At 42.4% G+C, this 144179-nt stretch overlaps 1 protein-coding gene and 1 pseudogene across 6 annotated transcripts; both read left to right on the top strand.

Annotated features, from left to right (window-relative positions):
* The first annotated feature begins 23046 nt into the window (after positions 1–23046).
* LOC120033172 lies at positions 23047–25437 on the top strand (annotated as a pseudogene).
* Positions 25438–59326: 33889 nt separating this feature from the next.
* LOC120033133 (muscleblind-like protein 2a) lies at positions 59327–134438 on the top strand. 6 transcript variants are annotated; one of them, XM_038979404.1, is made up of 9 exons: positions 59327–59543; positions 75250–76132; positions 111803–111970; positions 112084–112287; positions 113383–113631; positions 117863–118022; positions 120077–120112; positions 121030–121124; positions 130129–130264. In XM_038979404.1, the coding sequence occupies exons 2-9, from the start codon at positions 75959–75961 to the stop codon at positions 130141–130143; spliced, it is 1101 nt and encodes a 366-aa protein (XP_038835332.1). In that variant the 5' UTR covers positions 59327–59543; positions 75250–75958; the 3' UTR covers positions 130144–130264. The 6 variants fall into 6 exon arrangements, with proteins under 6 accessions (XP_038835332.1, XP_038835330.1, XP_038835336.1 ...); XM_038979402.1 differs by having other exon boundaries at positions 112081–112287; XM_038979403.1 differs by lacking the exon at positions 59327–59543 and adding an exon at positions 63268–63512 and having other exon boundaries at positions 112081–112287.
* Positions 134439–144179: the final 9741 nt, after the last annotated feature.

Here is a 144179-nt window from a genome sequence, read left to right as displayed (position 1 = left end):
TGGCCCATGTTAACTCCAATTCTTTTCACAGTTGTGTCAAATTGTCTGGATGTCCTTTTGGTGGTGGACCATTCTTGATACACACGGGAAACTGTTGAGCGTGAAAAACCCAGCCGCATTGCAGTTCTTGACACAAAACGTTAAGCCTGGCACCTACTACCGTACCCATAGTCTATGTGTCGGGGGGCTAGAGTCAGTCTTTCCTATCCGCTGTAATTCTACTGTCTTATCTGGTGTCCTTAGTAAACATACTTATACTCCCTCTAATCCCCCCATCTCTCTCTCCCTCTCTCTTCCCTCCCGAAGCACCTGAGCCCAAAGGACCATGCCTCAGGACTACCTTGCCTGATGACTCCTGGCTGTCCCCGTCCCCGTCCCCAGTCCACCTGGTTGCAGGTGTTCATAATTTTATGTAGACTCGGTGTATTGTACTACGCAATTTTCGGGGGCCACTTTTGGCTCATGAGCACTACTTTCAAAACTACGAGCTAAAAAGCATACAAAAGTACCAGAGAATCTCTTTAAGGGTGATAGGAGACTTTCCTGATTTAAAGCTGATTTAAAGACACTCCTGATCAGAGTGACTTCAACGACAACTAACTAATTATGTGTAACCTTTATAGAAGGCCCTCTTATTAACATAATGGATGGTTTAGTTTGGATGGACTGCTCAAGCTCCATTCAAACGAACGTCTGTCAAGTTCTTCAGTAGAGTGTCAACATAAATGTGTTAACTCATTTCAGGCCCTGTAGGTTAAGGCAGTTTTCTCTGTCAAGATGAGCTTGTTGGTGTGTGCGTGAGCGCATTCGTGTGTGTGTGTGTGTGTGGTACTCGTCATCACATCACACCCCATTAACGCGTGTCAACGGCGGTACCAGAACTAATGATGTTCCATCAACCAAACACAGTCAAATAAGTCATGTAAATATGCACTAAATACAAATCCACACACATCACACGTCATCATTTAACCTCAATAGCCCCCTCCAAAAGGTATTATACGCTGAGCTTATAGTGCATAAGAGTACGGTTGGTTCCCTGTCTGTACCCCCCCACATTGATGGCCATATTCAATAGAGAGAGAATGGAGAGAAGGATGGGGGGTTGGAGACAGCAAAAATAGTAATAAAAAAGAGAATAACAGAGATCAATATGGCCCTACTGCCATTCAAAAAACAATAATCATTCCAAATCTGTAGAAGACGGGCACAATGCAACCTTTTCACATAATGGATCGCTCGTCTAGACCAGAACAATTACTGTATAATTGGTTCGTCAGACCAACTCGGATTCACCTGACTTTGACTTGTATGTTGGATCCAAACACTGGATGGTCAGAGAACGATGTTTCCACTGAAATTGATGAGACAGCAGCAAAAACATCGACTAGTAAAAATGTGTTAATGGATTTGTTTTGGACTTGAACGAGGGTAAGCCTTGTCCAAGCCAGAATGGCCCATAGAGCAGGAGCCTATCTCCTGTTTCTGTAGCGTGCCTGAGGTGACTTGATGTACAAGTACATCCCCTGGACAGGACGCTAGTCTGTCACAAGGCCTTGTACGAGGACCAGGGTCGTATTCACTAGGCACCAAACTCAAGACAACAAACTGACACAGGGAGGGACTACCCAAACTTGTCCAATAAGTAAACGCTTGTTTTCATTATCCGTTGCAAGGCGTTTAGCTATGTTTTGCTACGCTGTGCACTAATGAACATAGCAGCTTTTCATAGAAACATGACTTGGGGTAAAGTGTGTCTCATCCATCCACTATTGAGCTTCAAGCCCTCTGTCTTCTCAGTTAAATGGAGCGGCAGGTAGCCTAGTGGTTAGAGCATTGGGCCAGTAACTGAAAGGTTGCTAGATCGAATCCCCGAGCTGACAAGGTACAAATCTGTCGTTCTGCACCTGAACAAAGCAGTTAACCCAATGTTCTTAGGCCATCATTCTTAACTGACTTGCCTAGTTAAATTTAAAAAAAGGATTTCACACAAATAACCGGTAAGGCTGACTGTTCACTGGAGCAGAGCGGACATCCCCTGTGTCTGTGGAGGTGGTAAGTAGGTATGTGTCTGTCGAACTGTTTCCTATCCAGACGCTGCCTCGCCACATGGTTCCCAATTGATTGCTACTTTTCTCAGAGACTTTAAGAACAGTTCTGACTGATGTAAAGGGAAGACATAAGAAAATGTATCTGTTTTCTTTTGACCTGTTTCCTTGGCTGCATAGCTCTGTTATCACATCATGGAAACAGTCTCTCGTTTCTCATAGAGGATGAACACTGCCCCCCAAAGGTGTGTTCTTCATTACACGCAGTACATGACTTCTCATTCTCAAGTGGTCCTTTTTCTCATTGATCCATTCAACTAGGTATTCATTAGTGCACACAACAAAAAATTCAATCTGAATTTGGACAAGTTTAGGTAGTCGCTGCCTGTTTCAGTCTGATTTCTTCCGTTTGGTGCTAGGGAATACAATCCTAGAAAACTTTGATTTTATTGTCTACTCTAACCAATTATGTAATTTGTGGCTACCTTATTTTTTAAAATCTTTAAGTGTTTCTTGTAGGTGTGCATTTTCCCTTCTCAAAACAACTGATATGTAGACTATAACCATGCAATAGTATTGTCTACTTACCGTTGTCATGCCCTGATCTGTTTCACATGTTCTTTTGCTTGTCTCCACCCCCCTCCAGGTGTCACTCATCTTCCCCATTATCCCTTGTGTATTTATACCTGTGTTTTCTGTCTGTCTGTGCCAGTTTGTCTTGTTTGTTCAAGCTTACCAGCATTTGTCCTGTCAGCTCCTGTCTTTTCCTACCCTCTCTCTTTCTCGTCCTTCTGGTTTTTGACCTTTGCCTGTCCTGACCCTGTACACGCCTGTCTGACCTCTCTCCCTGACCGCTGTCCTGTACCTTTGCGCCACCTCTGGATTTTCTGAACTCTGCCTGACCCTGCCTGTACTTTGCTCCTACTCTGGATTATCGACCCCTGCCTGCCTTGACCTGTCGTTTGCCTGTCCCGGTGTTACAATAAACATTGTTACTTCACACACGTCTGCACTTGGGTCTTACCTTCGTACCTGATAGTTGTGTTGATTACAGAGCTGAACCCATGTCTACACAGCTTGCTTAAACCCCAAAAGGCTCCATATTACTTTCATAGTGCACTACTTTTGACTAGGGCTGTCACGCCCTGGCTATAGAGAGGTTTTTTATTCTCTATTTTGGTTAGGCCAGGGTGTGACTAGGGTGGGCAGTCTATGTTCTTTTTTCTATGTTGTTGGTTTTCTATGTGTTTGGCCTGGTATGGTTCCCAATCAGAGGCAGCTGTCTATCGTTGTCTCTGATTGGGAGCCATACTTAGGTATCCTGTTTTCCCATTTTGTGTTGTGGGTGATTCATTTCTGTTTAGTGTGTGTTGCACCTGACGGAGCTGTTTCGGTTGTCACTTTGTGGTTTTTGCTTTTTAGTGTTCAGTTTCTATTAAACATGACGAACACTTACCACGCTGCGTTTTGGTCTTCACCTTCTTCCGACGACAGCCGTTACAAGGGCCCTTAGGCAGTGATGTAGTGGTAGAAATATACATGGGTAAATGCTGATCGGGATTAGAGAAGTAACACTCCCTATACTTTCAATGCACTTTTCCTCAAAAGGTGGGTGAACACTCGGCCAAAATAAAAAGGAAAAGTGCATAAACGGCGTTTACATGCATTTACCCTCCCGTACACCACTGTCCATAAGACCAGCTCATAGGGCTCTGGTCAAAAGTAGTGCACTATATAGGTAATAGAGGGCCAATTGGGATGCATTCTAACTCAAGGTTTAGATGAAAGCTGAAGCTATTTCTGTGTGCAGCTCCTCTGTAATTTGGGCAGTGGATGAATCCATAGCCTCCCAACCTTCACAGCATGCTGGGGCTGTAATTTACTTAATCACTTGGAGAAACTGCAGTTGTCGTGATTCAATCGATACTAGTGTTTTTCCTCAGCAAAAGAAAGGAGGAGGAGGAGGATAAAGATGTTGCTTTATTCTTACAAAATTATGGTAAAGGAAATTGCCCAAAAATAGCTAGTCTGGGAAGGAATGAAGACTACCTTTCACTGACAAAAATGCTGATTATCTAGATGACAGAGACATAGTTTAGGCTGTCATTGTAAATAAGAATGTGTTCTTAATTGACTTGCCTAGTTAAATAAAAACAATACTTTTTGGTGACATTTTTACTCATTTTATTCCCTTTCCTATTCTTTAATTTTGACTTCCTATAGTCTCCTATTCTAGCAAGCCTGCCTGTGTCTTTCCTCTGAGAGAACCAGAGGAGTCGGGGTAGTCATTTCCTCCTCGACCCCAGCACTTTCATTCTGGGCCAGGGGGTGAGAGGACAGGGGGGGCCATGGAAACCTGGGGGAAAGGAGAGGGGGAGGAGCAAAGGAACGGTGGCACACTCTGCCCCGAGATGGCACGCTAGGGGTCGGCTGGGGAGAAACAATGGGTGTGGGGTGTTCCTGAACCCCCGTTTCCATCCTCTCTTCCTATCTTTCTATCTTTCTCTCTTTTTTATTCTGTGTGAAGGGAAACCTGCAGATTGGGGGCTTGTTCCTGTGAGTCATGTTCACTGCCAGTGGAGGCCATTTTGGATCTACTTGTCTATCTTTCTCAATGTGGAAACTGAGTAGGGGTGTGTAAATAAATAAATAAATGGTGTCTGGGCAGTGATCAGGAGCAGCCAAGGGTATTGTGGCGGTCCTCTCTAGTTTTAGGATCATGAATAAATTATGTGAGAACACAGACAAGGTGTTTGGGGTGGTGGTTGCAATAGTGAGTGGAACATTCAGTCTGGTTTAAAGGATCGGTGCAGTCAAAAATGTGACTTCCTGTGTTTTATTATATTTCCACACTATGAGGTTGGAATAATGCTGTGAAATTGGGAAAATAGTGATAATGCCCTTTTAGTGTAAGTGCTGTTTGAAAAGACTGCCTGAAATTTCAGCCTGTTTTGGTGGGATGGAGCTTTGGCCTGCCTTGTGACATCAACAGGCAGTATATGAGTTAATAGACCAATAAGAAAGAGAGTTCCAAACCCCTCTGCCAATAACAGCTAGTTGTCTGTTTTCCACTTCCTACTCAGACCACTCCTAGACAGTCCTAGTAAAATTCTTGCTTGAGAAATTGTTCTTTGCTTTTTTTCTTCTTTTTTTTACAGTTTTAATTGAAAACGAAGGTACTTAATTGTTACCCAGAAATGATTTGCTATTGAGATAAACACGGCTATATTGGACCTTTAAACAGGCTATTGGGCTGGTGGGTTAAAGATGCCAACAAAGGGAAAACGTAACTTTGCCTTGAGAGACTGAGATGCTTGACATTTCAGTGGTAAAAAGAAATGCATTGTCTTACACACCCCCAAAAATGTATTGCAATTTCTGGAGAAAATCCCCACTTACACAGTATGAGACCATATGATTTTGAACAGTCACAGTAGCAAACAAAACCCAAACCATAGAAATAGAATGAATTTAATATATTTGATTTCTATGACCCAAACTTCCCACACTGAGGTGACCCAAAGCTTTTACAGCTCTAGGGGTTCATCCCAAATGGAACCCTATTCCCTAGTCAATCAATTAAATGTATTTTATAAAGCCCATTTTACAACAGCAGTTGTCACAAAGTGCTATACAGAAACCCAGCCTAAAACCGCAAAGAGCAAGCAATGCAGATGTAGAAGCACAGTGATTAGGAAAATCTCCCTAGAAAGTCACTAGTAGTGCAATTTATAGGGAATAGGGTGTCATTTGAGACGCACACTAGCACACATGAAAGGCTCTTTGTAAACGAAGATTAAAAGCCTGACACTTCTCTTAGCTTTCGGTTTTTGGTCCGAGAGCATGCAGCGAGAGCACGGATACACTGACACTGACGTAACATTGCCTCACCTGTCGAGCCTTTGAAGTGATAGGGATAAGCTCTCCTCCGCTTTGAAGTGATAGGGATAAGCTCTCCTCAGATTGGACGTGTCACAAAGTTCAAAGGCCTAGACTGGGCGTCTCCAACCAACTCGACCTCTTAATGCAGAGGACGTATTCTCAGTGCGTCCAAAATGGCACCCTATTCCCTTTCTGGTGCACTACTTTTGAGCAGGGACTGTCTGCTTTTCCTCTGTGTGTCCCAAATGGCACCCTTTTCCCTTTTATAGTGCGCTACTTTTGAGCAGAGACTGCCTGCTTTTCCTTTCAAGCCAATACTCTCCCTCCCTCAACTTCAGAGAACAATTCAAAAGGAGAGAAAGAGAGAGAGTTTTGAAACCGTTTTGAGTGCAATATTTACTGTTAAATTCGAATAGTTTCTTGTTTATGTTGTTTTGTCTTCTCACCTTTGCTTGTTTATTTCACTTGCTTTGGCAATGTAAACACATGTTTCCCATGCCAATAAAGGCCATTTGAAATGAGAAAGAGAGGTACACAAGGGATTTAAACCAAGAGCAATTTAAGCTCTTTGAACCAATCTGTTGTGAGAGGCAGATCCTCGGTCTTGTGTTTAACATTTGTAGTTTTTTGTGAGATGGAGTGTCACGATCGTCAAAGGGACTGAGAGAGGACCAAGGCGCAGCGCGTGGAAAGTACATCTTCTTTTTATTTCAAGAAGGAAACAACAAAACAGACGACCGAGAAGCTATACAAAAATAAGTGCTGACACAAAACACTTCGACATAGACAATTCCCCACAAACAGCTAAAGCCTATGGTTGCCTTAAATATGGCTCCCAATCAGAGACAACAATAACCAGCTGTCTCTAATTGAGACCCAATTCAGGCAACCATAGACTTTCCTAGATACCTACACTCAACCATAGACACAGCTAGACTACTATACTAAACATAAACCCAACTACTCTAATAAACCCCCTAAACCTTACAACCACCCTAGACACTACAAAAACCACATACATTCCCCATGTCACACCCTGACCTAACTAAAATAATTAAGAAAACAAAGAATACTAAGGCCAGGGCGTGACATGGAGGGATGATTTTTTTCTGTCTGTCTTTGGAGAGTAGCCACAGAGAGGAGCCACTGACCTCTCTCTCTCTCAATTCAATTCAAAAGGCTTTATTGGCATGGGAAACATATGTCTACATTGAAAAAAGAAAGTGAAATAGAAAATAAAAGTGAAATAAACAATATAAAATGAATAAACATTACGCTCAAAAATGTTCCAAAGGAATAGAGACATTTCAAACGTCATTATATGGCTATATACAGTGTTATAACGATGTGCAAATAGTTAAAATACAAAAAGGAAAATAAATAAACATAAATATGGGTTGTATTTACAGTGGTGTTTGTTCTTCACTAGTTGCCCTTTTCTCTCTTCATCCCCCCCTCCTAAACCTAAAGACGGTCTTTCACTCTCGTTCTCGCTCTCTCTCAATTTCAATTTCAATTTAAGTGCTTTATTGGCATGGGAAACATATGTTAACATCGCCAAAGCAAGTGAAATAGATAATAAACAAAAGTGAAATAAACAATCAAAATTAACAGTAAACATTACATAGTAAACATTACGCTCACAAAAGTTCCAAAAGAATAAAGACATTTCAATTGTCATATTATGTGCTGCATGCAGACGGTTCTAGTGCTCTCGCCAATTCGTTGATATATATGTTGAGGAGGTTGGGGCTTAAGCTGCATCCCTGTCTCACCCCACGGCCCTGTGGAAATAAATGTGTGTTTTTTGCCAATTTTAACCGGACACTTGTTGTTTGTGTACATGGATTTTATAATGTCGTATGTTTTTTCCCCAACACCACTTTCCATTCATTTGTATAGAAGACCCTTATGCCAGATTGAGTCAAAAGCTTGTTTGAAATCAACAAAGCATGAGAAGACTTTGCCTTTGTTTGTCAGTTAATCAAATCTAAGTTTATTTGTCACGTGCGCCGAACACAACAGGTGTAGACCTTACAGTGAAATGCTTACTTACAGGCTCTAACCAATAGTGCAAAAAAGGTATTAGGTGAACAATAGGTAGGTAAATAAATAAAACAACAGTAAAAAGACAGGCTATATACAGTAGCGAGGCTATAAAAGTAGCGAGCCTACATACAGACACCGGTTAGTCAGGCTGATTGAGGTACTATGTACATGTAGATATGGTTAAAGTGATTATGCATATATGATGAACAGAGAGTAGCAGTAGCGTAAAACAGGGGATTAGCGGGTGGTGGGTGGAACAAAATGCAGATAGCCCGGTTACCCAATGTGCGGGAGCACTGGTTGGTCGGCCCAATGGAGGTAGTATGTACATGGATGTATAGTTAAAGTGACTATGCATATATGATAAACGGAGAGTAACAGCAGTGTATAAAGAGGGGTTGGGGAGGGGCACACAATGCAAATAGTCCGGGTAGCCATTTAATTACCTGTTCAGGAGTCTTATGGCTTGGGGGTAAAAACTGTTGAGAAGCCTTTTTGTCCTAGATTTGGCACTCCGGTACCGCTTGCCATGCAGTAGTAGAGAGAACAGTCTATGACTGGGGTGGCTGGGGTCTTTGACAATTTTTAGGGCCTTCCTCTGACACCGCCTGGTGTAGAAGTCCTGGATGGCAGGCAGCTTAGCCCCAGTGATGTACTGGGCCGTACGCACTACCCTCTGTAGTGCCTTGCGGTCGGAGGCCGAGCAATTGCCGTACCAGGCAGTGATGCAACCAGTCAGGATGCTCTCGATGTTGCAGCTGTGGAACCTTTTGAGAATCTCAGGACCCATGCCAAATCTTTTTAGTTTCCTGAGGGGGAATAGGCTTTGTTGTGCCCTCTTCACGACTGTCTTGGTGTGTTTGGACCATGTTAGTTTGTTGTTGATGTGGACACCAAGGAACTTGAAGCTCTCAACCTGTTCCACTACAGCCCCGTCGATGAGAATGGTGGCGTGCTCTGTTCTCCTTTTCCTGTAGTCCACAATCATCTCCTTAGTCTTGGTTACGCTGAGGGATAGGTTGTTATTCTGGCACCACCCGGCCAGGTCTCTGACCTCCTCCCTATAGGCTGTCTCGTCGTTGTCGGTGATCAGGCCTACCACTGTTGTGTCGTCTGCAAACTTAATGATGGTGTTGGAGTCGTGCCTGGCCATGCAGTCGTGATTGAACAGGGAGTACAGGAGGGGACTGAGCACGCACCCCTGGGGAGCGCCAGTGTTGAGGATCAGCGTGGCGGATGTGTTGTTACCTACCCTTACCACCTGGGGCGGCCGGTCAGGAAGTCCAGGATCCAGTTGCAGAGGGAGGTGTTTAGTCCCAGGATCCTTAGCTTAGTGATGAGCTTTGATGGTACAATGGTGTTGAACGCTGTAGTAGCTGTAGTCAATGAATAGCATTCTCACATAAGAGTTCCTTTTGTCCAGGTGGGAAAGGGCAGTGTGGAGTGCAATAGAGATTGCATCATCTGTTGATCTGTTTGGGCGGTATGCAAATTGGAGTGGGTCTAGGGTTTCTGGGATAATGGTGTTACCAGCCATTACCAACCTTTCAAAGCACTTCATGGCTATGGACGTGAGTGCTACGGGTCTGTAGTCATTTAGGCAGGTTGCCTTTGTGGTCTTGGGCACAGGGACTATGGTGGTCTGCTTGAAACATGTTGGTATTACAGACTCAATCAGGGACATATTGAAAATGTCAGTGAAGACACCTGCCAGTTGGTCAGTTAGGGTGTGCCGGGTGAATATGTGGTCTGTTGTACGGTCATTTGTAAAAAGCCAATTTAGCAGTTGCTCACTACATTGTTTTCACTGAGGAAATGAACAAGTCTGCTGTTAATGATAATGCAAAGGATTTTCCCAAGGTTGCTGTTGACGCATGTCCCACAGTAGTTATTGGGGTCAGAAATGTCTCCACTTTTGTGGATTGGGTGATGAGTCCTTGGTTCCAAATATTGGGGAAGATGCCAGAGCTAAGGATGATGTTAAAGCGTTTAAGTATAACCAATTGGAATTTGTGGTCTGTATATTTTATCATTTAATTGAGGATACCATCGACACCACAGGCCTTTTTGGGTTGGAGGGTTTGTATTTTGTCCTCTAGTTTATTCAATGTAATTGAGTGGGTTCAGCTAGTTATTAATAGTTGATTCTAAGATTTGTACTTGATCATGTTTATGTTTTTGCTGTTTGTTCTTTGTTATAGGGCCATAAAGATTGAAGAAGTGGTTTACCCATACATCTCCGTTTTGGATAGATAACTCTGTGTGTTGTTGTTTGTTTAGTGTTTTCCAATTTTCCCAGAAGTGGATAGTCTTCAATTATATTGAGCTGATTTCTGACATGTTGTTCCTTCTTTTTCCGTAGTGTATTTCTGTATTGACTCATGAAGAAGTCATGAAGCAAAAGGGTTTTTGATGTTGGATTGACAGATAAAGGGACTTGGCCACTAATCCTGCCAGTCACAGCGGAGGTGAGCGTCCGTGGCTCTGACTGGGTAATTGGCCACAAACTGGTCAGGTATACAGTACTGCCGTCAATGATTACTGTATACTTTACTGTCTTCACTGATTACTGTATACATTACTGTCTTCACTGATTACTGTATACATTACTGTCTTCACTGATTACTGTATACATTACTGCCGTCTCTGATTACTGTATACATTATTGCCGTCACTGATTACTGTCTACATTACTGTTTTCACTGATTAGTGTATACATTACTGCCGTCTCTGATTACTGTATGCATTACTGCCGTCTCTGATTACTGTATACATTACTGTCTTCACTGATTACTGTATACATTACTGCCGTCTCTTATTACTGTATACATTACTGTCTTCACTGATTACTGTATACATTACCATCATCTCTGATTACTGTATACATTATTGTCTTCACTGATTACTGTATACATTACTGCTGTCTCTGATTACTGTATACATTACTGGCTTCACTGATTCCTGTATACATTACTGCCGTCTCTTATTACTGTATACATTACTGCCGTCACTGATTACTGTCTACATTACTGTTTTCACTGATTACTGTATACATTACTGCCTTCACTGATTACTGTATACATTACTGCCTTCACTGATTACTGTATACATTACTGTCTTCACTGATTACTGTATACATTACTGCCTTCACTGATTACTGTATACATTACTGCCTTCACTGATTACCGTATACATTACTGCCTTCACTGATTATTGTATTCATTACTGCCGTCTCTTATTACTGTATACATTACTGTCTTCACTGATTACTGTATACATTACTGCCTTCACTGATTACTGTATACATTACTGCCTTCACTGATTGCTGTATACATTACTGTCGTCTCTGATTACTGTATACATTACTGCCGTCTGATTACTGTATACATTACTGTCTTCACTGATTACTGTATACATTACTGCCTTCACTGATTACTGTATACATTACTGCCTTCACTGATTACTGTATACATTACTGCCGTCTCTTATTACTGTATACATTACTGCCTTCACTGATTACGGTATACATTACTGCTGTCTCTGATTACTGTATACATTACTGTCTTCATTGAATACTGTATACATTACTGCCGTCTCTGATTACTGTATACATTACTGCCATCTCTGATTACTGTATACATTACCGTCGTCTCTGATTACTGTATACATTACTGCTTTCACTGATTACTGTATACATTATTGCCGTCTGATTACTGTATACATTACTGCCGTCTCTGATTACTGTATACATTACTGCCTTCACTGATTACTGTATGCATTACTGCCTTCACTGATTACTGTATACATTACTGCCTTCACTGATTACTGTATACATTACTGCCGTCTCTGATTACTGTCTACATTACTGTCTTCACTGATTACTGTATACATTACTGCCGTCTCTGATTACTGTATATATTACTGCCGTCTCTGATTACTGTATACATTACTGCCTTCACTGATTACTGTATACATTACCGTCGTCTCTGATTACTGTATACATTACTGCCGTCTCTGATTACTGTATACATTACTGCCGTCTCTGATTACTGTATACATTACTGCCTTCACTGATTACTGTATACATTACCGTCATCTCTGATTACTGTATACATTACTGTCTTCACTGATTACTGTATACATTACTGTTTTCACTGATTACTGTATACATTACTGCCGTCTCTGATTATTCCCCCGCCAAGACTAATCACAAAGGGGAGAGAGAGAGCGCGAGAGAGAGAGAGAGAGAGAGAGAGAGAGAGAGAATGTGTGTGAGAGAGAGGGCGAGAGAGAGAGAGAGAGAATGTGTGTGTGAGAGAGAGAGACTTTGTGACCCTGAAGCCCACCTCACCCTCTTTCCTCCACAGCTGAAATGTGACACTGTGACACACGCTTTTTTTTCTCTTGGTCCGCTTGATGTAGAAAGGATAAGGGGGTGGTGGTTGGTGGGGGATGAAGGGAGGAGAAGAAGAGAAGGGAAAAGTAATGGAAAGATAGGTTACTACTTCCCCCACACTCTCTATCTGCCACCCAAAGAATTGCCTTGTAAAAACAAAAGCGATGTATAAATAAAGAATAAAACAATGTAAATCCCTCCGGCTAAATTGTCTGTCATTGGATTATCCTCCATAAAAGGGGATTTGTGTGTGAGGAAGGAGGGAGAGGAGGGCTGAGGAAGTGTGGCCTCCATTACAACACATCAATAACCTGTGCATCACCTGGCTGCCACGACAACAGCCAGACCATAATACACCTCCCTCATTCCATTCCTAGAGGCTAATTCTGGATCCCAAATGCAATGCCCTATATAGTGCACTACTTTTGACCAGAGCCCTATGGGAAGGGAATATGGTGCCATTTGGGATGCAGCCTAAGACTGGAGTGTTGGTGAGCCTGTACTGTATGTGAGCAAATAAGGAGAAGGAAATAGAGCTGTTCGAAGATGGTGAAAGCATAAAAATAGAATAACATTCTGTTTCTATATCGGTGGAAAGTGCACTGCTGGTCAACTAAAAACACTAGCAATATTCCTTTATTTTTCTTCCACGGCCTGGTTGGCAGACTACATTTGAAAATCTTTGAACGCATCACCACTTACACAGAAAACTCACTGAAGACGCTGAACTTTTCACTTAAACTCACAACATCTCTGTCTCAGTCGGATCCACTTAGGGAATCGATGCAAACACATATTTAATCGTTTTTTTGGATGATTGATCTGGGTTTTCTGCAAGCCTTTTTTTCCCGACAAGCCTCTTCATTTTACCCCCAGCAGTACAGTCAATGAACAATAAGACATCTTCTCCAACAAAGAAACCCTGGCAGTGGTCTCCTCCGTCCTCTTTTAAAAAATCTATTAAAATTGAGTTAAAATGAATGACAACCAGTGATCAATAGCGTCAATTTTAGAAAACCGTGCAACCTTCATTGACTGCAGTAAAGTATCTTTTTTTTAATCTATCTAAACAATTTCATTACATCTCTGAAAGTAGAATAAAGTTAACTAAAGTAGGTAAAGACACACATTGATTTAATGAGCATTATGCCATATTCATCATAAAATATGACAGTATAATTCTTTGTTACTGACTTATAAGAGAAGCATTTTAAATCATCATGTCAATAGCTTAGTCCATTGAGTCTGACCGTAGGTAGGCGCACACACACACACGCGCACACACGCACACACGCACACACACACACACACACACACACACACACACACACACACACACACACACACACACACACACACACACACACACACACACACACACACACACACACACACACACACACACACACACACCCTTTGAGGTGTCTATATGCTGGTGGTGGTTTTCACTCTTGCAGGAGCAATCAATATCTTCCAACAACAGCTACCTCAGACCCCGAGACACTCCACACAAACTGTTATTCATATACAGGATATTATTAGACAGCCACAGTGAAATGTCAAGATCTTTACAAGGTAAATATCTCTCAAATGTCACCTGGAGGGTTTCCAAAATTATTTTCCTCCTCTGAGTCCTTTCTCTGTCTGTCATTGTCAAGATCGGGGCTGACATTAAGGAATGAATGATTTTCCTGCCATGGGTGCTTCTCTCAGAGTCATTCGTTTCTGTCGTGTTTTCACTGATCGTTGTGGCGTGGGTGTTTGCATTCTAATGGCTGTTGTGTTGCAGGAGAGGAGGGCAAGAGAGGGCTGTTATGCTTGTGGAGGCTTTGAGAAGGCTTTGAAATACACACAAACACTATGTGGCAGTGGAGATCAGAGACAGTGGACGGAAAATAGGCAATACCTAAGGTAACTCGTGGTTATTACACATCCTATAGGCCATATGTTGGTGTAAGGCAGATGGGATAGGGTAGGTCGACAAGCCTGGATTAGGTTATAGTCTTGAATTCATTCCCTGATGTATGTGCTTGTACTTACATGGAACTAGAGTTAAACTTGAACTTGTGTCTGGCCTTGTGAGACTAGGAAAGCTACGCATACAGCTCAAAGCCGGTCATATACAGTATGTTATACCATCAAATCAAGCCGAGCTGGGGTGGCCTGGTTACATATCCACCATAGAAGCTGGAAAGTTCTGGAAATGACAATATGGGGATAAAATGGTTTGGGTCGTCACAGTAGTGTGAAAGGGGTCTTGGACTAGCCCAGGTAGGTAAGCCTGGATCATAAGGAAACAAAAAATATTTACAAAAATCAACTGGGAAAGTAGCTCCGCCTTGCGTTAGTGTTTCATCCCGTTTCCTGGGTAATCAAAAGATCAGAGGAAATGTGCCAATCACACTCAATATCATCTCAAATATCACCCATTGACACGTAGATTTGTTTTTCCTACCACAGATGTCTATTTTTAAGTTGTTTGTTGTTTGTTTGTTTTTTGTAACCGAAACATCTGTCTTGGTCTCCCGTGTGACAGACAGCGTGGCACAGAGCGAGGAAGGCAGCAGCAGCGGCGGCTTCGCCAGGCAGAGCGTCTCCTCTTCGCCAAACCTGGAATTGTGGGTAATGATGAGGCTCCTATGGGAGAAGGGGATGTGGCACTGTACCAGCGGTTCTGATGATGTCACAGCGTCGGGAGAGGACACAAACAATTCACGCTTGAAAGGTTTGTTTTGATGGAAGCCACAAAACAAGGCAACCATGGTTATAGCCTTTGCAAGGTTTCTCAACCGATCATTTTATGATTTGAAAAGAATATGACAGAGACACCTTGATTTTTTTTTTTTTCTTGAGGTCTCTGCAATGGTTGCAAATGAAGCACCGTGTTGATTATTACTGTATGCTCCCTTCAGATTCAGACTACAGCTCTTAACTGTTCACTCCACATGTCATGACTTCCACCGAAGGTGGCTCCTCTCTCTGTTCTGGTGGTGCTCTGAGGTCGTTGTCACCGGTCTACTAGCTGCCACGATCCCTTTTTTCTTTCTGTTTGTTTTGTCTTGATTGTTTTCACCTGTTGCTCATTTTGGTTCATTATTTGGTCTATTTAAACTTCTAGTGCTCGCCTGCTGTTGTGCGGGCTTATCCTTACTGTCAGTGGTGCTGTTGTCTTTTTCGCCTGCGTATTGTGTTGTATGTTCTTTCCCTGTTTTGGAGACATGGTCATTGCCTGTTTGTTTTGGCTAGACCACGCGCAATAAACGCATTTCTTTGGAAGTTTGCTCTCTGCGCCTGACTCTACACCCACTACTCCTAGAAATACGTGACACGTAGTATTACTCTTGGGAAAGAGATCTTCTGTCAGTATTTTTTTTTTAGATTGCTAAATTAGTCTAGCGGCCAGCTATCTAAACTTGTAGTTATCATGGGCAAATTACCAATCAGGGGGCCCGCATTTATTTTGTTAGTTACTCTCACTCATATATCATATTAAAAACTGCAAACATTGCTCTCCACCCTATGGCAAAATGAGTAGAATTGCATGAAATGAGTTATACAATTTCAAAATGTCACTCCTCCCCATGTAGACTTGCAGCAAACTTGCTTAAAACTTCAACATGTTTTCTACGCCCCATGGCAAAATGTGTAGAATTGCAGGAAATGAACTCTAAAACTTGAATTCTTTCTCTCCGCTGTCAAGAGGTGGGCCCCTAAAATGTTTTACTCGCAAGGTTGGGGAAACAAAATTTCACTTAGGGCCCCCAAAAGGCTAGGGCTGGCTCTGACTAGATGTGTGGGTATGGATGTGTATTCTTTTTTTGTGGCCCCCACCCCCATCAAAGTTGCCCATCCCTGCCCTATATAGAAGGATACACTACTTTTGACCAGAGCCCTATGGGCCCTGGTCAAAAGTTCTGTACAATAAAGGGGTACAGGGTGACATTTGAGACGCAGCCCTAGACTATAGACAAAAATCACATTCCATCTTTAGTTACGTCAGTCTCCTTCAGATATGTAAGCAGAGTCAGTCAATGTGAAAAGGGGAGGGAATAAGAGCAACACAGAGGGAAACCATTAGACATTCCATCATTTCCCTCCAGACGTGATTGAGTTGGATCGGCTGAGAGTTCAAAACACTCTGGACGGGAGGCAGTCATCCATCTTGACTGATTATGTCATTGAGATGTAATTTCAAGCCCCTAAGGATCGCTTCTCCACATATGCAGGCAGTGCGCACACACACACACACACACACACACACACACACACACACACACACACACACACACACACACACACACACACACACACACACACACACACACACACACACACACACACACACACACACACACACACACAGCATATTGCATTGCACTCACTCACTGGCTATAACATTTATGTTTACCCTCACAAAGAAAGTAAAATGTCCCATGCACATCCGCCGACTGCCCCGTTTCATGGGTAATCAAATTAGAGTTGGCTTTCGATACATCACTGACAAATTGTTTATTAAACAAAAGGGGTTCAGTTGCTGTTCAAATGACAGCGATTCAGTGGGGAGCAGGAGGCATAAACCCTGCTCTGATGTGTGTGTGTGTGTGTGTGTGTGTGTGTGTGTGTGTGTGTGTGTGTGTGTGTGTGTGTGTGTGTGTGTGTGTGTGTGTGTGTGTGTGTGTGTGTGAGTGTATGTGTGTGTGTGAGTGTATGTGTGTGTGTGAGTGTATGTGTGTGCACGCACGTTTGTGCGTGCAGGGGATTTTTGTATTTATTAATTTTTTGATTTTTTGGTATTTTACCCCTTTTTCTCCCAATTTCAATCTTGTCTCATCGCTGCAACTTCCCAACGGGCTCAGGAGGTGAAGGTCAAGTCATGCGTCCTCCAAAACATAACCCGCCAAACCGGGCTTCTTAACACCCGCCCACCTAACCCAGAAGCCAGCCGCACCAATGTGTTGGAGGAAACAATGTTCAATTGACTACAGAAGTCAGCCTGCAGGCGCCCGGCCCGCCACAAGGAGTCGCTAGAGCGCGATGAGCCAAGTAAAGCCCCCCCGGCCAAACCCTCCTCTAACCCGGACGATGCTGGGCCAATTGTGCGCTGCTCTATGAGACTCCCGATCACGACCAGGCCTTGGATCGAACCCATGTTTGTCGTGACGCCTCTAGCACTGCGATGCAGTGCCTTAGACCGCTGCCCCACTCGGGTGTCACGCCCTGACCATAGTAAGCTGTTTATTCTCTGTGTTGGTTGGGGCGTGATAGTGACTAGGGTGGGTCATCTAGGTTTTTTGTATGTCTATGTTGGCCTGATATGGTTCCTAATCAGAGACAGCTGTTTATCGTTGTGTCTGATTGGGGATCATATTTAGGTAGCCATTTCCTCATTTGTGTTTGTGGGATCTTGTCTATGTTTAGTTGCCTGTCAGCGCTAGTTGTATAGCTTCACATTTCATTTGGTTGATTCCAGAAGGACAACCATCTCTGCAGTGCTCCACCAATCAGGCCTTTATGGAAGAGTGCCCAGACGGAAGACACTCCTTAGTAAAAGACACACGACAGCCCACTTGGAGTTTGCCAAAAGGCACCGAAAGAACTCAAAGACCATGAGAAACAAGATTCTCTTGTCTGATGAAACCAAGATTGAACTCTTGGCCTGAATGCCAAGTGTCACATCTGGAGGAAACCAGGCACCGCTCATCACCTGACCAATACCATCCCTACGGTGAAGCATGGTGGTGGCAGCATCATGCTGTGGCGACATTTTTCAGTGGCAGGGACTCTGAGACTAGTCAGGATTGAGGGAAAGATGAACGGAGCAAAGTACAGAGAGATCCTTGATGAAAACCTGCTCCAGAGAGCCAAGGACCTCAGACTGGGGCGAAGGTTTACCTTCCAACAGGACATTGACCCTAAGCACACAGCCAAGACAATGCAGGAGTGGCTTCGGGACAAGTCTCTGAATGTCCTTGAGTGGCCCAGCCAGAGCCCGGACTTGAACCCAATCTAACATCTCTGGAGAGACCTGAAAATAGCTGTGCAGCGACGCTCCCCATTTATCCTGACAGAGCTTGAGAGGATCTGTAGAGAAGAATGGGAGAAACTCACCAAATACAGGGGAGCCAAGCTTGTAGCGTCATACCCAAGAAGACTCGAGGCTGTAATCACTGCTAAAGGTGCTTAAACAAAGCACTGTGTAAAGGGTCTGAATACTTATGTAAATGTGATATTCCAGTTTATTTATTTTACAACATTTGCAAAAATATCTAAAAACCTGTTTTTGCTTCTTCATTATGGGATATTGTGTGTAGATTGATAAGGGGGGAAAAACTATTGAATCTATTTTAGAATAAGGCTATAACGTAACAAAATCTATAAAAAGGGAAGGGGTCTGAATACTTTTCAAATGTACTGTACATAGGCTACCATTTAGGAATCTGAGATGTGTAGCAGTAGACCAAGGGCGCAAACCAAATGACACCCGATTCGCTATACAGTGCACTACAGTACTTTTGACTACATAGAGAATATGGTGCTATTTGGGACACAGACCAAGTCTAAACTATCAACCTGCCTCTGTCAGCACCATGTTACGTCATTGCACCGTTTTGCTAAGTGATACAGCAGCTATGCCTGAGACTGACAGTGTTTAGGGTGTATGTGTGTGATGTGTGTGTGTGTGTGTGTGTGTGTGTGTGTGTGTGTGTGTGTGTGTGTGTGTGTGTGTGTGTGTGCGTGCGTGCGTGCGTGCGTGCGTGCGTGCGTGCGTGCGTGCGTGCGTGCGTGCGTGCGTGCGTGCGCCTGCCTGAGGCCGTGTGTGTGTGGTCTGGTGTGGTCTGCGGGGATGTGGTGAGATGCATATCTTTAATAACAGTACATTAGAGCTGTGATGGAACAGACAGACCATCTTTTCTGCTAAGCTGCTGGAAATTGAGTCTGATGGCTCGTGAATCAGAGAGCCTTGTTGGTGTGATTGTATGTCTGCGTCAAAATGAGGCTGTTCTGAGGGCATAAAGGGGTGCAGTTCAATATTAGGAAGGTGTTCCTACTGTTTTGTACTCTCAGTGTACAGTGGATCATTCTATGGATAATTCCATATGATATCACCAGGGGTGGGATATGTTTGTGTGTGTGTGTGTGTGTGGGGGGGGGGGGGGGGGGGGGGGGGGTGTTTCTGATGTTTCTCTCTGCACCCAGAGTAAAACATCATCCCTCTGCCCCTCCTGCATCTCCATTGTTTGTGCAGTCTCTCCCTTTTCTCTTTCTTTCTCTCGTTCACTTTTTCTCTTTCTCTTTCTTCCCTCTGTCTGTCTGGCTCTCTCTCTCTCTTCGTCTCTCCCTTCTCTCTCTTCATCTCCGCCCCTCTCTTCTATAGTTTTCTTCCTCTACCTTTTAGCCTCTACCTATTCTCATTCTCCACCAGATTCGAACCCAAATTAAAAATGGCCCCCAATGGAACATAATACAAGACATTTGTACATTGCATCAGTGGCCATGAAGCAAGCAGCTATGTGAATCATGCTAATGATTGTAAAATAACATAATCACAGATGCCAAGACTGCAAAGGAAGTCACTGGGAGAGGATGGTGTGATAAAATCCTCACAAAATCCAACCATGTCCCAACACAGCCTCCACATTTTGCAATCACCGTTGCGGAATGACGATGAACAAGCAACAAACCTGCTAATCTTGAACACTTCTATCTCCCAAAAGCAGACGGCTATAACTCCCTCTGTTTCTCCTACACATCCTAATTGAGCCTCATAACCGTTACCCATATGTTCCACCGTGGAGCAGTGGCAAAATCACCTCATTTCTGACTTTGCGAGGTTGTATTATACGTGTGTATTAGTGTTGGTCTATAGCAGTGTGTTGGTGTGACAGAACATCTGTGCTGGCCCCCATCCCGTTTACATCGTCCACACACAGACAACACTTTTTTGATGAGGCTCAGTGGACAGTGCCAATGCTACTGCTGATCTGTGTCCACGTGAAATCTGAGTAGGTGTAACATAGAATTAAGTATAGAACCCATATACCGTAGGTGAATTTTAGGATCTCAATCAAAGACACAACTTATTCTTGTCTTTTAATATTTCTTACTGTTGAGAAGGAACCTGCAAGTAAGCGTTTTGTTGGACGGTGTATGCCATACAACTAATAAAAAACTTTAACTTGAAACTTCATATCGGTGACTGTCCCTTGGAGTGCAAAGTCAGACAAGGTGGGTCAAGTGAAGAGCACAGTGCCCTCCTATAGTCAACAGCTTTCCCCAATCCCTGCTCTCTCATTTAATAAACACATGAGCAGCTGGTTTGCTGGTGCAGCAGAGTGTGGGTGTTTGCGTGTGTCAAGTGTGTGTGTGTGTGACTTTGTGTGTGTGAGGGGGGTTGTTGTCATGACTACCTTTCTTCCTGCGCTCCCCTTCAGCTCCAGATGGGCCAGGATTATTGGAAACAGAGTCGTAGAGGTTGCCAGACCCTATCCGGAGGCCCTCAGGGGCCAAATTAGGGCTCCCCATAGGCCACATTAGAGCCTGTTAACTAAGTTAGATGGAGAAATGGACCAAGGGAGCTGACTGACAGACCGGGGCTCGGACTGCATCCTAAATGGCACCCTATTCCCTATATAGTGCACTGCCAGACTGGATCAGGGTGCCGTTTGGGGCGACCTCAGACTCATCTCAGGGCTATAGTCTCTATTCTCCCCTCTGTCTTTTGTTTGCCTGCTGATCGGGAGATAACAGCCAGTTCCTGACAATGGAGGCTTTTCAGGTGGGATGTATTTTGGAAAAAAACGGCTGAGGAAAGATAGTTAATGTATTCCAGTATTTCAGCGCAACGGTAGCTACGGTATTGTATTATGAGTTATGGGAGATAGGTTTGCTGATTCTTCCAAGAATAGTCCTTGCAGATTAATATGTGATGTTTCTTTTCAGAATTTCCACAGACGAGGTGGTGTGTGTTTGCGTGTGGATGGCTGTGTGTGTTTAAACCCGAGTCATCGGGGGTTAGCCTGTTGAACTGAAGCCTAGACAGCATTTATACTACATTGCCACATTCTTGATACACATCCAAGCATTTTTCTATTTCTTTGAAAGCAAATCAACAAGGGTAGAGGTCAGTAAGTGCGAACGTTTTCATTTTGGAAGGCCATGTACTTCCTGCCCCTCTGTCTCCCCGCCCCTTAGGTGTGATTGACAGGCCTGTTGACAGCTCATATAGGCTCCAGATGAGGCCTGCTCACTGTCCCTCCACTGGGAACGATCATAAATAACCTAACACACACACACACACACACACACACACACACACACCACATTCTTCAAGCCACTGGAGCCACTTGATCATCTGACGTGGACGTCTAAGATCCCCGTATAGAGGCCAAGCTTCAAACCCCTAGGGTGTGATGGCTTTTCCTCATAACTGCCTTGTTCAGGGGCAGAATGACAGATTTTTACCTTGTCAGCTTGGGGATTTGATCTTGCAACGTTCCGGTTACTAGTTCAACACTAACCACTAGACAACCTGCCGCCCCAATCTCCAATGCATTGTCGGACTTCGGCTGCATATTTTCCACCATTTTCATCGAATATGATAACGTTGTGAGGCCACGCCCATTTTCAGAAAAATTGCATTATGGGCCCAAAAAGTACACGTTTACTTCGTATTTTGGCGAATTTAGTATGACATCCGGGAACTTTTGGCATACTAATAATAATATACTCAATTTACGTCACAAATAGTACGGTTAGTACGAGTATTCGAACAAAGCTTATAAGCAAAAGTCAGTTATACTGAGGGTGCATCTGTTATGCTGGTGAATGAGGACCCAAAAGCGACGTAATAGTAACAGAGTCTTTATTCCAGTAATAAACAAATAATGATTCTCCTGGATATTATCAATGGTCAATCCAAAACAGGAACTGAAATCCTCTCGTCAATAGAGAGGAACGACTGGAGACGCGACCACAGACTGCAGGTCGCTTCAGGAAGGCACTGGCCGTAGCTGACATAGACACCTGCTCACACGCAGCATCTGAAGAAGGCAAAGAACACGACAGGGCGGAACAAGGACACAGGAACAGCAAACATCAAACAAGAATCCGACAAGGACAGAAGCGGAAAACAGAGGGAGAAATAGGGACTCTAATCAGAGGGCAAAATAGGGGACAGGTGTGAAAGAGTAAATGAGGTCGTTAGGAGAATGAGAAACAGCTGGGAGCAGGAACGGAACGATAGAGAGAGAGAAAGAGGGAAAGAACCTAATAAGACCAGCAGAGGGAAGCACAGGGACAAGACATGATGAGACAAAACATGACAGCATCTCAAAAGTAAAGAGTCCTTTCATGCCCTACCCTCTATGAGTGACAGGAGACAAGGATAGAAAATCATGAAAGAGTATTGAGACACCCATAATCTTGTGCAACTCTCCGGGCAGCAATTTCACTTACGTCAAGTGGGAGGAGTCAGGAGCAAGCTCACAGATTATGCTTTCAAATGAAATGTCATTGAATCCACAATGGACACCATGTCTAAAATCAGAATGGGGTTGTGAGTAGATTTGGTTGGGTTTGTTGTGCTTGTCTCATTCAGGTCATTCAGTTATGCTCAGAGTTTGCTTTTTCCAATGCCATCACGTAGTCAAGAAACATCTAACTTTGCCAGCTATGGTCCACAGCAGAAAGCAGAAGAGCGTGTGAGCACAGACTCAAGGATATCCACCCAAGACCTATTCAGACCGCTATGCCATTTGAACAAAGGATACCTGTTCAAATCCCTGTGCAAACTGAGCACGGTAGACCTGCACCATCTCCTGTACAGTTTGAACATAGAAACCCTGTTCAGTAACCAACTCAGGTGCCTGTAAAATATTAACCTCAACAGCCTGCCAGAAAGCAACAGGCGTTTCGACCAGGGAAACCGCCTGTGCGTGGCTGAGTCCTGAACCACACGGTGAAGGAGGAAGCAAAAGAGCCAGTGAAGTTTGAGCTGAAGAATCCAGTGTCTGCCACCAGTGTAGCGGTCCAGTGCAGGGAGGACGTGGTTCGGGTGGAGGTCAAGCAGGATTTCCTTGGGAAAGGCCCTCCCATTGTAAGAACAAATGAGGTTGGAGTTGACTTTTATTTCATTCTCACTTTTCAAATGTTTTCCGTGTCATGCTCTAATGAACACAACCCTGGCTCTGGCTGTAAAACGTTTGTATCCATCAGGAAGCAACAATGTGACCAGTAATGCTCTGAAGCCTACCTGGGTTCCCTTTGCCTCCACCAAGGTCGCAGAGCAGCAGCTGGTCTTTTCTCTCAGGCTCATGACAGGTGGGTATAGAACATAGGGTTTAAAGGTGCAATCTGTAACTTTCATCACTCCAGTAGAAACTTGAGATACTGTGAACACATTTGGCCAAGAAGCTAAAGCAAATTCTTAATCGCCAAGGCCCACCCTCAAACTTTGAAAACAAGTGACCTCTGCCATTTTGGGTTATAGAGAACCACCGTATCCGTCATAATACCCATAACCTAGCGGTCAAACAGGGAAATGGTTCCACTCATTTTCCCCATTTTATGTAGGCTTACTCTGCCATGATGTTTTGATAACCGTGTAATTCTCTCTAGGACAGTCATTTTTATTAATGTATTCTCCTGTATCCCCCCCCCCCCCCCTCATGAACTGCTAATGTGGCTATCATAAAGCACTACAAATGCCATGATGATCTGGACGAGACTGCCGAATCAAGGCAAAGGTAAAAATCTCTGGATTAACTATCTAATGATGGCTAAATGTAGTAATGAATACATTGGCAAAGTCTCTTTAAATTGACAATTCTCTGTACTGTTTTGTGCAAGTTTGAAATTCACACAATACCTGCTAGCAAAGGTGTCAGCTAGAGATGACATACAGGACCTTGCAGGGATTTGGAGTCCTGCATGATGTCTACATTGATGCTAATTAGCATTTTAGAATCTGAAAGTAAAGAGAGCGGAATATATTGGTAAAAGTAACCTTAGCCATGCAAATCTCTCTTGGACATCAAAACATCACACAGCCCTTGTTTTAAGAGTTTCCAAAATCCCCTATGGGAAAAATGAATGGTGGAAAAACAACTGGAACCATTTCCCTGTTTGACCGCTAGGTTTTATGGGTATTATGACACCTCCACTGTAGGGCTCTATTGCTGCTTTAGCTTTTCTTCTCTTTCAGATGACTGGCAATTTGAGAGGCCCTCCAGTGTCTACTTTCTGGGGCATGTCATGAGGATTGAAGCCTCCATTATCCAAGCCCACCACACAACTCTCCGTGTCTACGTGGACAGCTGTGTGGCTACGCTGGCCCCTGAAATGGCCTCTAAACCGTGCGTTCTCCTTCCAACTTACTATACTTCTGTATATTGTGAATGTAAATTCAACTTTGTTTTTATTTCATCCCATCAGGGGTCTGACTGATGCGAGACAGACAGGCTCCAAGTCCCACTTCCTGCAGCAAACCCAGGATGACAAACTCCAGTTTCAGCTTGAGGCCTTCAGGTTCCACCAAGATGAGAGGAGCTCTGTGAGTAACGATACATTCACCTGAAGGCCATTTTATTTTTAGTCTGTATGTACTGTACTCACCTGTCATGTTCATTAGGCACTAAATGGAAGAAAACAAACAGGGAATACCTGGACTTTTCCAATAAGAAACACTGACTTTGATTTTCTGTTGTTTACTCGAATGAACACAACACCGTACAAGTAATATCTCTCCCACCTTCCTATAGATGTGCATCACATGTCATCTGAGACATCGGCCTCTGCTTCCATTGACTCAGAACACGAGGCTTGCTCGTTTACTACAGAGGCAAACCGGTTTGTCTATGGGGATTGAGTTTATACTGCACAAAACTATAATTCTGCAGACACGGATGTTTCTTTATTGGATTTGTATAGAGCTAGGACCCAAAGCTATACATGGTTTTAATTTGTTTGCATTTTCTGAACTGGGGTCCTGTTTTCTTTCCTCTAAGGTGGGTTTCAGCAGGTGGGGATGACCTGTTGTGTGGCTGCTGTGTGGCACCCGACTGACAATGTATTTCACCAGAGTAAGCTTTGAAGTGTATGATTTGATCAATGCTGGTGGTGCTTTTCTATCAAGGGGTGTCTAGCTTGCATCTCTTCCCCATCCGATTCTGTACACTGACTGATTACTGTTTCACAACAGATAGATGGGAAGCGGAGGCTGCTCTCGGTACAGATGAATGAGTTCCCTGAGGAGCAGGCGTCTCAACTAGAGGTCAACTACCAGAGCACAGCAGGTGAAGGACTTTTGCATTAGCTGTAGTTGTTCACGAGGGCACACCTTAAGGAAACATTTAGCAATGGTAAGTAGAAATCTGTGTTCTTATTGGACAAGTTAAGATACCTCCCTATTTCAAAATGTTTTCCACTAACTGAAGCTTTGAGAAACTGCTAAAACCCCATGCTATAAGCATGGTAAGCATTTGGACAGAAATGTTGTTTTACTCAGTTTATGATAACGTTGTATTGTATTCTGAGTTAAATAATTGAACTTCCTTCCTCAGGCGTGTCTCTCATGGGGATACTGCTGGCTGCTGTGGGAGTGGTCCCACTCACTGCACTGGTAACATTGCTGTATTTGAGGCTACGCAAACCCCACAGGCAGCAACCATGTAGATAACAATAAACCTGTTCTGAACTGACTCCAGTTCTCTGCGGTCTTATTTACATCTTTGGAATAGGGTAGGTTCCAGGTCGTTATCGTAGCTGCGCTGAGGCAAATGATCAGATCCCACGAAGTCCATTAGTATGATGCAGCAAGACGTGCAGCCCGACCGCTAGGAAGATGACCTGGAATACCAATTTATCTGGTTAATTCATGTAATTGAGGCTGTGGTGTCCGCTCGGTTTCTCATTGATAGGCGAGATTTGAAAACAATAATCAGCATATACTGCAGTCCTCTGTGACTGAAGCTAAATCAACGAGCCAGTGAGAAGTAACAGCTCCTTGGTAACACGTTCAACCGTAAAAAAAATATTTTAAAAATCTATTAACTTAAAATGCAATCAGGGTTGGGGAGCAACTGATTACATGTAACTACATTACCAGCTAAAATATTGTAATTAGATCATTTTGAAAACTAGATTACTTAATGGATTACTTTTAAATTCAGAAAGGATGTTAACAAAAATAAATACATTATGACATGGTTCTGTTTTCTCAATGACATTCAATTCAGCATTGAGTTTAAGTTTGTTCCATCTGAGCGAGTCTGACCGTAAGCCTGAGACCACTGACACACTAAATGTGTTTGATGGATCCTTTTAGTTTTCTAATGCCTATTAAGGGGAAAGTAATCTAAAAGTAATCAGAATATGCCACTGTGTTTGGGTTATCCAAAAGTTACGTCACTGATTTTACAATTTGACCGGTAACTAGTAACTCACTGATTACTTTTAGAAAGTAACCTACCCAACCCTGAACGCAATATAACATTTACTTCACCAAATCACTTACATAAACTGTATTCAAAGTTGCCACGACCATTACAAAACAGTTACATTCTGAACCAAGGATTGCCTACTGTAGGCTAGCGTGGTTAAAAGCGACTGAACCAGACTCACTCGACGGTGAGAACGACGTTCAGTCTGGTTTAAGCAGGCTAAGGCCAGCCCTGATCCCAGTCATCACAATTACATGCCGTCTGGTGTTTCATGCTCGGCGCTGTCATCAAACACGGCTGTGGTATTCAAGTATGTGTATATGGCTGTTGCATACCAATGTCATGGAGCAATATATATTCGACATCCCACTCGATCTGTGTGCTAGACAGGCCTCTCTCCGTAGCTAGGGACACAGCCATTAAGTTTGATGTGTGGCTACCCTCCGGGTCATGTATCCTGTCTGGCAAAATGGCTGATTACACACGCATTCAAATTGAGACGCACACGCGCTCTCATACTCTCACTATTTAACTTGTCAATTTGCACCCCCACAAAACAATAACAGTTAGACATCTGTGAACACATTCGGGCAATAACAGTAGAATGATGCACTGAATTTGTTCTCTCTGGCCTGGTCCTAGCCCCCCCCCCCTCCTTAGCTTAAGACCCTCCTACACCTTCTGTGTTCACACGTATGAAACGACTGGAAAGGTGAACGTTGTATGACACGCACTGTCTAAAGTCTCACTCGGGCCCTGCTTTTGTCCCGTTCCAGTGAAACTTCCCGGGGTGAGAGACATTTAGGAAACTGCTGTCATGAGGCCTGCCGATGCTCTATTAGACACGTCTTTCATTACCCCATAGCGCCCTCTGTAGGGCCCTACCCCACCAATCAAATACCCAGCCGGCAGGCCCAAGCATGCGTTTAGCGCACACAACACATATACACACATGCAGCCGCCAGGCCTGCACATGGGAACAAACACCCTATTAAAGTGGGGCGTTACATATTACTGTAATAAAGGCTCACAGTATTGCTTGTATGGCCTTTTTAATCATGTCTATTCATCTTCCAAGGCTGGTAAGCAACAGTCCATGATAAGCACCATGTTTCATGAATTCACCGCCGCTGGTACTGTAAGAAGGCCATCGCGAGAAGGAAGACCCATCTTGTTGGACTATCGTTTTTTTGTTTTAAGGAATTTTAGCTCTAAATTGTCGTACACTAATAAAAACAATGGAATGGATCTTCATGTCAGTCCATTTTAAGATTAGCCAGGCTAGCCTCGGCTAACCCTGTGACAATGTTAGTGTGGTAATGGTCATGGCAAATTTGAAAATATGGTTCTGTAGGAAGTGCTGTTGTGAAGAAAAAGTGTATGGGCTGTATTCAACCCCTGTAGTGGAAGTCCAGCATGATTGAAACGTAAAGGCAATGTTACCGCCTTAGTGGAGACTGTATTCACGGTAAACCGCTGACTTTAAAATGTATATTGCGCAATCAGTAATACTTCAGCAACACAGATTGAATAGAGCCCTATATTACGTTTTAAGTGTCGACTTCTAAATGTTACCGGGGAGCAGTGGTACTGCAACCAAGCTCATTGGCTCTTTTGATTTAGCTCCAATCACAGGGAAGCACATTGTCTGCTGGTCTTTTCTCTAAAATCGAACCTATTCATATAAATTAAATAAATGTGCTCACCAGCCAATCAATTACATTAACCAAATAACCGGTTGTATTACAGGTCTTCTTCTGACTGGAATCACATCATATCAATGTGATTCCTGAGATGTTTACTCGCCACACTTTAGCCCTAGTTGTCGTCCTGAGGCGTAGTGTGGTCGAGACATAGGAAGTGGATCTGCAAGTTGCTGTCAGTAGGAAGGATTTCTTCCAAACAAAGGATAGTTAACGCCAAGTGGTCATGGATGGCTTTGAACATGAATGGGAAAATATATCTCACGATAGCATCGATTGACACTAGGGTACAAAACAAAAAAGATCACATGAATTCTTACAGCTCCCTCTGGGGATGTTTTGGAGTGTGGGGGGGGGGGGGTTGAGGTGTGGTTCTTTAGGGCAGTCATCCCTCTTTCTTCCATTGGGAGGGACAGTGACCTTGTAGCAGGCGAAGGTTGTCCCACAGCCTTTCCCTCTTCCTAGCACCCACAAACGCACACACATACACCCACATACGTACACACCACGCAAATACACATGAACGCACACACACACAGATGGATGGATGAAAGGGACTAGAACATCAGGAGGCTGGTTATCAGACAGACAGATATTTACTGGAAGACACAGAGACAGGAGAGCTCGCCATCCCTCTATTTACTCCACACAAAACCCTCCATTCTGGAGACAATAATATCAATTTCCTCCAGACGAAGAAATGAAAACAACCCACGATTATGAATAAAATATGTAAATTACAGTAAAGACAGATTGAGGGGCACCTCTGTTTGCATAATGATCTCCATGAAGAACTATTTTCAATGTATTTAAAGCCGTTCTTTCTTACCTTTTCTTTTTTCTACCGATAGACTTAGCCACAACTTCTGACACACATTTCGATCCGTTTGTGTTGCTCTAAAAGAGGTTAGTGGTAGCATGTAATCAGCATGTTAGCAAAAGACTAAATAAGAGAATGAATGAGGGGCTCTGGCTCCCTGAAGCCCATTAAGGCAGGATAAGAGATCCTTAATTATGTCCTGTGAGTCTGGATTGGAGGAGGCTAATTAAATAATCTTCCTCCATTATCAACCCCGTTTTCTTTTTCTTCCTTGACCAGGATCTTAATTAACGGGGTTCATTATGGGCCGTGATGGAGATTGTCGGAAGAGATTGTTTGACAGAGGTTGCTCTCTCTCTAGTCTCTAACCCAGAGCAACGTGTCACAGTGTACTCTCTTAGTTAATAAAACCTACACCAGTAGCATATAACCTCAGTATTATAGCTTACAGCCTTGCTAGTTTTCTTATATCTTTGTTATTGGGTATGTTCCAGGACGTCTTTATTGCAGTTGGGCTGCACATATGATCAGATCCCCCGATGCCTGGAGAAGTGTTAAAGTAATAGCCTATCCATTTACTCTGACTATCGATGACATGCCATGCATATGTTCCTTGTATTTCAATTGGACAGTAGATCTATCATCACAGACTTCAGCTGAAGACAGAAGAACCTATTTCTTGATAGACTATTTTCCTATGGTGCCCTATTTTCCCATATCAGCTGTGCTAACACGAGGTGGAGGCCTCTCGCTCACCTCGAAGCCAGCGTTACGATACAAATAAATGGTCGGCCCATGGAACTGTTTGCAACAGGGAACTTAACACCGATATCTCTTACTGTGGAGCAGATGTTTTTCTCCTCTGACAAAGCAGAAATCCAATCCCAAAGCAAACATGGCACCCTGCCTCCATCCGCTTTGAGTAGAATATTTACCAAAAGCACTGTTTGTCTTACTTTTAATGTGGTTTTCTGTGGTATTAAACACTGGGCAATAAAGTCTGCAATTGTTTTTCCTTTGGTGGATTAAAAAACTTCTTTGGGATACCCCCCCCCTTCTCTCAATTTCCGCCTGAAGACATACCCAAATGTAACTGTCTGTAGCTCAGCCCCAGAGGCAAGGATAGGCATATTCTTGGTATCATTTGAAAGGAAACACTCTGAAATTTGTGGAAATGTGAATTGAATGTAGGAGAATATAACACAATAGATCTGGTAGAAGAAAATACAAGGAAATAAACATACGTTTTTTGTTTTTATTGTTGTTGCATCATCTTTCAACTGAACAAGAACAGGCAAACATTCAGATATGATGCTGGGGATAATTCTGATGCAGAACATAAGATGGCAACAGTATTAGAAAAAAGTTTCAAAACGATATCTTCAGGAACGAGTGAGCTACATGACATTGAGCATGTAGTCACCCAGGTGTCCCACACAAGTTGCCCAAATGTACCCAAATGGCCAAATTGGTACAGTGATACATTTTGAACTAAATGACTATATACAAAATACTAAAATGCTATTCTAACACACACCCCAACAAAAAATAATAATAATAATATAAAAATTTGAAAATTTGAAAAAAAATTAAATAACAAGGGTAACTATTTACACACATTCAAAGTATAATATACAATATTGTGAAGACCCTCAGTCCTCTACATAATATTGTTCTGCTGATGCCATGCCCAATAGCAGTCTCTTTCTGCTGTAAAGCAGAGGCTTACTGAACAGGTGGTGCAGGTGATAGGGCATTTCCTGTGACAAAGGGCACAACGACGTCTCCCCACGGTGCCCTTTTTTCCCTGAGGCACATTCATGCCTGCAGAGATGAATCTGGGCAGGTGAACAGCAGAGGTAGAGGGGCCAGAAGGTGCTGCAGTAGACTTGCTGTAGCAAGCAAGCTCCTGGATGAGCAGCTCTCGGAAGGCTAGCTGTGAGATGTGGGGCTGTCCACGGCTCTTAGCCATTTCCTTCTGGAGGATGAAGGAATTCACCACAGCAATGTCAATGAAGTGATAGAAAAATGTCTTGTAAAGGCAGTTGATAGAGGGGAGCAGTTTTCCAGTAGTCTTTCAGGGTTTTCAACTTCACAATACCCATGTAAATGACCATTGACAGGAAACAAAAAAGATCTGACATGGAAATGGGCTTCCATCCCTCTTTCTTGCCTGCCTGCTTCTTAGCACCATACTTGTTAGTGTTCAACACCAGGGAATCAACAACAGATGAGGTGAAAAACAGCTGGAAAAGCTGCATGGGGCTATACTTAGATGTCATATCCAGCTTTGGGCCTAATGGCCTCTTTGGTCTGAATAATGGAGGTGGAGGCGCCACATCCTCCTCCAGCACAGAGTGCCAACGACCCTCCTCCTCTCTGATTGCAGGTGTATCTCTTCCCCATCGCCGCTTCTTTGTCACACCTGGCAGGGCGGGGGTAGATGTGGAGCCGGAGACAGCAGGGGTCCGGCTAAATGAACAAGCTCCCCTCCCTGGGGGATGGGCAACTTGGCAGTGGGGGCTCCCAATCAGAATCGGAGGGACTGTGAAATAAAGACACAGACACACAGATTATATATTGAGTAGTGAAACAAAATCATTTTGGGGATCTGTGGTTCTATTCCATGTTTAGATCAAATAAATGTAAAATATCTCATATATACAGACACACAGATTATATATTGAGTAGTGAAACAAAATCATTTTGGGGATCTGTGGTTCTATTCCATGTTTAGATCAAATAAATGTAAAATATCTCATATATACAGACACACAGATTATATATTGAGTAGTGAAACAAAATCATTTTGGGGATCTGTGGTTCTATTCCATGTTTAGATCAAATAAATGTAAAATATCTCATATATACAGACACACAGATTATATATTGAGTAGTGAAACAAAATCATTTTGGTATTATTTTCAAACAACAGCATGAGAGTTACTTACCAATCGAGAATTGCGTCTTCTCCATACAAAAACATGTCCTCAAATTGGGAGTCCAAACTTGACACACAATCTGATACATCTTCTTGTAAATCTGTGTCACTTTCTCTAGCAATCTCATCAATAATTGCATGTAGATCTGTATAGCTGGACTTTGCCTTTGATTTTCCAGATTTACTCGCCATAATTATTTCAATAATATAGAGGAAAATGATCTTGACTCAATACTGCTAACGGGCAAACAACGTGGCTCCTTCGGGTAGAAATTTCAATGGCGAATGTTAGCGCAAACAACGTGGCTCCTTCAGGTAGAAATTTCAATGGCGAATGTCTGCGTAACGCGTGACTTTCGTTCAAGACCGGGTCTTCCCAGATATAACCATTAGATATTGTTGTTTACCTCGGCTCATTGGCTCTCTACCAAACTAGATTTCAAGACGATCAGTGGTCATTGGGCCAAAATACAGTCAATCAAAGAAGCACTGGTCATGTCATAGGCGCTCAATGAGGTCATTGTTTGGTGTGTTCAAATCAGTTCATTTCGGTCAATATGTCCCGTAGAAATAACCATCATGTATGGTTGTGTTACTAACAAACAGAGGATTTACAATGAAACCCACCTTGACTAGATACAGGTACATCTAGTGTGAGTAATTACATCAACTGTTTCGTCGAAAGTTGAAGGAGTCGAAACTCATGACACAAGCCGTTTACAAAATGTGTCGTGTTATGCTATAAAAAAAAAAAAATATCGAACAAAATGACCATTCATTGTGAAGATTGGACCTTTTGTATTGCCAAAAGAAGAAGATTTTTACAGGTAATTGATAATTTTATTGCTATTTCTGACTTTTGTGACGCTACTGTTTGGTTGGAAAATGCTAGTTATACTTGTGTGTCTGGCGCGCTGTCGTCAGATTATCGTAAGGTATGCTTTCGCCGAAAAGCATTATTGAAATCTGACACCACTGTTGGATTAAGAAGTAGATAAGCTTTTAAATGATGTTAGATACATGTATTTACAAGAACGTTTAATACTACGAATGGTGTATTTAGAATCTTTGCGCTATGCTATTTCACCGGATGTTAGCCAGATGGGACGCTAACGTCCCAGCTAGCCTAGAGAAGTTTTAAGTGTAGCAAATGTTCCTTTGATTCCAGGTGTGTGTGTGTGCGTGCATATATGTAGACTACCGCTCAAAGGTTTGGGGTCACTTAGAAATGTCCTTGTTTTTTTAAAGAAAAGCAAATTTTTTGTCCATTTAAAATAACATAAAATTGATCAGAAATACAGTGTAGACATTGTTAATGTTGTAAATGACTATTGTAACTTTCAGAAGAAAGTTTTTTGTTTCTGGCCATTTTGAGCCTGTAATCAAACCCACAAATGCTGATGCGCCAGATACTCAACTAGTCTAAAGAAGGCCAGTTTTATTGGTTCTTTAATCAGAACAACAGTTTTCAGCTGTGCTAACATAATTGCAAACAGGTTTTTTAATGATCAATTAGCCTTTTAAAATGATAAACTTGGATTAGCTAACACAATGTGCCATTGGAACACAGTAGTGGTGGTTGATGATAATGGACCTCTGTACGCCTATGGAGATATTCCATAAAAACATCTGCCATTTCCAGCTACAATAGTCAATTACAACATTAACAATGTCTACACTTGTAAAGGGTGTCGTAGTCGGATGAAGAGGAATCATCAGACCAAAGCACAGCGTGGTAAGTGTTCATGACTTTTTATTTAAACTGAACACTAAACAAAGTGAATAACCGAAACCGAAACAGTCCTGTCAGGTGCAAAACACTAAACAGAAAACAACTACCCACAAAACACAGGTAGGAAAAAGCTGCCTAAGTATGATTCTCAATCAGAGACAACGATAGACAGCTGCCTCTGAATGAGAACCACACCCGGGCCAAACACAAAGAAATACAAAACATAGAAAATGAACATAGAATGCCCACCCAAATCACACCCTGACCAAAGCAAAATAGAGACATAAAAAGCTCTCTACGGTCAGGGCGTGACAACACTGTATTTCTGATAAATTTTATGTTATTTTAATGGACAAAAATGTTGCTTTAATTTCAAAAACAAGGACATTTTTAAGTGACCCCAAACTTTTGAACGGTAGTGTGTGTGCGCGCTTCTGTGTACGTATACAAAATGTGCACTGTATTTCTGTGTGTGCAGTAATACACCGAGTGTGTGTTGAGGAGATGGAAGGCAGATTATAGGAAACCTATCTCTGAGCCCCGTTTTGAGATGGGAGCTAAAGAGTGTTCCTCCATGGAGTAGCAAGAAATGTGCAATTGCTCAACGTTTATGAATCCTAATATACCAATATTGTTCATGTCTAATAGAGTGTGACCTTAAATCCTGATTGGCGTATAGGAAACGGTATCAAACCAGCATAACAATGCATTCCTTATCATTTAAATGAGGATGAACCCTCAACCTGAATAAATAAAGCAGATTTCTATCTTGCGGCACCAATGTGATAAACGCTCCCATCGGGTTTGAGTGAAGGGAGCCGTCAGCACCTCTGTGTTGGTTTTCCTTTTCTACACAGAGAAATGGATCCTGTTTTTCTATATCCTCCTGGTTCACTGCCCCAAGGGAGGTGTGTGTGTGTGTGTGTGTGTGTGTGTGTGTGTGTGTGTGTGTGTGTGTGTGTGTGTGTGTGTGTGTGTGTGTGTGTGTGTGTGTGTGTGTGTGTGTGTGTGTGTGTGTGTGTGTGTGTGTGTGTGTGTGTCTAATCACAGGTTAGAGAAGTCAGCTTTTAGCGAAATGTCCATTCCTGCTTTTCTGGTATATCTTTCACCAGTTGATAAATCTACGGGCTTGCTGAAAGACCCAGGTATGAAAACAGGATTTTCCTTGGTTACACCTTCTAAAACAGTCTGTTCCTCATAATCCCCAACCACAACTTCCATCTGTCAATCAATCAATACAATGTGTAATAAAATCATTTTTACATCAGCAGTTGTCACAAATCGCTTTACAGTATCCCGACCTGGACCCAAAGAGAGCGTCCTGGCTCTATGTATGTTACTGGTTTGTGACCCACTGACACCGCCCCCCCCCCCCCCCGTCAGAGGGGATTCAAGTAGCTCAAGAGTTAACACACACAGGAACTTTATTTAAGTACACTGAGGAAGATGAACATGGGAATTGTTCTGTAAACGTACAGAGACAGAGATTATGAATCTGCTACACAGGATATAAATACACTGCATCGATATGAGTGCAATAGAATGGGATAAGTTATGCATGAAGGAATGATAATGAATAGAACAACTTGAGCAAAGGACTGTATCTAATAACCATGTATTACATAGTAACAAAATTCACAAACGGCACTCATGCTAACAATACACAGGTCACCTAATGACATTCAATGAACACAGTGAAGCTACACCCGAATAGGCAACATCAATGGCAAAAAGAGCTCATTTCTACTTGTAGCACATACAGTACCTTCAGAAAGTATTCCCACCCCTTGACTTTTCGCACAATTTGTTGTGTTACAGCCTGAATGTTTTTTGTAGGGGGTAGAGCAGCTTTAATATTACAGAGAGATTGTGGCTTCAATCAATGTAATTGTCTGCATCATTTCCACTCCACATATATTTGTTGGGTAAATATACAGCACCAGTCAAACGTTTGGACACACCTACTCAATCAAGGGTTTTTCTTTATTTTTACTATTTTCTACATTGTATACTAATAGTGAAGACATCAAAACTATGAAATAACACATATGGAATCATGTAGTAAAAAAAAAAGTGTTAAACAAGTCAAAATATATTTTATATTTGAGATTCTTCAAAGTAACCACCCTTTGCCTTGATGACAGCTTTGCAAACTCTTGGCAGTCTCTCAACCAGCTTCATAATGTTTTTCCAACAGTTTTGAATGAGTTCCCACATATGCTGAGCACTTGTTGGCTGCTTTTCCTTCACTCTGTGGTGCAACTCATCCTAAACCATCTCAATTGGGTTGAGGTCGGGTGATTGTGGAGGCCAGGTCATCTGATGCAGCACTCCATCACTCTCCTTCTTGGTCAAATAGCCCTTACACAGCCTGGAGGTGTGTTTTGGGTCATTGTCCTGTATTAAAACAGATGATAGTACCAAATGATAGTACCAGATGGGATGGTGTATCGCTGCAGAATGCTGTGGAAGCCATGCTGGTTAAGTGTGCCTTGAATTCTAAATAAATCACTGTCACCAGCAAAGCACCATCACACCTCCTCCTCCATGCTTCTCGGTGGGACCCACACATGTGGAGATCATCCGTTCACCTACTCTGTGTCTCACAAATACATGGCGGTTGGAACCAAAAATCTCAAATTTGGACTAAGATCAAAGGACAGATTTCCACCCGTCTTATGCCGATTGCTCATGTTTCTTGGCCCAAGCAAGTCTCTTCTTATTATTGGTGTCCTTTTGTAGTGGTTTCTTTGTAGCAATTCGACCTTGAAGGCCTGATTCGCAGTCTCTGAACAGTGATGTTGAGATGTGTCTGTTACTTGAACTCTGTGAAGAATTTATTTGGGCTGCAATGTGAAATGCAGTTAACTCCAATGAACTTATCCTCTGCAGCAGAGGTAACTCTGGGTCTTCCTTTCCTGTGGCGGTCCTCATGAGAGACAGTTTCATCATAGCGCTTGATGGTTTTGGCGACCGCACTTGAATTAACTTTTTTTCCCGAATTGACTGACCTTCATGTCTTAAAATAATGATGTCATTTCTCTTTGCTTATTTGAGCTGTTCTTGTCATAATATGGACTTGGTCTTTTACCAAATAGGGATATATTCTGTATACCACCCCTACCTTGTCACAACTCAATTGATTGGCTCAAACGCATTAAGAAGGAAAGAAATTCCACAAATTAACTTTTAACAAGGCACACCTGTTAATTGAAAGGCATTCCAGGTGACTACTGTACCTCATGAAGCTGGTTGAGAGAATACCAAGAGTGATCAAAGCTGTCATCAAGGCAAAGGGTGGCTTCTTTGAATAATCTCAAATATAAAATATATTTTGACTTTAACACTTTTTTTGTTTCATAGTTTTGTGAAGAATGCCGTTCTTGAACATGGGGTGAGCCATTTTTACTAATCTGCTAGAGAACCAGTTTGGACATAAGTATAACTTTTGTATGACTGAAGCCTTCGTGAGAGGTCTAATGCTTTAATATTTAATCATTTCTGCCCTCCGAATTCATATTCAATGCATAAATAGGCCAGTTTAATTTTGCCTGGCTTGCCATTCCAAATAAAATGAAATATAATTTAAAAATCAAGTCTCTTGTTGTAGGCAAGGCCATGAGCAAATACTGGGATATGACTAAAGATTGAATTAGGGGATTTTTTTCCACAAATAGACAGGTATTTTCCTTTCCACGGTAGCAAGATCTTGTCTATTTTTGGTAACTTTCTATTAAAATGTATTGTAGTGAGATCACTTTCGGGATATGAATATCAAGCATGTCCATTTCACCGTCAGACTTCTTTATTGGTAAACTACACAATAATGTAAAAGTTGTGATTTTTATGTGATCCAAAACGTAATATAGTGCATTTATCATAATTTGTTTGTAATCCTGAGAGGTTTGAAAAATTATCTAGATCCTCTATGAGACTGTGGAGGGATCCAAATTATGGTTTTAAAGAAAACATGAATCATTAGCTTACAATGACACCTTTATTTTTAACCCCTGGGTTTCTAACCCCTTGATATTATTGTTGGATCTGATTTTAATAGCTAACATTTCAATAATCATAATAAATTGATATACCGATAGTGGACAACCTTGTTTTACTCCTCTTGACAGTTTAATACTTTCTGAGAAGTAGTCATTATTTAGAATTTTACACCTAGGGTTACTATGGGGCGGCAGGGAGCCTAGTGGTTAGAGCGTTGTGCCAGTAACCGACAGGTTGCTATATCAGATCCCCGAGCTGACACGGTAAAAATCTGTCGTTCTGCCCCTGGACTGGATCTTTATATCTACCACCTGGGTCCTGTTCGAGTAATTATGAAATCATACTTTCTTGTTGAGTATCTGATAATCTACCATTTTTATAGGAGTGGTTAAAACATACTAATAACGGTCCTCTGAGTACATTAAAAAACATTTGGTATACCTCAACTGGTATGCCATTCAGCCCTGGAGTTTTCCCGGACTTAAAGGCTTTAATTGCATCAAGAATTTCCCGTGTTGTGTTTGGAGCAAATCCAATACAACATATTACTGAGTACCACTTTCCATATTTTCAAGCATAGTGGTGGCTGCATCATGTTATGGGTATGCTTGTAATCGTGAAGGACTGGGGAGATTTTCAGGATAAGGCAAAATCCTAGAGGAAAACCTTGTTCAGTCTGCTTTCTACCAGACACAGAGATGAATTCACCTTTCAGCAGGACAAAAACCTAAAACACAAGGCCAAATCTACACTGGAGTTGCTTACTTTAAAGACAGTGAATGTCCTGAGTGGCCAAGTTTAAAGTTTGAACTGAAATGTACTTGAAAATCTATGGCAAGCCCTGAAAATGGTTATCTAACAATGATCAACAACCTATTTGACAGAGCTTGAATCCTTTTGAAAAAAAATAATGGGCAAATGTTGCACAATCCAGGTGTGGAAAGCTCTTTGAGACTTTCTCAGAAAGGTGCTTCTCCAAATGATTGACTCAGGGGTGTAAATGAGATATTTCTATATTTCATTTTCAATAAATGTGCAAACATTTCTAAAAACATGTTTTCACTTTGTCATCAGTGAGTAGATGGATGCGATTTAAAAAAAAATATTTAATCTATTTTCAATTCAGGCTGTAACACAACAACATGTGGAATATGTCAAGGGATATGGATACTTTCTGAAGGCCCTGTATGTAGTAAACACGCCAGTAACACATCCAACAGGCATAACAATAGTGATACAAATGTACATGTTCTCAAGCATCCCATGTATACAAGTCCACCTACACTCACAGAATGGAAAAAGACCGTTCGGTACGGGGAATATTTACTCCCTTGGAGAGAATGCGTTAGGCTACTAACCAGTCAAGGCCTAGATAGACTGCATGGCTAGAGAGTGCAAAGGAGTGAGACACATGGCTATTGTCCGATTGGCTGAAGACACGAGCTGGAGAACATATCAATCTCTCAGGTGAGGGGGAGAAACGGTGAAGATGAGTGAGAGGCAGACAGCGCTGCTCCAGAGAGAAAATAAACAAATGTGCACACAACACAGTGATATACTGTCCTGTAGCACCCTCGGTAGGGGGATTCTGTAACACCCTCAATCTCTGCTGTAATTCAAATTAAATCATCAGTTTTCACTCCAACGGTCTACACTGAGTTGCACCCCCCCCTGGCCTATGTAGACAATGCTTCCCACAGTTTTGTCAAGTTGGCTGGATGTCCTTTGGGTGGTGCACCATTCTTAATACACACAAGAAACTGTTGAGTGTGGAAAAACCCAGCTGTTTGACAGCACTTACATGTTCTTGTCTTGCCCATGCACACATACACAATCCATGCCTCAATTGTTTCAATTGTCCTCCCCTTCATCTACACTGATTGAAGTGGATTTAACAAATGACATCAATAATGGATCATAGCTTTCACCTGGATTCACCTGGTCAGTCTATGTCATGGAAAGAGCAGGTGTTCTCAATGTTTTGTACACTCAGTGTTTAGTTTACACAATTGACTACCTGTCAAGTGTGTTTCTCTGTTTTAAGTGAGTGAGTGAGTAAGGTCAACTATATTTAAATTAGTATTTGTTTGTATTTGAGTGGTTATCAGTCTTTCTTCCAGTTCCAGGTATAGCCTACAAGAAACGTATCACTCCCATACAGTGAAGGCAGATTTACCTCGACTGTTCCCTCACAGCTCAAGAACTGTGTGGGATGATAGTGCAGTGAAATCTGTAGGCAAGAGCAATATTGCCCCCTGCAGCTCAAGCACTATGTGTTAAAAACAAAATTCATACCGTGAGTGCATCCCCATATGGCTTCATCTCCTCCACTACTTTCCTTCATCTGCAGTAATGGGAAAGAAATTGGACAGGTTAAAGCACTTTCCAGGTAGGAATCCTCCATATTGCTTTCACCTGTCCTGTTTTTTACATTTTTATTAGGGGCAAATCCTAACTTTTAGTTGAATTTTCACTTAGTCATGCATTGATGTCAATGGGAGACAAAGTGAAAATGTTACCAAAGTGGAAGATAGGATTCTCCCCTTTGTTTTCTGTTCTTCATCTTTACTATGAGATGCATCCTATATCATATGTCTCATCAAGGATATAGAATTGGTATAGATACTGTAGATGGACAGGTGATGGGGAAAGACACGGAGATTCATTGTAGTCTAGTAAACCCAAAGATGTGGCACATGCTTGTCATTCAACCACTGTTCCTGCGTTCTCTGCTCTTGCATTTTGTTCACCTCTTTTCATTTTAAATTGTTTCATTTTAATGTGTATTTCAGTTAATAAAATGATGTTTGCTTTGTTAATTTAGACAAAAACAGCAATCATGAGGTGAAATATCTATACATGGGAATGGATATAAAAAAGGAGATCTTACGCACAGTTCAGATGCCAAATTTATGGCTAGTTGAACTGTATAGAAATTAAGAGCGGGTTAGCACGGTTAAGAGCTTTGCTTGACATAGCCTACTGATTGATTTCATATAACTGCTTTCAATCAACACTGCAGTAGACTTCCTTGTTGGTTTTGGGTCGAATTCAGGCATAACAAATGTTAATGGCGCCGGAGAGGATGGCTGATGTTTTACGTGTTCCTAACCAACTGTGCTATTTATTTTTTATTTTTAATGTTGATTGTAACTTTTTTATTAAAACGTATTTTGTATATAATGTTTCTGCTACCATCTCTTACGACCAAAAAAACCTTCTGGACATCAGAACAGCGATTACTCACCTCGAACTGGAAGAAGGTTTTTCTTTTAACGAGTCTGACGAGTCCTACTCGAAGGATATACTGCTTTCTTGGAAACAGGCCCAAATCCCCGTCATTTTTGTGAAGAAAAGGCGGAGAAAAAGGGGTCGGAGGTCGGGCTGCCTTCGGAGAATTCGTAGGCGAGCGAGTAAACCCCCACTGCCATCCGTTCTATTGGCCAACGTGTAATCATTTGAAAAAGATTATCCTACCAACGGGACATTAAAACCTGTAATTTCTTATGTTTCCCCGAGTCATGGCTGAACGACAACATGAATAACATACAGCTGGCGGGTTTTACGCTTTTTCGTCAGGATAGAACAGCGGCATCTGGTAAGACAAGGGGTGGCGGTCTATGTATATCTGTAAATAACAGCTGGTGCACGAAATCTAAAGAAATCTAAGGAAGGTTTTGCTCACCTGAGGTAGAGTATCTCATGATAAGCTGTAGACCACACTATTTACCAAGAGAGTTTTCAACTATATTCTTCGTAGTTGTCTATTTACCACCACAAACCGATGCTGGTACTAAGACCACACTCAATGAGCTGTATATGGCTATAAGCAAACAGGAAAATGCTCATCCAGAGGTGGCGCTCCTAGTGACCGGGGACTTTAATGCATGAAAACTTAAATCCGTTTTACCTCATTTCTATCAGCATCTTAAATGTGCAACCAGAGGGGGGGAAATGGAGACCTTTACTCTACACACAGATGCATACAAAGCTCTCCCTCGCCCTCCATTTGGCAAATCTGACCATAATTCTATCCTCCTGATTCCTGCTTACAAGAAAAAACTAAAGCAGGAAGCACCAGTGACTTGGTCAATAAGAAAGTGATCAGATGAAACAGATGCTAAGCTACAGGACTGTTTTGCTAGCACAAACTGGAATATGTTTCCCGGGATTTCTCCGATGGCATTGTGGAGTACACCACATCAGTCACTGGCTTCATCAATAAGTGCATCGACGACGTCGTCCCTACAGTGACCGTACGTACATACCCCAACCAGAAGCCATGTATTACAGGCTATATCCGCACTGAGCTAAAGGGTAGAGCTGACGCTTTCAAGGAGCTGGACTCTAACACGGAAGCTTATAAGAAATTCTGCAATGCCCTCCGATGAACCATCAATCACTTATTGATGAAGCCGGTGACTGATGCGATATACTCCTCAATGCCATCAGATGAGTCCCGGAACATATTCCAGTCTGTGCAAGCAAAACAGGCCAGTAGCTTAGCGTCTGCGTCATCTGACCACTTCCTGCTTTAGTTTTTTCTTGTAAGCAGGATTTAGGAGAATAGAATTATGGTCTAGCTCCAAAAAATATAGATGAAAATGATTTTGGTAAATAGTGTAGCCTACATCTGGTTATGAGATATTCTACCTCAGGTGAGCAAAACCTTAAGACTTCCTTAATATTTGTTTTCACACACCAGTTGTTATTGACAAATAGACACAGACTGCCACCCCTTGTCTTACCGGAGGCAGCTGTTCTGTCTTGCCGATGCATGGAAAAACCAGCCAACTGTATGTTATCCATGTCGTCGTTCAGTCACGACTCGATGAAACATAAGATATTACCGTTTTTAATGTCCCGTTGGTAGGATAGTCTTAAATTGATCCAGTTTATTCTCCACTGATTGCAAGTTGGCTAATAAGACGGATGGTAGAGGCGTGTTACCCACTCGCCAACAAATTCTCACAAGGCACCCGGACTTGCATCCCCTGTATCGGCGTCTTTTCTTCATGTGAATGACAGGGATTTGGGCCTGGTCCGGTATCTGGAGTAAATCTTTCATGTGCGACTTGTTAAAGAAAAAATCTTAGTCCCGTTCAAGGTGAATAATCGCTGTTCTGATATCCAGAAGCTCTTTTCGGTCATAAGAGATGGTGGCAGAAACATTATGTACACAATAAGTTACAAAGTGAAAAAACACATAAAATAGCACAATTTGTTAGGAGCCCGTAAAATGGCAGCCATCTCCTCCGGTGCCATTTTTTTTTATATATAAATAAAATGTTCGTTCTTGGAGTAATTTTGTTCTTGGACTAGAAGACTGTAAAATCACCAGGAAATTAGCTCAAATAGATTTTAATTGAGGAAATCTGTTCCCAACTCAGGAGGTTGGTGGCACCTTAATTCGGGAGGACTGGCTCTTGGAATAGGCTGGAGACAGTAAGTGGAATGGTATCAAATACATCAAACACCTGGTTTCCATGGGTTTGATGCCATTCCACGCGCTCCGTTCCGACCATTATTATGAGCCGTCCTCCCCTCAGCAGCCTCCTGTGGTTCCCAAGTAATCCCACGCATAAATAGAGAGGCAGTCAATTTGCACTGTACAATTTGCACTCTGTTCAGGCCACCTGACCATCCCCTCAAGGAAAAATCGTCACAAGTCTGAATGTAGTTGGGAACACCTGAACGAGAGCTTACGATATGATACAAGAAGTACCAGAATTGCCCACTAGATGGGGAACAGTCAACATGGAAGTGTTCACTGAAGCTTTCTGCAGCTTGATATCGTTTTGCAAACATCTTTCAATAGTAGGATTAAACTATTGTGTGTATCTGAAACAGTATATTTAATTAGACTCTAATTAGGAAAATTTAACAGCAACACTTGACTATTGGACTTTTAAGATACTATTCAATATTTGATCCCACAACACTTAACTTGAAGAACACTAGGTGGATAAGCCTCATATTTGGAGATAGGTCTATATATCATAAGTAACACATTGTCATTAATGTACAGGGTACCACAGGCTAAAATGGTAATTTTGCATGTAGATTTTATGACGCTCCTATAGCGTTAATACTAGAAGAAAATCAACAGAAAAATTGGCACCATATAAGTTCAACGTGTGTAGGTGTGTGCGTGCGTGTGTTGATGTGTGTGTGTGACTGATAGGTCTGGCAGGGCTTGTGGGAGGTGTGTGGGTGGTTTCGCTCCTGGCTCCTCTCTCACACTGACCTGCCACCCACCACCCCGTCCTCACTGGTGTTGTGCCTGGCCAGAGAGAGAGATGGAAAACACAACAACAATAACCACATCAACATATGCTCTATTTTTCACATCAATCCATTAAATGTACATACAGTGCATTCAGAAAGTATTCATACCCCTTGACTTATTCCACATTTTGTTGAGTTACAGCCTGAATTCAATATATATACAGTGGGGAGAACAAGTATTTGATACACTGCCGATTTTGCAGGTTTTCCTACTTACAACGCATGTAGAGGTCTGTAATCTTTATCATAGGTACACTTCAACTGTGAGAATCTAAAACAAAAATCCAGAAAATCACATTGTATGATTTTTAAGTAATTAATTTGCATTTTATTGCATGACATAAGTATTTGATACATCAGAAAAGCAGAACTTAATATTTGGTACAGAAACCTTTGTTTGCAATTACAGAGATCATACGTTTCCTGTAGTTCTTGACCAGGTTTGCACACACTGCAGCAGGGATTTTGGCCCACTCCTCCATACAGACCTTCTCCAAATCCTTCAGGTTTCGAGGCTGTCGCTGGGCAATACGGACTTTCAGCTCCCTCCAAAGATTTTCTATTGGGTTCAGGTCTGGAGACTGGCTAGGCCACTCCAGGACCTTGAGATGCTTCTTACGGAGCCACTCCTTAGTTGCCCTGGCTGTGTGTTTTGGGTCGTTGTCATGCTGGAAGACCCAGCCACGACCCATCTTCAATGCTCTTACTGAGGGAAGGAGGTTGTTGGCCAAGATCTCACGATACATGGCCCCATCCATCCTCCCCTCAATACGGTGCAGTCATCCTGTCCCCTTTGCAGAAAAGCATCCCCAAAGAATGATGTTTCCATCTCCATGCTTCACGGTTGGGATGGTGTTCTTGGGGTTGTACTCATCCTTCTTCTTCCTCCAAACACGGCGAGTGGAGTTTAGACCAAAAAGCTCTATTTTTGTCTCATCAGACCACATGACCTTCTCCCATTCCTTCTCTGGATCATCCAGATGGTCATTGGCAAACTTCAGATGGGCCTGGACATGCGCTGGCTTGAGCAGGGGGACCTTGCGTGCAGTGCAGGATTTTAATCCATGACGCCGTAGTGTGTTACTAATGGTTTTCTTTGAGACTGTGGTCCCAGCTCTCTTCAGGTCATTGACCAGGTCCTGCCGTGTAGTTCTGGGCTGATCCCTCACCTTCCTCATGATCATTGATGCCCCACGAGGTGAGATCTTGCATGGCGCCCCAGACCGAGGGTGATTGACCGTCATCTTAAACTTCTTCCATTTTCTAATAATTGCGCCAACAGTTGTTGCCTTCTCACCAAGCTGCTTGTCTATTGTCCTGTAGCCCATCCCAGCCTTATGCAGGTCTACAATTTGATCCCTGATGTCCTTACACAGCTCTTTGGTCTTGGCCATTGTGGAGAGGTTGGAGTCTGTTTGATTGAGTGTGTGGACAGGTGTCTTTTATACAGGTAACGAGTTCAAACAGGTGCAGTTAATACAGGTAATGAGTGGAGAACAGGAGGGCTTCTTAAAGAAAAACGAACAGGTCTGTGAGAGACGGAATTCTTACTGGTTGGTAGGTGATCAAATACTTATGTCATGCAATAAAATGCAAATTAATTACTTTAAAATCATACAATGTGATTTTCTGGATTTTTGTTTGTAGTATATTTTTAATATTTGCACATTATTATTATTTTAGTTCTTCAAACTCTGGTTGTTGATCATTGCTAGACAGCCATTTTTGAGTCTTACCATATCTCTTGATGCGATTTACGTCAAAACTGTAACTAGGCCTCACCAGGAACTTTCAATGACGTCTTGGTAAGCTACACCAGTGTATGTTTTGGCTTTGTGTATTAGGTTATTGTCCTGCTGAAAGGTGAATTCATCTCCCAGTGTCTGTTGGAAAGCAGACTAAACCAGGTTTTCCTTTAGGATTTTGCCTGTGCTTGGCTCCATTCCATTTTTTTTAAATCCTAAAAATATCCCTACTCCTTGCCAATGACAAGCATATCCATAACATGATGCAGCAGCCACCACGCTTGGAAATATGAAGACTGGTACTCATTGATGTGTTGTGATGGATTTGCCCAAAACATAACGCGTTGTATTCAGGACATAAAGTTAATTTCTTTGTAACATTTTTTTCTGTTTTGCTTTAGTGCCTTATTACAAACGGGATGTGTGTTTTGTAGACATTTCAGCTTAAAATGTTTAATTCATTTGTAAACATATCAAAAAATATAATTCCACTTTGACATTATGTGGCAAGTGTAGACCAGTGACACAAAATCTGAATTTAATGAACACAACAAAATGTGGAAAAAGTCAAGGGGTGTGAATACTTTCTGAAGGTGCTGTATGCATCATTAGCTACTGCAAGTATTTGCTACTATATCCATTGCATACATACTGTATCCATTAGCTTCTGTATACTGTATCTATATTGTGTATATTGAAAAACTAGAGAATTATGTGGCGGCAAGGGTGTACATTTAGCTTCAAATCAAATATAGCCATTTTATTGGTCCACATCACCTGTTGCATATTACCAGAGTAACAGTAATACACTACAGTAGTTGCTGGACTTTAATGATGTCTTGATGGATGACTAATACACACTAATGACTGTGAAAATGTTAATATTTTTCCATTCACTGACCTTTTAGATGCGCAGCTACGTCAATGCAGTTATGTGAGAGAACATACCTTATTTTAATTTCATTCATGTTTATTGTATTCACTTTATACTTTATTTTCATACTTAATTAAAGCCACAAAAAAAAATTGTGTTTGTTCTATTCACTGAGCTATTCTCATTACATTTTTATTCTTCTATTCTTAAAGGGATGAAGGTCACTCTACTGTAATATTTCATGTCACTAGTCTATTTCTTGCACATTGTACATCCCACAGTCTTTGGTTCAGCCTCTCTCATTCCCTTAGTCACAGTAACTGTCCATGTAACCTATTGCAGCAGCTTTGCAGCCCCAGCACCATCAATATTTCAAACTGATAGAGCGCCTTGAGACAGGTACAGTTGAAGTCGGAAGTTTACACACACTTTAGCCAAATACATTTAAACTCAGCCACTCAGCCAAACTTCCGAGTTCCTGACATTTAATCCTAGTAACAATTCCCTGTCTTAGGTCAGTTAGGACCACCACTTTATTTTAAGAATGTGAAATGTCAGAATAATAGTAGAGAGAATGATTTATTTCAGCTTTTATTTCTTTCATCACATTCCCAGTGGGTCAAAAGTTTACATACACTCAATTAGTATATGGTAGCATTGCCTTTAAATTGTTTAACTTGGGGCAAACATTTCCGGTAGCCTTCCACAATCTTCCCACAATAAGTTGGGTGAATTTTGGCCCATTCCTCCTGACAGAGCTGGTGTAACTGAGTCAGGTTTGTAGGCCTCCTTGCTCGCACACGCTTTTTCAGTTCTGCACACACATTTTCTATAGGATTGAGGTCAGGGCTTTGTGATGGCCCCTCCAATTGCTTCAATATATCCACATAATTTTCCTTCCTCGTGATGCCATTTATTTTGTGAAGTGCATCAGACCCTCCTGCAGCAAAGCACCCCCACAACATGATGCTGCCACCCCCGTGCTTCACGGTTGGGATGGTGTTCTTCGGATTGCAAGCCTCCCCCTTTTTCCTCCAAACATAACGATGGTCATTGGCCAAACAGTTTTATTTTTGTTTCATCAGACCAGAGGACATTTCTCCAAAAGTACGATCTTTGTCTCCATGTGCAGTTGTAAACCGTAGTCTGGCTTTTTATGGCGGATTTGGAGCAGTGGCTTCCTCCTTGCTGAGCGGCCTTTTAGGTTATGTCGATATAGGACTCGTTTTACTGTGGATATAGATAATTTTGTACCTGTTTCCTCCAGCATCTTCACAAGGTCCTTTGCTGTTGTTCTGGGATTGATTTGCACTTTTCGCACCAAAATACGTTAATCTCAACGAGACAGAACGCGTCTCCTTCCTGAGCGGTATGACGGCTGCATGGTCCTATGGTGTTTACACTTGCGTACTATTGTTTGTACAGATGAACGTGGTGCCTTCAGTCATTTGGAAATTGCTCCCAAGGATGAACCAGAATTGTGGAGGTCTACAATTGTTTTTCTGAGGTCTTGGCTGAAAGCCACTCATCCATTAATTTTTCATTCACAAAAACCCATGTCGCCAGTCAGCATTTGCTGTCTAACTGTACTACATCATAGTGTGCTTTGGCTGAGCAGAGTGAGCATGAGTGAGCGTGACATCGACAGATTGTAATTAGCCGAATTCTCTCCGATCCTAATGCTTTATTGAGTATTTCAAAATAAGCTAAATCCTGAGAGCCAAGTGGAGACTGCTAAGCAGGGTTCACTGTTACATCTGCCCCTGCCATGCCCTTTACTTCTCATCCTGTGTCTCCTTAACCTGCCGTCACCCCCCCAGTGCTCTCTCCCTCTCTCTCTCTGTGTGTGTGTATGTGATTGTGTGAATAGAGACAGGTGTGCTGGAGTCAGAGCAGATCCCTACCAGCTGCAACCTGTTCCATAATCAAGACCTCTACAAATACTCAGTCCTGCCACTTCCACGCTGCCAGATCGTAAACTCTGCTCATTCCGTCTTCTCTGACTCTGGTCCCTGTCGCCAATCCCTCGTCTTGTCAGTCCTGCTTCCCTGCCCTGGACCGCCGCTCTACTGCTTCCTTGGATTCCGCTTCTGACCTGCTTACCTTGCCCCTGCTCCCCTTGCCACAGCCGCAGCCTCAATGCCTAGTTCCCTGCTACCCGCCCAAGCTCCCCCTGGCCTGCACCCCATCTCCCCCTGCTTTTCAATAAATACCTTGGTTACCTTATCCCTGTCTCCTCGTCTGAGTCTGCACTTGGTTTCACCTGCTCCACCCAGCGCAACATTCACAGCCTTGATATGCATAGGGTTCTGGTCAAAAACAATGCACGAGATAGGGAATAGGGTGCCATCTAGGACACTTAGAGGAACAGAAGAAGTGGGGTTTTGGAGTACAGTCACTTCCAGGCTCTCAACTATTAATGCAACCTTGATACATTCATAATATAAAGAGGTTTACTGTACATTGTGGATGGAACCTCTTTGGGAAAGAGAGTTGAACTCAACAATGGCCATAGATTTTTTTGTGTCTTGTATAGCTTACTATTGAGTTCTATCAGAAGTGGCCATAGATTTTTTTGTGTCTTGTATAGCTTACTATTGAGTTCTATCAGAAGTGGCCACTGATAATGGGGACAAGTACACATATTGCCTGTTTCTTGGATTTAAAATGTGTTTTTCCTGAGCTCAAAGTGCTTACCCAATCAAATTCATTCACGGTAATATAATGTAGGCCCTGATTCTGAGCTGTGTGTTGTGCCATTTCTTGGTGGCCATGCAGCATCAGCGTGCCATACTGAGACCAGACACTTCGCTCCACTAACGACCCTGAGACAAAAACAACACAGACTTATCTTTATTGACATTAGCATGCAGCATTTTTCACTAACATTTTGGGGGAGGGAGAGTGTCTTCCTCCAATTATACCAGTCTAATTGCCCAGCTAGCATCTTGTAAATGTCAGTACTCATTACACACGCACACAGGCACGAATGCATAGACACACACACACACACACACACACACACACACTGAGTTAAAGCATGCGCGCACACATACACACACTCACACACATACGGAGTTAAAGCGCGCGCACACACACACACACACACACACACACACACACACACACACACACACACACACACACACACACACACACACACTGCATAGAAGTGGAGGTCTTAGAAAAAAGTATGAAGAACAGCCTGGATGTCATGCCCTGACCATAGAGAGCCTTTTTTATTCTCTATGTTGGTTAGGTCGGGGTGTGACTAGGGGGGGTGTTCCTATCTAGGTGTTTTATTTTCTATGTTGGCCTGGTATGGTTCCCAATCAGAGGCAGCTGTTTATCGTTGTCTCTGATTGGGGATCATATTTAGGCAGCCTTTTCCCACTGGGTTTTTGTGGGATCGTGTTTTGTGTATAGTTGCTGGTTAGCACTGCATAGCTTCACATTCGTTTCTTTCTTCTTTATTGTTTTTTGCCGGTTCAAGTTAAATAAAGATGATGAACCCAAACCACGCTGCACCTTGGTCCGACAATCATTCTAACATTCGTGACACTGGAGGAAGGCAGCCATACTTGAAACTCATCTGCTGTAACACTATGTTCTTGAATTCATTCACCACGGTCATGTTCAGCACGCAGTAAACGGAAGAAAATGTGTTGAAACAGGGAAGGACAACCTAGAAATGTCCAATAAGAAATGCTCATTTTTCCCCCCTTTAATATATATATTTTTTTTTAACCTTTGGGCCGTTGTCAAAAGTAGGGCAATATATAGAGAATAGGGTGCCATTTGACAAGAATTCAACACTCAGCACATCAGCTATCGTTGGAGCATAAGGAATGACTATGGGGAAACCGCAAATCCATCATTACTTAGACATAGTGATTAGTGGAATGCACATGAATAGCAAAACTAGAATGGGGAATACCCAGTTGAGCTAGGCTCAATCAATCAAAGTGACTGACAGAGGATAGATGCCCACCACACACACACACACACACACACACACGCACGCAAACGCATGCACACAAACACAAATGCACATAACACATGCAAACACACTCACACACACACACCTCTCACTTCTGCCCTGTATGGCCCCCTCTTTCCGGTAAATATCGCTTTGGTACTATTTTCACAAGTTTGTGTTCAAATTTCACAACTCTTAATTACAAAACTAAGATCATCAAAAAGGCAGTTTTTTTCCCAACTTTGAGCACATTTTCAGTTGACAAAGTACAACGCACAAAATCACACATGAACCGTTTCACCAAACCTAATCAAATCAAATAGTATTTGTCACATGCGTCGAATATGGTGACAGTGACAATGCTTACTTACAATCCCTTAACCAACAATGCCGTTTCAAGAAAAACAAATGTTCAGTAAATAATTGAAATACCAAATAATTAAAGAGCAGTAGTAAAACAACAGTAGCGAGGCTATACACAGGGTGTACCGGTACAGAGTCAATGTGTAATAAACACTTGTTTTCCTTTTCCAATGACTACCACCCTATACTAGAGACCCAATCTACTTTATGCCCACTGTTTTATAAATGGGGATGGAGTGCAGTTCTAGATCCTGCTCAACACCTCCTCAAATGACCTCAATAACCCTCCCTTGACAGCATGCATCACATGTAAAGCACAATGCATACTGTATTGAGTTGCCTGCCATAAGAGATCTGTAGCTTGTTGTTTTGTTTGCAGCTTCTTTAGCTTTGCGTCTTCTTCTTTTTATGGTTCTAGAGATTGGATTATGGTTCTAGAGATTGGATTAGGGTTCTAGAGATTGAGAATAGAATGCTGTATCCTCCTGTCTGATGTTAGGCCCTGTTTGAATAGTTCAGAAATGCAACCTTCCTTCCTACCCACTGGGCGCGCACTGGTTGACTCAGCGTTGTTGCCACGTCATTGCTTACCTCATGGAAACAAGGACGTTTTCGATTAGGGCCTACAATTTACACAGGAAACATTCTGTTGAGGGGCAGAAAAATGGTGATGTAGGTGGGTCTGAGTTAACTGATCAAGACGGCTCCAAATCAAATCAAAATCTAATTTTATTTGTCACATGCGTAAGGGGTGCGTAACTGGTGGCAGTGAAGTCAGACGCAGGAGAGCAGAACTAGGTAATAGCCGGAGCAGTTTAATTACAAAACCAACGGCATACAGAAATAACCAGCATGGGTACAAAACCCGACACGCACCAGTAAACAATGTGCACAAGCACTTACAAGAAACAATACCACATAAAGACATGGGGGGAACAGAGGGTTAAATACACAACAATAAATGAGGAAAATGAAAACCAGGTGTGTAAGAAAACAAGACAAAACAAATGGAAAATGAAAAGTGGATCAACGATGGCTAGAAGACCGGTGACGCCGACCGCCGAACACCGCCTGAACAAGGAGAGGAACCGACTTCTGTGGAAGTTGTGACACTTACTGTGAAATGCTTACTTACAAGCCCTTAACCAACAATGCAGTTTTAAGAAAAATATCTAAAAAATAATAAATAAAAGTAACAAATAATTAAAGAGCAGCAGTAAAATAACAATATCGAGGCTATATACAGAGGGTACCGGAACAGAGTCAATGTGTGGGAGCACCGGTTAGTTGAGGTAATTAAGGTAATATGTACATGTAGGTAGAGGTAAAGTTACTATGCATGGATAATAAACAGAAAGTAGCAACAGCGTAAAAATGGGGGTGGGGGGAACAAAGAAAATAGTCTGGGTAGCCATTTGGCTAGCTGTTCAGAAGTCTTATGGCTTGGGGGTAGAAGCTGTTAAAAAGCCTTTTGGAGCTAGACTTGGCGCTCCAGTACCACTTGCCGTGCGATAGCAGAGAGAACAGCCTATGACTCGGGTGGCTGGAGTCTTTTTTAGGGCCTTCCTCTGACACCGCCTGGTATAGAGGTCCTGGATGGCAGGAAGCTTGGCCCCAGTGATGTACTGGGCCGGACGCAGTACCCTCTGTAGTCCCTTGCGGTCGGAGAAGGAGCAGTTGCCATACCAGGCAGTGATGCAACCCGTCAGGATGCTCTCGATGGTGCAGCTGTTGAACCTTTTGAGGATCTGAGGACCCATGCCAAATCTTTTCAGTCTCCTGAGGGGGAATAGGTTTTGTCATGCCCTCTGCACGACTGTCTTGGTGTGCTTGGACCATGTTAGTTTGTTGGTGATGTGGACACCAAGGAACTTGAAGCTTTCAACCTGTTCCACTACAGCCTCGTCGATGAGAATAGGGGTGTGCTCGGTCCTCCTTTTCCTGTAGTCCACAATCATCTCCTTTGTCTTGATCACGTTGGGGGAGAGGTTGTTGTCTGGGCACCACACGGTCTGACCTCTGACCTCCTTCCATAGGCTGTCTCGTCGTTGTCGGTGATCAGGCCTACCACTGTTGTGTCATCGACAAACTTGATGATGGTGTTGGAGTCGTGCCTGGCCGTACAGTCATGAGTGAACAAGGAGTACAGGAGGGGACTGAGCACACACCCCTGAGGGTCCCCGTATTGAGGATCAGTGTGGCGGATGTGTTGTTACCTACCCTTACCACCTGAGGGCAGCCCGTCAGGAAATCCAGGATCCAGTTGCAGAGGGAGGTGTTTAGTCCCAGGGTCCTTAGTTTAGTGATGAGCTTTGAGGGTACTATGGTGTTGAACGCCGAGCTGTAGTCAATGAATAGCATTCTTACATAGGTGTTCCTTTTGTCCAGGTGTGAAAGAGCAGTGTTGAGTGCAATAGAGATTGCATCATTTGTGGATCTGTTGGGGCGGTATGCACATTGGAGTGGGTCTGTAATAGTTTGCAAGCCCTGCCACATCCGACGAGCGTCGGAGCCGGTGTAGTCCAGGCTTGTACAGTATGTCAGGATGTCATATGGGAGAGGTGCTACCCACCATTCACGGGTGCTGTATTTCAGTTATGGGGAACCATACGATGTTCATTTTGATATTTAGATATTGAGATACTGTACACTATGTTCCTGTTCTGTGTACTTTTTAATTATATGGTCTATGTTCCTGTTCTGTGTTCTTTTTAATTATATGGTCAATCCATACCCATACACTTACAATTCATCACCTGAAAACATATAGCTGCACAGAGGGGTATATGCCAAACCAGGGTAAAGTCTCCTCTGCAGTGAAATTGATCGGGAGACCCTTGGGGATGAGCGTGACTCAGGCATCGGCAGTTTTTCTTCATCATTATTACAGTCTTCCCACTGTCAGTATATAACTACTCCTGATGTTTTTGTCTCTCATCGATGTGTTTTGAGTCTTTTTTACATTCTCATATGCTGTGTAGTACACTCTTCGAAAGAAAGGTGTTATCTAGAACCTAAAGGGGTTATTCGGCTGTCCCCCTTTGAAAAACTATTTTTGATTCCAGGTAGAACCTATTTGGTTTCCAAATAGAAGCCTTTCCACAGAAGGTTCTACCTGGAATAAAAAATGGTTCTACCTGGAACCAAAAAGAGTTATCATATAGGGACAATCAAATAACATTTTTGTAGTGTACTGTAGTAGAATTTAAACTGAACAAAAATATTAGCGCAACATGCTACAATTTCAATGAGTTTACTGAGTTACAGTTCATATAAGGAAATCATTCAATTTAAATAAATAAATGATGCCCTAATCTATGGATTTCACATAACTAGGCAGTGGCACAGCCATGGGTGGGTCTGGGAGGGGTTAGGCCCACCCAATGGGGGTGCCAGGCCCAGCCAATCAGAATGAGTTTCTCCCCCCAAAAAATGATTTATTACAGATAGAAATACTCCTCAGTTTCATCAGCTGTCTTGGTGGCTGGTCTCAGACGATCCCGCAGGTGAAGAAGCCGGATGTGGAGGTCCTGGGTTGGCGTGGTTACATGGTCTGTGGTTGTGAGGCCGGTTGGACGTACTGCCAAATTCTCTAAAACGACATTGGTAGAGAAATTAACATTCCATTTTCTTGCAACAGCTCTGGTGGACATTTCTGTAGTCAGCATGCCAATTGCACACTCCCTTAAAACTTGAGACATCTGTGGCATTGTGTTGTGTGACAAAACTGCACATTTTAGAGTGGCCTTTTATTGTCCCCAGTACAAAGTGCACCTGTGTCACGATCATGCTGTTTAATCAGCTTCTTGATATGCCACACCTGTCAAGTGGATGGATTATCTTGGCAAAGGAGAAATGCTCCCCAACAGGGATGTAAATACATTTGTGCACAACATTTGAAAGAAATAAGCTTTTTGTGCATATGGAAAATGTCTGGGATCTTTTATTTCAGCTCATGAAACATGGGACCAACACTTTACATGTTGTGTTTATATTTTTGTTCATTATAATATTTGAAGATCAAACTTTAATTTAAATGTCAAACATTTGGATATTGAAGGTTTTGTGATGAATCTAAATCTTCCAGGATAAAGGATTCCTCTCACTAGCTGGTAGCCTAGTAGGTGCTCTAGTTGTCACTAGTGGGCTTTCTGAGGTGAAGAGGATACCCTTAAACCTTCAAATTCATTTAACAAAGTATTTACAATAGCTCCCTGTTATAATACCATGAGGCCATTCATATACTTGTTTCTTGTAACACACAATAGAAAAGTACAGTATAGATGGGATTCATGAACACAAACGTATGATTTTGTTGTGTTGTTATCCATGCTCATAGGCTGATACTTTGCAGTTGCATACCTGACATGCAATAACATATATATCAAATATTCAACCATTTAAGTGCTAACATCAATCTCTGGGGTTAAAGGTCAGGATTGTATTTGTTAGTTTCCATTGTCGGACATTCTTCACTATCCACTTAAGTAAAAGCACATGAGCCCCATTTGGAATTTTCAGAGGCGAATTCAGCACATTGTGTCAAAATAAAGAGTAATTTTTCCACTGCCATGAAATCCTTAACTGACAAGGTTTCTGTGCACATTATTTGTGAAACCTTTTAACTTGTGACATACAGGTACGCACACACGCGCACATACGTGCGCACACACGTACGCACACACGTACGCACACACGTACACACACAGGTACGCACGCACGTACGCACACACACTGAATACACACACACTCTTAGAAAGAAAGGCGTTATCTAGAACCTAAAAGGGTTATTTGGCTGTCCCCATAGGAGAACCCTTTGAATAACCCTTTTTGGTTCCAGGTAGATGAACCCTTTTGGTTAAAGGTAGAACCCTTTCCATATCGGGCTCTACAAAGAACCCAAAAGGGTTCTAACTGGAACGAAAAAGGGTTATCCTAAGTGTGCACCCTTTTTCCTAAAAGGGAGAGGTCACAGTCAGCAGAATCAAACTACATCTTACTCTAGTACCCTCAAACGCTAGCACTACTGTAAAAGACTTTGTGTACGTGTACTGTGTATGTCCCAAATGGCACCCTTTTCCCTTTGTGCACTACGTTTGACCAGGGCCCATAGGGTGCCATGCAAAAGTATTGCACTATAAAGGCAATATGGTGCCATTTGGGACACAGTCACTGACTTGCTCTGTTTGCTAAGGAAATTTCAATGACAAACTGATAAATAACGAGGTACCATTTGTGAATTAGGCTTACTTAAATGGTAGAGACGGTCACTTGCTATGGTCACTTGCTGTGGTGCCTAATTATCTAAGATATGCTTGATAACCGAATAGCGATGTATCGCCAATTAATCCAAACTGACAACAACATAACAAAGATAACTTTGACAAGATGCTCAGGACAATACAAGATGTCTGCCAAGCAATAGCGCAGACCTGATAAGCAGCTTATGACTCTTTCTCAAAACCTTCTTAAATTTACGAATATTCAGTGTTTTGCCCATATAATTCATTCTATTTACTTAACCATAAAAAGCATGCCTTTACTATACAGTTGTACAGCATGCCCTTGACAATCCCTAAAGATGAGTCAATGTTCCCCCTTCATCTGTGCTAGGTTAGCATTCACACACATTTCACTATGCTGGCTCTTTGGCCTTGAGCACAGTGCATGCTAGCGCTAGCTGGCTCATTGTTCATTCACTCAATAGGCTAGGCATGGCGTGGGCAGGACTCAGAGGAGCCAAATCCATGCCCTGCTCATTCCATTAATATTTTTGACATGGTCCTCCTTGACTTGTGCTACTTGCTGAGGGCAGAAGTGTTTGTGTAGCAGATGGATGCTAAATCCAGCTTTGGCAATATTGCAAAATATCATAACAAGTGGGTGCTTCTGCAGAGCATTTGAGCATGAGGAATACGCCTACTTAAGGGAAGAGGAGCTACTCTATGAAGGTGACAGAGGTGTCCATTTTTAATGAGGCCTTATGGGTCAAAACCTTACTGTGACTACAAGAACACACACATAGATGTGTGTGTGTGTTTGTGTTAAACCCATAGAGATCTTAAGGGCTATGTCATAAACCCCAGAACGTAGTACCAGAATGCAGTTAAAATGGCAGCAATATTGGTCAGGGAGAAATCCAGACCAGTCTGAATGAATGACAGTATAGGCATAATCCTGATTTTACTTAGCAGGAAAATAAAAGTAAGGTATGTGATAGATCAGAAATTGTGTAATAGAATATTTGTCAACCTAAAATATTGTAATATAATTATAAATACAGTTTAGACGGGTTTAATACATATTTTCTGTATAAATAGCGTCTAAAATATATGTAAACAGACCATAAATGTCCACCATTTTGTTTTCTTGTTGCATTTACAACTTGTTTAAATCCTATCATCAACTGAGTTCAGCCAGTGTTTGGCTGTGGATTGATTGCATTGTTTGTATGGAATGTTGCCATATTGGAAGTTAATTTGAAACATTTGAGATCATTCCTCTTAAACTGGCTGGCTAGCTAGCTAACAACCATACAATGCAGATAAATCCTTCAAATTCATTATTTTACACAATATCACAGCACTGGCAAACCATGGTTGACCAACCCCCTGACAAAAATGGCTGACCTTTATTACCATCATAACACGGTTCTTTCCATTCTAGTATTCTAATTCCTAATTATGTGGTTAAACCAAACAACCTGAGCTGTTTTCATCCTATTTGTAGCACTTTAGCACATGACTGGGCAGTTTTTAATGATCTTACCACTTTAAATTGATGTTCTTTTTATGATATTTTTTACTGAATTAGTACATACTGTCCTATATGCAAGAGAGCACCAACAAAAAATTCCAATGTATGTATTACTTAATACCTGCAAATGGCAAGTAAAGGACTTTAACTTGTGTGTGTTTGTGATTGTGTGTGTTTGTGTGTAGGCTGTGTTTTAATTGTTTTAATATAAAATACTCAACGCAGAGAAATAAAATATCAGTCAATAAACTGTACAGAAATTAAAACAATTATGAAAAAATAAAAGTTCTCTGATAACCAATATCTTTTTAATAACTAATCAACACCTATAGTTTTGCAAAGAAGATGGGCTGTGATTTTCATTTTTTGATTTATCAATGTTGAGCTCAGTGTCGATTAACCACACTACATTATGAAATGATGAATATTAAGTGACTTGCAAAAATCCTGAATATCAATCCCAGTGGCACTGGAAGAGCTTCCTGTTTATTAAAATCTGTAGCCACAGTTGCTAGCTACATATTTTGTCCCGGGAGATTCACAGTTGTTTCCTAGGCAACAAGCGGACCCCTTGCCCTTCCCTGTGCTGTTGACGTTCATTTTGGACCATACCAAGTACAGCTATTGGTAGGATGAAGGTGATATTTATCTAAACATAATCTATTTCAATTTGTTGGACAACAAATTCAATTGACATTAATAATTGTGAAAATTAGAATTACTGCAAACTAAATTAAGTGCTAATACGTGCAATGCATAATAATACCACTACCCCCCTGTAGTCAAGTGCATCCTTCTTTACCATCCCTGAACCAAAGATATTTATAACTAATCTAAGATACTTCATCTGTGTCGTTTACAGCGGGAGCAAATGAAGCATAGGGGGCAGAACAAGCAAGGAGGTGGGCAAATCCAAGCACGAGCTAGCGAGATCCCATTCGCGCGTTGTAGCATTTATTTGCATATTTCCGTTAGGGAACGCCTCCTCTGTAAAGTGCGCGTGTGCAGAAACTCAATTCGACCTTGCACTCCTTCCAAACAACGCAATTTAACACGTTGAAAAAGCGTCAAGTCCATAAAACTGTGCACTGTGTTCGTAACAGATTATAGTTTTGGAAACAGAAAAATACATTGAGATCAGACATTTAATCGATGAGAAAATTAGAAGAACGTCAGACCAATTTCACCGAGTTCCATCCTCTCCTACTGCCACTGGACTTCCTCTCACTACCATATTGGGGGTGGAAAGAAAACGTTCTAAACGGATGCTTCAGCTTTATAGCCCCTGTGACGTGTCTGGGTTACCCCTTCTGTCTGTGACAGAACTGCAAAAGAGCTTGTTGCTTGTGCAACACGATAGCCTTACTGTAAAGTAGTTAGTGGTGAGAAAAAGTAATTTCTGCCTTTACCGAGTTTCTGTTTTTATTTTCCGACTAGAATGTTTGCAACTTGATATTCAATATTGTTTTACCTTTCCTGGGAGTAGTTCCGCGTGGTCCGATGAACGTCTCTTGACTGCGTGTCCGACAGGTGAGCAGGTAGCCAGCTAGCATAGAATAGCTAGCTAGCTAAATTCTTACTTGGGTTGTTACGATTTTGTTTAGTTACCTGTTAACTAGCCAGTTTGTTTACCTCGCCACCTTGTGCTTGGCTTTGTGAATGTGGTTGCCAACATAGATAGATTACTAGCTATGTTATTACTGGCGCGAGCTAACGTTAGTTCGTTTTGCCGCAGCTACTCCCAACAAGAATGCTAGCTAACGTTAGCTAGCTAGCATCTCGTAGGCTTTCAAAGTGAGTTGACAGATTTTGTTGAAAATATTGCTTCAGTTAGCCAATGTTGTCAGCTAGCACTAAATTGCCCCTACGAGATAGCTTCCAACTATTGGCTAGAACTGTTTTCACGGCACGCGAACATGTTATTGAGCTGTCAAAGCTTCAGGTGGCTGTCAGTGTCACTAATGTTATTTATGTTGTTATTGACTAGATAGTCGTTGTACCTAGCTAACTATAGTTGGCTTTGGCTAGCCAATGTTGCCATACCAAAGCCGATGCAAACGAGCTAGTTGCATAAATTAAATTCCATGGCCACATCTTGGTCCAATTTAAAGGGGGAGAGAAATGTAATCTATTCATTACTAGGATAGGTTGAGCATCTCCTAGATGGCTCTTTCAGGTGCAAAATGACAGTGTGTTGCAGACATAATCAGCCTCAGTAACAGTACATGCATCATTTTGTAGGTTAAGTAAACATAATGTAGGTTATATAACTTTGACATATATATTTTATGACTTAGATATACAAAAACTCACTCACTCACCCAGTTTTCTTGTACAGTGTGAGTGAAGTTCAATAGGCTATGCTTGATTGATTGATTGATGCTGATCTAGGATGATTTATTTAGTAAGGCTCAATAAACAGTTAGGGTATGCGTGTGTGACTCATAATTGTTTTATTCCTTGTTCTGATGTTCATGTTTGCAGAGCAGAATACAGTTTTCAGACTAGATTTCAGATTTCAAAATAATGCAATAGCCGAGGCCCGATATTTTTATATAAAATAAAAAAATCGGGTTAACAAATGTTATTTTGCTCAGTGTCCTGGAGAATTGCTAGGCAATGGACTTTAGAAAGCTGTAGTTAATGGTATAGCCTAGCCTTCAAATAGCAGGTTATTGTGTGTCTTACAAAAAGAGATCCTGAAATGAATATGCATTGCAAAGAACTGTTGATGAGATTCACAGAGGATATATAGGTCTATCCGTGTATCTGTTTTGTCCATCTTAGGTAGCCATGGAAACTCACTGCTGATTGAGACTTGAAGCTCTGCAACATAGCAGGGGCAAATGAACAATTCAACAAGATGGAGCCTCTTTGTATTGTCAGTCATCTGAACGATGTTACATAGCTGCATTCGAATGTAGGGTAAACCTATCTCATTTCACTCTATTGTATAGTGTTCTGTACATTTTACTCAGTCATGTATTCATTGGTCTGCTGAAAGTCCTTCATCCAGGGGTTTCAAAGTGAAACACAACTCTGCCTCTTGCTATTTAATTACAGCCAACAACAGGAAGGCAGCATCCCATCATTGAGCTTTCACTGGTTTCCATAATTTTCTTTATTCAAATCTTGGAAATGGAGAGATACCACACCCTTTATTTTATGTGGACGATTGGTGTGCTTGCCTCTTTTAGCCATAGGCTATAAAAATCAAAATCAAATTCAAATCAATGTTTGTCATATGCACAGGATGCAGTGTAAATGGTGCAATTAAATGCTTGCAAGCTTCCTCAACAGTGCAATTAAAAAATAATAATATTACTATATGAAAACAGGGTAAGAATTTAGCCTAACAATGTTTTCGTGCTAAAATGCACTATAAAGTTCATGAAATTCTCTTATAAATTACTTTAAAACAAGGGCAAAAAATGTTCCCCCAAATTCTAAACCTGTTTTATCAAAAAATACCTTTGTATATCTCTGTGTTGGTTGTTTTTGTTTCTTTAGCCTACTCATTGGAAAGTCACTTGTGGAGTTAATAGCCTGTTATTTAATATCACAGTTGGGCACAAGGGTGAACCAGGACAGGGGTTAGGGAGGGGATACCATGGTGGGAAGGAAGTAACCTGACTTGTTTGTCCGCAAGGCCTTTGTTTTTCTGTTGGAAATCTATTTCTGCAACATTACCTTCTTTATGGCTAGTATCCCATTGTTACAAAGTGATTTGAATTAGGTAGAATATTGGACTTCGTTTAGGACCACTTGCTCCCCAGTAGGCTCCTAGGCTATGTTTTCCTGCAGTCATCTCCTCTCCACCTCTGTCTGAAGCACCTTCTAGTGTTGTCAAGCATAGCTGTATCGTGACAGTTTGCAAACTGTCACTTCCAGCCCCCCCCCCCCATCTTCTCTCAGCATAGGGATGAGAGTGGAGCACCAACTGATTCTATATCACTATTCACTAAAACCAAACGGAAACAAACAGGCTGAAACGGGAGGAACCTACCTGAATTTGTCCAATAAGAAACGCTTCTTTACACGTTCAAAACCTTTTGCTATGATGCGCACTAATGAATACGACCCTGTAAGTTGGGTCCCCTATTACGGTCTATGGGTGGGGTCGCATGCAAAGATGACGTTGGTGGATGACGCTAACATAATTGTTTTAGTCTGTCAACTGCTGAGGTAGGATACACAATTCACTTTGTTTAAGAGGATAGATTAACACCACACCACCGATTTGGGTGGTGGGAAAAAAAACATCTGTTCCTCTTTTTTTAGAGCACTAGGTGTTATTGTCCGAGCTAGCCTTGAGGGTTATCAGGTTTATTTGGCAGTGGACTGGAAAGAGCATGTCTAGCCTCATTGATGTTGTTGATAAAGCACTCAGGCTACCACATAATCTTCAGTCCATGTATGGGAGTGGGAGCTCAACGCAGATAGGGAGAGGGTGAGTGAGATAAAAAGAGGGAGAGTTGGATAGAGAAAGGGAGAGAATACAGCTGTTGTATTGGAATCGAACAATCATGAAGCCGGGGCTCTGACTCATCAGTTCTGTGCTGCCGCCGCTCCATCCACCAGGTCTCACGTGATACTAAATAGGCTGCTGTGTGTGTCGTCACCAGGGTGGGGTGGGGAGAAGAGGAGAGACTGTTCTCTTTCCTGAGGGGATGCTGCAAAGCTTATGTCATGTCACAGTGCAGGTGGGGAGAGCTTATGCTCTACATCAGATCCTTTCACATCAGACAGGTGTAAAAAAAAAAAAAAAAAAAATACGCCGTCTCTCTTTAAAATAGACAACTACTTTATAAGTAGGTTACATACAGGTATTTAGCTTTATTATATAAACTCTGTTTTTGTTTTGCCTATAGTGATACAGAGGAGGATGTGCTGTTTTCATGTTGGTTGCCTAGTAGCCTAGATGTTGTGTCCTTCGTGGAATGCCCAAAAGGGGGATGGATGGCTTTTAACAGTTGAGCTGGCCATGAAATTGGGGAAATACCTTTAAGATCCAGCAGTGTCTGTGTCATTGGGTTGTTCTGAGTTCTGCCTGCCTGCCAGTCAGTACCCTGCGGGCCAACCAGAAAAGCGCTATGACCTGATATCCCTTTTCCTATTGGGCCGAGCCGTGAGTGGGCGGACCTGGCTGGAGGCGGTTGGGCAGGCAGGCAGGAAGGGGCTGGCTGTGGGGGATGGCTGGAAGTGTTTCAGCCAGATAGTTGAGCAGACACTGCTCTGCTTCCTGTCTGCCTGCTCCGCTCCCCTCCGTGGCTGAGAGAGAAAGAGAGAAAAAATCCCTGTCTAGGCATGGGACTCTGGCTGCTGCAGCACTCGGCAGCTCCTCGCAGGGAATGACAACAGTTCACGTGGTCATTAGCTCCAGACGCTGAAGCAGGGGAACTACTCCGAGGCATAGCAGCTGCACCTGGTGTCTCTATCTATGCTGTGGCTTAAAGAGAGAGGCACGACAGAGCTATTCGGGACTCAGCAAAAAACGAGGTGGGAAGAACGTCTCTCTGATCTATTTTTTTTTTTTAAGTAGTTTGCTGCAGTATGGTGCATACCATCCTGGGTGGGTAGGGAGGAAAGAAAGAGAGAGTGTGTCTGTGTGGGAGAGGGAGCTACAGAGAGGGAAAGAGGGGGAGCACAAATGCGTGAGTGAGGGGAGCCCGCTGATATGGTCTAACAAGCACTTTGCGGGTTACAGCCGCTTGAGTTTCTCATGCTTGTATTGGGACTTGTTGATGACGAGGGGAACTACCACAGACAGACAGTGCCTCTCCCTTCCCTTCATGATGCAGAAAAATTATGCAGACTTCTCTCTCCATGAAGTTCAGAGCACGTGGAAAGAATTGTCAGATTTATTTGTAGTCTGCTCCATAGGCTGTTTCAAACGTTAATTTTATGCCAGGATATTGTTTGCCATATAAAAAGAGTTTCACTTTCAATGCAGTTAATTCATAGGCGTAGCAAAAATATTTTTCTATTGTTCTGGAGGTGGACATTAAACACAGAGCCGAGGGCTGGCTCCCTAATTAGCCTTGCTTGGGCTTCTTACTATTTTAAGGAGGTCCCACGTATTTTATTATCACATAGGAGGTCCACAGCCACACTCCACAGTAAGCTCTTTATCCACTGCTCTGTAGTGTGCTAGTATGGGAGGGAGCTGTACATGTTGAACGGTGTGGCCTGGAAACAAGCAGGAAAACACTAGAACGGCATCTGTCTAACAGTTGGCAGTCACGGGGGGAAGTGGAGGAGGAAGTGGGTGTTTTCTGAAATGGAAGACCGTTCAGCCCTTCCTGTTACAAAAATAAACAACAAAAAACAGTAACGTCACAGACATGCAATGGCTCTTTATTAGCAAGGCCAGGGCTGCAAGGCCAGGGCTGCAAGCCCAAGCAACTCCCTCCCTAAATTGATTCACACGTGAGTTGTCACTGCTGACACAGAAAGGTAATTAGCCATGCCTTTTTTAAAGGTTTTGGGAGCTTTTAGGGAATTTATTTGCTTTTAGCCAAACATTTTCCTCCAGACCTTTTAAACATTAACAACAATCTACATTACCTTAAATGATCTCTTAATGGCAAAGCACTGATTTTGTGTGTGTGCTGTGAAAAGAAAGCTGAATCATGTGGCCCTCATGTTAGCATGGCTTTTCAGTGAAAGGATACATCTGCTTTAAAATGAACAGGCCACATTGGAAGTAATTTGAGAATTCGCCTGCCAGTTGGTCATGAGTCATAGCTTGACAGTCGAGTTATTTTATCTTCCAGAACTACGGAAAAGTCTAAATGCTAGCTAAATGCTAAATTTTTAAAAGACAGACGGGTTATGAGAGGATTAACTGAAGTTGGCTGATATAATAGTTTCACAACATTTCTTCCTGAGTAACTTTTGTGTGAATGTACAGTTGCACCTACATCTTTATGTACTTGAGTCAGGAAAGTCCATGACGCTCACAGCAAATAGGTCTCCTGTCTGTTACAGGCTACATACACTTCACATACAGCCCTCTCGTTGGCTATCAGATCTATATTGAGCTGTAGATGGCCTAATTGGGGCAGGGGATTGGTTAAATATCCTATAGGCCAGTTCCCTGTGTCAGTGGCATGAGATGACCATTGCGGTCACTGAGTTTTAGTTAAGGCAATTAGGATATGAGGCACACATTTCTGCTGACTTTGTTAAATGTTCTCTGCTTTGCCTCTTCCCAGTTGCCCTGCTTAGCTTAGTCCACTAACCTCTGCTTAGCTAGTGTCACTCACTTCTCCTTACGCTAATGACATTTGATAATTTGAAGCTCCAGGAGCTAATGCCAATATCAATTTGCAGGATGGCATACTTTAATTTCCACCCATTTCTATCCTAGCCTAATACTTGAATAGCAGGCCTATGAGTTGAGCTTCGAAAATATGCATTGTTAAGACATTTGTGTAGACTTGCAGGAAATTGTGATATACAAGTTAAGCTTATTTAAATATGTTCTCTTGTGATGTGAATGCACTTTTAATTTGTGAGTTTAACGAGAAATCTGTAGATCAAATAAGTAGCCTAGGCGATATTTTTATGTTGGAATTTTCAGCAAATGGATTGCACGATACGGCAGTTGACCAAATGGAAAATTCAGAACAAAATACCGTCATCAAATATGCTCTTTAGAACCATTATTATTAGGATGGTAAACACGAGAGAAATCGTTTTTTTTAAACTAGCCTGGTCATAAAACACTAACACTATTACTCTTGTTTTTCCACAACCAATCGATGGACATTTTCTCTTTCATTACACTGAAGCACACTCGCACTCTTTGCTGCCATGGAAAATGTGGCCTACTTGTGTTCCTCTTGGCCATATGCAAATGTATGGTGGATTGCCATGTCTGCATTGTAATAAATTCAAAAGAGCAGGTATTAATTTGCTTGGTTGTTATAGACCTGCTGTTTAACACCTAGCTGGTGCTTTAATAAGATCTTTTGTAGTCTGGAAAACGATGTAAAGTGTAGACTTGGCCTTTCTCTCAGGTTGACAACATCCAGGAGAGACTAACATAGCTGATAGGATACATGGGTGGTATTCAGAGGTCAAGCTAATGACTTTCACTTGAGAGAACCCTGCACTGGCCTGCTCTCATTCAAATTTGGAGATGACCAAGATAATGCTTGGCCAGCTGGCTGGCCTTAGTAACTGTAATCCATCAAGGTCTTGTCGTAACATGGACCGTTCCCCAGTACCCACAAATCTTTGGCCTGCTCTTAGGTCTCCTTTCCTGGCTGGTTAGGCTAGCTGCTCTTTGGTAAAACATTGCATTTTTACTGGATGGCATGGCTTTTGCCTGCCTCTTTTCAAGCGACATATTGATTAACTACAGTTTTTAAAGGTTACCTGTCATTTCAGTGTACCAAGTGGGATATTTTTTTGTTTTGTTGCATATGTCCTTTTTTTATTTTGTAGTAGAAAGCCAAAAAAAGCTTGACTGTTGAGCACTGCGCACATCAATCTGTCCTGGAAGCACCAAGAGAGAGCTGGGCGGGGGCGTACAGGACTAATCTGTGCAGGTCACAACACGGGTGTCGCATGGCCCTACCTATCTGCGCACCATCTGTCCCTCCACTCGTCCTCATCAGCACTCTTTCCTGGAGGTGTGTCTGCTAGGCTTGCCTCAAAGTATTCATACCCCTTGAATTATTCCACTTTTTGTTGTGTTAGCCTGAATTCAAAATTGATTCAATATTTATTTTGGTCTTTTACCCCATAATGACAGTAAAAACATGTTTTTAGAAATGTTTGCACATTTATTGAAAATTAAATAAATAAATATCTAATTACAGCATTACTTTAGTGCCTTGTTGCAAACAGGTTATTATTCTGTCCAGGTTTCCTTCTTTTCACCCTGCCATTTAGGTTAGTTTTGTGGAGTAGCTAAAATGTTGCTCCATCCTCATTTTCCTCCTATCACAGCTATTAAACTCTAACTGTTTTAAAGTCACCATTAGCCTCATGATTAAATCCTGAGCGGTTTCCTTCCTCTCTGGCCACTGAGTTAGGAAGGACGCCTCTATCTTTGTAGTGACTGGGTGTATTGATACACCATCCAAAGTGTAATTTATAACTTCACCATGCTCAAAGGGATATTCAATGTCTGCTTTTACATTTTTTTATTCTTTACACATCTGCCAATGGGTGTTCTTCTTTGCAGGCTTAATCACATCCAGCTGGGATTGGGAGTCCCATAGGGCGGCGCACAATTGGCCCAGCGTCGTCATGGTTTGGCCGGGGTAGGCCGTTACTGTAAATAAGAATTTGGTCTTAACTGACTTGCCAAGTTAAATGAAGGTTACATTTGCAAGGCATTCGAAAACCTCCTTGGTCTTTGTGGTTGAATCTGTTTGAAATGCACTGCTCAACTGAGTGACCTTACAATTATCTGTATGTGTGGAGTACAGAGATGAGGTATTCATTAAAAAATAATTGTAAACTCTATTATTGCAGACAGTGAGTCCATGCAATGTTAAGCAAATTTTTCCACCTGAACTTATTTAGGCTTTCCATAACAAAGGGGTAGTATACTTATTGACTCAAGACATTTAAACTTTTCATTTTAATAAATTTGTATACATTTTGAAAAACCAAATCCCACTTTGACATTATGGGGTGTGTGTGTGTAGGCATAGTGACTAAAATCAACATTTTCATCTATTTTAAATTCAGGCTGAAAAAGTCAAGGGCTGTGAGTTTTCTGAAGGCACTGTATATGTAGCCAATGTACAGTATACAGTACAAACACGGGGCTCAGTAATATGCTACGGCCAAGTTATATCATATGGCTTTATGAGCTCTCTCTCGCGCAAGTAACCTGATTTTTCAGGCCATTCTTCATGATATGTAGGCTACCAGGTATCTTAGCTGTGTTCTTTGTATTTTCTGAACCAGGAAGGAAGAGCGTTAGAGTAGGCCAATAAGATGTTACACTGGTAATCTGATATTATAAATGCCTTTCTGCTTTTCTTATCTATCTCACCCTGATATGGGGTCATAACACAATTGGAAGAAGACACTGTGTTGCAATTTTGTTTTAATCTTTTAGCAAAATTCCATTACAATAAAAGCTTTAGAGCATTTTGCAACTTTGCCCCAGCTTGCACTGTAACCCAGACAGTTATTCAAATAACACATCGATTTGTGGGAATTGCTGATGCCGGGAAACTGAGAAATACTTGGCTTCTAAACGATGATGATGATTCAGCCTGTGTCATGATTTAGGAGCAAAAAATGTTTTCTGAGCCAATTAAATGTAGAAAAAAAAAATATATAGAATTGGTGATTAAATGCAGTACTGCATTACACAATCCTAACTTTAAGCATACGTTGGGAAAATGCTAAACTGACCCAAGATCAGCATCATCAATTCACCCTGCGCCGTATTACATGTGGGTATCTGCACTTTACTATTTATATTTTTGACAACTTTTACTTCACTCCATTCCTAAAGAAAATAATGTACTTTTTACTCCATACATTTTCCCTGACGACCAAAAGTACTCGTTACATTTTGAATGCTCCTTAGCAGGACAGGAAATTGTCAATTTCATCCACTTATCAAGAGAACATCCCTGGTCATCCCTACTGCCTCTGATGTAGCTGACTCACTAAACACAGATGCTTCGTTTTGTAAATGATATCTGAGTGTGCCCATGGCTATCCGTGAATTAAAAACACAAGAAAATGTCTCTACATCCAGTAGGAAGGAATTTAAAGGTAATTTCACGAGCCAATGCTAACTAGTGTTAGCATAATGACTCAAAGTCTATGTATGGTACTGTATCTACTAGCATTCTAGCAGATACCATAGACTAGTTAGCAATTGCGCTAATGCTAGTTAGCAACGTCCTTCAAACTGCATGCAGAGACATACAAATGGTATCCGCAAGTACATCTTAATCTTGGGAAGTAGATAAAGGGCTTTGTTGCCAAAATCCTGAATTTTCCCTCAAGGCCTATTTAATTTTGAATTATACAGTGGCCTAGTATAGTATATTACAATGTAACACATATATTTGGCTCTGTACCAACCAGTAAAACAAACCCAAGTGAGCCTAAGTCATTTAGCTGCCAGGAACAGTATCCTTTAACCGTCTTGCACCCCTAATAAAATGAGACCATCTGTTTTTCTTTTTTCGGGCAGATGATTCTAAAAATAAAAAGGTATTAATAGTGAAAGGTCACATCTGACATGGTTCTTACCTGGTTCTTTCATAGCGACTCACTTGTCCCCGGGGAGATGCTGTGGAATTAAATCCTGCCTTTGAGACTGCAGGCTTGGTGTCAGAGAGAGAATGCATCTCATTTCATATTTGCAGTATGGTTCTAAAGTGGGCCAATTTCAGAGATGACAGGATGGTGTTTTACCACACACACTAGGGTTGGGCCGATATGTAACCCGATTCCGGAAACTAGGCGTATGTCTCAAGTCACGACTTCACAGGAGAGCCGTTTGAATGTAATTTTTTTTTTTTTATCAAAACACGTTTTTTGGCAGGAATGTCTTCCCCGAACATGTGAACTTTCATGTGCCTTTAATAACAAACTTTTATGCCATCTATAAATACGAATAAAGTTTTTAAATTAAGAGCCTAGTTGGTTTAGCCAAAGAAAAAGTCAGGAACCTTCCCACTAGCCATGATTGACTGAGCTAATGAGTGAGCCGAGAGATGAGTTTCAGATTGTTCTGCGGTGTAGCGTCTTGCCTATAAAATGAGACAGATTTTTCTAAAGATATAACTTTAGCCATGTAGAACTGCAAATATGTTGCTACTGCTCTCTGTAATATTGCTGCCCTGAATTTATCAGGTTGAAATATCAAAACAAACTCTGAACCAATTATATAATTTGGAGACCGGTCAAAGCATTAAACATTTATGGAAATTTAGCTAGCTAGCTTGCAGTTTCTAGCTAATTTGTCCTGGGATATAATCAATCAATCAATCAAATGTATTTATAAAGCCCTTCTTACATCAGCTGATGTCACAAAGTGCTGTATAGAAACCCAGCCTAAAACCCCAAACAGCAAGCAATGCAGGTGTAGAAGCACGGTGGCTAGGAAAAACTCCCTAGAAAGGCCAGAACCTAGGAAGAAACCTAGAGAGGAACTAGGCTATGAGGGGTGGCCAGTCCTCTTCTGGCTGTGCCAGGTGGAGATTATAACAGAACATGGCCAAGATGATCATAGATGACCAGCAGGGTCAAATAATAATCACAGTGGTTGTCGAGTGTGCAACAGGTCAGCACCTCAGGAGTAAATGTCAGTTGGCTTTTCATAGCCGATCATTAAGAGTATCTCTACCGCTCCTGCTGTCTAGAGACTTGAAAACAGCAGGTCTGGGACAGGTAGCACGTCCGGTGAACAGGTCAGGGTTCCATAGCCGCAGGCAGAACAGTTGAAACTGGAGCAGCAGCACGGCCAGGTGGACTGGGGACAGTAAGAAGTCATCAGGCCAGGTAGTCCTGAGGCATGGTCCTAGGGCTCAGGTCCTCCGAAAGAAAGAGAGAATTAGAGAGAGCATACTTAAATTCACACAGGACACCGGATAAGACAGGAGAAATACTCCAGATATAACAAACTGACCCTAGCCCCCCGACACAAACTACTGCAGCATAACTACTGGAGGCTGAGACGGGAGGGGTCGGGAGACACCAAGGCCCCATCCGACGATACCCCCGGACAGGGCCAAACAGGCAGGATATAACCCCACCCACTTTGCCAAAGCACAGCCCCCAGACCACTAGAGGGATATCTTCAATCACCAACTTATCATCCTGAGACAAGGCAGAGTATAGCCCACAAAGATCTCCGCCACGGCACAACCCAAGGGGGGGCGCCAACCCAGACAGGAAGATCACGTCAGTGACTCAACCCACTCAAGTGACGCAACCCTCCTAGGGACGGCATGGAAGAGCACCAGTAAGCCAGTGACTTAGCCCCTGTAATAGGGTTGGAGACAGAGAATCCCAGTGGAGAAAGGGGAACCGGCCAGGCAGAGACAGCAAGGGTGGTTCGTTGCTCCAGTGCCTTTCCGTTCACCTTCACACTCCTGGGCCAGACTACACTCAATCATATGACCCACTGAAGAGATGAGTCTTCAGTAAAGACTTAAAGGTTGAGACCGAGTCTGTGTCTCTCACATGGGTAGGCAGACCATTCCATTAAAATGGAGCTGTACACGTTGTTATTTTACCTGAAATGCACAAGGTCCTCTACTCCGACAATTAATCCATACACAAAATAGTTCTCCTAATCTCTCCTCCTTCCAGGCTTTTTCTTCTTTGGTCTTTATATAGCGATTGGCAACTAACTTTCAAAATAAGGTGAATTACCACAACCGACCTTAGTTCATCTTTCAATCACCCATGTGGGTATGACCAATGAGTTGGCACGTGGGTATCTGCTTCTATAAACCAATGAGGAGATGGGAGAGGCAGGACATGAACCCGTTCAGTGTCACAAATAGAACTGACTTCTATTTTAGTGATTGGAAGCGCAGACGCTGGTTGGCGGGTGCAATGATTGAATAACATGTACTATATGTGTCAATTTATTTTGCAATGCTTGTGTGGTCAGCATGTAATTTTCATCCATATCGAGTGAAAAGTTTAGTAATTACAGCACTTTTTGTACATTATCTCCCGCTTTTTTTTTAAATTATTTTTTTTATTTTTTTATATATATATTTTTTTTTAAGGGGACCAAAAGTATTGGGAGAAATTAATCTGTGTGTATTAAAGTAGTAAAAGTGTAGTATTTGGTCTCATGTTCCTAGCACGCAATGACTACATCAAGCTTGTGACTCTACCAATTGGTTGGATGCGTTTGCTGTTTGTTTTGGTTGTTATAGATTTATTTTGTGTCTAATAGAAATGAATGGTAAATATTGGAGTCGTTTTGTAGTCACCTTTAGTGTAAATAAGAATAGAATACGTTTCTAAACTAGATGAGAAAGTAACAGATGCACAAATATCATACCCCAAGACATGCTAACCTCTCGCCATTAGAATAACAGGCGAGGTTAGCATTTTTTGTGGGGGTGCGATATTTGTGTGTCTGACTTAATCATTATTCACGATTCAGTCAGGATTATCTGTAATCATGGTAGCATCCACATTAATGTAGAAGTGTTTAGAAACATTATATTTGATAAGTGACCCCAAAATGACACACTACATTATTTACCATTCATTTCTAAACATTATTTCATGAGAATGTGACTATAATATTGTAAATTAGCCTGTAAAGTATGCCTATATGTTGGTTTCCAGGACCAGAAATGGAGCATCATGGCTGATGATGGTTAGGACCACTTTAACTTGGCACCAGCAGCTTGTTGCATGGTTATAGTCATAGATATGGAAATGTGATGTTTTTTTTTCTTGATTTGTTTTTATTCTAACTTTATATTGAAGCAGACCTGAATGTGACAACTGCCCATGATATTGAACCAAGCGATCAAAGATGGGCGGTCTATCTTACAGTAGGCTGCTGCCATGGCTTTTACTGTCTGGACTCGCTTTCTTTCATGACCACTAAAGCTACTCCCTCAAAGTTTTGACTATGATTTGCACATAGGTCTATTTGTTTGTATGGAGTCTGACCAATGTCTCTTGTTCATTGTGGAGTGCAGTATGCTCACTATGCTAGGGTTGTTGTACTTATTTTGCCCCATGCCTTTTGAATGGAGGGATCTGTGGGATATGAAACAGTGAAGGGAATTCTAAACAGCAGCTGCAGGTTTTTACAACCCTCCCTCGTTCGCCTGCCCCACCCCCACTTCCCTCTCCCAGTTATCACCAGAAAATATTTCCAGATGTTCCAAGGGTAACAGGCTCCCTGCGCGGTAGTCGGTTTGTAATGGGTTCAAAAAGCAAGCTAAAGGCTAGGCTATGTCCCCTTTTTTTTTGTTGATCAAGCGAGTCCCCCGTCCCCCCCCGCCCCCACACACACACAACCCCAGTAGACGGAGGACAGTGCCTGAAAACAGATGCAGAGCGAGAGCCGCGAGACCTATATTCTCTCTCTATGAATTGAAAATCCACTGGCCACATCAATGATCCGCCGTCTAATTTGACTGGCCCTGCCCGGTGGGTGTTGAGGCGCTGTAGGTACCCGGGCAGTGGCGTAATCGTGTCTGGCACATGCATCTGTCTTGGTCTCTCTCGCTCTGCCTGTTGGATGGCTTCCCGGAATAATGCTGCGCTGCATGTTTTCTATTAGCTGGCGGCTCTCGTCACGGCATTACTCGACAGGGTGGGTGGACCTCGGGGGCTTTATCCCTCCTGTCCCGCACTGGCTTGGCTTACTGCACTCTTGCTGTCTCATTGCACAGGGGTCGTTGCCATTCTCTGCTCTGCTTTGTATTCAACACGCCTGAGGGCTGCGCCGGGCGAGTTTGCGCACAATGACGTAAAGTAATGATTGGGAACTCAGACCAAGTGGCAGCTGAATAACCTCGCAACCGCTCTCTGTTGGCTTACACGACACTTCAAGCCAGCCTCCTCCTACCTAGCCCCACACACAAACAAGGGCGCGCGCACACACACACACATGCCACTAAAAACAGGGCGCCAGACGTCTCTATATCGATGCGTTTTTGACAGTCATATTATTCTCCTGGTTATTATGTGGCTAAACACTGCTATACCATTTCTCAATGTTTGGCTTAGGCCCTACATTTCTAGGGCACAAACTTCAGTTTTGGGGGTCAAGTCCAGTGGTGTAAAGTACTTATGTAAAAAGTACTACTTAAGTCTTTTTTTTTTTTTTTTTGGTATCTTTGCTTTACTTTACTATATATATTTTTGACTACTTTTTCTTTATCTTCACTACATTTCTAAAGAAAACATTTTCCCTGACACCCAAAAGTACTGGTTACATTTTCAATGCTTAGCAGGACAGGAAAGGGTTTCCAATTCACTCACTAAACACAAATGCTAAATTTGTAAATTATGTCTGCGTGTTATAGTGTGCCCCCAGCTATCCGTAATTAAAAAATAAAAAATTGTGCCATCTGATTTTCTTACTATAAGCAATTTGAAGTTATTTATACTTTAACTTTTGATACTTAGGGATATTTTAGCAATTAGCTTTACTTTCGATACTTAAGTATATTTAAAACCAAATACTTTTAGACTTTTACTCGAGCAGTATTTTTCTGGGTGACTTTTACTTGAGTCATTTTCTACAAGGTAACTTTTACTCTATCACAATTGGGTATTTTTTCCACCGCTGGTAAAGTCTGTTAGAGTACTAACAACTGGTGTTAAAGTTAGAACAGGACAGAATAGGCCATGAAATTGAGATAATAACATTTTTCTTATAGCTTAAGCTGGTTTCGATTTGGAGGGTTTGACGCAATTCCTGATAATGGATTAGAATGATATTGTTTCCACCGAAACAAACTTAATTATAATCTTGTTATTGCATCAATACCAGGGTTTTTTTATAGATCAAAAATGGGCTTAGGTGGTGGGCATGTCAGGGGGCATGGCAATGAGTGTGATCGGCCAGTCTGCGCACAAAATTCTTTTGAAATCTTTGAGTTCCTCATCTTGGCGGTGTATAGAAATGTTGGCTTTTTTGGCTTTTTTAAGGAAATTTTCTGCAGTTCTACAAATTTCTCCATCGAGTTGAAATATATTTTTGGACGATTTTTAAAGCTAGTTTCCTGCAATTCTATGCATTTTGCCATGTCTAATGCTGTGTTATTTTGCTTGTGTCTAATAACAAAATGTATAATATTGCTAAATTTATAGCATTTTTTTCTAATTTCTACATAGCCTACTTTGTATGGTTAAGTCGTTCAAGTTTACACTGACAGCGTTTTTCCATCCCAAAAATGTAATGAAATAAAAACATTTTTAGCGGCCCACCCAAGTATTACAATGGCAGATAATCTCTGAATTTTTTTGCCAATGGGTCTGTATTGTTAAAGCACATTCACAGCTTCATCTTGTGAACAGTGGATTTATTGCTATTTTATTTATTCTTCTAGAGTTTTCTAATTGATTGTTCACTCTTCTTGAAAGGAGTTTTGGGGAAATAATGCTGTCCCCAGCAATACGTTTCCAGTTTATTTTATGAAGCGTTTTAGCTTTAAATAAAAAAATAGACCGTTGCATTAATGCTTCAGGCAGTTGTTTAGCTACTCCTCTGAAAATAACCTCTCTCTCTCTCTCTCACACACAGATCGTCGACAGAAAGTGCCTTCGACATTCTTACTTGAGCTGCCTGCCTGCACGTCTCCTCCACCGAGCTGGCAACATTCCCTCCCTCGCTGTGACAGAAGATAGCTCAACCTCAGCCCCTGCCCTACCAACTCATCTTTTTCAGGCTCCGTCGCTGCACTAGAGAAACCCAAGCAGAAAGATTTAACTGCAGAGGTTGGGGGAACTGTCTGGCCACTCTGCCAAAACACAGAGTGCTGACTGACTCATTCGGGCAAGTTTAGTCAATACCCAGCCCAACATCTACACCCACTTAATATTCTCGCCCAAGCAGTGCCATCGCCCTCGAAATAGCACCAGTTTCAATTCTCTTCCCCCGCCACCCCTTCCTTCCCACTACCACCACGTTCAGACGGTCCGTCAGTCCAGCCTGCCTCTGAGCATGCCCCCGTTGCCCTGTCAGTGGCCTGCACCTGGGACTAACTGATTGACGAGCAACGTCTTTTGATTGACAGCTTCTCTGATAGCCGCCATCTCCCAAGCAGCGACCACATCCGGGTTGCAAATCCACCAACTCTGCTGCTCTGAAGTCCGCAAGGGCAAACGACTTTCACTGATCCCCACACTTTTTTTTGCTACACTTTTAGTTGTTTTTCTAGCACACTGAAGAGCCATTAGAGTATAGCCTCTCCTTAAACAAGTGGCTAGCTTTACCCCACCCCGGCATTGCTATGGCTTTAAATATTGCTTCGATGCGAGACACAAAATGGCTGACGCTGGAGGTGTGCCGGCAGTTCCAGAGGGGGACATGTTCACGGAGTGATGAGGAATGCAAATTTGCGCACCCACCCAAAAGCTGCCAGGTGGAGAACGGAAGGGTGATTGCCTGCTTTGACTCACTAAAGGTAAGGAGTGCAGAGCAGAGATAAAGGGGATGTATTTATTCTAAGGCACATGTGTCAAACCAGGCCTGCCGGCAGGATCCGGCCCGTGACACATCTCTATCTGGCCCATTCTGTGCACCAAAGGCAGTACATTGCCACACACTCCTCTTCCCAGACCCACACACACACCTCCTCCCAGAGACCCACACACACGCCCAATCATGAGCCCGCCAGTGTGCTGTATCATATCATCACTAAACATTTGCAGCATCCCCAACTGTTCTCCTTAAGGGTACTGACCGATTTTAAGCATGTTGTAGGAACCGGGTCATTGTTGTATTACAGACAATGTCATATTGGTTGTCAAAAAGTCATTAGATAAAGGATTCACATGTGAGTATGATGAGTCAACTGTTTGATACGCTCTCAAAGTGGGCAGGGGAGGGAAAGTGCATGGACACATGCCACAGTCCTAGGCTACTAAAATGTTGCAGTCTGGCTTCAGTTTTTAAAGCTTGACAATGAATAAACAAAAAACTAAACCTGCAAGAAAACACCATGCAAAGGATAAACATGTAGGCCTATTACAGTAACATACAGCTGTTTTCAACTACCTGCGATCCATGCAGCGCGGATAATTGGCAACCTAGGTACGTTTCTGTTATTTGCAGTTTTGCAATACTTTTAGGGTTGTAGCATATTATGCACCTCTGCAAGCATAGCAGCAGAGGCTGGACAAATATGATGTATCTTTTGTTTAATGTTAAAACGCTCAATACAGCATCCTATGTACGTTTTTAATGGACATTATATAAAGGGGCATACTTTTTCAAGTAAAAGAATGGCCAGTTTGGGTCACAGTTATATGCAAAAAAACAATCTAAATACAAACGGGCTGTCTGGCCTACGAATTTGTTGTTTTTTCAATATGGCCCTTATGGTGATGGAGTTTGACTCCACTATTCTAAGGGCTTCTGTGGTATTGCTCTCCAAATCCTTTGCTCATTAAATTGGGACAGATTTACTGTATATTTAAATTGGGCACTACAGAGTGAAGACCCTTTAAGTTCGCTACAACCAGGTTTTGTTTCATAATGGCTTCGCTTTTGCCCTGGTTTGAGTAGATATGTCTTGCTGTAGGCCTAATCATTGTTAAACAACTCCCTAGTTATAGTAAGTTTAAAAGAGCCTGTTGAAGAAGGCTCAGCCAGTTAAGGTAGCATATCTATTCAATCGAAGCAAATTAGCTTGGCCTATTACGTAACAATTTTGTGATATGAGGGGACTCAAGCAGGTAATGTGTAAACTGCATGCGCTATAGATCATTCATACCACAGTATCATGTAAGTACACCTGATTTGTTAAAAAAAAACATTTTGCTGTTCCGATGGTAGGAGGCACACGAATTAGAGTGTCAGTTCTCCACGCAATGCGAGAGTCAGACAAGCTTGACCTATAGAGCGACATGTCCGAGATCTTGTGTCGTGATCTCTGCCGCCAGTTGTGGTGGGTTTTTAATACTTTTAGCTCTGTTACCATTCCACGTCCATCCTTTATACTAGTGACCAATGTCTGATCGGTGTAGAGGTGTCCGATGGTTCTATTTCTAGACTGTGTCAGCTGTTACACATAAAACGACATGTTGAATAAGGTGAATGTTTTTCTTTATTTAGCTTATGCAAGCAGTTGTTGTAATAGCAATAGCATAAAACTACAAGAGTATGGTGCATGGTCACACTTTATTTGGATAGTCCCATATAGATGATGTACAGATAGTGTGTTGATCGTATGACTATCTGTAGATAAGCAAATGCTTGCAACAGTTACTTAAGGGTTAGGGTTTGGTTTCGAGTAAGGGTTAGGTCTAGCTTAAGGGTTAAGGTTAGGGTTGGTGGATAGTTAGTTGAAATGTTGTTGACACTTATTGAACAACTGCTAACCATCTACTTGTGACTATCCAGATAGTGTTACCTGGCACATTCAAGGATTTATGCTTTATATTTATTTATCCATTTTTTTTTTTTCTGCACTGTGTAAACATTTTTGTTTCAGACATTGAAAAGACCTAGGCCGATACTGGAATCATGCTGCCTCGTAGTCCAATAATTCAACAGTGAATCAATAAAAAATAAAATGCAGATAAAATCCTGAACTTTCAAGATGAAAGAACCGGACAAAAACCTGCTAAGAACCTCGTATTAAAAGCAGGTCCCCTTACGTAACATTACACAGTGAACTACTGCAGTGGGGATGGGGGAGTGCAGGCTCCCTTATATTTAAGACGGTGGTAGCAGTAGCTGCGATTAAACCTTGGAAACCTACCCAGTGACAATGATGAATGACCAGAGAAACTGGAGCAGGTATCTTGCCGAACAATAGTCATACGTCACAATGCCGTAGCTTTTTAGATGAACGTGTGAGCTATTGCAGCAATTTTAAAGGGACACCAACCAGAAGGTTACGCAGTGTTTATAGCACGGTCTTCAAGGTCATGCTTTGGGTCAAAGGCAGAGGCTTGAGTTAGATGTGCTTTTTACATGATACCAATACTGAGAACTCACTGGGGGTCTGCTACTTTTCTGGTGCTGTTCCCACTGTCGCTGACCCTATAAAAGTGTGAGTTACGATCAATGCGCATTCTACATGATACGACATCTCTGTCCAGCAAGATTTAGGGCCAAAATACTATATACGTTTCATTTGCAAATTGTGAATGTCATCATCTGTAATGATCACCACCTCCTTGGCATGTGTGGAATTCTGGATGCTTCAGTTCAGAACTTAACCCAGTAACCACTCTATAACTACATGAGTCTTGGCAGCTCTACGTCATTTAGAGGCAACTCGCCTGTTGAAAGTGGCGTTGCATTTATGGGGCCATCAGCTGTTTTCTTGGCAACCCCCTTGTTATTTGTAAAGCCCCTTTGAGTTATTGCAGAGCAATCGGCCAATTGACTGGCGGTCTATTACAGCTGCCCGGCTCCGTCAAACCCTGCAACAGCTTAATGGGTTTACAGCTGACTTCAATTGGGATCGATTTGTAATCGTGCGGCGTAAGGACCTGACGTCCGTTCTCCGGGTGTTCGCCTACGTTCTGTTCGAGATGCAAACTGCATCGAAACGTTTGATTTGTCACTGACATTTTAAATGCGGTGTTATTGTTCATGTGATGTGTAAAACAGATACTGAGATGCCACATAGTCAGATATGAAGGAACAAACTGCAAGGCTACGCTCTATGTTGAAATGGTGTGTCCTCCTAACCCTTGTAGGCTCAGTGTTATTCTGGTGGTTGTCTGAGACCTGTTCTGTTGACCTGTCCCTCCGAGGCATATCCTCACGTGCTTTGGGAGCCAGTTGAGACATCACCGCCAGGCCAATGTCAGAGTCCGAGCTCTCTCCTATTATATCTGGAATATATGCCTGCTTGGATCCTCCTCAGCCACCCCATCTGTGACAAGTTTATCTAGCCTGTCTGTAGTGCGAGGCGTGACACGGGGAGATCTGAAGGGATCCATTCAAAGGCGCAACCTCAGAGAGAGGTGAGGTAGAGGCACTCTGCTGCATAACAGAACAGCCAGGCCTCCTCGCAGATCCGCCGGAGGCACAGCAGTCACCCGACCAAGAGGGTCCATGGGGCGGGGACAGAGCAGTGAGACAGGCCAGTCAGGCCACTGGCAGCAGAGCCCAGATAAACACTGGCAGGTTTGACCTGCAGAGGCAGGTTGAACAGCAGGCTTTGCATTCTCCCTCCTCTGTGTGCTTTGCATTAACAAGAAGTGCAAGATAAATTAATTCTGTCACGGGCATCGTTTGTTACATTCACCATTCCGCCGTGAATTTGTCTTGCTGATCTCAGCATTTCGTACTGTCTCGTGGATTGCGTGCGTCCTTTCAGGTGCTTTTCTCTCCCGATGGACAGAAGTTCTGTGTCGCATAGACACTTTGTGTGTCCAGCGCAATATGTTATCATTACTGTAGGCAAAACTATCCCTTAAAATATTTTGGGGTTTTAAAACTAGGTTTTGGTTTGAGCTAACAGACACATTCAGGATAAATTGGAGTGAGCCTGCCCCAGAGAAGGTTAGAGCTGAAGCATGTGTTGCCATAGCAATTTACCTGGCTAAAAGGTGAGCCACCTTCGTGACAACGGTTATCCGGTTTTGATTTCAGAATTGGCCTAAGCTGGCTCACTTACTCCTTTATCACGCTTTGTGACAGGCTACTGGTTTGCTTTGAACTAACCTGACAACAGTTAGACTTCTGTCCAAGATGCTAACCAAGGGAACCATGACCGTGAAGGAGGAGGAGGGGTTGGGGGACAGCAACAAAGGACCGAAGGTAGGTATCTCTATGAAAACAACATAAATACCAGAGTCATGTGATTGTGTCGTAATGGCTGTGAGTGAATAGCCTGTTGTTGAGTGCCACCTGTTACTGACACGTCTAGGGGTATAACAGTTTACCAAACCCACCTTTTCGGTAAATATTGCAGTTTTGGTTTTGGGGTCATGTTTCGGTACAGCGGGAAAATGAAATGCCAACCGTTACTGTAGTTTAATTTGAGTTTATTTAAGGAAATACAAAGTGTTGGTATTCCTGATTCCATATATGATCATGAGTCATATAATGCCTGATGGGCGCACCGTCAGGAATACCAACATTTTGGATATTCTGAAATGAAAACGCACGATTACTCAACAACATGAATATAAAGTGCTATATGTGTGTGAAATCAATATGTGGCTCAGACATTGTATAGGCATATGCTATAATATGCGCTCTTGTGACTCATAAAGGGGGGGTGTCTAAATTTCCCACTCTGGGGTAATGAGATGGACTTTCACTGTTAAGACCTGGAGGTCCATCCATCTGTAGTAAGCGCAATACAAGGTGCATTGGCTAATTCATTGACAACTTCGGCTTTAGCTTCCTTATAGAGGTGGGTAGGCTACTACCTTTTTACTGAAATGGATGTGAGAGGGCGAAGTTTGTAAGGTGGCTTGAGCACATTTATGAGGTGCTGAAATTCCCTATTCTTCTCAACCACCGAGAATGGGTGCTTATCCGTGGCTTTAAACATACCTAACACTCATAACTTCTTTGTCCCGGTCAGAATCCACTGCTTGAATGCAGTGGGGAGATGAAGTTGTGGTGTTTTTTGGGGAGTTTCCGTCTTGCTCCGGTGGTAGGAATACTGGGGTGATTTCAGTGTAAACGTGTCAACATGTTTGAGGTTTTGGCAGCTGCATAGGCCATTCTTGTTGAGCAGTGGCAATATACTATTTTTGTCCCTCGCCGTTGTAATCTACTGGGGAGCCAAAATTTTCCCAAACTGGAGATTCAAACATTGATGGAATCCTCCTGGTTTATCGACCCCACCACTCGCCATCATACAGAACTAGTTCCCAGCTGCGCATAAAAAAAGGACCGTTTGAAATGCGGCAATTTAAGATAAGAATTTTGATTACAACGGCTCTAGTTGTTTTAATGGAATAGGCAGAATTTTTTTTCCCAGCTCAGATTTACTCAAGGCACACAACACAGCGTAGGCATAGCCTATATGCCAAGTGTTTTTATTTTGTGTATATATTTTTTTTATGTATTAATTCGGGTTCACGGTGCGGACCGAACCGCGTTCCCCGTACCGAACGATTTGGTATGAATACGTGTACTGTTACACCCCTAGACACGTCTGCAGTGAAAGTTTTGGGCATAGACATGGATTCCAGGGCTCTTCTCACTCATTATGGAAATGAATGTTTGTTCTTCAATCAACTGCCTATGACTAGCCTCAATTGTTTCATTGGAAGATTGGAAGTCTTCGTTGACATAGTGCCTTCAGAAAGTATTCCCACCCCTTGACTTTTTCCACACTTTGTTGTGTGACGGCCTGAATTTAAAATAGATTAAATTGAATTTTTTTTGCCTACTCACAATAGCCCATAATGTCAAAGTGGAATTATGTTATTAGACATTTTTGCAAATGTTAATAAAAAATGTAATAGCTGAAATGTCTTGAGTCTATAGGTATTCAATCCCTTTTGTTATGGCAAGTCACGTAAGTTGCATGGACTCACTCTCTGTGCAAAAATGGTGTTTAACATATTTATTTTTATTTTTGAATGACTACCTCTCTGTACCCCTCAGTCGAGCAGTGAATTTCAAACACAGATTCAACCACAAAGACCAGGGAGGTTTAAGCATGGTAAAGTAATTAATTACACTTTGGATGGTGTGTCAATACACCCAGTCACTACAAAGATACAGACGTCCTTCCTAACTCAGTTGCCGGAGAGGAAGGAAACCGCTCAGGGATTTCACCATATGACCAATGGTGACTTAAAAACAGTTAGAATTTAATGGCTGTGATAGGAGGAAACTGAGGATGGATCAACAACAGTTAGTATAGTTCACAATACTAACTGAATTGACAGAGTGAAAAGAAGGAAGCCTGGACAGAAAAAAAATATATTCCAAAACCTGCATCCTGTATGCAATACTGAAAAAAAATGTGGCAAAGCAATTCACTTTTTGTCCTGAATACAAAGTGTTTGGTGGGGAAGAGGAGATATGAGAGTGCACTGGCTGGAAGGCCTACGGTATAGTCAGGCAGGAAGCCTGGTGCTGGATTTAAACCAATTGTCAAAGATTTTGACTAAAATTCAACCAAAAACTTCCCCTGACATCTTTGAGCTCTGTGCAGCAGCCGCTCCCTCATGCTTCAGTACATAATCTGTGCAGAGGAAACATGGATAGAGCTTAACACACTTTTAAAATCTTGTTTTAGAATTTAGATCAAAATCCTACCTCGCCTATTTGCTACGTTTGTGTTCGAGGAAGGAATGCTTCACTTCGCCTTGACTTCTCAGGTGGATATAAGTTAGCAAACTTTTTAGGGAGTGGGGGGTTGGGGGACTTCCCCTAGACTGGGCCACACCCTCGCCAGAGCAAACATGCATGGACGGGGGAATGTATGCCGCGCAGCAGGCAGCAAAGCATAGTGAAGCTAGTGATCCCCCGGGGTCATTCACAGCAACAAAGAAGTGCTAGCTGCTGACCTGAGCTTTAACGGTACGACTAGTGCTACTGGTGGAGACGAGGCTTTGATGATCCCAGCAGGCAGCAGCCCCCTCTTAAAAGTGGCCTCTCGGCACCCCCTCCACACCGTAAACACTCCAGACTTAATTTGGTCCCTGTGACGTCACTCTTCCCTGCTACCGTCTTGTGACCCCAGACCGACAGTCAGACAGTTGATAGGGCGAGGCGAAGGTCTAGCTGTCGCAGACGGTTGCTGCAGCGGATATGAGGCCAGTGTTTCCCTCTTAAATGGGCCACTGCTCTGACCCACGTGTGTGTGCGCGTCTGCCTGCTATGGCCTGCTAGTCTCCACAGTGCAGTATAGCGCAGTGCGGGACCAGTGACGGTCTCTGTGGGCTGGAAACCACAGTCATGGAATGAACTTCCTAAACATAAATTACGCTGTGAGAATAGGTCAGACCACTGGCACAGCACAGCCCCAGCTCTGACCTCTGCAAAACTGGTCTAGGCCGTTGAAGCATTGGCTGCTTTAGTCTGTTATTGGGAACTAAAGCGTAGCCATTTTGTATTGATTTCTTCCCCCACATGATCTCATCCAAAGATTCAGCATAGGGTGTTAGTGACCCAGTATTACAAGCAAGCCAATAATGGGAGACTGAGAGCATTAAAAAATCTGTCTGTAGGACAGAGGCTTCACCAAGTCCTCCCTCACTGGCTCTAAATCATTCTCTCTCTCTCTCCTTTGTTAAAACAAGATGCTCTCTGAGAAATGCTTTCTCCTTGAATAATTTCTTCTGCAGAATGTATCCCTCTACAGTATCTCTCACACTTGTTAATTGCACCATCCATCCACTGTGGGCTGTGGTAAGCAGGCACTGCAGCAGACCAAGGGGAGATCTAGTGAGTGCAAGGCAGGCAGGCCGGAAGCTCGCTACGCGCTTGGCCTTTGTGCCATTGTCCGCTTCCTACGTGGCACCATATTCCCTATGGAGTAAACTACTTTTGACCAGGGCTCATTGGGTTCTGGTCTAAAGTAAAGCACTATGTAGGTAACAGGGTGCCATTTGGGACGTAGCCATTGTCATTACTTATTGATCTGAAATGGAGCCTAAAGCACATTTGATTTGTGCCTTTTTTGTTATGGCTGGGACGACAAGGAAACAAAACACGAAGCGTATTTAACTTATTTTGGATAATAGCCCTAATGTTGTAATCTGTTGTCATCCAGTCACATTTATTTGTTTTCCAAGCTATATGTAATGGAGACAGAGTCGAGAAGCAGGTGCAATGTTTAATAAAACAACAAACATGAAACAAGACATAACAGTGGTGTCTACGGATAAACACAGGAACAATACTGACTGAGGAAAGAACCAAAGGGAGTGACCGATTTTATAAGGGAAGTAATCAGGAAGGTAATGGAGTCCAGGTGACTATCATAATGATGTGCACGTAATGATTAATGTCAGGTGTGCGTAATGATGGCTCCCAGGACCGGTCAAATCATGATTGGACATGATTTGGAAAGGCACACACCTGTCTATATAAGGTCCCACAGTTGACAGTGGATGTCAGAGTAAAATCAAGCCATGAGGTCGAAGCGCTGAGACAGAATTGTCGAGGCACAGATCTGGGGAAGGGTACCAAAGAATGTCTGCAGCGTTGAAGGTCCCCAAGAACACAATGGCCTCCATCATTCTTAAATGGAAGAAGTTTGGAACCTCCTAGAGCTGGCACCCAGGCCAAACGGAGCAATCGGGGAGAAGGGCTTTGGTTAGGGAGGTGACCAAGAACCCGATAGTCACAGAGTTCCTCTGTGGAGATGGTTGTCCTTCTGGAAGATTCGCCCAACTCTGCAGCACTCCACCAATCAGGCCTTTATGGTAGAGTGGGCAGACGGAAGCCACTCCTCAGTAAAGGGCACATGACAGTCCGCTTGGAAGATTCTCTGGTCTGATGAAATCAAGATTGAATTCTGGCCTGAATGCCAAGCGTCACGTCTGGAGGAAACCTAGCACCATCCCTACGGTGAAGGTGGTGGTGGCAGCATCATGCTGTGGGATTTTTTTTTTTTTTTTAGAGGCATGGACTGGGAGACTTGTCAGGATTGCAGGAAAGATGAATGAAGCAAAGTACAGAGAGATCCTTGATAAACCTGCTCCAGAACGCTCAGGACCTCAGACTCGGTCAAAGGTTCACCTTCCAACGGGACAACAACCCTTAGCACACGGCCAAGACAACGCAGGGAGTGGCTTCGGGATAGAAACAAGCTTTTAGCTGCACCTGTGAGATCATCTGTAAATCTTTTTTACGCGACCAAGGAACTTTTTTTTTTTTTGTACACAAACAAACGTGGACCACTTGGCTTGTATGCACCACTTTCAAAAATACTGGCTGAAATTATACAAAAGTTTGAGAGTGCATCTTTAAGCTTGCATTCAATTTCCTCTTGATGTTGCACACAACAAGCTTCCATCCCCCTGTCACAAGGGGAGTAATGGCTGATTTTAAGATAATCGTCAACCCAGTTAGTCAACCCTGTCCCTTTTTATAGTCCCTTTTTATAGTATTTTATTTATTTAACCTCTTGTTGGGAAAATGTATTAGTTATGAAGTTGAATATGTGCTCTTTATTACACAACTTTAAAATTAGGCTAAATAAATAGTATAATTTTTTTGGGGGGGTCTAAATTACTTCTATTTGTACAATGACCTACACTCCACCTAGGTACTTTGTTTTTCCTCGTTGTGTTTTGTGAGCCTTGGGATCTGGTGATACAGAATGTAACCACTCTGGGAGCAGCTAGGAAACAGGCAGCCACAGCTGTCTTCAGAGAGGACGGAGCCCCTTTAATGAGCCACAGGCCTCCTTTTAATTGGCCTTTAAAAAAATGTAATGTGAGGCACAACAACCACCAACTAATTTGACTGGTAAGCTTTAGGGCAATGCAGAATGGGTGCCATTTGGGATGGAGCTAGCCTAGGCAGCCAATAGTGGCCGCTAGATCTGCACTATTGTCTAGGATTGATGTAAAACACTTGTGTGTCCCGTAGCCCGGCTCATACGTAAAGTATCCTCCATTTAGGCTGCAAAAGTCTAATTTTCCTGCTTAACTAGCAGTGCTTAACTAATGGTCACCCCCCCCAAAAATGGAAAATATGTGTACTGTCCTAATAGAACACAATTTTCCACCACCTTTTTCTGTTTAAAAAAAAAAAACTTTCCCGGAGGGAGAAACGCTTTTAGTGTAAAGTAAAAACACAAAGTATGTAGAAAAGATAATGGACCTATATATTTTTATATAATATATATTATTCAGTCAGGGAGAATAGAAAATTCCAAAAACAATGAATTTAGCACTATGGAGTTTATTATGTTTGAGGAAAATAACACAGCATTAGCCATGGCAAAATACATAGAATTGCAGGAATTTTTTTGAAACGGCAACATGTTCTTTCATGTGTAGAATTTTCTTGACAATTAGGCCACACTGACAAGTCGACCGCGCCCATTGCCTCACCCCCTGCCACGCCCACCACCTAAGCCTCTTTTTGATTTTGACAAAACACTATGTTCAATCATGGCTTTATATAGCAGGCCTATATCCCAAGAGAGTCCTTGAGTGACTTAGTGTACGAATGTAGACTTAGTGGACATACCAGTATGACTCATCTTTAGGAGACAAGCTATCAACTGAAAGCCATGTGATGTAAGAGCTGCTATGAGGTCTTTGAGGTTTACCAGAGGAGACTAGGGCTGCATCCCAATTGGCACCCTATTCTCTATTTTGTGCATTACTTTTGACCATTTGGGAAGTAGCCAAGTTCTCAACTCTACGATGTACATCACAGCAATGGAGTTGAGCGGAGACGACTGTGGGCAGACTGAACCTCCGACTACATCGAGTCGCTGTCTGTCGACACGAGTAAAAATGTAAATTCTTAAACCCTTACTCTGTACCTGTTTGTCCTCTGTTGCTGCGTGCCTTTCATTGTTTGCTGAAATACATACTTTAAATAAAACTTTCAAATACAACCACTGACTGTTTCCTCGTATCGACTGACAGGGACTTGATGTAGTCGGAGGTACATTCCGCCCAGTCTTTCCGCCCATTCACACCCCTTGACTTTTTCCAAATGTTGTTTTACAGCCTGAATTTAAAATGGATTATGTTTAGATTTTTGTATCACTGGCCTACACACAATACCCCATAATGTCAAAGTGGAATTATGTTTTTAGAGTGTTTTACAAGTGGACTTGCTTAACAAGTCACAAGTTGCGTGGACTCTCTGTGCAATACTAGTGTTTTTAAAATGATTTTTGAATGACTCTCTTCTCTGTACCCCACACATACAATTATCTGTAAGGTCCCTCAGTTGAGCAGGGAATTTCAAACACCGATTCAACCGCAGAGACCAGGGAGTTTTTCCAATGCCTCACAAATAAGGGCACCTATTGCTAGATATGTAAAAGCAGACATTGAATATCCCTTTGGGAATGGTGAAGTAACCTAACCTAAATAAGAGAGTGAAAAGAATGACTCCTGTATAGAATATAAATATTCCAAAATATGCATCCTGTTTGCAATAAGGCACTAAAGTAAAACAACAAAATATTTGGCAAAGAATTTCACTTTGTCCTGAATACAATGCATTATGTTTGGGGCAAATCCAACACAACACATCACTGAGTACCACTCTCCATATTTTCAAGCATAGTGGTGGCTGCATCATGTTATGGGTACGCTTGTCATCAACAAGGACTAGGATGTTTAGGATTTTTTTTAAACGAATAGAGCTAAGCACAGGCAAAATCCTAGAGGAAATCCTGGTTCAGTGTGCTTTCCAACAGACACTGGGAGACAAATTCACCAATTCAGTAGGACAATAACCTAAAACACAAGGCCAAATATACACTGGAGTTGCTTACCAAGACGACATGGAATGTTCCTGAGTGGCCTAGTTACAGTTTTGACTTAAAGCATCTTGAAAATCTATGGCAATCCTTGAAAATGGCTGTCTAGCAATGATCAACAACCAACTTGACAGAGCTTGAAGAAAAAAAAGTGAGAAATATTTCAGGTGTGGAAAGCTCTTAGACTTACCTAGAGACTCACAGCTGTAATCACTGCCAAAAGGGATTGTAACATGTATTTACTCAGGGGGTTGAGTACTTACGTAATGAATATATATTAGTGTTTTATATTTTATATATTTTTTTACATATGTCAATTTTTCTTCCACTTTGACATTACATAGTATTTTGTGTAGATCGTTGACAAAAAAATTACAATTCCATTTTAATCCCACCTTGTACACAACAAAATGTATAAAAAGTCAAGGGGTGTGAATACTTTCTGAAGGAACTGTACATATAGTGGAGTTGAAAAACCCAGCTATTTGGAATGCAGACTAAAGCTGTGCTGACAGACAGCCTGATATGATAGACGGGGAAGAGACCTAAGTAGATTACTTATCTCTAGCGCAGTGAATGACTTGTCTGTATGGATAAGAGACTCTGATTTCTTCTTTCACTTTCTGGGAATGTGGGGGGAAAGTGGCGGCCATCTTGGAGTGATTTAAGCCTTGAAGTGAAGCACTCTTTTGTTTTAGTCAGGTGAGGTAGCCTTAAAGTTCCAGTGCAGTCAATAAATGGATTTCCCTGTGTTTTATATACTGTATTTCCACACTATGAGTTTGGAATAATACTGTGCAAATTATTATAATGCCCTTTTAGTGTAAGAGCTAATTGAAAAGACCACCTGGAATTTCAGCCTGTTTTGGTGGGATGGAGTTTTGGCGGGATGGAGTTTTGGCCTGACCTGTTTGGAACGCCGTGTGGGTCTTTGCGTGTCAAAATATATACACGTCAAATAACACTTTGTTGTGTCAAATAAGCTTGTTGACCAATCAGGACCTGAATATGACTGCACGTCACATTATAAGATAACCTGTTACATGTTTTACGTAGTTATTACACATTGATTACACTATCACTCGTATTTCATATGGCACAACGATTCATCGATACGTATGCTATGGTGCTAGTAAACTTGTCTCGCCCACCTACTGTGCTGGTCATAAAAAAAGCTAGCTAGCTCATGGATGCCGACAATGTTCTTCCCCAAAAACATAGAAAAACGACATTTGTTTCAGTAGCTTGCTAGGTGTCAATATCTAAAATAACCCCAATGTATAAGACAGTTATTATATGATTAATGGTCAGACCCATCTATGTGAAGTTAGCCACAATAAGGATTACCCACAATAGTGGACTTTGTAGTTTACCTTCAAAATACAAGTCTGTCATTGACAGTGATGCAAATGAATACAAATAGTAGAATTATGCCATAATTGTATAGATCATGCTAAACGAGGTTGGCATGTTTATATAAAATCAACAAAAGGCAATCATTTGTTAATTTGACAAAAATCTGTTGAAATCACACTTGATGTATTGGACTTTAGAATTGCATTGGGGGCTTATTTCACTGTACCGCCTTACCTATGGATTGTGGATCAATGACATGGGGTATCAGTCTACTCAGTGACACCCAGAGAACATAAGCGTCGTAGCTTTTATTGTGGAACTCTGAAACAACTGTGAATTGAGCCACATTTGTTGTCAACCTGTGTGTATTGAATACTATTCCAGAGGAGAAACAATACTGCGTGGATGTTTTGGAGTCTGATAACTCTGAGGAGGACGTTGGGAAAAAATATCTTTGGTATTGAGTAGACTGATATCCCATTTCATTGATCCCCGATCCTTAGGTAAAGCTGTACAGTGTAATATGAATGTCAATACACACAATAGACTGACTGGGGATGTGATTTCACAGTCACAGTCCCGCGATAAGAGCTACAATGCTAATATTTGCGTAAAATATCTTTGGTATTGAGTAGATGGATACCCCATTTCATTGCTTCACATTCCAACCTTGTTTAACATTATCTAGCCTAAATATGGCATCATTCCACCAATTGTAACCTTCTGCATCATTTTCAAAGTGGTACTTTTATTTTAAAGGCCAACCGAATGTTCTAAAAAATATTGTGCCTAATCCTTATTGTGGCTAGCTTCACAACCCGGTCCTGTCAAGCCTCATGAAGCTAGCTGGCTGGTTATAACGTTAGCTTTGGGCAATAGGGTTTAGTAGCTGGCTAGCTATTTATTTTCATGAACTGAAGTTCAATTTCAATAGGTGAACAACAAGTGGCTACCTAGCTAATACTTACTCACAAGGATTCCTAAATCATTGCTAAGAATAATGAAAATGACTGCAGTTTCTACTGGTCATTGTTTTCAGGCTGGTTGTATTGGTGCTAGCTAGGTAACGTTACCAAGCTAAAGCTAGCTAGCTACCCCATGTTGCGGTCAAACACAACATTCTACAAATAATCAGTTATTTGACGTGTATATTTTTTGACACGCAAAGACCCAAACAGCGTCCCATAGCCCAGTGACATTACCAAGCGGTAAATTAGTCAATAGACCAACAAGAAAGAGTTCCAAACCTCTTTGCTAATAATGGCTATTTTCCAGATTTCCTCTCCGACAGTCCTAGCAAATGTATTTCTTGAGAAATTGCTCTTTGCTAAGATGCTACAGAAATTATTTTTGACCATTTTAATTGAAAACAATCACAATGATATACTTAATTGTTACCCTAAAAGGATTTTGAGATTGAAAGGTCCAACGGAGCCATTTCTAAGGTCCATATACTGCCTGTAGGCTTAACTTGACTATACTTTTAAATTCATTGGAATGCAATTCAGAGCCTATATCCTATCCGAATGCATAGATATGAATTTTCCCCTTAAGGTGACTGACCAGGGTGTATTCACTTGGAATCAAACGGAAGCAAATGGGATGGGACCTACCCAAATTTGTCCAATAAGAAACATGTTTTACGTTGCAGAGCTAATGAATATACCCCAGCTTACTGTTACAGTACTGACCGTGGGTTGCAGTGGTGGGCACCCTACGCGCTGTTCATTTATCGTGTGTGTCTACAGTGCACCAGAGATTTATGAACAAAGCGGGGGCCACCAAAATAGGACCTCTGTGTAATGTGTTTGTGTTTTTCTTTCTTTTCCATTAAGTCTTACCTTAAATTCCCTCGACGTGCAAACAACCATACCATGCGATGTCTGTGTCCCAAATGGCACCATATTCCCTGTATAATCCATTACTTTTGACCAGAGTAGTGCATTACCTTTGACCACGACCCATAGGAAGTAGTGCACAATATTTAGGGAATAGGGTGCCATTTGGGGGACACAAATGTAGCCGTCAGGGAATGCTTTACATTGGTTCCAATCACTGAACATGTAAACCGTTAGGTCACATTTCATAATATTCCCCCATGATGAAATCGGGGAGGGGATCTATCCTCATCCGTACGTTCGTCACACGCGATATCTCAAACGGCACTGGCCCAATTTTGACGAAACTTGGGTGAATGATGCGTCTTGCAAATTACACTGATTGGCCCAAGGCGGGAGCTATAGTAATTAACTGAAATGTGTTGGTCACACGCTATCTCAATTGGCCCGGGGGGGGTGCTGCATCATTCGTGGGGAACGACATGTTTACTGTTGCCTTGCTATCCTGTCACATAAAGTTCATCTGTCAAAGTCTGCACTGTGCACATGCGTTTCAATTGTGGAAAATGATCCAATGATTACAGAGGCCAGATTGATTACCATTCCAACTGCACAAAGGGTGCCTAATGATTTGACATGAACAAAGTACCTCGTAATTACATAACTGCCAAGTACAAATACTACATTAGACCAGTCGTTATTATAGTGATTTGGTTCAACATGTGAGGTTGAGAAGCCTTTCAGTCAACGGCAGTGTTTTCCATGTTCTCCAGTGCTCTACACACTCCAGGGTTGTATTTACTAGAAAACCAAACAGACTAAAATGGGGAGGGACTACCTGAACTTGTCCAATAAGAAACACTTGTTTTCATTGCAAAATGTTGCACTGGTTTGTACTAATGATATGACCCAGTGCACCATATACTCCAGCAGTATGCCCCCCTCCCCCCTCCAGTGTATGGTCATGTGGTAAAGGTCTAGAGATCCTGCTGGTGGTAGGGGCACGGGTGGGGGGGGGCATGCAGAGTTCAGGGATGAAATTGAGATGGGCAATTTCACACCCAGCAGATGCCTATGCCACTGACCCGTGGCGACATGTGGGGGACACTAATTGGCAGCGCACACAGGGCCAGGGCCTACAAACTGACTGTATCCCAAAGGCACCCTATTCCTTTTATAGTGCACTACTTTTGACCAGAGCACCATGGGTTCTAGTCAAAAGTAGTGCTCTATATAGGGAATAGGGTACCATTTGGGACGCCTACACACTTCCCCAGACTCAGATGACCCCATGGAGGGAGAGAAGGGTGTACAGAGGGAGGGAAAGATGGATGGGAGTACTGGTGGTTGTGGGGGACACACAAATTGGCAGTGCATATATTGTTGCAGTCCATTATAGTCCATTATAACTATCCTAGGAGGGAGGGAGGGAGAGGTAGATGTAAGGAGTGAGGGAGGAAGTCAGGGAGAGGTATGCGGGATCAAGGGCGGGAGGAAAAAAGTAGGTGGGGGAGAGGTAGGAGTGAGAGGGTGGAGGGATGGAGCGGGAGGAGTGAGAGTGTGTTCTTCCGGTGACACAGGGATTCTAAAGTACTTCCATTTGTCATTGTTTAATAAAGACCAATGCAATTCGATGTTTACATTCATTAACAAATGATGAGATGAGACAAATGTATTGTCTCTGTTGTTTGACAGGCTTCATCAAATCAAATGTATTTATATAGCCCTTCTTAAATCAGCTGATATCTCAAAGTGCTGTACAGAAACCCAGCCTAAAACCCCAAACAGCAAGCAATGCAGGTGTAGAAGCACGGTGGCTAGGAAAAACTCCCTAGAAAGGCCAAAACCTAGGAAGAAACCTAGAGAGGAACCAGGCTATGAGGGGTGGCCAGTCCTCTTCTGGCTGTGCCGGGTGGAGATTATAACAGAACATGGCCAAGATGTTCAAATGTTCATAAATGACCAGCATGGTCAAATAATAATAATCACAGTAGTTGTTGAGGGTGCAGCAAGTCAGCACCTCAGGAGTAAATGTCAGTTGGCTTTTCATAGCCGATCATTAAGAGTATCTCTACCGCTCCTGCTGTCTCTAGAGAGTTGAAAACAGCAGGTCTGGGACAGGTAGCACGTCCGGTGAACAGGTCAGGGTTCCATAGCCGCAGGCAGAACAGTTGAAACTGGAGCAGCAGCACGGCCAGGTGGACTGGGGACAGCAAGGAGTCATCATGCCAGGTAGTCCTGAGGCATGGTCCTAGGACTCAGGTCCTCCGAAAGAAAGAGAGAATTAGAGAGAGCATACTTAAATTCACACAGGACACCGGATAAGACATGAGAAGTACTCCAGATATAACAAACTGACCCTAGCCCCCCGACAAACTACTGCAGCATAAATACTGGAGGCTGAGACAGGGGGGGTCAGGAGACACTGTGGCCCCATCCGACGATACCCCCGGACAGGGCCAAACAGGAAGGATATAACCCCACCCACTTTGCCAAAGCACAGCCCCCAGACCACTAGAGGGATATCTTCAACCACCAACTTACCATCCTGAGACAAGGCCGAGTATAGCCCACCAAGATCTCCGCCACGGCACAACCCAGGGGGGGGCGCCAACCCAGACAGGAAGATCACGTCAGTGACTCAACCCACTCAAGTGACGCACCCCTCCTAGGGACGGCATGAAAGAGCACCAGTAAGCCAGTGACTCAGCCCCTGTAATAGGGTTAGAGGCAGATAATCCCATTGGAGAGAGGGGAACCGGCCAGGCAGAGACAGCAAGGGTGGTTCGTTGCTCCAGAGCCTTTCCGTTCACCTTCACACTCCTGGGCCAGACTACACTCAATCATATGACCCACTGAAGAGATGAGTCTTCAGTAAAGACTTAAAGGTTGAGACCGAGTCTGTGTCTCTCACATGGGTAGGCAGACCATTCCATAAAAATGGAGCTCTATAGGAGAAAGCCCTGCCTCCAGCTGTTTGCTTATAAATTCTAGGGACAATTATGAGGCCTGCGTTTTGTGGCCGTAGCGTAAGTGTAGGTATGTACGGCAGGAGCAAATCGGAAAGATAGGTAGGAGCAAGCCCATGTAATGCTTTGTAGGTTAGCAGTAAAACCTTGAAATCCGCCCTTGCCTTAACAGGAAGCCAGTGTAGGGAGGCTAGCACTGGAGTAATATGATACATTTTTTTGGTTCTAGTCAGGATTCTAGCAGCCGTATTTAGCACTAACTGAAATTTATTTAGTGCTTTATCCGGGTAGCCGGAAAGTAGAGCATTGCAGTAGTCTAACCTAGAAGTAACAAAAGCATGGATGAATTTTTCTGCATCATTTTTGGACAGAAAGTTTCTGATTTTTGCAATGTTGCGTAGATGGAAAAAAGCTGTCATTGAAACAGTCTTGATATGTTCGTCAAAAGAGAGATCAGGGTCCAGTGTAACGCCGAGGTCCTTCAGTTTTATTTGTGACGACTTTACAACCATCAAGATTAATTGTCAGATACAACAGAAGATCTCTTTGTTTCTTGGGACCTAGAACAAGCATCTCTATTTTGTCCGAGTTTAAAAGTAGAAAGTTTGCAGCCATCCACTTTATGAATACTCATAGAAACACAAACTCTCTCTCGCTCTGCCCCACTCTCCCTCTATTCCCGATACAGGGGTGTTTTGCTTGGTGATTCTGGCGTGTGTGTACGCTGAAGGTAGAAATAAAAGGTGTGCTAGCTCCACTTGAGCGGCTTGTGTGAGTCATCACTCTTGGGCTCTACTTCACTTCCTGTAGCGCAAGGCAACCGTAGGCTTATATTTAGAGCCAGAAGGCCCACATCACCAGAGAGCCTACATACAGTACCTACCTAGCAAGCTACCTACCTCTGGGTCATGTTCATTAGGGCATGCATCATTTAAAACGCTTTGCAAAGGAGAACAAAAATGAGAATTTCTCATTGTACAAGTCCAGATAGTCCCTCCCTGTTTCAGTCTGTCATGTTTTTTTGCTGCCTTATGAACACGGCCCTGGCGAGGAGCTGCCACTGCGTCTCTAAGCCCTCAGAGGCTCTTGAGTTCAGCCCTACAGGGGGAAATCTGTCACCAGGGGAAACGCTATCCCAACCAGAAAACATTTTGTATGCATTCTGTCCTCGCTTGGTTGTCATGCTCGCACAAGGTGTCTCCCCAATCGCTCTCTTACTCCTGTGTGGCTCAGTTGGTGAAAGTGTGATGCTAGCAATGCCAAGGTTGTGTGTTCAGTTTCCTTAGGGACCACATAAACTTAATAAAGATGCGCTCACTGTAATGCAAGTCGCTTTGGGTAAAAAGTGGCATATTATAGAAAGATGACGGAAATGCACAGAGTAGAGGAGAAGGTGCCTAACCAACGTGCATGAATTAAGGTTATGCGAGAATATACTAAGCCACTCTTGAAGGGCAGTTGACATTGATGGGGGAAAAATGCTTCTTTCTTTACATTACCGGATGACATCCTTCATCAGGGTGTCTGTGTCCAAATGGTACCCTATTCCCTACCTGCACTACTTTTGACCTGAGGCTGGAATATGGTTCCATTTCAACGCATACGGATGACTGATGTCTTGTTTATAAGCGCCATTTCGTAGTCTGAGAGTGATTCACTAATACAGCATTCTCCTTCAATGAATTGTGAATGAATAGAAAAGGCCCATAACACAACCCAACACTGTAACCTTGGACACACTGGCCTGTGTCAGCCATGTCTCCCATATTACAGATGTCCTGGTCTCTGTCCCAAATGGCACCCTATGGCACTGCTATTGACCGGAGCCCTATGGGTAAGTAGTACACTAAATAGGGAATGATATGCCATTTGGGACGCATCTGCTCATCCATTTGCTGAGTGTGTTGGAAAGGGGCTTTGATGACTTGATCGGCTCCTGCTCTCCCTCCACCTCATCCCTCCCTCTACCCCCTCCATCTCATTATCCCCCTTGGTCTGGGCTATGGATTTACATCACTGTGAAACACTCGACACCCGACAAACTATCAATAGCCTCAGAGGATTGGAGAAAAGAAGATGTAGCGTTTTATGTATGAATCTTGAAAAGGAGTGTGAGGGCTTGGGTGAATGGTGGCTGGTGCGTAAGAGAAAAAAAATACCTGGCTATGGAGTAAAGCATGTACTCAAAACATAAACATTTTTTTTAAACAAATTCTATATTCGAAAGAATTTTAAAAAGTGTCAGTGCAAAGTTAGTGGTTTTTATGGTTTGAGTGTGATAAGTACCTGCTGAGGCTCCCTTGTGTGACTGGTGTTTTCTAGAATATCAATTGAAATTCTAGAGTCTTGATTAAAGGCATCTAACGTGATAGTTGCAGTGCCTTCAGAAAGTATTCATACCACTTGACTTTTTCCACATTTTGTGTTAAAGCCTGAATTGATTAAATTGAGATTTTGTGTCACTGGCCTAGACACAATTCCCCATAATGTCAAAGTGGAATTAGGTTAAAACCTTTTATTTATTTTTTTTATTTTTTTTTACAAATTAATTAAAAAGCGCAAATATCTTGATTCTATAAGTATTCAACCCCTTTGTTATTGTAAGCTTAAATAAGTTCAGGAGAGAATTTGCTTAACAAGTCACATAAATTCCATGGAGTATAATAATAGTTTTTAACATGCTTTTTGAATGACTACCTCATCTCTGTACCCCCCACACACACAATTATCTGTCAGGTCCCTCTGTTGAGCAGTGAATTTCAAACACAAATTCAACCACAAAGACCAATGCCTCGCAAAGAAGGGCACCCATTGGTAGATTGGTAAAACTTTTTTAAAGCAGACATTGAATATCCCTTTGAGCATGGTGCAGTTATTAATTACAATACACCCAGTCACTACAAAGATACAGGAGTCCTTCCTAACTCAGTTCCCGGAGAGGAAGAAAACCCCTCAGGGATTTCACCATGAGGCCAATGGTGACTTTAAAACAGTTAGAGTTTAATAGCTGTGATGTGAGGATGGATCAACATTGTAGATACTCCACAATACTAACCTAAATGAGTGAATAGAAGTTAGCCTGTACAGAATACAAATATTCCAAAACATGCACCCTGTTTGTAATAAGGCACTAAAGTAAAATTGCAAAGAAATTAACTTTATGTCCTGAATACAAAGCGTTATGTTTTGGGCAAATCCAAGACAACACATCACGGAGTACCACTCTTCATATTTTCAAGAATGGTGGTTGCTGCATCATGTTATGGGTATGCTTGTCATCGGCAAGTGGAACTGAATCCCATGGGGAGCGGGGTGTTTGTGTTTCTAAACAACAGTATACAGTGCATTCAGAAAGTATTCAGATCCCTTGACTTTTCCCACATTTTAAGTTACAGCCTTATTCTAAAATTGATGAGCAAAACATGTATTTAATCAATCTACACACAATACCCCATAATGACAAAGCGAAAACAGGTTTTTAGAAATGTTTGCACATTTATTAACAATAAACAGTTATGTTAATAAGGTATATGTATTCAAACCCTTTGCTATGAGACTTGAAATTGAGCTCAGGTGCATCATGTTTCCATTGATCATCCTTGAGATGTTTCTACAACTTGATTGGAGTCCACCTGTGGTAAATTCAATTGATTGAACATGATTTGGAAAGGCACACACCTGTCTTTTTAAGGTCCCACAGTTGACAGTGAATGTCAGAGCAAAAACCAAGCCATGGTGTCGTAGCAATTGTCCGTAGAGCTCCGAGACAGGATTGTGTCGAGGCACAGATCTGGGAAAATGTCTGCAGCATTGAAGGTCACCAAGAACAGTGTCCTCCATTTTTAAATGAAAGAAGTTTGGAACCACCAACGTTCTTCCTAGAGCTGGCCACCCGGCAAAACTGAGCAATCGGGGGAGAAAGGCCTTGGTCAGGGAGGTGACCAAGAACCCGATAGTCACTCTGACAGAGCTCCAGAGTTCCTCTGTGTGGGCATTGGTGGACTAGTCAGGATCGAGGGAAAGATGAACGGAGCAAAGCACAGACATCCTTGATAACCTGCTCCAGGGCGCTCAGGACCTCAGACTGTGGTGCAGGTTTGTTCACCTTCCAACAGGACAAAGACCCTAAGCACACAGCCAAGACAACGCAGGAGTGGCTTCGGGACAAGTCTCAATGTCCTTGAGTGACCCAGCCTGAGCCCGGACTTGAACCCGATCTAACATCTCTGTAGAGACCTGAAAATAGCTGTGCAGCGACGCTCCCCATCCAACCTGGCAGAGCTTGAGAGGAACTGCAAAGAAGAATGGGAGGAACGCCCCAAATACAGGTGTGCCAAGCTTGTAGCGTCATACCAAAGAAGACTCAAGGCTTGTAATCGCTGCTAAAGGTGCTTCAACAAAGTACTGAGTAAAGGGTCTGAATACTTATGTAAATGTAAGATTTCATTTATTAGATTTTATTTTATTTTATACATTTGCAAAAATGTCAAATGTGTTTTTGCTTTGACATTATGGGGTATTGTGTGTGGAGTGATTTTAGAATAAGGCTGTAAAGTAAGAAAATGTGGAATAAGTCAAGGGGTCTAAATACTTTGACTGCACTGTAGATTAATTTTTAGATTGGCTAGCAATTGTTGTATATTTTCTCTCTTGAAATGGCTATTTTTCTCTAATTGCAGCTTGACGTTGGCCAGTACTTATTCTACAATCCTTTTCCTCCTAGAAGGTGTCAGTGACGAATAGGCCAATCTACAACTGGTATGCAAGTGTCTGAAATGGACTGAGTGCTCATGACAGTTGTAAGAAATATTGCCTCGGTCCTGTACCTCGGCCTGTCAACACATAGATTGGGATGGTACGTGTATGCACGCCTGTGTGTATGTGTGTCGTCAGATTAGTGCAGCTCAACAGGGTGGGTTTCATGTCTCAGCAGGTCACAGATGATCAGATTAACTGGAGCAGGCACGGCTCACTGGATTACCAGCCCAGCCTACTGGGCTACAGCATAGACCTGGGAGGCACCTGCAGTAAGAGCAGTGAAGATACACACACACACATCCTAACTCTCTCTATGTTGACTGGCAAGCAGAACACACACAGAACTCTGTAACATACATGAACACAAAAACTTGCCCTCGCTCTTAGGTCAGGACGCTCCCTCATAACTGGTCCACAACAATATATTGTCAGACAGTCCTCTGTCAACAAGCGCAGAAGTTAGACTTGCTTTTAGTCAGAAAGACTAAGTGTGTATATTTCTGCTGTATCTCAAGGTTCCTCATTGTATTAAGAGCCACCCTGCTATTTTCAAGCTGTTTTCTTTCCCCGTCTTTCACAGAAACCGTGTGCGTGCTCAATGTTCCAGGCAGCACCTCACTCTGAATACACTCTCATTGATGTTACAGTCAAAGAATTAGAATGAGTTAGTGTTCTATTTCTGATGCACACACAGTACTGCCTGCCACGTTTTTCTACAACGCCCTCTCCCCAGATGGAGATGTGTTTTTGGGAGTGTGTGTGTGTGTTTTGTGTGTGGGCCTGTGGTAGAGGGACCCCTGCTGAGGATCGTCCCTACACAGATGACAGTGTGTGTCTGCGTCTGAGAAAACAGGAGGGGGGGAATTATCACCACCTATCTTTCTCACTCACTCTCCCTCCTTCCTTCTCGCTCTTCTCTCCTCTGCAGTGGAAAGCCAGGAGGCTTAGGAGGCTCTTTGCCACACTCCTGTGGTAATCTCAGGCGTGTCAGCGGTAGCACCACTTGCGCATCTCTAGGATTACGGGTGTTGAAACAAAGGCATATGTAATTACCGTCGAGCCAACACTGGAATCTAGTAGGCAGCGGGTAAATGCATCGGGAGACGTGTGTGTGTGAGACAAAAAGCAAAAACAAAGTCCTTTGTTCCCTAATTTATTTTTGTTAATGGTGACTCTCATTTGTGTTGATAATAGCCTTATGATGAGACTCGCCAGACATGTAGGCCGACACAAAATGGGCAAGGTTTGTTACAGATATATCTACCCTTCTTTCTTCGATTGTACTTTTGACTATTTCTATGGTGTAAGAAACTCTTAAGTAAAAGGAAACGCTTATGGGTATAGTTCATCTTCTCAAATGTCAAGATTAAAAGCCATAGGATATAATTTCAGTATGGAAGTACAGCATTTCAATTAGTGCTTATTTCCTTTTAGAAGACCTGTGTGCATGGAGTTGAATGCCTCAACTTGAGCTGGGGTGGCCAGCACTGCTTACGGATGTCATGGCACCTCGAGTAGTATTCATGGCTAAGGTGAACCTGTTACAGTGGGCCTAAGTGGAATAGGGCACCGAAAAGGGACACTACTACCCATAAGGAGGATGAAGGGACCTCCTGTCTGTGTGCATCCAGCAACGAGAACCATTCCGCTTTCTTCCAGAGCGGTGTCGGGACCTGCTTTTTCTGGGCCTTAACGTGTTCTGTAAGTGCCCATCCTGTTGGGTTCTCTCTCATTGCAGAAGGTTTCGCTAAAATGTCACACTTGACTGGGAATAAGGTTGACATGCCAGCAGCCATTAATACCCAGAGAGAGAACGAGAGATGGAAAGCGAGACCTAGGGAGAGGAAGACGGACAGAGGGAGAGGCGCAGAGAGAGAGACTGAGGAAGAGAAGAGGCCACCCGGTCAGGGCAGTGGAGACACGAGCCCCTCTGATATGGTGTAAGGGGATTACAGATATTCCTGGCTTCTTGTCATAGAAATTAGTGTCAATTCTCACAGCGATCAAAGCCCTCCCCTCGTCGCCGGGGAGAAGAACTAAAGAATAAAGAGAAAGGACTTTGTGTTGTCAGAGCTTCTCCGGAGGTGCAGTCATCTCAGGTGTTGTGGTGGATGTCTCTGGAAACGCAAAGGCATGAATAAATAATGTTTAGCACATTAACTAACGTACAGCGAGATTCCTAGCCCGTGGCGTTCCACTATGTCTCACCAGTGCCTCATTTTTTTTTTCTCTGTCACTCTTCTTCCTTGATTGAAATGGCATTAGGTCTTAATGGCCTTCTCGTCTGTCACTCTTCTCCCAATGGCCATCGATCCTGGCTGTCAGGATGGTGATAATGTCATAATGTGGGTTTCAGCTATGCGAACCCTGTACAGCACCTTTCTCCTGAGGGTGAATGAGTAGCTTGTATCTGACCCTAGTCGCACAGAGAGAGCGACAGAACCCCACCACTTCCCTCCATAACTAAAGCCCCCTCTCGTTCACTAACATCGCCTGTCTCCCCCGAAGCCATATAGATGTAATGTCATTTAATTTGTCACATGCTTCTAAGACAACAAGGGTAGACTAAAAGTGAAATGCTTACTTATAGGTCATTTTCCAACAATGCCGAGTTAAATATAAGATACAAAATGTAATAAAACATATAGTGATACAAGGAAGGCCACCCAGCCTTCCCTGAATTAGGGTTTTGCTTTTCTTTTTTTCCTTTTTTTTGCACCTCTGTCGGCTGGAGAGACGGTGAACCTCTGTCTCGGGCGAGGCAGAATAGAGCCCCATTGAAAGGAAAATGCAAATGGCCAGTCGTTGGCGGAGGCCTCAACTGAAGCGCCATTCTGCTGCCCCTGGTAAAGTGGCCCTCTGTGCTGTGCCACCCACAGACACGCAGTCATCTCTGTCTCGATTCAGGGCACAGCTGATTGAGAAGGTGGGAGGGTCTGAGTTTTTTTCTAGGCAGGGATGGGGGCTGGGGGGGGGGCATGCCAATACAGCAGCAGGCAGCCACAGTGTTGCCTTTGGGTACATGTTTTTCCTTCCTCACCAAGGCCTTGTCGAGGACAGCAGTGTCATTCTGTTTCTGGTAATGTAGCACAATGCTAAAGCAACAGCAGTATAGTAGTAGTCTTGCTTGCCCCAAACTCACAGCAGCTGTGGGAAGAGACTAACTAGGCTAGCTTATTATTGAGATTCTTGAGGGAAACAACTCTGGCTCCATTTGACTACCCCAATATGACGAGAAGGGAAAAGTGCCATGATTCGATCACAACATGCAAAACCATAATTTCTCAGTGTTAATGACTTTGGATTCACATTTATTTTACTGTTATTTTACCACGTAAGTTGACTGGGAACACATTCTCATTTACAGCAATGACCTGGGGAATAGTTACAGGGGAGAGGAGGGGGATGAATGAGCCAATTGTAAGCTGGGGATGATTAGGTGACCGTGATGGTATGAGGGACAGCTTGGGAATTTAGCCAGGACACCCAGGGTTAATACCCCTACTCTTACGATAAGTGCCATGGGATCTTTAGTGACCACAGAGAGTCAGGACACCCGTTTAATGTCCCATCCGAAAGACAGCACCCTACACAGGGCAGCGTCCCCAATCACTGCCCTGTGGCATTGGGATATTTTTTTTGACCTGCGGAAAGAGTGCTTCCTACTGGCCCTCCAACACCACTTCCAGCAGCATCTGGTCTCCCATCTAGGGTCCGACCAGGACCAACCCTGCTTAGCTTCAGAAGCAAGCCAGCAGTGGGATGCAAGGTGGTATGCATGGGCAATTATTAGGTGTAATTAGTTAGCCTCCAAGGGGACATGCCTAAATGGGTTAAGTGAGCATAATCCTAATCTGTTCATGAAATAACAGGCGTTCATCTCTGTCCCCCTGGGATAAATCTGGCTATACATTTGGGTGAGGTTTTTTCTCTCGCCTGAGTAGCCTCGTTTCACTGCCAAAAATAAAATGGAACCATATAGTGTTCAGCGAAATAATAACACAATGTCAAATACAGGTAGCCTAGTCAAATAATTAACATCCAATCACGTTAACCGTTACACTCTCGCAGGAATTCCTTCTGCTAGCATCACTAATTCTACATTTGTTGTTAGCCCAGCTAGCATGGACACTGACAGTTGTGAATCTGATGCAACCGAAGAGCTACTGCCCCCTTACCCAGGAAAGCACCGAACAACAGACAGGGACGTTGGACCATCGAAGAGGCGCAAATAGGATGATTTGTGGTTCACTTGTATTGGGAGTAGTCTCCTCAGCCACAGTGTGTTATATGTGCAAAAGTACTATCTCACAACTCGATGAAACGTTCACTCTTGCGCAGACATTTAGAAACAGAACATGCCAATTTGAAAAATAAGCCACGGGAGTTTTTTGAGCGAGAATTAAGACAACTTTCGACTAGTAAGACATGTATAAAAGCAACAGATACTATTAATAAGAAGGGGCTAGAAGCGCCTTATATGGTGAGCTACCGAGTGGCTAGGACAGGCAAGCCCCATACTATTGTGGAGGACTTAATTCTTCCTGCTGCCGTGGATATGGCTGGGACAATGCTGGGGGAAAAGGCCAAAAAAACTATACAGACTATGTCTTCATCAAACAACACTGTTTCACGACGCATCAGTGACATGGCAGGAGATGTTTTGAAACAATTACTGCTTCGCATACAAGCCAGGGAATTCTATGCGTTACAGCTGGACGAGTCAACAGACGTGGCGGGCCTGGCACAGCTCCTGGTATATGTCCCTTACGTTTATGGGAGGTCAATTAAGGAAGACATCCTCTTCTGGAAACCAGGACAACAGGAGAGGATATTTTTAAAGTACTGGACAGCTTTGTGACATCAAATGGATTTCGGTGGTCAAGGTGTGCTGGTACCTGTACTGATGGTGCAAAAGCCATGACATGGAGAGACAATGGAGTGGTAACGCGCGTGCAAGCAGTTGCTCCCGACGCCACTTGGGTACACTGCAGCATCCACCGAGAGGCTCTTTCTGCCAAGGGAATGCCTGACAGCTTGAAAGATGTTTTGGACACTACAGTGAAAATGGTTAACTTTGTTAAAGCAAGGCCCCTGAACTCTCGTGTATTTTCTGCACTATGCAATGATATGGGCAGCGACCATGTAACGCTTTTACAACATACATAAGTGCGCTGGTTATCAAGGGGCAAAGTATTGACACGTTGTTTTGAATTGAGAGACTAGCTTAAAGTTTTCTTTACTGACCATAATTTTCACTTGTCTGACTGCTTGCATGATGAGTTTCTCACACGACTGGCCTATCTGGGTGATGTTTTTTCTCGCCTGAATGATCTGCATCTAGGATTACAGGGACTCTCCTCAACTATATTCACTGTGCGGGACAAAATTGAGGCTATGATTAAGAAGTTGGAGCTCTTCTCTGTCTGCACTAACAAGGACAACACACAGGTCTTTCCATCATTGTATGATTTTTTTTGTGTGCAAATGAATTTAAGCTTACGGACAATGTCAAATGTCATATAGCGAAGTTCCTGAGTGAGTTGGGTGCGCAATTACGCAGGTACTTTCACGAAACGTTTGACACAAACAACTAGATTCGTTATCCCTTTCATGCCCTGCCTCCAGTCCACTTACCGATATCTGAACAAGAGATCCTCATCGAAATTGCAACAAATCGCGCTGTTAAGACTAGAGGTCGACCGATTATGATTTTTCAACGCCGATACCAATTATTGGAGGACCAAAAAAAGCCGATACCAATTAATCGGCCGATTTAAATTTAAAAAAAATAAATAAATAATAATAATAATAATAATAATAATAATAATAAAAAAATATATATATATAAAAAAACATTGGTATTTGTAATAATGACAATTACAACAATACTGAATAAACACTTATTTTAACACAACAATAAAATCAATTTAGCCTCAAATAAATATTGAAACATGTTCAATTTGGTTTAAATAATGCAAAAACAAAGTGTTGGAGAAGAAAGTAAAAGTGCAATATGTGCCATGTAAGAAAGCTAACGTTTAAGTTCCTTGCTCAGAACATGAGAACATATGAAAGCTGGTGGTTCCTTTTAACATGAGTCTTCAATATTCCCTAGTAAGAAGTTTTAGGTTGTAGTTATTATAGGACTATTTCTCTCTATACGATTTGTATTTCATATACCTTTGACTATTGGATGTTCTTATAGGCACTTTAGTATTGCCAGTGTAACAGTATAGCTTCCGTCCCTCTCCTCGCTCCTACCTGGGCTCGAACCAGGAACACATCGACAACAGCCACCCTCGAAGCAGCGTTACCCATCGCTCCACAAAAGCCATGGCCCTTGCAGAGCAAGGGGAACAACTACTCCAAGTCTCAGAGCGAGTGACGTTTGAAACGCTATTAGCGCGCACCCCGCTAACTAGCTAGCCATTTCACATTGATTACACCAGCCTAATCTCGGGAGTTGATAGGCTTGAAGTCATAAACAGCGCAATGCTTGAAGCATTGCGAAGAGCTGCTGGCAAAACGCACACAAGTGCTGTTTGAATGAATGCTTATGAGCATGCTGCTGCCTACCATCGCTCAGTCAGACTGCTCTATCAAGTCATAGACTTAATTATAACATAATAACACACAGAAATACGAGCCTTAGGTCATTAATATGGTAGAATCCGGAAACTATCATCTCGAAAACAAAACGTTTATTCTTTCAGTGAAATATGCAACCGTTCCGTATTTTATCTAACGGGTGGCATCCATAAGTCTAAATATTCCTGTTACATTGCACAACCTTCAATGTTATGTCATAATTACGTAAAATTCTGGCAAATTAGGCGGCCCAAACTGTTGCATATACGCTGACTCTGCGTGCAATGGACGTAAGAGAAGTGACACAATTTCACCTGGTTAATATTGCCTGCCAACCTGGATTTCTTTTAGCTAAATATGCAGGTTTAAAAATATATACTTCTGTGTATTGATTTTAAGAAAGGCATTGATGTTTATGGTTAGCGACAGTCGTGCAATGATTGTGCTTTTTTCGCAAATGCACTTTTGTTAAATCATCCCCCGTTTGGTGAAGTTGGCTGTCTTTGTTAGGAAGAAATAGTCTTCACACAGTTCGCAACGAGCCAGGCGGCCCAAACTGCTGCATATACCCTGACTCTGTTGCAAGAGAAGTGACACAAAGAAATTCATGTTAGCAGGCAATATTAACTAAATATGCAGGTTTCAAAATATATACTTGTGTATTGATTTTAAGAAAGGCATTGATGTTTATGGTTAGGTACACGTTGGAGCAACGACAGTCCTTTTTCGCAAATGCGCACCGCATCGATTATATGCAACGCAGGACACGCTCGATAAACTAGTAATATCATCAACCATGCGTAGTTAACTAGTGATTATGATTGATTGATTGTTTTTTATAAGATAAGTTTAATGCTAGCTAGCAACTTACCTTGGCTTCTTACTGCATTCGCGTAACAGGCAGGCTCCTCGTGGAGTGCAATGAGAGGCAGGTGGTTAGAGCGTTGGACTAGTTTAACCGTAAGGTTGCAAGATTGAATCCCCGAGCTGACAAGGTAAAAATGTGTCGTTCTGCCCCTGAACAAGGCAGTTAACCCACCGTACCTAGGCCGTCATTGAAAATAAGAATGTGTTCTTAACTGACTTGCCTAGTTAAATAAAGGTGTAAAAAAAGAAGATTTTTTTGCCAAATCGGTGTCCAAAAATACCGATTTCCGATTGTTATGAAAACTTGAAATCGTCCCTAATTAATCGGCCATTCCGATTAATCGGTCGACCTCTAAGACACTGATGCCCTTTGCAACCACGTACCTATGTGAGAGTGGATTCTAGGCCCTCACGAGCATGAAAACGAAAAATAGTCACAGACTGTGTGGGGAAATGATTTAAGACTGAGACTCTCCAATACAACCCAACATTGCAGAGGTATGTGCATCCTTTCAAGCACACCCTTCTCATTAACCTGGGGTGAGTTATTCACAATTTTCAATTAACAAATAAGGTTTTAGATGTAAGATGGTTAAATAGAGACCAAAATGATTTATTATTATTATATTATTATTTGTGCCCTGGTCCTATAAGAGCTTTTTGTGACTTCCCACAAGCCGGGTTGTGACGACAACTCACTCTCATTCTTATGTTGAGTAAATTTATTGTAAAGTGTGTGTGGCAGGCTTATAATGATGGTAAAAAACAACATTTTGAGAGTGTGCTGACCCTGGTGCTAGAGAGAGTACGCAGCTGGAGGTTGAAAGCTGGACTATAAAAAGTTTGGGAACCACTGATAATGTACATGGACTGTTCATAGAAGCTTTGTTGGGTAGGGAAGGGCGACCTCTAACTGGGTAGAAAAAGGATGGTTTAGTCTCTCTAGAGCAGTGGTTCCCAAACTTTTTATAGTCCCATACCCCTTCACATTCAACCTCCAGCTGCGTACCCCCTCTAGCACCAGGGTCAGCGCACTCTCAAATGTTGTTTCATCGAGTTGTGTGTGAGTACTTTTGCACGCCCAATATAAGTGAACCCAAATCAATGTAGTTGTCATCATATTTGCTCCTCTTCGATGGTCCAATGTCCCTGTCTGCTGTTCGGTGCTTTCCCGGGTAAGGGGGCAGTAGCTCTTCAGCTGCATCAGATTCACAACTGTCAGTGTCCATGCTAGCTGGGCTAACAACAAATGTAGAATTACTGATGCTAGTATTGGATGTGCTCGTGGAAGCAGAACAGCTTGTGTCGTCGACAGGTGCAGGTGTAGTACTGCTGGTAGTAGCAGTACTACCAGTAGAGCTGGTATGTGTATCTATGGATGCGGGCCTTACTTTTTCTAAGCATTTATCAATTTTCGAGCAAACGGAATAAGCTGCAGCTATGTTTGGCTACATACGGACCGTTAGTGAAATTCCCGCGAGAGAGTAACGGTTAATGTGATTGGATGTTAATTATTTGACTAGGCTACTTGTATTTGACATTGTGTTGTTATATCTCTGAACACTAGATGGTTTCATTTTATTTTTGGCAGTTAAACGAGGCTTCTCAGGCGAGGGGGAAAAAAACCTCACCCAAATAAAGCATTTAGTATTATTATACTCCCTGCCTCATTGTCATCGCTTTTCAAACCCCTAAGAGATAATTATCTTCGTAACCCTCTTATATTATTAGGCCTAGTATCACAAGTTAGCTAGATGATTAGATCCTTGACTTTGTGCTGACATTTTGAAACAGACCCAGCTAGCAGAAGGGTTCCACTGTGTCATTACAGCTGAACGATGTAGCGTCTGAAATGGGCTTATTTAATGGGGTAATCATGTGCCTCAGGTTTCAAAAGCCCCTTTTCATAAATGCGTGCTCCGAGGCGATGGTGAGGATGAATAGATCCGTGGATGTGGGTGGTTAAGACAACTGGGCCTCTCTCTATTCCCCCACCCCCCCGGGCAAGATAACATCTGACTCGAGCTCTAATGACGGTCTCTCGCTCAGTGTTTCATCATCTGAGACGGGCAGCTTTTTAGCACTGTCATTGTTACATGAGGAATGCTCCGGGGCGCTTTCCGGCAGCTCTGCTCAGGGAAGGGAGCCAGCCAGAAACGCTCCTCTAGTCGTCTCTTATCTGCAGAGTCAGTAGCGCGACTCCCTCAACAGACCGAACAGACCTACCCTGCTTGCGTCATCTCACGTGTACCTACTGCATAAGTGTTCTAGCCAGCATCGCTGTGACTTCGAGAGCCGGTGGGCTGTAAGTTAATTAGTACGTGACTGAAAAGGACCCTGTGATTATCATTTAATATCGCTTATTAAAATTTACACAAATTTACAAATTTACAATGCTAAGCAGAAGTAAAGTCATGTAGGAGGAGCATATGGACAGCTGTGCCCCACACTTATGAATATAACCTCCTACATTTGATAAGTTCCTAATGTGTCAAATGAAACGCTCTCCCAAAGTGTGTTTTATGGCTGCTTAACTCCTCGCTCAAATGGCGAGTAATGATGCTCAAAACTGGCACCAAATGCATTGAATCAATCACGACACTGGCAGAAAAATGGCCCAAAGAAAGCATTGTTGTCATGTGGCTTATTTCTAACCAAGCAGGATTTTCAGAGTTTTTCCTGACCACAGAAAATAGGCTATAACTAGGTTCTGGGGTTTGGTCCAGGCGGTCACGGCCCTACTCATGCGATAGTGCTTTGACCCCTGACAATCTAATGCCCTTCAGGCCATCCTCACAGTCACAGGGAAGGCATCCAAAGCTCAACCTCAGCAGCACCGCATCCCCCATCACTCTTCCCCTCCCAGCAGTCGCCATGGAGTCGGTCTGCCCAGAGCTGCGTCAGTGAAAGAGGCTTTGATTGGTTTTCACACCTCTCAGGCTCTTGGCTGCGAGGCGCAGCGATAACACTACTCTTTGGCTGTGGATGGAGTAAAGCGGAGGAGGGATATCGATAGCACTATTATGCGCCAGTGCAGAAACTGAGCGGGAGTACAGTGCAGCACTGGCACAAACTAGTTGTAGAAACTGAAGGGGGCGTAGAGTGCAGCCCTGTGGCACCCCATCTGACTGGCGACTTGACTTCCACCACACTAAACCAAAACCTCTGCCCCTCCACTAGGGAAAATGATGATCATATCCTGAAATGTAGGAGTTGTTTGAAGGATGGTGCATGATTGCATTCCTTTTATATCAGGCCTATTTTTTTTAATCCACCGAATCGAAACATAACTCTGTATTAGTCTCATGATGATAGTTATCTATCAGTGTTTGTTGTTAACAGTGTAGCCTACTTTGCCCCAGACTTGTCTTAGAGATGATTGTATGATGGATTTAGTACTTATAATCATATTATATCTAGCTACAGCTAGTGTCTTACATAAGTAAGGCATACCTTCACACATATAGCTTTGTTGGGCTCAGCTCAGCTCAACTTCATATCCCAAATCACATCCGTGTGAATGCCTGCTCTCAGTTTGATGCTTCCACTGGTGCTTTTTTTTAATCACAGTGGGGTAAAAAAACAGGCACTTTCCATCAGGTTTCTAATTTTGTATCGGGCTGACAACACCCGGCTGACCAGCGTGATTACACGTTATTTGCTCTGCGAACTCCTCGGTGTCCGATAACCCCTCCTTGATTAAAGGTCTGCTTACGTTTGTGACAGGAACAATAAGCTGGATGTTGAAACGGGGGAACCGTAAAGCGTGGTTCAGAATTACAACCACCCTTATAGAATTGATGTGGACATGTGATGTGAAGAAAAATATTTGGTCATCAAAAATACGGTCCACTTCATCTTTTCTGACATGTTGCCTTGGCTAAAAGCAGAGGCATCATGTTCCCATTATTTTAGAAGGGGCACGAAGTATGCGAGGATGCAGGGGGGTGGTACTCCTTTCGTGAAGTTGGAGAATTTTGAATTTTTCAAACATCTGGAACAGCTTTTTCGCGCATTCTAGAGCCATAATCATTATGCCTAATTCTATGTAAAAAAAAAAATATGTATATATTTCTGTGTAGGTTATGTAAGCATACCTGTTGAGCTGTCTGTATCCTCCTGACTGGTGGTTATTTAGAAACAAAAATTTGGGTAAAAGATTAAAAGGAATGTTTGTCTTTTTCAGTACATTTAGTAATTGCTTGCATTTCTAAGGTCTCGCAACTTTTCCAGCAGACATGCCAGCTAAGATAGTTAGAGTAGCTTTTCTAACTTGATTGATAGCCTGAAATGGCTTGGTAGCTAGTTATGAAGTTGGGAGATTGGGGAACTTATCTAGCTAGCTAAAGCCAACTTCATAAAATTGCTTGGTGGCTAGTATTACAACAAAACATTTATGTTTTATTTACAAAGGAATGAATGTACAAATGCTGTGTGTGTGTGTGTGTGTGTGTGTGTCACTCTACACCCTATCTCTTTCTCCATTGAGTGTCTAGCGTTCTGCCAAGGCATCCTTTTACTCCGTGCACCTTGGAAGTAACCACTTACAGTACTAGGGAAAATGGGTTGTGGGGGGGTACTCTTTGCCTTGTCCAGTCAGTGGGCACCTTCCTCAAAATACCGCTGATAGATATTTGTATACAAAATTATGATACAATGTGGGCTTAAATGAAGTTTAGTAATTAATTTAATGTTAAAACAGGACAAATCTGAGGGAGCACGTGCCATGCTGCAGTAGTAAACGCAGCTCTAGGTCAGAGCTAGCTAGGCAGTGTGTGCATGGAGAGTGGCTGGCTGTATGCTGGTTTGTCAGTAGACTGGTAGGGAGGTTGTCCTATTTCAGCATGAACCCATGACCGGGGAGCTGGCGCTCGGCTAATTAGGTCACTGCTCTCCCCTTACTGCCTGGTGGTGTGGAGGTGAGGCATTTCAACAGCAGAAGATAGATACCGAATGCTTCAGATTTTTTACATCCAGTGAAATATCTGGTGCCTTGTTCTATCTTTGGCGTCATTATCTTGCTAACACACGTTGAAGCCAAAGCTACACATTGTAAGGTTTTAAAGATCCTTTATTGAAGCCGCTAGCTAGCTAGCTAATGAGCTCAGACCTCTGAGCTAGCTACGCGCAACCCCACGACACACAACTCCCCATATGTTTGATATGAGGATCCCCATTTAGCCGCTGCAAAAGCATCAGCTGTGAATATCAATGTTGCCCCTCAGTATTCAATATGTTGAAGTCTGTCTGCATATGCCTAACCTCTGACCTGTCTTTAGGGTTTATTCATAATCTAGGTCTTTAACAAGGTCTTTCTTTAACTTGTGTTAATGTATTTTTTATTGTATTTTTTTCAGGGCCGATGCACGCGAGAGAACTGCAAATACCTCCACCCCCCGGCCCACCTCAAGACTCAGCTGGAGATCAACGGCCGCAACAACCTCATACAACAGAAGACGGCAGCAGCCATGTTGGCTCAACAGATGCCTTTCATGTTCCCTGGCACGACCATGCAGCCTACCATGGTGAGTAATGGACTACTTGTTTATTTCTCTCTCTCTCTCTCACCTCTTTAACATTTCTATCCCTCTCTGTCTCCCCTCTTCCCCCCACCTCACCCCCTATTTCTCGGTAGCAGTCGTTTCCTATTAGCCAGGGCCTGGGCTCCAGCCCGGGTCTGAGCTATGCACCCTACCTGACCCACATGACCCACAGCATGGGCATGATGCCCACCGAGATGCTCCAGCCCAGCACCCAGAGTATCATCGTTCCCGGCAGCCCTCCCTGCTCCATGCAGAGCTCCTCCTCCAACCAGAAGCTGCTACGCACGGACAAGCTGGAGGTACACCACCACTAACCAATAACATTACCAGAAGTCCTAGTATATTAGCAGTTAGGAGACATCACCAACTAACCAATTACAATACCAGGAGTTAGGAGAGCCGGCCTCTGGGCAGTCACGATACAAGGAATCAAGAGAGTTTGCCCTACGAGGTGTTGGGAAAGCCTCTCCATAATTATTATCTCACGACATCATCCTTACCCACCTAGGTTGAGGTATAAGTTACCCCTTTTAACACAGATCTTATTTTACCTAGTCCTAACCTCACCCATCAGAGAGAGAGAATTTATATTTTACATACTCCCTTTCCACACACCTTGACTTTGAAAGAATAGATGACTTTAAGAACTTGAGCGCTGGCCAACAGAATTCTAGACCTCACCGTTGTTTAAATCTACTTAAGATAGATGAGGTTATTTCAATGGGGGTTTTGTTTATACAACAACAAAGCACCGAGGCCATTGTGTCGTAATGAAAACAAAGAATAGCCTTGGAAGGATGGCAAACACAGACAGGCCTCGGAGTGTAGGTGTATTGTGTGTGTTTATCTCAAAGTACCGTCACTTAGCAACAGAGCCATGTGGTTGCTAATGAGAGGCCGTGTTCCACTGAGGAATGGGGACACTCCCCACGCTAAGTGAGACTGTTTACCGCCTTCTGCGCGTATTTGTGGAGGGGCTGTGTGTGTTCTCTCCGTGCTTTGTGTGTCTTTGCGTGTGTGTGTGTGTGTTTGAGTGTGTGTTTGCGTGCACATGTGCGTGCGTGTTCTCCCCACACTTAGTGAGTGTGCGGTGTTGTTTTACATCCCAGGCTGTGAGTGAAGCCCCCTGTGATTGACTACGCCCAGGCTCTGAATAGATAAACACCTCAATCTGTTCATTCAGTCCATAGTTATAAACCCAATGATAAGTTGTTATGTTATTGGTATGTGTATTATATTGTATGATATATTGAGCCAATATTTGTGTCTGTCTGTCTGTCTGTCTGTCTGTCTGTCTGTCTGTCTGTCTGTCTGTCTGTCTGTCTGTCTGTCTGTCTGTCTGTCTGTCTGTCTGTCTGTCTGTCTGTCCGTGTGCACCCCACCGTCCTTCCCAGGTGTGCCGGGAGTTCCAGCGGGGCAACTGCGCGCGTGGCGAGACGGACTGCCGCTTCGCTCACCCCAGCGACAGCCCTATGATTGACACCAGCGACAACACGGTGACCGTGTGCATGGACTACATCAAGTCCCGCTGCTCCCGGGAGAAGTGCAAGTACTTCCACCCGCCGGCCCACCTGCAGGCCAAGATCAAGGCTGCGCAGCACCAGGCCAACCAGACAGCCGTGGCCGCACAAGCCGCCGCCATGGTGAGACCCTCCGCCCCCCTCACAGCCTGTAGTGTAGAGTAGTGAGCACCTCACAGCACACACACTAGAGTAGGGTGGCAAAAATCTGCTAACTTTTCCAAATTCCCTGGTTTTCTGAAATCCTGGTTGAAATATTCCTGAAATCAGGAGGGAATCCTTGAACCGTAATTTCTGGAAAACCTGGGACTTTTGGGAAAGTTACAAGACTTTTGTAGCCCCAGCAAGGTCAGACAGCACACCTGACAAAGGGCCAGATCAAAAAATATACTTTCTAATGTTTATAATATGTAATCAACTATAGATGATTAGTTTGGTAAGTACACAAACTTAAATCTTAAAAAATCTACTTTACACATCTACAAAAGAACACAAGTACATAAAATGTGGAGCACTGCTTTATTTTTTCCATACAGTTGATATACCACCTTCCTAGAATACTATTTTGGACGCTTCTATACAATTCACGGAAATGTGACCACTCAACCCACACTCAGGTCATTGTATAGGCTCTATAGTTATCAGGCTTTGGAGAAGGTAAAGTGAATGTATAACACGACCACAACAGTCTATGGCTGCGTCCCAAATACCCTATTCCCTATAGAGTGCACTAATTTTGACCAGGGCCCATCCCAGATGGATTCTATTCCCTATATAGTGCACTAATTTTGACCAGAGCCCTCTGTTCAAAAGTAGTGCACTATATAGGGATTAGAGTGCCATTTGGGACGCGGACTATTATTAGCTTCAGGCTAGGAGCTTTTTTTTTCACCCTTGATCATACATACAAAGACAATGCCCGCCCTCCTCTCAATGATAAATGTAGATCTCTGCAGATTAGTACAAATTGAATCAAGAGAGATGGATGAGAATGCGAGGCCATTGGTCCACTCCCTCATTATTGGACCCTTCACTAAGGCAGGCAGGAGCAGGCTTTGGCAATAGGACTTTCACTTGGCCCTTCCCTCTCTCTATACTTTGTGTCCACATTGGTCCGAGTCAGTCGCTGTTGAATGGGTGAACTTGGCTCTGTCTTGCCCGCTGTCACTCACACTTTGCTGTCACTGCTCTCACGCTGCTGTCTGATTCCATGGCATCGTCCAGCATGCTTTTCGTCTCATCAGCTTGCTCGTCCATCGCTGCTTGCTCTAAAAAGCCAACCGCACCTCCACTGATACTAGGTGAAAAGATGACTCGAGCACAGTTGTGGTTTAAAAGAAAAAGGACATAAGCAATAGGAAAACACACGTCATCCAGTGCTGAAGCCATGATTATGAGTTTGACAACTCGCGCTCTGTTTCCTTAAGCTGGTGTGACCTGAGATAAAATATCGGGGCGACAGGGCTTATGGTTTACCGGAGGACAGAGAGCTTTTTAGTCAGCTCTGTGGGAGCATTTCCCCACTGCAATTCTCTCAATAAATGTATCATGTACTATAAAGCCATTACAATGTATTGACACAAGGTACAGTAAGTTAGATACTGTTTTAGTTTTTTTATAAAGGAGAACTTATGTATATTTATCATTTTTATGACAGGATAGGAGCAGGAGCAAAAACCGAATCCCTGCCGAAGGGGGAAGCATATGGTTCCGGAAACCGAGAGGATTAGCCTCTCGACCAGACTCTTGTCCTAAGGTAGATACAGTTACAGGCACTGAAACGTTGTACCATAGTACAGTTTGTTGTGACAAACTATCAAAAGGAATCAGAGTGCCATGTTGCTCATGCATTGTGTAACTTTTTAGTGCCCGGAACTGTACCAACAATACATGTATCATGAGCTTACATTCCCCAAATATTTGGTAATCTGGAAATATGCCCCAGACAGAACCAAGTTTATAGTACATAAGATTATAAACAACAGGTGGAGGTGGTTGAGTTTTACGCTATGCAGTTACACTGAGGTGTCATTTGATTTCATTTTGCTCCATTTTGTCTTCATAGCCTGTCGTGTCCCAAGTTGAATGCTGCCATCTTTGCTTCCATTAACCATAACATTTCAGTCTGAATCTAACACCGAATCTGAGGTGTATTTATTTGGAATGATGGTAACACTTTATAAAATACCTAATACCTTTATAAAAGGTACCTTAATGTAAAGTGTTACCGAAAAATCTTAGTATTATCCTACACGTAAAGGAAAGGCTTGTGCATGGTCTAGTAATCATAAGTGCCTTGGTTGTCCCATCGATGTTTGCTGTTTCCTTTGTGCAATGTCATCGATTTGGTTTCATTCAGAAGGCTTGCAAACAAACAGACGTCATTTTTTAAATCTTCTTTAATTGTTATTGCGTTGAGCAAATATCTATTTTTCTTTTACTGTAGAAACCGAGAGGAATGTAGAATAAACAGAGCTCCACATTCTGTGATGACTTTCCTAAAAACAGACAGTTACAATTCACATTTTGACTTTCACCTCTCCAACGTTGCCCATGAACCACACACTAACTAATAAGTTACACATTTGGGTTCACTCATGTATTAGTGCAGTTATGGGAAGAAAAATAGTAGTTTTGCTTTTACCACCTAAATCAGAATTTTTCTACCCCATGACTGAAATGGATGTGACCGACCAGCTGCCAAAACATTGTCCTTTCTACCACTGTCTGCCATCGGGCATCTTCTATCAAACCATTGGTCATAATGGCCTCCATAAAATGTGCATTGTTTCCAAATTGCACTGCTTTTGTTGTAAAAGCTAATAATTCCAATCAACAAGACATGTGGTCCTTCATTGTCCAATCAACAATACTTTTGATTCCCCATTGTCCATTGAGCAGAAACTCTCACTTGCTGAGAACATCTAGTCCCTAGTAGCCCATTCCCTTAGCCCCTTATCTTGTTTTTGTTTTCCCAGATCGAAAAGGACAGGATAGGTTTAAGCGACGGTGATGGATTCCATCCTAGCCCTCTAATGTGTTTGCTTTCACCTATCCAGTCCTTTCAGCTCTATGAACACAATAGTAAGGGCTAGAGCAAAGACTAGGGTTTTTGGGTGAGAAATGTATGTTGCGCTCACATCCTATTCTGTCATGGTGGCCAGTCACACCAAAGCACCAAAAACAGAGCCAACAATATTCCATACAGCAGATAGTGTACAAGTGTGTTTACAGAAGAGGCCGAATCCTACCTTTTTAGATCTGCGAACATAACTCAAACTTTCACGTAAATCACGATGTCAAAGATTTATGAAAAATGTTGACTTATGCGCACAGATCTCAAGTTAGGATTTGGTCCAACTGAATGTCGATTGTGTTTATATCAATAATACCCCAAGATATTTTGATAGATTGATTAGATAGCTGATTTACTTGTAAAGAAGTAGCTAGCTTTACAGAACTAATAACTGCTATCCAAATAGTTTGTTTACTTCATTTGAAAATCTTTGTATTTCTTAAACTTTTTAACCAAAGGTATAGTAGATGCTTTTTTTGCTTTCGTACTAATTCAGAACTTTAGCGATATGTTTCTTTAAACAAACAAACAATTTTTGTTTATGTGCATGCCTATTGTTTCGTACGTGGTATACTGCATTCAGATTATTTTGTTTTGTTTTTCCTTCTCACCTATCCACAATGCAATGCTGTCCCCCATGACGCACCTCTGCTTGCTGTTACCTGTATGTTAATACGCTTGACTCCCATTGGCCCACTGCCATCATGTGCTCGCTGCCTGCTATTTAAAGACTCAGTCGACTGCCAAAGCAATGAAGCGACCCCTCGAGGCAACTGTAGAACTGGTACTTTGACCTTTCACCTTTTGCTTTGCATGTAGCTTCTTTAATGTACTGTAGCAACTCACAATAATTTTAATTTGGCTTTTTGCTGTTTTAAATGCCCAAGTATTTGTATTATGCAATTAATATCCACCAATATGATTCTTGTAGTTATTCTTTTAGTATGCTTTACATTGATTGATCGTATAACAACAATGAGAATGTTAATTCCCAAGTATCAATTTGTTTGTTACTGTACTGTAAATCATTGTTTTATAATTGCCTTGCTAGATATCGTGTGTAGTTCCTTCATTGTCCCCATGTGGGTATTTAAACCTAAGTTGCCATTGTGACTTCTCTGTCGTAACTTTGTGCTGTTTTGTAGCTAGTAGCCACAAAAGACCCCGAGCAGCAGTGTGATTTCTCGTGTTATAGTATAGAGAATAGTCATGTGAATGTAGTCATTTTTGAGGCCTCCGCCTCGTTGTATCTAACGTCTCCTCGTCCCTCCCGTACAGGCTTTCCCCCACGGCTGCCTGCAGCCCCTACCAAAGAGACCAGCACTTGAGAAGAGCAACGGGGCCAGCTCGCTCTTTCACCCCAGTATGTTGCACTACCAGCAGGCCTTGGCCAACGCACAGCTGCAGCAGCAGACGGCTTTCTGTGGCTTTCCCACAGGTAGGGGGTACACCCGCCCGCAACACATGTTCAGACACACACACACACACCTATACACATTTATGTACACACACACGTTTGTACACACTCTTGTACACAGATGCACACCCATGTAGCATGTAGACACACACTGGATAGAGCTTCCCCAACTTTCCGTTTCCCCATAAAAGCATCAAAGGGCAAAATTAAAATATATAACCCTAAAAAGGTTTCACCAGGTGAGCTTGTGAGGAAATAAGATATTCCCCATTTCTTCTCCAAAAGTTTGAGGCCAGTCTCTCTTTAAACCAACAGTGATCAAGCGCTTTTCCTCAAGTGGAAATCAAGTTGATATGGGCCCTGTTCAAAATAGTGCAGTGCACTATATAGGTGATAGGATGCCATTCGGAATGCAGCCACGGTATGCTCGCTTCTCATATAAATGTGTAATTGCAGCCAGGTGCCAGGACAAGGTAAAGGCATGGATATCCTTTGATCACAGCGGTAAAAGCGGTCTTTTGTGGCTGATGATGGGATATATTGCTGTATGATTATATTAAGTACACTAGGCATTTTAAGGCCTACTTATAAAACGGCAGACTTCCAGTCTTTGCGCTAATGCCAGTTGCAATTGGCTCGCAAAACTACCTCTAACTTCCTTCATAGTGGACGCAGAGACATACAAATGGCATCCACGAGTTCATCTGACTCTGGAGAAGTAGATAAAGGTATTCATTGCCAAAATCCCAAACAATCCCTTTAAGCCTCTTGTGGATGAGACTACCTTCCCTAACCCCCTATCCGTCCCTACCTACTCCTTTCTTTAGTGTTCAAATCAAAGTTTATTTGTCACGTGCGCCGAATACAACAGGTAGACCTTACAGTGAAATGCTTACTTACAGGCTCTAACCAATAGTGCAAAAAAGGTATGAAGTGAACAATAGGTAAGTAAAGAAATAAAAACAACAGTAAAAAGACAGTGAAAAACAGTAGCGAGGCTATATACAGTAGTGAGGCTATATACAGTAGTGAGGCTATATACAGTAGCGAGGCTATAAAAGTAGCGAGGCTACATACAGACACCGGTTAGTCAGGCTGATTGAGGTAGTATGTACATATAGATATGGTTAAAGTGTTATTATCCTCCATGGCTTTTACACCCTTCCTCTCCTTTCCTAGTGTAGGAAGCTTGTTCAGAATGCTGTGTACACACCACACATGAGTTCAATTAATATCGGTTTCTCTATGAAAACTCTAGCTGTGCTTTATTGAGCCAAAAGTGCAAACCCTGCCCATCTGGCACTCCAGATCCAACGCATAAAGTCATTTGAAAGAAGACATACTATTTGAACTCAGGTCTGATTCGTTCTCACTGCATGGTCCAAGCATCCAGCCCTTAACCTTCACTAGCCTGATCCCAGAAATGTGTGTGCTGTCTTGCCAGCTCCTATTGCCATTGTCACACCATGTGTCTGCTGTGACAGAGACCATAGGAGTTGGCAAGATGGCACACACATCTGCAATCTGAGGCTAATTAACCTCTGACACTGAAAAAGTTTCATTTGTAGTATGTGTGACCTTACCTTCCCACCCCCTCCAGAACATATTTTTTCATGATTGATTTATTTACAGACCAGACATATATATATTTCTTTGACCTTTATTTAACTAGGCAAGTCAGTTAAGAACAAATTCTTATTTACAATGACGGCCAAACCTGTACGACGCTGGGCCAATTGTGCCGCCGCCCAATCACGGCCGGATGTGATACAGCCTGGATGTGTAGCATAAGACTACAAATGGAGTCAAACTGCACAGTCCAGTTATACCAATTGCAGGCTTGTGAAATTTGTTTAAAAGGCATGTTGTTTATATAGCTAGCTACCAAAATCTCTAGCCTGGTCCCAGATCTGTTTGTGCTCTCTTGCCGGCTCCTATGGTCAATGGCATGCCATACAGTACAAACCGATTTGGGACCAGGCTACCACCAAAATCTCTGTCTTTCTTCTCTAACATGTTTTTCTCCTTCCCTTATTAACCCTCTGTTCACTCTCTTCCACTGCATGATCACACAGGGTCAGTCTTGTGCATGACTCCTGCTAGCAGCCTTGGTAGGTTCCTTCCTTTCCCTTTTTCATTCTCTCACATATTCTTTTAAAGGTTTAGGGTGAATTTACCCCTAGACTTTGATCTTGGGTCCCCACTAATGTTTAAGGTTAGGATTGGGGGAGGAGAAGCTGATCCTAGATCTGTACCTAGGGGAATCTTCACCATGGAGCCTCTTTAAATTGGGGGGAGAGCGGGAACAGGCCGGGATATGTAAGCGCTTACAGGTGACACAAAGTTCATGGATGTTGTGACACAGTGAGAGGCACGGTTGTAGAACTTTGGGCTAGAGTGCATGATTGATTGTTTTTACTGAAAAGCGCCACAAAGTGCTGCAAAGTCCTACATGTCAATTTGAACTCCCCGGTAAGAGATGATTGTTACTTAGCTACTTACTGTCTTATAACCTAATTATGAAATGTGAAGTGTTATTCTTAACATTATTAGTATATATAAAAATTTAAAAAATGCATTGCAAATGAATTGTTTGTTGAAAAGTAGATATTGTTTACTGTGCTGTGTTGATCCCAGAGACAAATAGAAAGAGGGTAAACACAATTGGTAGAAAAGCTCTCGATCTTGATGGGGCTCTAATTGTTTTCCAGTTAATCTCAATCTTATAATACCACTCATCATATCTCACTCAGTCCTCTGGGAACAACTGATTGTCGGGCCAAATTTCCTTGATTGTAATTCAGGTTTTTCTCTCTTTTTTTTTCTCCCCCATGCTTCCTCTCGCTTTTGCATTGTGATGTGCACGCCTTCCGCTGGGCTAACCTAACGATGGCTCGCCCCTCTCTGTAATATGCGTCATGCCCAAAAACAACAACAACCAAACAATCAACACTTGTTGCCATGGTTACCACACTGCCTCCACTGCCTACCTGTTCATTGCTTCCATGGTCCCCCCTTCCTGAAAAAGTACCCATGATGTACAGTGCTACGCCTGCTAATATCTCTGCAACAACAACTCCTGCCACAAGTGTCCCCTACGCAGCAGCAGCGCCAGCCAATCAGGTTTGCTCATTTTAAAGCTTTCTTTCATACAGTCCCAGAGCTCTAAATAAGTGCTTGAAGACCGTAGTCCATAGAGCTAATCTACTATCATTTCAATTAAAGTAGTCAATTTCTTATTTTACTTCTATGTCTGCAGAAGAGTTTACTACTTCAAAATGGCGAAAGCCCTCAATGGCGCTGCCTATGTTAAAACCGGCTTTGGTCCAAGTGTACCCTCTATCCAACTCTATGGCTGAGCCCAACCTCAACATCCTTCAATTAAATTCAAACTTTATTGTCCCAACAGGGAAACTCATTCATGCTCTAGTCTAGTCTGCTACTGTGGTATATTTCAATGTCTGCCACAGGTGTCAGAATGTATTGGCTTTTATTTCAGAGGACTGCTGCACGTTTTGTACAAGTATATGTTTAGTAATTTATTGGGCGTGTTACACAATGACCCAGTGAAGCACTTATTCAGAGCTCTCACATTTGCAAGTAATAGTTGTCTTGTGTTGCATTAGATCCTAGTTTTTGTTTTGCATGCATGTTGTTTTTCATCCACTTTACTTTGATGTCAAGTTTCCCTCTTCACCTGCGTTAGAAACATCATCTGTATGTTTCATGACACACGCACGCACATACACTTTTTTTCCACCTAAAAAAAAGCCTAGCCACTCCATCTCCATCCACCATGTTGGCTCCTGTCAGCAAACGCAGCTTCACTCTCTGACTACCTCTTCGGCTTGGCGGTGATGGGTGAGGACAAAAGCCTTGAGGAAACTGTCGATCCAGGGTGGCCATCTCTGCTATATTAGTGTTACAGGAGACAGGACGATGCCTCCGGAAAGGCCTAAAATGGCTCCAGATAAGCACAGGTACTAGCTAGACACATGGCTCTGTGTCAGCAGGGGCCGGGAAGTTGCAGTTGGGTGCGTAAGTCGGGTGACGTGCACACACACACACAACCCCGTTTAAACCTGACAATTACAGTGCACTGCCAGGTGGAGTGCCCGCAGCAAACAATCAGTCTCCCATTAACCCCACTTAGCAAGGCCTTGAGCGGTGGCCACGTTACAGGCTTGATGAGATTTGATTTACATCTCAGTGGTCAGTGAGCTTTCCCAGAAATGTATTGGACGGATGACGTCGATCCATGATCATCAAGACTTCCGGTTGCCGGTGAATCTTCATTATTTCACTCTGTTCCCTCAAATTGGTTTATATTGCAGTGTAGAAAGTGATGGTTGGTTTTCTGTTGGTTTCACATCATTATATATTCAATCCCAGGCTTTATTTGGTCAAAATAATGAACCAGAAAATGCACTCTTACACATCATACAGTGCCTTCAGAAAGGTTTCATACCCCTTGACTTATTCCACATTTTGTTGTTACAGCCTGAATTCAAAATGGATGAAAATGTTTTATTTATTTTTGCAATCTTTTTGAAAATGTAATACAGATATCTCCTTTACATAAGTCTTCACACCCCTGCGTCAGTACTTTGTAGAAGCACCTTTGGTGGCGATTACAGCTTTGAGTCATCTTTTGGGTATGTACCAATCTTGCACATCTGGATTTGGGGGTTTTCTCCCATTCTTCTGTGCAGATTTTTTTCAAGGTCTCTTAAGTTAGTTGGGGAGTGACATTGAACAGCAATCTTCAAGTCTGGGCTTTGGCGGGCCACTCAAGGACTGAAGCAGAGATGAGGAAGTCATTATTAAACACTATTATTGCACACAGTGCAACTTATTATGTGACTTGTTAGACACATGTTTTACTCCTGAACTTATGTAGGCATGCCATAACAAAGGGGTTGAATACTTATTGACTCAAGACATTTCAGCTTTTCATTTTTTATTTGAAAAAAATACAGAAAAACACAAATCCACATTGACACAGGGTATTGTGTGTAGGCCAGTGACCAAAAATCGCAATTTAATAAATTTTTAATTTAGGCTGTGATAACAAAATGTGGAAAAAGTCCAGGGGTGTGAATACTTTCTGAAGGCACTGAAACTTTAACATGTTAGACGCCTTTAATCAAGACTCTAGAATTTCAATTGATAGTCTAAAAAATATTCTCTCTCTACTGATTCTCCTCCCAGCATCTAGTCTGTATGACCAACCGCGCTAATATTATTACTGGCACATGACTTATTATTGCTGCCTATGATGTTTTATTATTGTATGTCTACTATTACGGATAGGTCTCTCCACCCTTTTCCTCAAAACTCAATAAGCAGTCCCACTTGCTATTTATCATTCATGACTAGCAATTTCCTTGATATTGTTCTGTTTTTGGACCATAACCAAGGAGAAATATGACTTTGCCCTTAAGGATTTTTAATGATTACCTTAGAAACACACACCCATCGCCATTTTGTAGCCTCTCCATAGGGCGTTCCAAATGACACCCTATTCCCTACAGTGCACATAAAGCCGTTTGGGCCCTGATCAGTGATGTAGTGCACTATACTGGGAAAAGTGTCCCATATGGGGGACTAACCTGAATCCCAAATCAACCCATAGCCCCAATGCACTTGTGTAGATCTGAGCGGAGTGCATAGGTGTAAGCAATGGATAGGGATTCAGGGTATATGCCGTCACAGTCCAGACACAACCCAGCTACAGTATTACATGAGATGTCTATCTATAATATACATTGTGTTTTCACAGTAAGATTTTGAATAGTTTGTTTTGGAATTGCGTAGCGTGTTTGACATAGATGAAGTGAACCCTCTTTTTAAGGCCCAGTGCAGTCAATGTGATTTTCCTGTGTTTTCTATATATTTCCACACTATGAGGTTGGAATAATACTGTGAACATGCGAAAATGATGATAATGCCCTTTTAGCTGAAATTTCAGCATGTTTTGGTGGGATGGAGTTTTGGCCTGCCAGGTAACCTCACCAAGCAGTAAATGTTAATAGACCAATAAGGAAGAGAGTTCCAAACCTCTCTGCCATTAACAGCTAATTTGTTTTCCCATCCCCACTCAGACCTCTCCAAGACTGCTTTGTGCTATTTATTTTATTTTATTAACAATCACAGTAAGGTACTTAATTGTTACCCAGAAATGATTTGATATTGAGATTAAAACGGCTGCATTGGACCTTTTAAAGGACAGAACACACCGTAACTGATATTGGCCTGCTGGGTGTCGACGAACGGTGCTGATTCAACATGTAGCGATTTAATATGCTACCCGATGCTTTTAACCGTTCATCGACGTAGTCTGTTTTTAGCTTTTAAAGGTCATCTTGAAATACAGACAATTAGGGCTGTCCCCGACAAAAGAAAATCTTGGTTAACCGAAAGTCGTCAGTTCTATTTTTACCATATATAGACAAACCCTGTGTTTTAATCAAATCAACTATATGCATTGAGCTTGTCTGACGCTTTAAGCTTACGGTTTGATGAAAAAAGGCTTACCTGACCCTATTCTCCTCCTGCTGGCTTTAGCAGATTCTGCCATTAATAGTCTACACGAAGGGAGTCGGCATCGTTTTTTTCATGTGGAAGGCCATTTTATCTTGCCACTTCTACCGATCTGCTTCCCAGTTATGGTTTTCATATGCACATTTTCGTGAAACAGTCACTGTCAAAGTCATGTGGTTAATCAAAATTCAATCTAAATGAAAATGATTCAAACCTAAAAAGTAACTTATATTGCCATTACCAACTATGTAAAAATAGCCTACATAAAGCCAACAAATAAAACTATTGCAGCCTGCAGGTAGAAAATATCCTGATCAAAATAAATATCCTATGAATCACATTGGCTACACATGGCCTAACTGCAACTAACTTGAAACATTGTAGCAACTATTAACTTGGGTCCAGCCGCGCTAGCTAACTGTATAAGATATTCTGGGCCCTCAGTTTCCCACGCCAGTGAGCTCGGGACAGACACAGCTGTAGGCTATTTGCGCAAGGGATAAGAAGCAGTGCTTGTCTTGGGCAGGAGCTCACCGGAGCGGAGTACCGACACCTCTAATGTTCTACTGCTAGAGCTCCCGTTCCTCTTATAGAATATTAGCTAAAAGGTATTGTGGAGCTCCTAAATATAAACAGTACCAGCACACAAAATGAGTACCTGGAACTTATTTCAGTCCAACTCCAGCACTGATCAGCAGTAATCAGGTAGACCTATTTTATGACGTTTCCACTGAATCAGAGCATGCAATTTTTCCCTTTCACGCTGGGTGATAATCGAAAGGGAGAGAGCAGGAAAGATTTTTCAAATGCATTGAGGAACTATTGTAATTCTCAATGGATGTAAAAACAGACTTTGTTTGCTTGCTGTTTGAGCTGATGAAAACATTACTTTGAGAAGCTCCACAGGTCATTAGTGGTGGTGCGTTAAGCCAATCAGAAATACTATCAGATCCCCAAATGGGCACATGTATATGCCTACATTTGCATGCAGGCCAGCTGTCCTATAGGCCTACTTCTATGTGTGCGCGTCCTTACTCAACGTTGACAGAAAAAAAGACTGGTAAATGGAATCAAATAAACCTAAACATGTTTCTTACAAGTGTAGCATAGGTTGTGCACTCTGTGTCCACTCTGACAATGAAAACGGAAAGACTGGAATAATGATATTGAATGCATTAACAGAAATTACCATAACCAAAGTAACAAACTTTGTAGATAAGAAATGATAAGAATTAACGGTAAATGTACTACTGGTGATATACAGTACCAGCCAAAAGTTTGGACACACCTACTCATGCAAGGGCTTTTCTTTATTTGTACTATTTTCTACATTTATCAAAACTATATAACACATATGGAATCATGTAGCAACCAAAAAACGTGTTAAACATATCAAAGCTTTGCACACTCTTGGCATTCTCTCAACCAGCTTCACCTGGAAAGCTTTTCCAACAGTCTTGAAGGAGTTCCCACATATGCTGAGCACTTGTTGACTGCTTTTCCTTCACTCTGCGGGCCAACTCATCTCAAACCAGCTCAATTGGGTTGAGGTCGGGTGATTGTGGAGGCCAGGTCATCTGATGCAGCACTCCATCACTCTCCTTCTTGGTAGAATAGCCCTTACACAGCCTGGAGGTGTGTTGGGTCATTGTCCTATTGAAAAACAAATGATAGTCCTACTAAGCGCAAACCAGATGGAATGGCGTATCACTGCAGAATGCTGTGGTAGCCATGCTGGTTAAGTGTGCTTGAATTCAAAGTAAACCACAGTCAGTGTCACCAGCAAAGCACCTGCATACCATCACACCTCTTCCTCCGTGCTTCACGGTGGGAACCATACATGCAAAAATGATCCATTCACCTACTCTACGTTTCACAAAGACACGGCGGTTGGAACCAAAAATCTCAAATTTGGACTCATCAGACCAAAGGACAGATTTCTACTAGTCTAATGTCCATTCCTCAAGTTTCTTGGCCAAAGCAAGTCATTTCTTCTTATTGGTGTCCTTTAGTAGTGGTTTCTTTGCAGCAATTTCACCATGAAGGCCTGATTCACGGTATCCTCTGAACAGTTGATGTTGAGATGTGTCTGTTACTTGAATTCTGTAAAGCATTTATTTGGGCTGCAATTTCTGAGGCTGGTAACTTTTAATGAACTTGTCCTCTACAGCAGAGGTAACTCTGAGTCTTCCTTTCCTTTGGCGGTCCTCATGGGAGCCAGTTTCATCATAGCGCTTGAAGAAACTTTCAAAGATCTTGAAATTTTCCGCATTGATTGACCTTCAAGCGCTATGATGGACTGTTGTTTCTCTTTGCTTATTTGAGCTGTTTTTGCCATAATATGGACTTGGTCTTTTACCAAATAGAGATATCTTCTGTATACCACCCCTACCTTGTCACAAAACAACTGATTGGCTCAAACGCATTAAGAAGGAAAGACATTCCACAAATTGACTTAACAAGGCACACCTGCTAATTGAAATGCATTCCAGGTGACTACCTCATGAACCTGGTTGAGAGAATGCCAAGAGTGTGCAAAGCTGTAATCAAAGCAAAGGGTGGCTACTTTGAAGAATCTCAAATATAAAATATATTTTGGTTTGTTAAACACTTTTTTGCGTTACTACATGATTCCATATGTTATTTCATAGTTTGTCTTCACTATTATTCTACAATGTAGAAAATACTAAAAATATTAGTAGGTATTAGCCCTTGAATTAGTAGGTGTATCCAAACTTTTTGACTGGTACTGTATGTAATGGAGAATTGTTATACACTAATAATCAAATGGAAACAATTCACACAATCAAGTTATGAAATAATGAATGTGCACAAATTGGCGGGAGAGTGCGCATTCTGGAGAGAGAAGTGCATTGTGCATCTGGGCGCATGGTCAATCCGACATCTGCATTGGCCTTGGCCATGCAGCATTTACGTTGATGCAGCATTTACGTTGATACAGCCTCAGCAGAAGTCAGGGCATTCATACTTCTTGTGCTTCACGGAGCAGTGCAGAGCTGTTGTCAAGGAAGTGAGTTTTGTTTTCTGCAGGATGTACCGCCCCCACCTACCATCAACCAATCATGTCAATGCGGAGCTATGCAGAGCCCTCCGCATTGTTACAAAATTTGGGAGGCGCATGGCGATGCGACACAGAGCTCAGTTTGTGCTCTGGATGCATCTGGAGGCTCCGCAGTTGCGTCACACCCTCCATATGAAGCCTCCGACCACATTTTTGGATCAAGCATAAATTGTTTTAAAGTCTAGGCCTCCACAATGGAATAGTTCAGAGGGGGCACAAATGTGTGTGTATATATATATATATATAATTTGTTACTGCTCGACTAAAACAATCTTGGTCGACCAACAGCCTAACTACCAAACAATCGACATGTCGACTAATTGGCGTTAGCCCCACAGACAGTAGTCTTGATCATAAGTACCTGCAGGTCAAACCTCTCACTGCCCTGACACGTATGTGGGGGCTCCCTCTTCTGGCTGAATTGGGAAATCCACCAAGATACAGTTGTGGGTTTTGTCACATTGGTTAGAAAAAGTAATTAGCGTAGACATTGGTTCACATATTTGCAGGATGATTGTACAATATCCCCTTTGGGGCTGCTGTCTGTAATAAGGATTTCCGTAAAGTGCCATCATAGGCACAAAAAACAATCAAGTGTCACACACAACATCATCTGGTGTTGGCTTTTCTTTTATGGTGGGTCAGGCATCCACCCCTGACCTGTCATTTCCTTTTTTCTGTCCATCTTGACTATGCCGTATGCCGTAATTTCAATGCCGTAGCTGGTACAGTGCATCATGGTGGTCCTCTATGCATCCGCCAGCTCATCTACTGTCTGTCTGCTTTCTAACTGAGGCCTTTCACCGCCATGATAAGCCAATGATTTGCTCTCTGTGGTCCTGTCCAAAAACGACCCCTAGACCCTACCACCTAAACAATTGATCTATTTTGTATATTTTTAAGAATTGGATAGATTGTAGCTCAACCTTTTTCTCTATTACTTACACCCATCTAGTATTCTTGGATCTACGGAAGTGCCTAGGGGGGTAGAGGCAAGGGGTTTGGAGAGGGCCTCTGTCTGGGTAACCAGTGGTAAGCGACTAGGAGCCAACGGGGCATCACACAACATCAATATAACATTCAGCTTTTTGTTTTGTTTTATAATTTTTTTTGCTCATAAGTCAAATGACTCCACTCGTCATTCAAATGACTTATTATGAGCTTGCAGGATCTACATTGCATACACTATATATACAAAAGTATGTGCACACTTCTTCAAATTAGTGGATTTGGCTACTTCCGCCACACCCGTTGCTGACAACTGTATAACATCGAGCACATAGCAATGTAATCTCTATAGTCAAACATTGGCATTTAGAATGGCCTTACTGAAGAGCTCTGACTTTCATAGGATGCCACCTTTCCAACAAGTCAGTTTGTCAAATTTCTGCCCTGCTAGAGTTGCCCTGATCAACTGTAAGTGCTGTTATTGGGAAGTGGAAGGTCTTGGAGCAGCAACGGCTCAGCCGTGAAGTGGTTGGCTTCACAAGATCACAGAACGGCATTGCCTAGTGCTCAAGCGTGTAGCTTGTAAAAATCGTCTCTCCTCGGTTGCAACCGTCACTACCAAGTTCCAAACTGCCTCTGGAAGCAATGTCAGCACAATAACTGTTAGTCTGGAGCTTCATGAAATGGGTTTCCATGGCCGAGCAGCCGCACACATGCCTAAGATCACCATGCACAATGCCAAGTGTCAGCTGGAGTGGTGTAACGCTCGCCGCCATTGGACTGTGGAGAAGTGGAAACGCGTTCTCTGGAGTAATGAATCACACTTCACCATCTGGCAGTCTGACGGAAAAATCAGGGTTTGGTGGATGCCTGGAGAATGCTACCTTCCGAATGCATAGTGCCAACTGTAAATTTTGGTGGAGGAGGAATAATGGTCTGGGGCAGTTTTTCATGGTTCGGGCCCCTTAGTTCTAGTGAAGGGAGATCTTAACGCTACAGCATACAATGACATTCTAGATGATTCTGTGCTTCCAACTTTGTGGTGACAGTTTGGGAAAGGCCCTTTCCTGTTTCAGCATGACAATGCCCCTGTGCACAAAGTGAGGTCCATACAGAAATGGTTTGTCAAGATCGGTGTGGAAGAACTTGACTGGCCTGCACGCCGTACCTGACGTCAAAGGGAGAGGGACCAACTCCATATTAATGCCCATGTTTTGGAATGAGATGCTCGACTAGCAGGTGTCCACATACTTTGTCATCTAGTGTATGTTAGGGATTGTTTTTTTTAGCCACCCTACAACGACAATCTGGCTCTTGTGCAATCTTTCCTGGATTCCTTGCATCCTCTCTTCTCGCCTCTTTCTCAAAAGGCATTGGAGAAGGTCAGAGGGAACTTGGATCTTCTCCTCCAATATGGTTGAGAAGAAGGTGAGGGGATCAGATGTGAGGAATCACGGAAAGATTAAATGAGATGGAGCCAATCATTTGAAAAGGTTTAGACAATGAACTGACGTTTTTGTTTTCCATTTTTCTTTTTCTTCACCTCTCCCGCAGATTATCCTGAAGTAACTGTCAGGATGGAAATGGAGTGTCAAGAAGCTGCCCTACAAAGCCCAAAACAGCCCTTCTTCTGTACATACTACCTTCCCCTTCCACTACAGCAACCTGCATGCTAAGAGTGTAATACTACCAATTAACCATAAGACTTGAGTGCTGGTGTAAGAAGATACACACAACAAAAATATGTATATGTATTGCTAGGAAACTATTGCCATGAAAATTATGACAAAAAAATTATATGTACTGAACTACATACACTTAGTGGAGAGATGGTGATGAGTTCATTTTAACTATTGTTTTCTCTGTTAAAGTAATATGGGTCTTTTATATTTTGTTTTCAAAACGGAACCTCGATCTGCACAAATGTTCACCCTTTGAAAACACCTTATTTGCACTATAAGAGAACTAGTGCTTATTGTCAAAAGTGCTTAATTGTTTTAAACAGGAGAGTCACAGAGAAGCCCCTGGTTGCAACTGGCGCTCCAGACCAAGCTAGAAGGGATTGTTTTACTTTTTGTTTGTTTTAATTATTTTTAAAAAGACAAATGTTAGGGCAGACTATATGCTTATGTTTACTCAATGACTGTCCTCTTAATGATGATTTGAACGTGCTCCCCCACCCCCCATCACCCCTTTAAAACGGTGTGGTATGCGCTCCATATGAACCACTTGCCAACATTTAATCTCTGGAAAACCAACGGCTTGCCAAACGAATGTCATCGCGACTGACAGATTGACGGACAGAAGCGATCTGCAAGGAAACAGACGTGGAACAGCTTCGTGGCCAAAACGTGCAGTCGGGCCTCGTTTTTGTGCACGTCTGGGGGATAAAATAACCTAGAATTTCAATTTCTTCTCCTTTGTTAAATTTTCAGTTTTACTTTTGGATGGGTGCTGACATTGGCTTGTGGGTGTATTTGTGTATGTGGTTGGTTGGGTGGGAGCCTCAGATGGGTCGGTGTTGGGGAGAGTTATACTGGCATCAGGGAGTGCTACTAGCCTATATGGCTCCGGTTTGTGTGCCAAGGGCTTAACGAAAGCTTGCGGGTGGCTGAAAGCATGTGGCGGGAGGGAGCCTCAGCCTGATGGGCCAAGCCATGGACATCTGCCAGCAGACTGGAACAGACAGACTAAGTCCACCAGCGGCCCCAAAGTCAAGACCACAGGGACAAGGCCTTTGGGGGAGTTAGGGGTGGGGCTAGAAGGAGGGATAAGGGTGAGATCGGCTAGGGGTGAAACAAGTGCTACGACTCAAAAAAAAAGGTGCATTCGAAGATGCTAGTCATCGTCGTGAGATGACTTGAAGTTTTTGACTGGAGGGCTATCTGTGACTGTCAGTCGTCACCCTGCTATCACCGAGAATCCTGTTTCTATTTGAGAAAAACTGTAGAAGTGCCTAAAAATCCTTTAACTTTAAAACAACAAGCATCTGGAGAAACATACTTTGTCAAAGAAAAAACAAGAATATACAAAAGGATGGTTCAAGCAAAGTTCCCAAAAGTATGTTGACCTATTTAGAGAAAAGACTATTCACTTTTCATGCAGATGCCATGGTTAAAGCAGTACCCTAGTGTTATTGTAAACAAATATTTAACACGACAAAAAGTAACTTTCTGAAAAGAAAATATATAAACTAACCAAGATAGCTTGGTAGAATGTTTGATAAATATTTCATGATGTAATATTTTGTTCTTACCATAGGTTTTTAGTAGTTTACATTGGAAAAAGTGATTGAGAATACAGGAAATTGTGACGTGTGTGTGATGTATGTAACGTGTCTCATACTTTGAGAGTTTATATTCATGGTTGTAGCAGCAATGTATTCACGTTTATTTCAATTTGTTTTATGATGTTAAGCATCATGGTATGTGTGTCACCAGAACAATCTGTTATTGTATGCCATGATATAGTTAATAGTGTACTAGCATTGTTTAAACCAACCTCCACGTTATTACCTAATATGTTTTATGAGACGTATGTATTTTGACTCAATCACATTTCTTGATACTACACAACCAATTATTTACCTTGTGTATGTGTGTTCAACAAAAAAGATCAGAATCATGACATTTTCATGGCGCTTGATCGACACAGACAATCCACAACGAGACACCTTCGGTTAAAAAATAATATGGCACTGGTCTTAGAATTATTCTTTCTTTCTTTTTGTTCACTTTCACTGAGATTTTCTTCTAAAAAGTTACAGTTTTAATGTAATTTTTGGTGTGGAAGGTGATCGAAGATATTCTTTGGGTAATTTATCGTATTTTATTGTTTTGTCAAATGAGTCAGAATGATGTAACCTATTCTATTTTGAAATGAATGTAATTTATTGAGCTGTGCGTCCCTACAAGGTCTGGTCTCTAGTCAGCCAATGAGATGCAGATCAGGAGCAAGGGGGTGGAGTCTTAAAGCCACCAATAGAATGCTACTGGATCTCCCTTGCCTTGTCATCAACACAGTTCATCACATTACAGTAATGAGCAAGGCTTTAGAATTGCTTATATTGTTCAACAAAAAAAGAGAAAAGAAAATAAGAATGTTAATTGTATAGGTGACATTTTACCCAAAAAATAATTTTAAAAATATGTACTTTTCACTCTAGTATTTCATAACAATATTAAGTTGTTGCTGTGGCAACATAAAGTTGCAATTACTAAAGTTCTGTATTTTTGTAAATTATCTAATCGTTAAGTTTACTTTTTTTTCTAGAACACTGCACACATCACTAGATTGTAAAGCAGATTTCAACATTTCTTATTTGTCGTGATTATGACAATTTTCCTTAGCAGCCTCTGTAAAGGTGTAACTTTAACACTTAACATGTAATAGACAAAGTTACCAATGATATTTAGGATGAAATTATAACAAATGATCTATTAATTGAATAGTTTTGATGTACAACTTTTCCCCTGAGAAAGGACCACTGGTTTCATGCACACCAATGGAAAAATATTTATGAATGTAGTTTGTTAAATTGTTTATCATCAGTTAAGGATTGCACTTCTTCCGGTAAAATAAAACATTTCATTATTACCGATGAAAATGTCATTAGGTATGGCAAAGTTACTATACACCAGTAATACAGTAATTCTGTATAATAGTCACTACCAGTTCGTATCACAGAAATAACCTTTGAACATCTTGCATGAAAAAAATAAGTTTTTATTAATAAACGATAACCTACTGAATGTTTCTAGTTATACCGAAAAACACAAAAAATAGTCTGCACATGAGACACAATTCCAAGTTGTCCTCAAATGGGGTCATGGTTGTGCCCAAGAGAATGGAATTGTGCTGAGAAATGTAATTTATTTAAATGAAATGTGTTGACATTGACTGACTGATGATGAGAGAAAAAGATATAAGCACTTGGGTCAGCTGAGCAGACACGGCTTATCCAAACACTTTGCCTTGTCGTTAGTCCATCGTGCTTAAGGTTTTATGTTCCAGAGCTGTTAAAAATAAACTTTTAAAGGCTGTAAACTGGTCTCTGCTGAACAGACTTTTTTGTTTATATATATATATATATATATATATATAATGCTAAAATGTAAACTTAAAACTATTTTTATTTATATACATAAATTAAATTGTTTGAAGTTTTAACTTTTTTGCATTTTTAAAAGGTGAGGCCAAAAGGATTGACTGCTGTACAGAAAGCAGTCTTGTGTTCTAAGCCCCGTTCGAATACTTTAATAACACACCCTTCCTTACTTTCTGATCTAACACTATTTGGTAGGTGTAAGCAACAGTTCTATCACATAGCTTTCCCCAATCCAGCCATGTCAGATTAGGTATTTCTTCAAGGAAGTGGGAAGGAACGATGCATTTGTTAAAGTATTGTAACAGGGCCATATTATGTCCTTGTAGAGAGCTTGACGATGAGGGCTGTGGCCAACATGCGATGCTGAATGGTCCCTAAAAGGACTGCCGCCAGGGTCGTATTCACTAGGAAGCAAACGTGCCGAAACGGAAGGGACTAACTGAACTTGTCCAATAAGAAACGCTTGTTTTCGTTGAACATTGCAAAACGTTTCGCTACAGTGTGCACTATTGAATATTACCCAGGTAATGAATTGAGACTGCTTTGCCATCAGAAATGCAGTATCCCATCTACTTTGCAAAAAAATATATATAAAGAGTAAAAGACAAGACCCTCATTGGATTTTTAGTTTTGATGTAACCATTTTTCTGTTTTCTTTGTGCGTATAGTTTGTGCTATTTTATGTTACTATAGTCAAATGTTTTGGTTCCAGCAAGATAGTGTAAAATCTATTGAAATAAAGAAAAAATTGAAAGGATGTTTGTTGAAATTACCTTATTTATGTAAATAATGACTGCGATATGCGCTTGTCTTACCTACCTTAGTTGAATGCCCTAACTGTATGTCGCTCTGTACAAGTGTATGCTAATGGGCAAAATGTAAAAATGAATAATGCTCTTATGGACATGGTGAATGACAGACATGCTACAACAGGGTTCCCCAACTGGCGGCCCATGGGCCGAATTTGGCCCGCGGCTGATATTGTGGCCCAACGTTTTCTAAGTAAAACATTTTATTTATTTTTAATATTTTATTGTTGGACATAAGACTATAAAAATTACACAAATCAGCTCCAAGTGATTTACAATTTGGAAATCTTTTCCAAAGTATCCCCCACACATGTAAGGTTTGAAATTATTGTTTTAGTCAAATATATCTGTTTGGGTTTCTTGCGGTCAATTTGCAGTCTACAAATGATTTGTAATTATGTTCCAGCCCCCTGACCATTCGCTCAGGAAAAGATTGTCCCGCAGCTGAATGTAGTTGATGATCCCTGTGCTACAACATGCATGTTGCAGATCAATAGATACGAGGAACAGAAGAAAAAAAACATTTCAGAATGCACGACAAGATTCAAAACATTTTTGTCCATTTCATGAAGCCCTTTTTACATAAGCAGTTTGCATAAAGTTTTACAGTTACACGGTCTAGACCCCAAAGAGGAACCAATGCAGCAGAAGCGAAAGCACAGTGGCCAGGAAAAACTCCCTAATATATATATATATTGTTTGTTTATAGTTTAAAGTTCTAAAGTTTGTCTTGTTGCTTAATTGACCAAGGAGCAGGACCATTTTAAATAACTGCCACTGTATTCCTGTGGTTCTCATTCAAACCTTGTGGTTCAAATCCATGTTCATTTTATGCCAATTTAAAAATGGTTATAATTCAAAAAGTATAAATATGATACAAAATCGGAATGTAGACAATCTAAGTTGGGTCAGTCTGAACGTCTCAACGTTGGTTTGGTGTTGATAGCTTAAATAGTGAAAGAGGAGATGGGTTTAGAATTATTTTTTATCATTAATGCATTGGGAGCTCATTGAAATATTGTTGTAATACAAAAAGTATACATGCTTTCAAAAATATTTTCTTAGGCAATCTAAATTGGGTCAGTCTGTACATTTGGAAGTTGGTTTTGTGTTAATCGCTTTAGTTTGAACCTTCTGACAGTTCTGTGGCAGTTCTTCCGCCATTGAAATTAATGGACGTCCGTCTGCACATGTCAACATTGATTTGGGGTTTGTAGCATAAATGGTTCAAGAACAGTGGAGGATCCAACATGGAAGTGTGTATGGGCATTGGTGGTTTGGGTCTGTTGGTGGGAATGCAAAGCTTTGCTAGTGTGTTTTGAAGCTTTTGGAGGTAGAAAAAAACTCATGCTATGACACTTAGGTGGATACAGAATTGTTTGAGCAGCTGAGGTAGATTGTATGGACAAAAACAAATGTTGCTTTTTACATTTTGTAGTGCCTTCTCACTACATGATAGGTATAAGTTCTGACATTACAATTTCACCTTACCTGCGCCAGGTATGAACACCATCTAGAAAAAAATTAAGGAGAGCCGCACACTAGCTCAGATGCAATAATTGAGTAACCTAATATCCAACGTTTTGACAGACAAGCTGTCTTCATCAGGGTATAATGACAAACACTGCAGGGTGACTAGTTTATATAGTGTCAAAGGGACACACACAGGTGTCTGTAATCATGGCCGAGTGTGGCCTGATATCATTGGTTAATTCTCAGATGTAAAAATAATATACCAAAAACATGAATGGATAGCATATGATCACAGATACAATTTGGCTACAAAGGCCTACAAACATTTACAATAGCAAAATCACAATAATGGCTTCATATCAAAGTCTACGTTGAGACCGAAGGGAGCAAGGGTCTTTTAAATTAAAGATCCAGGCAGCCTCTCGTTTTAACAATAAATTGTCGAGGTCACCCGGTGACATGTTCAAAGCCGACGTAACGTAGGGACGAAATCGAGTTGTTTGCTTCCAAAAAGTGGGCCGCAACTGGATAAGTCGAGTTTTTGTACCTAATGGTGCTACGATGCTCCGAGATTCGTACTTTTAATTCGTGCTTTGTTAAACCCACATCATTTTTATATCTAACAATTAACCAATGATATCAGGCCATGATTACCAGTGATGCCAATTTAGCAATTTTGTTGCTAGATTTAGACACTTTTCAGACTACCCTGTGTTAGGATTTATGTTTATGCACTATAGGCTGTTAGCATATTGGTTGAAGGTGAATGATGTTTTTATTGCACACACACACACAATACAGAGGGGGGTAGGTGTGTAAGAACTGACCACCACAGGCCATAAAAGCTGTGGACAGTCTGGAGAGGGGAGGGGTGCATCTCTCTAGACCAACCAGGAGTTTAGAATACTGGACAATACCATATTAGGAACTGTTTCAGTGAATGGTCGAGGGGGACACAAGATGGAGCTGCTCTACCCAACAACCAGATGTGGACAAAGGAACGCGCCAAGGGGCATGGACAAAGGGCCAGCAAAGGGGGGCAAAGTCTAAACCAAGCCCAGCCTCTACTGTGATAGGCTAACAGACGCGTTGAAACTACGTCATCACGGTATAAGAACAGCTGTTTACGTACTTCCTGCCAGTTCTCTGATCTACCCTGCGCGGAGATACAGTGAACCCGTATATACGAAAATTGCATTTACCATTTATCGTTTGAGTTTAATTAAAATACTTAAAATATATTCGGTGACTATGAATCACATTTTGTCCTGATGCCAGATTTGAACTGACGCAAATCTCTTTCACCTGGCAACAAATTTAGCTACTTAAAAAAAAGGGAACTTTTAGCAACTTTTGAAAAGTGACCCAAACGCTAAAATGCACGCATTTCCCCTCTAAATGACACACACGATTTTCTCTGTCACACTCAAGTCACAACACACTTGCCTGGCTGCAAAGTGCATTGTGAGTGACGTCAGCAGCATCAGGCGCTCAGCTCGTGCACAGGCAGCAGCAGGCCAGCACGTGATTTAGCAACTTTTAGCAACAAATCAACCTGCCTCTAGCAACTTACCCTGAAAATTAGTTGGCAACACTGATGATTACAGACACCTGTGTGTCCTTTGATACTATATAAACTAGTCACCCTGCAGTGTTTGTCATTATACCCTGATGAAGACAGCGTGTCTGTCGAAACGTTGGATATTATGTTATTAAATTATTGCATCTGAGCTCCTAAAGGGTGCGGCTCTCCTTTCATTTTTCAAGTGCTCAACTCCGCTAGCCAGCACCTCACCTAAATAGGTGTGTGTTACTTTCGCTTCAAAAATTATCTATAACAAGTATGGAGATCGCATATGACTAGTTCCAGGTAAAAGAACATTCTAGAACATGTTTAAAGGTCACATAACCAGTTTCACAGCTCCAGGCAAGAGAACATTCGAGTCTAGGTATAGAAATCGAATAACCAATTTCACAATGTGTACTATATATCCATTATACTGGTGTAAAACGTGATAATCAAGTAAGAACAGTACTGTAATCTGACACTTTTGTTTGTATTACTGTGCAGCTAGTAGTAGGAACCAATATAATTTGATGAGCAAGGTATATCGCAATATCTTTTTATCCTTTGTCTTTGCAAACAGTCTATAACAACCGTCATAAGCACACTGTTTTTTCTTTGATGAATAAACTCTGTCTCTGTTACAGTATAACATATATTGTGCTATGAAAACTCATGTATAGAGAAATATATTTTGTGTAAGCAGATTTATATTTAACCGGGCAGAAAGTAACAATTTTAGTTGTTTTTTTTAAACGAATTACTCAGATCTCTAGAGACGCCATATGTTATGGCAAACAACTTGCATATGTCCTCTACCATTTATCAACTGTAATTTAATTTCTATTAAATATACCGAGAACAGAACAACCGTAATGTTACTTTTGTACCTGCCAGCGGGGTGGGAGTAACACAGCCTTGGGATTGAAGTAACAGCTGGTGAGAAGTGCACAATATCTGTCTTATCTTCATGTTTCTGGTTTGTAATGATCGTTACTTTAAACAAATGTACTATTCGACATAGTTTCATGTGTGTCAATTTGAATAATTATTGATTATTCATTTTATTGATATTATTTGATATTATTATTTGAATAATTAATAATTACTGAAAATGAACCATGCGTCAACATTGCAATGTTGCGCAACCACAATATTTTGACATAAGGAAATTGACCACTAGAATCATAAAGATGTATATTTTTAACCACTAATGTGTTGATAAAAGCTTATGTGAGAAGATGATCCTCCAAGTCAATTGATTAATGCATAATTCTAATGTCATATATAATTTTCAAACATTCAGTCACTTGTTGATATTTTGCTAACATTATAAAAGCAATATGAACTAGAGGAGACAATGGCCTGTGCTGAAACATTTTATTTTATTTTATTCAAGGTCATCAGTTTACTTTCGCACAGAATTCTACAGGAGAATTCCAGGCCATCCGTCTGTGAGCTGAAGCATAGCTGGTTCATGCAGCAAGACAATGACCCAAAACACACAAGCAAGTCTACATCAGAATGGCTGAAAAGCAACAAATGTAACGTTTTGGAAAGTCAAAGTCCAGTCAAAGTCCAGACCTAAACCCGATTATGAGATGTTATCGGAATACCTGAAGAGAACAATTCATGCTCAAAAACCCACAAATGTCTCAGAGTTCAAGCAGTTCAGCGTTGAAGAGTGTGCCAAAAATCACCCATGGCAATGTTACTGATCAACAACTACAGGAAGTGTTTGGTTGCAGTCATTGCAGCTAAAGGTGGCACGACTGTCACGTTCTGACCATAGTTCTTGTGTGTTTTGCTTGTTTTAGTGTTGGTCAGGACGTGAGCTGGGTAGGCATTCTATGTTGTGTGTCTAGTTTGTCTGTTTCTATGTTTGGCCTAATATGGTTCCCAATCAGAGGCAGGTGTTGTGTGTTGTCTCTGATTGGGAATCATATATAGGTGGCTTATTTTGTGGGTGGTTGTTTCCTGTCTCTGTGTTTTCTCTGCACCAGCTAGGACTGTATCGGTTTGCCACATTTTGTTATTTTTGTAATTGTTAAGTGTTCACTTTTTATCATTATTAAATATGTTGAGCACCAACTACGCTGCGTCTTGGTCCGATCCCTGCTACACCTCCTCTTCTCTTGAAGAGAGGGAAGGCTGCCGTTACAGAACCACCCACCAATCTCGGACCAAGCAGCGTAGCAACGTGCAGCAGCGACAGCAGCAGCGAGTTCAGGAGTGGACATGGGAGGATGAGCTGGACGGAAAAGGACCCTGGGCACAGCCAGAGGAATGTCGCCGCCCCAAAGCAGAGCTGGAGGCAGCAAAAGCAGAGAGGCGGCATTATGAGGCGCTAGCAAGGCAGAGCGGCTGGAAGCCCGAGAGGCTCCCCCAAAAATGTATTGGGGGGGGGGGGGGCTAAAGGGGTGTGCAGCTGGGTCAAGTAGGAGACTTGAGCCAACTCCCCCTGCTTACCGTAAGGAGCCAAGGATGGAACCAGAGCCAGTGAGGGCGGTATTGGAGGTGAGCGAAGTAGAGACTGTGAAGGATCTAATGGGGAAATTGGAGGAGAGAGAAATGAGGGATTTGCTGGTTTGGTGCATGAGGCACGACATCCGCCCGACGGAACATGTCGGGGATTTGATGTCACCTGAGTCAGCTCTCCATACTCGTCCTGAGGTGCGGGCTAGCCGTCTGGTGAAGACTGTGCCAGCCTCACGCACCAGGCCTCCTGTGCGCCTTCCTAGCCCTGCACGTCCTGTGCCAGCTCAGCGCACCAGCTCTCCTGTGGCAGCCCCATGCACCAGCTCTCCGGTGCCGGTGCCACGTACCAGTTCTCCAGTTCCAGCACCCCGCACTCGCCTTGAGGTGCGTGCCCTCAGCCCAGTACCATCGGTGCCAACACCACGCACCAGGCTTCCTGTGCGTCTCCAGAACTCTGTTCCTCCTCCACGCACTCTCCCTGTGGTGCGTGTCTCCAGCCCGGTACCACCAGTTCCGGCACCACACACCAAGCCTACTGTGCGTATCCAGAGCCCTGTACGCACTGTTCCTTCTCCCCGCACTCGCCCTGAGGTGCGTGCCCTCAGCCCGGTATCACCAGTGCCGGTACCACGCACCAGGTGTATAGTGCGCCTCGAGAGTCCAGTGTGCCCTGTTCCTGCTCCCCGCACTAGCCTTGAGGTGCATGTCTACAAACCGGTACCACCAGTTCCGGCAACACGCACCAGGCCTACTGTGCGCCTCAGCAGGTCTGAGCTGCCTGCCTACCCAGCGCCGTCTGAGCTGCCTGCCTACCCAGCGCCGTCTGAGCTGCCTGCCTTCCCAGCGCCGTCTGAGCTGCCTGTCTGCCCAGCGCCATCTTGGCTGCCTGCCTGCCCAGCGCCATCTGAGCCATCCGTCTGCCCAGCGCCATCTGAGCCATCCGTCTGCCCAGCGCCATCTGAGCCGCCCGTCTGTCCCGAGCCGTCAGAGCCGCCCGTCTGTCCCGAGCCATTAGAGCCGCCCGTCTGTCCCGAGCCGTCAGAGCCGCCCGTCAGTCAGGAGCCGCTAGAGCCGTCCGTCAGTCAGGAGCCGCCAGAGCCGCCAGCCAGTCAGGAGCCGCCAGAGCTGCCCTCCAGTCATGAGCTGCCCTCCAGTCATGAGCTGCCCTCCAGTCATGAGCTGCCCTCCAGTCATGAGCTGCCCTCCAGTCCGGAGTTGCCATTCAGTCCGGAGCTGCCATTCAGTCCGGAGCTACCTCTCTGTCCGGAGCTACCTCTCTGTCCTGAGCTACCTCTCTGTCCTGAGCTACCTCTCTGTCCTAAGCTACCTCTCGGTTCGGAGCTGTCTCCTCAGTCTGATGGGGCCCTTTGTGAGGGTTCCTAGGCCAAGGTCGGCGGCGAGGGTCGCCACTCAAAGGACACTAAGGAGGGGGACAAAGACAATGGTGGAGTGGTGTCCTCGTCCAGCGCCGGAGCCGCCACCGCGGACAGATGCCCACCCAGACCCTCCCCTAGAGTTTTAGGGGGTGCGTTCGGAGTCCGCACCTCAGGAGGGGGGTACTGTCACGTTCTGACCATAGTTCTTGTGTGTTTTGCTTGTTTTAGTGTTGGTCAGGACGTGAGCTGGGTGGGCATTCTATGTTGTGTGTCTAGTTTGTCTGTTTCTATGTTTGGCCTAATATGGTTCCCAATCAGAGGCAGGTGTTGTGTGTTGTCTCTGATTGGGAATCATATATAGGTGGCTTGTTTTGTGTTGGGATTTTGTGGGTGGTTGTTTCCTGTCTCTGTGTTTTCTCTGCACCAGCTAGGACTGTATCAGTTTGCCACATTTTGTTATTTTTGTAATTGTTAAGTGTTCACTGTTTATCATTATTAAATATGTTGAGCACCAACTACGCTGCATCTTGGTCCGATCCCTGCTACACCTCCTCTTTTCTTGAAGAGAGGGAAGGCTGCCGTTACAACGACCAGTTATTGAGTGTATGCGGGCAACTACTTTTTCACACAGGGGCATTGGGTGTTGTATAACTTTGCTTATGAAATAAATATGTAATTGTTGTGTTATTTCTTCACTACTTTATCTAATATTAGGTTTTGGTTGAAGATCTGATAAAAAGATATATGCACAAGTCAAGAATATCAGAAAAGGGGGCTTTTTCACGGCACTGTACACGCCTCAGAATCCCTTTTGCTTAATAATTCAGCGAAACATGGTCAGACTGGTCTGTTTTTTTTTGCAGGGAGTTCGTCTTCCACATTAGGAACGTGATGAAAATAGGCATGTTACTTTTGCCCGTGTTACTTTCGTCTAGGTTCTCCCCTACACTGCAGTAGTAAAAGTTACTGTTGTACAGTAGATAGATTCAGTGGTGACTCGTCATACTGGGCCCCACATTTTTGTAAAAATATGTGTATATATATATCAGTTGAAGTAAGAAATGTACATACAGCTTAGCCAAATACATTTAAACTCAGTTTTCACAATTCAATGACATTTAATCCTAGTAGAAATTAGGGTTAGGATCACCACTTTTTATTTTAAGAATGTGAAATGTCTGAATAAAAAAATGATTTATTTCAGCTTTTATTTCTTTCATCACATTTCCAGTGGTTCAGAAGTTTACATACACTCAATTAGTATTTGGTAGCATTGCCTTGAAATTGTTTAACTTGGGTCAAACATTTTGGGTAGCCTTCCACAAGCTTCCCACAATAAGTTGGGTGAATTTTGACCCATTCCTCCTGACAGAGCTGGTGTAAGTGAGTCAGGTTTATAGGCCTCCTTGCTCGCACACGCTTTTTCAGTTCTGCCCACAAATTTTTCTATGGGATTGAAGTCAGGGCTTTGTGATGTCCACTCCAATACCTAGACTTTGTTGTCCTGAAGCCATTTTGCCTCAACTTTGGAAGTATGCTTGGGGTCATTGTCCATTTGGAAGACCCATTTGTGACCAAGCTTTAACTTCCTGACTGATGTCTTGAGATTTTGCTTAAATATATCCACATAATTTTCCTACCTCATGATGCCATCTATTTTGTGAAATACACCAGTCCCTCCTGCAGCAAAGCACCCCCACAACATGATGCTGCCACCCCCGTGCTTCACGGTTGGGATGGTGTTCTTCGGCTTGCAAGCGTCCCCCTTTTTCCTCCAAACATAACGATGGTCATTATGGCCAAGCAGTTCTATTTTTGATTAATCAGACCAGAGGACATTTATCCAAAAAGTACGATCTTTGTCCCCATGTGCATTTGCAAACCGTAGTCTGGCTTTTTTTATGGCGGTTTTGGAGCAGCGGCTTCTTCCTTGCTGAGTGGCCTTTCGGGTTATGTTGATATAGGACTCGTTTTATTGTGGATATAGATATAGATACTTTTGTACCCGTTTCCTCTATCTTCACAAGGTCCTTTGCTGTTATTCAGGGATTGATTTTCACTTTTCGCACCAAAGTACGTTCATCTCTAGGGGACAGAACGCGTCTCCTTCCTGAGCGGTATGAAGGCTGCGTGGTCCCATGGTGTTTATACTTGCGTACTATTGTCTGTACAGATAAACGTGGTACCTTCAGGCGTTTGGAAATTTCTCCCAAGGATGAACCAGACTTGTGGAGGTCTACAATTTTTTTCTGAGGTGATTTCTTTTGATTTTCCCATGATGTCAAGCAAAGAGGCACTGAGTTTGAAGGTAGGCCTTGAAATACATCCACAGGTACACCTCCAATTGACTCAAATGATGTCAATTAGCCTATCAGAAGCTTCTAAAGCCATGACATAATTTTCTGGAATTTTCCAAGCTGTTTAAAGGCACGGTCAACTTAGTGTATGTAAACTTCTGATGCACTGGAATTGTGATACAGTGAAATAATCTGTAAACAATTGTTGGAAAAGTTACTTGTGTCATGCACAAAGTAGATGGAAATGGCTGATTTTTTTATGGAATATCTACATAGGCGTACAGAGGCCCATTATCAGCAACCATCACTCCTGTGTTCCAATGGCACATTGTGTTAGCTAATCCATGTTTATCATTTTAAAAGCCTAATTGATCATTAGAAAACTATTTAGCAATTATGTTAGCACAGCTGAAAACTGTTGGTCCGATTAAGGAACCAATTAAACTGGCCTTCTTTAGAGTAGTTGAGTATATGGAGCATCAGCATTTGTGGGTTTGATTA

This window comes from Salvelinus namaycush, chromosome 40, assembly GCF_016432855.1.
Source record: "Salvelinus namaycush isolate Seneca chromosome 40, SaNama_1.0, whole genome shotgun sequence".
Taxonomy (NCBI): domain Eukaryota; kingdom Metazoa; phylum Chordata; class Actinopteri; order Salmoniformes; family Salmonidae; genus Salvelinus; species Salvelinus namaycush.
Note: the sequence above shows the minus strand (reverse complement) of the source record. Positions and strands in the feature narration are given on the sequence as shown.

Bases quoted from the DNA above. Each gene is read 5' to 3' on its own strand.
- LOC120033133 (XM_038979402.1), top strand. From the start codon at position 75,959: ATGGCTTTAAATATTGCTTCGATGCGAGACACAAAATGGCTGACGCTG. The intron at 111,971-112,080 runs GTGAGTAATGGA...ATTTCTCGGTAG, and splicing joins CGACCATGCAGCCTACCATG to CAGTCGTTTCCTATTAGCCA. The intron at 113,632-117,862 runs GTGAGACCCTCC...CCTCCCGTACAG, and splicing joins CCGCACAAGCCGCCGCCATG to GCTTTCCCCCACGGCTGCCT.